At 44.9% G+C, this 144,179-nt stretch overlaps 2 protein-coding genes across 6 annotated transcripts; both read left to right on the top strand.

Annotated features, from left to right (window-relative positions):
- The first annotated feature begins 28,150 nt into the window (after positions 1-28,150).
- On the top strand, positions 28,151-61,331 carry LOC101733573 (butyrophilin subfamily 3 member A2). 3 transcript variants are annotated; one of them, XM_031891189.1, is made up of 8 exons: positions 28,151-28,605; positions 49,426-49,526; positions 52,675-53,019; positions 55,840-56,109; positions 56,773-56,889; positions 59,402-59,428; positions 59,712-59,741; positions 60,278-61,331. In XM_031891189.1, the coding sequence occupies exons 2-8, from the start codon at positions 49,448-49,450 to the stop codon at positions 60,478-60,480; spliced, it is 1,071 nt and encodes a 356-aa protein (XP_031747049.1). In that variant the 5' UTR covers positions 28,151-28,605; positions 49,426-49,447; the 3' UTR covers positions 60,481-61,331. The 3 variants fall into 3 exon arrangements, with proteins under 3 accessions (XP_031747049.1, XP_012808712.2, XP_012808713.2); XM_012953258.3 differs by having other exon boundaries at positions 49,420-49,526; XM_012953259.3 differs by lacking the exon at positions 59,712-59,741 and having other exon boundaries at positions 49,420-49,526.
- Positions 61,332-69,957: 8,626 nt separating this feature from the next.
- On the top strand, positions 69,958-99,786 carry LOC101733623 (selection and upkeep of intraepithelial T-cells protein 2). Of its 3 annotated transcripts, none has more exons than XM_031891190.1 (9): positions 69,958-70,136; positions 79,178-79,275; positions 83,515-83,859; positions 87,580-87,837; positions 92,996-93,106; positions 94,345-94,365; positions 95,189-95,209; positions 97,475-97,504; positions 98,863-99,786. In XM_031891190.1, the coding sequence occupies exons 2-9, from the start codon at positions 79,203-79,205 to the stop codon at positions 98,901-98,903; spliced, it is 900 nt and encodes a 299-aa protein (XP_031747050.1). In that variant the 5' UTR covers positions 69,958-70,136; positions 79,178-79,202; the 3' UTR covers positions 98,904-99,786. The 3 variants fall into 3 exon arrangements, with proteins under 3 accessions (XP_031747050.1, XP_004918988.1, XP_004918989.1); XM_004918931.4 differs by having other exon boundaries at positions 79,172-79,275; XM_004918932.4 differs by lacking the exon at positions 95,189-95,209 and having other exon boundaries at positions 79,172-79,275.
- Positions 99,787-144,179: the final 44,393 nt, after the last annotated feature.

Raw genomic sequence — 144,179 nt, 5'->3', positions numbered from 1 at the left:
TTTTGTATAAATATAGATATTTGAAAGAATACAAATAAAGAAAACAATATCAAAAAAGTTCTATTTATTCTGTGTGTCTGTTCCATTAGGTAAGGGAGAGGGGGGGATGGAATGTGAGTTTGTGGGTCAGTTGGGACAGGGGAGGGAATACAGGGAATTAGCAGCATTAAATACTCACACAATCCCTTCTATGCCCAGTGGCACTGGCTGCACTAACTGCCCCCTGTTATGGTACCTCTGGGTGGGGGGGACACTATGAGAAACCTGGTCAGGGAGGCCACCGAGAGGCTGATGGCAACATTAAAGGAACAGTTCAGTGTAAATACTGGGTAAAATAGACAGACTGCGTGGGAAAAAATTGTAATCTATAAAGGCTGGAGTGGGCAGATGTCTAATATAATAGCCAGAACACTACTTCCTGCTTTCAGCTCTCTAAGCTGTTAGCAGTCAGTAACCAATCAGTGACTTGAGGGGGGGGGGGGGGGCCTATGGGACATAACTGTCAGTTAGTTTGCATTTGAATCTGACCTGTGGGCTCACAAACTAACTGACAGTTATGTCCCATGTGGCCCACCCTAAAGTCATTGACTAACTAACAGCTTAGAGAGCTGAAAGCAGGACATAGAGTTCTGGCTATTATGTTAGACATCTGCCCACCCCAGCCTTTATAGATTGTGCCTGGCCAAACTGAATCTGATCATAAATATCCTGTGACTTTTGGTCACAAATTGAAGAAGATTGGAAAATTCTTTGTGCACGTTTTCTCCATTAAGTAAATAAAGGTTTGGATTTGTTCAAATCCCAAAAACAAGTATTCGGCGCCGCCCCAGGGGAGACACAATGCCGCGCTTGCATAGACACACGTGGGCAATTCATTCAGTGAGAGGCACAGAGTTATGGGAGTTAAAGTGGAAACAGATCGGGGCTGCTCTATGGCGGAACCTCCCTGAATAACCTGAGGGACTGAAGCCTAAATGTTTGGAAACTATAAATATCCCAAGTGCACAAAATGTGCCTCACAGGGTTGTACATAAAGTGTTTTTCACCACTCAAAGCTGCCTGCACCTCCTGGGGGGCCCCATTCTGCCTGTCATCAAATGCTTAGGGCCACACTGTGCCTGTCATTAAATGCTTAGGGCCTCACTGTGCCTGTCATCAAATGCTTAGGGCCTCACTGTGCCTGTCATCAAATGCTTGGGACCACACTGTGCCTGTCATCAAATGCTTGGGACCACACCGTGCCTGTCACAATACACTGGGGGCCACACCGTGCCTGTCACAATACACTGGGGGCCACACTGTGCCTGTCACAATACACTGGGGGCCACACTGTGCCTGTCACAATACACTGGGGCCACACTGTGCCTGTCACAATACACTGGGGCCACACTGTGCCTGTCACAATACACTGGGGCCACACTGTGCCTGTCACAATACACTGGGGCCACACTGTGCCTGTCACAATACACTGGGGCCACACTGTGCCTGTCACAATACACTGGGGCCACACTGTGCCTGTCACAATACACTGGGGCCACACTGTGCCTGTCACAATACACTGGGGGCCACACTGTGCCTGTCACAATACACTGGGGCCACACCGTGCCTGTCACAATACACTGGGGGCCACACCGTGCCTGTCACAATACACTGGGGGCCACACCGTGCCTATCACAATACACTGGGGGCCACACCGTGCCTGTCACAATACACTGGGGGCCACACCGTGCCTGTCACAATACACTGGGGGCCACACCGTGCCTATCACAATACACTGGGGGCCACACCGTGCCTGTCACAATACACTGGGGGCCACACCGTGCCTGTCACAATACACTGGGGGCCACACCGTGCCTGTCACAATACACTGGGGGCCACACCGTGCCTGTCACAATACACTGGGGGCCACACTGTGCCTGTCACAATACACTGGGGGCCACACCGTGCCTGTCACAATACACTGGGGGCCACACCGTGCCTGTCACAATACACTGGGGGCCACACTGTGCCTGTCACAATACACTGGGGCCACACTGTGCCTGTTGTGAAACATCGGGGGGGGGTTAAAAAAAAAAAAACACATGCACACATAGGGGGCAGAGTTACTAACTTTATATTTATCTCCTTTTTATTTTTTTTAAACCACAATTAAACTACACGAATGTCAGGTATTTATCAAAGAACGTCTCGAAAATGTCTCGAAAATGCCCCACCAAAACCCACAACTATACATGCGTATGCGCCATAAATATATATAATTCTCTGCCTATGCGTTTGGGCCTCCATTTTGCAGATGTGTAAAACCTCTATAACAGAAATAAAAAAAATTGTGTGGCCCCTCAATGAGCAATTGGTGCTTAGCTGCTTCCTAGGTTGAATAAACTGTGTGAATACGTAGTCAAGGTGGCTAACATCAGTTTGAAATGAGAGACAAACAAGGGAATTGTATTTTTTATAAAAAAAAAAAAAATGATTTCTGTTATAGATGTTTTACACAATAAGCACATTCTATGGATATATGAGTATGACACGGATTTCAAACTGGAAAAGTCACACATGCATATACTGGCACCTACTGGTGAGAGAGAGAAATTACACTGACTATTTTATATAGTAACACTATGTACCATTGGATTAGTTAATTACATATGATTTGCACTGTGATGGCATTGGATAATGAGTTTCTGCAAATGATGATGTTGCTAGAGTTTTTTTCACATTTTTGTACTATTTAAGTTTGTATTTTTCACTTGCACAATGTCCTTCATAAAGGTCCCAGGAGGGACTGAAACGTTGGAACTTACAGTGAATAAATAGAAGGATTGATGTGTAATGGTGTGCTGGTCCTGTTTAGAGGTATAAATATATATATAATATACATATAAACAGGCACTCACGTCTAAAGTAAAGTCTCTTGTGCCTGGGTGCAGTCCTTTAAATAGAAAGTTTGTGCCGCACTCGCAGGTCTCAATGTGACCAATGAGATTTATTCAAAAATACATCTAACGTTTCAGCCGCCTCCGCAGCCTTTCTCAGAGCAGTAGTGGAACAAAGTGCCCACACCGATAAACACATGTTGGCGCGAAATGTGATGTCACTAAGTGCAAATAAAAAACATTATATCCATTCTATACAAAGAACAAAAAGAAAAAAAAGTGGCTAAATGAAGTGGAGACAATGAAGTCTCCAAAGAAAGAAAAGAAGTGGTAGGAATGGTGGATGTGCCTCCATATAGACGGGTATTGTCGCTCTGTAGGGGCATGAATAAAGTGCTATCAACCTGCGCCCCGGCTGTTTATCAATATATATTAAAATATAATACAGTGTTCAGGGTCCAATGGAAGCACAGATGGTGCACAAGTACGAGCGTCGGAACCTACCTATATGGTGGTCTGAATGTCAGTACTGTGTTCCCGATGGCACCGTGCCCAGCAATTAAACAAAGACATTATGAAGGTTTGGTTGGACATAGCAAACTGTTGTTTATCAATGGCTGGATCATGGGAGAGGCTGTAGCAGAGCCTGTATGGAAGCGCTCAGAATAGAGCAACAAGTATCAGCTGTATACAGTGGTTTGCAAAAGTATTCGGCCCCCTTGAACTTCTCCACATTTTGTCACATTACAGCCACAAACATGAATCAATTTGATTGGAGTGGAAGGAAAATCATACATGATTCCAAACATTTTTTACAAATAAATAACTGCAAAGTGGGGTGTGCGTAATTATTCAGCCCCCTGAGTCAATACTTTGTAGAACCCCCTTTTGCTGCAATTCCAGCTGCCAGGCTTTTAGGGTATGTCCCTACCCGCTTTGCCCATCTACAGACTGAAATCCTTGCCCATTCTTCTTTGCAAAACAGCTCCAGCTCAGTCAGATTAGATGGACAGCCTTTGGGAACAGCAGTTTTCAGATCTTGCCACAGATTCTCCATTGGATTTAGATCTGGACTGTGACTGGGCCAGTCTAACACATGGATATGTTTTGTTTTAAACCATTCCATTGTTGCCCTGGCTTTATGTTTAGGGTCGTTGTCCTGCTGGAAGGTGAACCTCCGCCCCTGTCTCAAGTCTTTTGCAGACTCCAAGAGGTTTTCTTCCAAGATTGCCCTGTATTTGGCTCCATCCATCTTCCCATCAACTCTGACCAGCTTCCCTGTCCCTGCTGAAGAGAAGCCCCCCCAGAGCATGATGCTGCCCCCCCATATGTGACAGTGGGGATGGTGGGTTCAGAGTGATGTGTAGGGTTAGTTTTCCGCCACACATAGCGTTTTGCATTTTGGCCAAAAAGTTCCATTTTGGTCTCATCTGACCAGAGCACCTTCTCCCACATGTTTGCTGTGTCCCCCACATGGCTTGTGGCAAACTGCAAACGGGACTTCTTATGGTTTTCTGTTAACAATGGCTTTCTTCTTGCCACTCTTCCATAAAGGCCAACTTTGTGCAGTGCACGACTAATAGTTGTCAGACAGATTCCCCCACCTGAGCTGTAGATCTCTGCAGCTCCCCCAGAGTCACCATGGGCCTCTTGGCTGCATTTCTGATCAGCGCTCTCCTTGTTCGGCCTGTGAGTTTAGGGGGGGGCCGTGCCTTGGTAGGGTTACAGTTGTGCCATACTCCTTCCATTTCTGAATGATCGGTGGAACAGTGCTCCGTGGGATGTTCAAGGCTTTGGAAATCTTTTTGTAGCCTAAGCCTGCTTTAAATTTCTCAATAACTTTATCCCTGACCTGTCTGGTGTGTTCTTTGGACTTCATGGTGTTGTTGCTCCCAATATTCTCTTAGACACCCTCTGAGGCCGTCACAGAGCAGCTGTATTTGTACTGACATTAGATTACACACAGGTGCACTCTATTTAGTCATTAGCCCTCATCAGGCAATGTCTATGGGCAACTGACTGCACTCAGACCAAAGGGGGCTGAATAATTACGCACACCCCACTTTGCAGTTATTTATTTGTAAAAAATGTTTGGAATCATGTATGATTTTCGTTCCACTTCTCACGTGTACCCCACTTTGTATTGGTCTTTCACGTGGAATTCCAATAAAATTGATTCATGTTTGTGGCTGTAATGTGACAAAATGTGGAAAAGTTCAAGGGGGATGAATACTTTTGCAAGCCACTGTATGTACATATATACACACACATATATGTGTGTGTGTGTATATATATATATATATATATATATATATAATATATATATATATAATATATATGTGTATAACTTATAATCACATATGCACTGCTGATGGCCAGAGATTGACCCGTTTGAATTTGCACATTCACAAGAACATTGGATAATTGTATAATGGTCTGATGATGGGGATTGGGCACATTTCCACTTTGTTGGTTTTGAAAATGTATTTAGAGTTGGTGTGTTCACTGTTGTTTTATCCTTGAGAAAGGTCCTATTGGGGACTGAAACGTTGGATTCTTTTAAAACAATATGTCTAAATAAATGTATGACATTTTTAAAGGGTGTGCCGGTCATAGAATATTTTTTGCTATATGTATGTGCGTGTATGTATGTATATATATATATATATATATATGTATATATATTGTGGTATGGTGACAAAAAGGTCCCCGGTTTCCTGGGGAAAAGTGATTGACAACAGGTATGTTGGGCCACGGATTCTCAGACATTTTTACTGAGGTGAGACCAGCAGTGTTTGGGGCATAGAAACACTTTGTTTCTCTGCAGTTTTTTTAAATTGTTGATCCGGGGCTGGTCTTACTGGGAATCCGCAAGAGCAGGGTGGGTGGATTCCCAAATCCATAGGCCAGGTTTTTCAGGAGGCCCTAGGCCTATTTGTAGTACACCTGAAGCTGTGCAGGGGAGCTGATTAGCCTGTGTGTGTGTGAGAGAGACACGCTGCTGGATTTGCTCAGCTTCAGGAGAAAGAGAAGCATTTATTTTTGTATTAGCCAGGAGGCTTGATATTTCTGTTCCAATTGTTGTTTGATACCCCCTGCGAGGGGAAACTTCTGCAGCCGCTGAAAAATAAACGCGGGCAGGAAGCCCTTACACCAGTCTTGGTGTGTGAAGTTGCCTCATTTGCAGCCTACCAGCGAGTGAACCCCCACAATTGGTGTTTCGGATGCGGGCATCGATTGCCACACGCGGGAGTCGCCTGACCACAGTAAGTCTCCTGTGGGAATTGTGCGGACTGTATATCATATAAGTGATATTTAAAGGGATACTGCCCATAAAAGTTATAATATGGAGGATGTCCTCAAGGCTTTGCTGCAATCCACGGCTACCTTACAAAGGGCCCACCAGGAGAGCCTGGTGCTACAGCAGCAGTCTAACACCAACCAGCAGGAGGCAAATCGTTTGTTGGAAGCCCAGATTACAGCACTGGCACAGGCTGCAGAGAGAGATCGGCAGTTGCAAATTGAGCTGGTAAAACAGCTGACAGCCAAGGTCTCTGGGGATGCTGCTGTGGCCCCTGGAAGTGCACTGCTCCATTCCAGGCAGCAACCTCCTGCGGAGAATGACTGGGCAGGATGATGTGGAGGCTTTCCTCTGTACCTTTGAGAGGACAGCAGAGCAGCAAGCCTGGTCGAGGGAGCAGTGGGCGATGATTGTTGCGCCACTACTAGTGGGGGATGCCCAGAAAGCTTTTTATGATCTGTCCTCCGAGGACGCCAAGGACTATGACAAGTTGAAGTCTGAAATCCTGCAGAGACTGGGGGTAACCACCTCTGTGAGGGCCCAGCGGGTCCACAGTTGGGACTTTAAGGTTAAGGGGTCACCGCGTTCCCAGATGTATGATCTCATTAACCTAGTGAAACGTTGGCTGCAGCCAGACTTGCTTTCCGGACCTCAGGTAGTGGAAAGGGTCACAATGGACCGATACCTGAGAGCCCTTCCCACAGAATTACGGCGGTGGGTGAGCCAATCTGACCCAAATACAGCAGACCAGTTGGTGGAACTGGTGGAGCGATACCTCGCTGCTGAGGACTTCACTACCCGGGCGGTGTCCACCCCGAAGAGGCTGTCTGCAGTTGTCCTACCCAAGAAGTCGGCTACAGTGGAGAGGCCCAGCGCAGAGGACCCCGGGAACCCAGGTTCAGAGTCAACAAGAGGAAGATCTCGCGGAGACAGCCCACGCCAGACCCGCAGAGCTCCCCAGTGCTGGAGGTGCCGAGAGTGGGGACATATTGCCCCAACTGCCCAGCTGATCCAGAACCCATGGAGTGTGGAACAGAGAGGAAGTTGTCTCTGTTCGCTCGACCAGGTCTTGTTGCAGATCCTGAGGTACCTACTTGTGTCGTCCAGATTGGTAAGCGCACTGTGAATGCACTGTTAGACACAGGTAGCTTAGTCACACTGGTAAACACACAGCTCCTGAAAGACTGTCCTTTAACCCAGCGTCAAGTGGGAGTGGTGTGTGTACATGGGGACTGTAAGAAATACCCCACGGCCCTAGTGACTTTTGTGACCTCCGCAGGGACTGTGTGCCATGAAGTGGCAGTGTCTCCCATACTCCTGCACAGTGTAATTTTGGGCAGAGACTTCCCTTTATTTCGAGAACTGTGCCAGGAACAGGTTCCGGAGACTGAGCATGGGGAGGGGAGACTCCACCCAATTGAACTGGATCCTTCTACAGGGACTGTTAATGACAGTAGAATGTCTGGGGGAGAGAAAGTGGGACCACTCGTCTCAGATGTTATTGTAAATGGTACTGATGAGGGGTCAGAAGAAAATGAGTTGTTTCCCTTAGCTGTATTAGTTGGCGAATCTGAAGCAACTGCGGAGACTGTTGAGGAACCTAGCATGCCTGAGCTAGAGGTCTCCCGCGATAACTTTGGAACCGCCCAGCTAAGGGACCCAACACTTACTAAAGCTTGGGAAAATGTCACCATTAATAATGAGAACACAGAAAATCCTGGTGTAGATTGTGTATTTCCTCACCTTGTTGTACAAAATGACTTGCTTTACTATGTGGATAAGATTCAAGGGGAGATTGTGGAACAGCTAGTGGTTCCCCAGCCATATAGGAGAACAGTTCTCAATCTGGCCCATTCTCATCCACTAGGTGGCCACCTAGCATATGAGAAAACCAAAGACCGAGTGTTACAGCGGTTCTTTTGGCCGGGGGTATATGCAGATATAAAGAGCCATTGTGAATCCTGCCCAGAGTGTCAGAAATCTGCTCCAATGCCCCATTTTCGCAGCCCGTTAGTCCCATTGCCAGTAATTGAAATTCCATTTGAGCGTATTGCAATGGACTTGGTAGGGCCACTAATAAAATCTGCTAGGGGGCATCAGTACATTTTGGTAGTCATGGACTATGCCACTCGGTATCCAGAGGCTGTTCCCTTAAGGAACACCTCCTCAAAAACCATTGCCCGAGAGCTGTTCCACATGTTCACCCGTACGGGAATTCCAAAAGAGATACTTACAGATCAGGGGACTCCCTTCATGTCTAGAGTAATGAAGGAGTTGTGCAAGTTTCTCCAAATCAAACAGTTACGCACATCTGTTTATCATCCCCAAACTGACGGGTTGGTAGAAAGGTTCAACAAGACCCTCAAGGGGATGTTAAAAAAAGTGGTTGATAAAGATGGGAGGAATTGGGATTGTTTACTTCCCTATCTTATGTTTGCCATTAGAGAAGTCCCACAGGCCTCTACGGGGTTTTCCCCCTTCGAGTTGTTATATGGGCGCCACCCACGAGGGCTGTTGGACGTGGCAAAGGAGACATGGGAATCTGAATCCACCCCATACAAAAGTGTGGTAGAGCATGTTGCAGACATGCAAGACCGTCTTGCAATGGTCATGCCCCTTGTGAGAGAGCATATGCTTCAGGCCCAGGAAGCTCAAAGCCGGATATATAATAGATCGGCTCGTGTCCGAACTTTCCAGCCTGGGGACAGGGTGTTAGTCTTGGTTCCTACAGTAGAAAGTAAGTTCCTGGCCAAATGGCAGGGCCCTTACGAGATTATAGAGCGCATAGGGGAAGTTAATTATAAGGTGTCCCAACCAGACAGGCGTAAGAAGGAGCAGCTCTATCATGTGAACCTAATTAAGTCCTGGAAAGATAGGGAAGCCCTGTCAGCCTATTCTACAGCTGTAGAGGTAGAAATCCCTCATGTGCCTGAGGTAAAAGTGGCTGAGACCCTCACTAACAGTCAGAAGCAGGAAATGAGAGAATTCCTGATCAGGAATAGACAAATATTCTCAGACCAGCCTGGGCTTACTGAGATAATAAAACATGACATAACTGGACCTGGGGTTAAAGTCAATGTCAGACCTTATAGGATACCCGAGGCCCGACGCCAGGCAGTTGCAGAGGAGATTAAAAAGATGTTGGAGCTGGACGTAATTGAGGAGTCCCATAGTGACTGGTCCAGCCCCATTGTCCTTGTCCCAAAACCGGATGGGAGCATCCGATTTTGCAATGACTTCAGAAAGTTAAATGAGGTCAGCAAGTTTGATGCATATCCTATGCCCCGGGTAGATGAATTGATTGAAAGGCTAGGACAGGCCCGATACATCACCACTCTAGATCTTACCAAGGGGTATTGGCAGGTACCCCTCACCGAAGGGGCGAAAGAGAAGACGGCCTTTTCCACTCCTGAGGGGCAGTGGCAATATAAATGCTTACCGTTTGGCTTACATGGGGCCCCAGCTACGTTTCAGAGAATGATGGATCGCATTCTCAAACCACACAGAGGGTATGCTTCAGCCTACCTGGACGATGTGGTTATCTTTAGCCCGGACTGGGAAAGTCATTTGCCTCGGGTACAAGCGGTCCTTGACTCTATCTGGAAGGCTGGTCTGACCGCAAACCCCAAAAAGTGTGCCATGGGGTTAGAAGAGGCCCGCTATTTGGGGTATGTTATTGGAAGGGGGGTAGTCAAGCCCCAGGTGTCCAAAATTGAGGGAATTCAGCAGTGGCCCCGGCCCAATTCCAAGAAGCAAGTGAGGGCTTTTCTTGGGATAGTGGGGTATTACAGGAGATTTGTCCCCAATTTTGCCTCCCTAGCATCCCCACTTACTGACCTCACAAAAGGGAGTAAAGCTGGAGCAGTTACATGGACCCCAGAGGCAGAGGAAGCCTTTCTAAACCTGAAGGCATCCTTGTGCAGATACCCAGTGCTAATAGCTCCTAATTTCAAGAAAGAGTTCCTTGTACAGACTGATGCCTCTGAGGTTGGGTTAGGGGCTGTTCTGTCACAAGTGGTGAATGGGGAAGAACACCCGGTAGCATACCTAAGTAGGAAACTAACCCCCGCTGAATGCAGGTATGCCATTGTTGAGAGGGAGTGTCTGGCCATCAAGTGGGCATTGGAGAGCCTGAGATATTATCTCTTAGGGAGGCAGTTCAAACTTATCACCGACCATGCCCCACTTAAATGGATGGCCCAAAATAGGGAAAAGAATGCCAGGGTCACCAGGTGGTTCTTATCGCTTCAGAATTTTAAGTTCTCAGTGGAACATAGACCTGGAAAGTTGCAAGGTAATGCAGATGCTCTCTCCAGGGTATATTCGTTGATGGCATGCTGTGCTCAGCCCCACGGGCTTGAGCAGAGGGGGGGGATATGTGGTATGGTGACAAAAAGGTCCCCGGTTTCCTGGGGAAAAGTGATTGACAACAGGTATGTTGGGCCTCGGATTCTCAGACATTTTTACTGAGGTGAGACCAGCAGTGTTTGGGGCATAGAAACACTTTGTTTCTCTGCAGTTTTTTTAAATTGTTGATCCGGGGCTGGTCTTACTGGGAATCCGCAAGAGCAGGGTGGGTGGATTCCCAAATCCATAGGCCAGGTTTTTCAGGAGGCCCTAGGCCTATTTGTAGTACACCTGAAGCTGTGCAGGGGGCTGATGAGCCTGTGTGTGTGTGAGAGAGAGACACGCTGCTGGATTTGCTCAGCTTCAGGAGAAAGAGAAGCATTTATTTTTGTATTAGCCAGGAGGCTTGATATTTCTGTTCCAATTGTTGTTTGATACCCCCTGCGAGGGGAAACTTCTGCAGCCGCTGAAAAATAAACGCGGGCAGGAAGCCCTTACACCAGTCTTGGTGTGTGAAGTTGCCTCATTTGCAGCCTACCAGCGAGTGAACCCCCACAATATGTATATATATATCAAAATAAAACAGCCAGCACCAAGGGTCTTTGTGTTTCAAAAAATCTCTCGTGTATTATAATTGCATGTACATGCAATTATAATACACGAGAGATTTTTTGAAACACAAAGACCCTTGGTGCTGGCTGTTTTATTTTGATATTTATATGATATCCCGTGCACAGGGGCAGCGTGGTGCTGTCGTGTGGACTGTTTTATGTATATATATATATATATATATATATATATATATATATATAAATATAATAACTGGCACAGTTCCAACGGCTAAGAACAGAGAAATATAATTAGTGGTGCAGTTGTACTGCCTGTTACCCATAACTCACAGCAATAACTCCATACAGGCTGCACTGAAAAGCTGTGTATTAATCTGAAACCTGAGGATTAGTGTGGGGCACTGGCACTGCCTTTTAACCTGACTATATCCCTCCCCCCCTTTATCACTTACTGGAACAACATGACTGGGCTTCAGCAGATATTTAGGAGCTGGGGGTTTAGGGGATTATACCTGTCATCTATATATATAATTTATTATCCAATGTTTCTGTTTCACCTGGGGACCTTTCTTAAAGATAAAGCAGTGTTACAAACAATCCCCTTGAATGTCCTCCCCACTTGTGTATTTTCGGCACCAAATGACATAAGTTCATCAAGCTAATCGTTTTTTTTTTTGCAGTCCTTATCTATGTGCTTACGGAGCATTAGCACTCTTCCACCCATAGGTGTCGCTGTAGTGCAGTACAAACAGTGCAAAATTAAATAAATTACTTACAATTTCAAAGTTACTCTCCTGAACTGATACAATGTAACAAAATCCTGCAAAGTGAAAAGACATTCATTTGATCATGTATCACTGGAAATAACTCTCATATCCCCTAAAGATGCGGCCGCAACTTTTTTTTGACACAAGGAATTTTCAGAGTCCAACCATCTTTAAAGGACAAGTTAACCTGGAATATAATTTTTTGCCTACTAAAAGAAAATATGATTCTATGCAACTTTGCAATAATACATTCATTACAAATTTAAAATGGTTTTTGACTTATTTGTACATATAATTGCTATTAGAAGCAGTGTTAGCCTGTCCCTCTCTATTCCCTGCCCTGGGGGCTCCGGCATATGAAACAGTATAACACAAGGCAGCAGCCTGACAGACCTGACTCGCTGGGGGAGACCGAACTTTGCAACATTGTTTATAAAATAACAACCAGGAGATTGGCAAATGCTGCTTTCTATAGCAATTACATTTACACAACTTTTAAAGCACTGAAAATTTTTAATACTTTCACATTGGAAAGTTGCTTATAATTGTGTGCTTTTATTAGGCAAATAAATTTGGGGGTTGACTGCATGTATACTGCTTTTTGATCCTGGAAATCTGTGGATAGAGTGGGACTTCTACACACACACACACACACACATATACATACACACATATAGTACCCTTTTATGGAGACAAAAACAAACTGAACACCGTTCCATGATGATAGTGTTGAGGATCTTTCATTAAGGGGTATTGTCACTATCACAACACTTTCAGTCGCATGTGACACTGGGACCGGGAAACAAGGGGTTACACTCAGCCACCTTAAGTGCAAGTTAGACTAATATCAGATGCCCCCAAACACACCACTGCCCTGAAAAACTATTCACTGCCACCATCTATCATTAACCGGCAATAGAAACCTAATGTAATTATCTCCCTACAACAGGTACTATTCCCTAATACACAAATGCATCATACACTCCCTCTCACTGTAGTTAGGGTTAGCTTCTACTAATTCAATAAGCACTCTAGCAGCCAAAGGGTTAAATTACAGTCAAACACACTCTCCTGCTAGCAGTCAACTAGTTAATAAGCATTTACACAGACAACGTTCCTCCTACACAGACAGTACACTTAGGCCTAAGCAAAAAGATTGTTTTTCTTTCCAATATTAAATATAAAACTCACACATGTAAAATAGTAAATACAATAAAAGGCAATAAAATGAAGAGAAACCCTATGTACGTTACTAAGTAATTCCTTTGTGTCCCCCTGAGGCAAGGGTTGGGAACCTGGGCACACACCCCCAACAGAATTGGTACCCCATGCATGAGGGGGGAGTGTTCAGGAACTTGTCCCTTGGGACCCCCTGTAGAGGGCTGCAATTCTCATGCCAGTTTCTGTCATATAATATTGGCACTTACCAGTACCCAATATTATTATGAAAATATAGTTACATAGTTACATAGGGTTGAAAAAAACCCAGAGTCCATCAAGTTCAACCCATCCAAGTAAACCCATTGCTTTAACCCATACGTGGGAGATCTGAATGATACCAAACATGAGGGGTGTCCAGTCCCCCAGAAACTATCCCACCTAACTGGTGGGTATTGGCAGTCCCTGTTTCCTATCATTAGGAAACACGTGACCTCCTCATAACCAATATGTGATTTATGAGGATGGGACCCCTATAGCAGAGGAGATATGGATCCTTTTCTATAATCCATATTTTTCTCATAGCTTCTCCCCCTTCTTAGGTCCACAGTTCCCTTTCTTTGATCAACAGATCAAAGAAACCAATTGCCCCAGCTTCCCTGCCCAAATAGCTGGCTCCGAATTGTCTTCTAACCCTGATAAGTGTGTAACCTTCCCACAGTCCCTTGTTGCATATTTAATTAAAGGTCTGTGTGTGAGCCTGAGACCTGATGTTGGTAGTGTTTAACCCTTTACAATGCCAGGGCAATAATGCCCAGCCATGACAGGTATAATCCCCTAAACCCCCAGCTCCTAAATATCTGCTGAAGCCCAGTCATGTTGTTCCAGTAAGTGATAAAGGGGGGGAGGGATATAGTCAGGTTAAAAGGCAGTGCCAGTGCCCCACACTAATCCTCAGGCTTTAGATTAATACACAGTTTTTCAGTGCAGCCTGTATGGAGTTATTGCTGGGAGTTATGGGTAACAGACAGTACAACTGCACCGCTAATTATATTTCTCTTTTTTTAGCCATTGGAACTGTGCCGGTTATTTCACCAATTACCGATGGAGCTGTTTCTTGTGAGTCCCGTGATTGGCATCCAAAACCTCATCTGACATGGACTGATAACGAGGGAAACAAAATAAACTCCTCTATGGTGAAAGTGTTGAGAGATGAGAATAACTTATATTATATCATCAGTTTTATCCAGCAACCAAGTGCTTCAAACATCACTTGCACTGTCTCCAATTCTATAAACCACAGCAATGATTCCAGGCAGATCAGAGGTGAGAATCTTCTTAATTTGCCTTATTAAGTGTTACTAATTGCCTTAGTAGCTTGAGTTGCCCAAGGCCCCCATATGCTTCTGTCCCAGAATTCAGACACATGATGATATGCCCGTTGGGTTTAATGGATCTCTTGGCCTATTAACCCTGTGTTATTTAAATGGGAAAACGCCGGCAAATAATTGCAATAAAATGATATGATAAAATATATCAGAAAATAAACTTCATTTTCTTTGCAGAAATGTTATTTATAAGATAATTATAAATTCACTGGATGTTTGTGCAGGGCATTACATTTGCAGTTATTATTGATATTCATATAATTATATGTTTTATAACCCAGTCACAATAATGAGTCTTAAACAAATGTATTTGTTTCCCCTGTAGGATTGGAACATTCACAAACCTCAAGGGATACTCACAGTCACTTTCATGTAATCAGTGCCAGCTTTATATTGATTTTCATTGTGTGCATTTGCCTTCTATTGATGTGTCTTGGTAAGTAAAGAGATTTCTTGCAGCCTGATTGCACCTTCTTGAATTTCATTTTCTCAGCTGGAATTTATTATTCAAAAAGGAAACCGATTTGAATGTAATTTCTCCCTGCCATTAAGAGCAGCTGTACCTTCTTATAAAGGAAGTAGGTAATAACAAACACATAGGTGTAATATTTATATTATTAATATTATTTAAATTATTATATTATTAATATTTATATTATTATTATATTATTTTTGTAAGTGGGTTTTGATAGTTTATACCCAAGGGATGCAGAAAGCTTGGCTGGGGGGAGTTGGGAAACTGCTGCCACATAGTGAAAAAGGAAGCCCTGGTAAAGGCTGTTACTTGTACCATGCTTATTATTGGGGAACACACAAGCAGCTGTTGATTTGCGGGAGAGAAAGTGAAGGAAGGAGAAGGCCAGGCCAGGAGAGGATCAAACAAAGCTGCCGCCTCAGAGAGGAGGTTTAAAACGTGCCCTGATCTCATCTAATTGATATTTTTACACATAATATTGCTTCAATAATAGATGTAACGTGGCCATACACAGCCAGACTGGCATCTGTTTGACCAAACAATAACATATTATGGTGATTGTCCATCCATGGCAGTAGCTAAATAGAATTATGGAAGTGAGCCTTCGCTACATTCACTGTGCCGCGCATCTACCTGCTGAGAAGGGACATCAACATATATTTTATATAAAAATTGAATTTGAAAGTCCTCTATCACCTGACCAAATCTAAATTGAAAACTTTCAAGAAGCTATAAAATAAACTAGAAAGGGAAGTTTGAGAACAAACTTCATGTTGGGTTGAAAAACATGAAGTCACTGAATGGGCTCTGCCCACTTTCTCTAACCTTGGACCTACAGTTATACAGTAAAAACCCCAGTGCAAAGTTTGGGGACCCCGGTTTTAATAGTGTCTGAATGGCAGCAACTTAAATTTCCCCACTGAAAGTCAACGACATCTGATTGGCAGTTGGTGACTCCACCCCCTTTTTCTAACCTGGAACTGCAGTTACCCAGTGACTAACTCTGTGAAGTTTAGGGACCCTATGATTAATGAACGGCAGCAATTAAAATTTAAACCAATAAAAGTCAATAGGTGAATTGTGATTTTTCCAACCTTGAGTCGAAGTCACCCAGTGACAAACAGTGGGCACCCTGGCATAAATAGTGTGAGAATTACAGCATTTTAAATTGAAACCAATAAAATTCAATGGAGGAAATCTGATTGGCTGTTAGTGGCCCAACCCACTTTTCCTATTTTTGAACTGCAGTCCCCCAGTAACCAACTTTGCAAATTTTGGGGACTCATTGTGAGGCTGACAGCATTTTACACTTCACCATTGAAAGTAAATAGATGAAATGTTATTGGTTGTTGGTGGCTCCGCCCACTTTTTTCTAACTTTGAATGGCAAATACCCAGTGACTAACTCTGGAAACTTTAACAACCCTGTAATTAATATTTAAATAATGGCATCAGTTTAAATATAAACCAATGAAATCTAAGGGAGGAAATGGATTGGCTGTTGGTGGCTCCTCCCACTTATTTGGGAACCCTGACATAAATAGTATGAGCAAAGCAACATTTTAAATATAAACCAAAAAAATTCAATAGGTGAAGTCTGATTGGCTGTTGGTGGCTCCACCCACTTTTTAAAACCTAAAAATGCAGTTCCCTAGTGACCCTGGTGTTAATACTGTGAGAATGGCAGCAGGTTGAATTTCCCATTGAAAATCAATAGGTAAAATCTGATTGGCTGTTGTTGGCTCCACCCACTTTTTCTAATTCTGAACTGCAGTTACCCAGTGACTAACTCTGCAAAGTTTGGAGACCTTAGTATTAATATTTAAAGAATGGCCGCAGTTTAAATTTAAACATATGAAGTCTATAGGTGAAATCTAATTGGTTGTTGTTGGCCCCACCCTCTTTTCTAAACTTGGAACATAGTCACCTAGTGACAAACTGCAAAGTTTGGGGACCCTGACATTAAACATGTGAGAATGGCAGCAGTTAAAATTTTCCCACTGAAAACAATGAAAGAAATGTGATTGGCTTTTGGCGGCACCGCCCACTTTTTCTAACCTTGAGTACAAAGTCACGCAGTGACTCTGGCATCAAAACAATAAAATTCAATAGGTGAAATCTGATTGGCTGTTTGTGGCCCCGCCCACTTTTTCAAAACTAAAACTGTAGTCCTCTAGTGACCAACTGTGAAAAGTTTGGGGACCCGGGTGTTAATTCTGTGAGAATGGCAGCAGGTTGAATTTCCCCATTTAGAGTCAATAGGTAAAATCTGATTGGCTGTTGGTGGCTCCACCCACTTACAAAAATACAAATAACCTTAAATGCGTAGTCACCCAGTGTCTGACTATGCAAAGTTTGGGAAGCCTGGCAACAAACCAATAAAAATCAATAGGTGAAATCCGATTGGTTGTTGGTGGCTCCGCCCACTTTTCAAAACTAAAATTGCAGTCCCCTAGTGACCAACTGTGAAAAGTTTGGGGACCCTGGGGTTAATACTGTGAGAATGGCAGCAGGCTGGATTTCCCCATTGAAAGTCAATAGTTAAGTCTGATTGGCTGTTGGTGGCTCCACCCACTTTTTCTTACCTTGAATCACAGTTACTTGGTGCCTAACTCTGCAAAGTTTGGGGACCCCGGTGTTATTACTGTGAGAATGGCAGCAGGTTGGATTTCTGCCAAGTCAATAGGTAAAATCTGATTGGCTGTTCACATCTCCGCCCACTTTTGGGCATCCAGCAATCATCATATTTTCATTCAGGCTGAGCCCATGACTGTGTGATTCAAGTTTGGGGAGTGTAGCCTCAAAGTTGTAAGTTTGGCCACAGTTTCAATTTCCCTATTAAAGTCAATGGATACAATATGATTGGCTGCTGTTGGCCCCTCCCACTTTGCAGGGTTTTTTGTTTTTTTTTTAAAAACCTGAATGAGTAGTCACCCAGTGACTGACTGCAAAGTTTGGAAAATCTGGCATCAAACCAATAAAAATCAATAGGTGAAATTTGATTGGCTGTTGGTGACTCCGCCCACTTTTCAAAACTTAAACTGCAGTCCCCTAGTGACCAAGTGTAAAAAGTTTGGGGACCCCGACGTTATTACTGTGAGACTGGCAGCAGGTTGAATTTCCGCCAAATCAATAGGTAAAATCTGATTGGCGGTTTACAGCTCCGCCCACTTTTGGCCATCCAATAATCATCCTATTTTCATTCAGGCTGACCCCATGACTGTGTGATTCAAGTTTGGGGAGTGTAGCCTCAAAGCTGTAAGATTGGCAGCAGTTTCAATTTCCCCATTAAAGTCAATGATTAAAATTTGATTGGCTGTTGTTGGCCCCTCCCACTTTGGGGTCATCCAACAAATGTTGCTGCTTCATTCGGGGTGACCCCATGATTATGTTATTCAAGTTTGGGGGGTGCAGCTTCAAAGCTGTAAGTGTGGCAGCAGTTTGAAAATCTTCCCTGTCAAAGTCAATGGGAAAATTGGGGGGTTCGGAGCGGCGCCACAAAAAGACGGGGGGCCGGATTGCTTAAAAAAGCACAAGCAACCTGCTCCGCTATAGGGTGAAGAAGTGTGGGGAGTTTGGGTGTTGTACCCCTAAAACTGTAGGACGAGTAGCGTTTAGAAAATGGGGGGTGCTAAGAATAAGAAGAAGAAGAAGAAGAAGCGGAAGAATAAGCTAAAGTCGAAGAACAGTATGTTGGGGTTTTCAACCCAACATAATGAGTACAGACATGTTGTTGAACTGCCTGGATGCCTTCTCTCAATACATTTGCATGTGGTGGTAGTGCATTCACATTTCCAGGCTTTATTTTGCCATAGGGGCTTCCAGAACTGTTCATTAGACATTCATAGTGTGCTACACCAACACCAGGCACAGCATTATATGTGTGCCATGGAATCGCAGCTGGATAGGCCTAAGCATTGCTTTAAGTTTCCGAAGTTGTACTAAGTTGCCTGCAGGGGGAGACTTTGTGCAACTTCAGAAAACCTGAAGCGATGTGTTGGCCTTCCCATCAGTGACTCCATATAGCAAGTGGAAAAGCTTTTCAGGGTGATTAGTATTAAAAAAAAAAAAAAAAAAAAAAAATGCTTTAGTGGCCTCACATTTTTATGCAATAGTTTTGTTCCCCCCACTGAATTAAAGCTGAAAGTCTGCACTTCAACTGCATCTGAGTTGTTTCATTTAAAATTAATTGTTGTAATGTACAGAACCAAAATTAGAAAATTCTGTAAAACTTGTTTCCCTTAGTCTTGGAATTTACAATAACAGTAAGCAGGCAGGCACCATGTTGTGGGCAGTGTTAGTAAGGCAAGCTTTGTATCACCCCAAAATCTTGTGTATGTGCCAGTATGGGGGGCCTGATACCCATGTAATGGCTACACAATTAGCTGGTGAGGAGGGAGGGGAAAGTGGAAGTAATTACCTGCCCCACCTCTATGCCTTACGCTGGGATTTTTACATGCCTTTATAATGGGTATGATTGTTTTAATAAAAAATGAATTTGGGTTTCATGTGTAATTTGGTCACACCCACCAATCCCTTACTACATGTCCACAAAGTACTTGGCAAACCTACTACTCAACTTTCATCCATCAGTTGCTAATATCAGCTCTCTGTTCCCTCTGCAGAAGCGCTTCAGGCGACACAGCCCAAGCCGGGTAAGTAACTGCACAACCACTGTGTCTGGCTACGTGCTTTTATTTTGCTGAGGGTTTCTCCATGTATTGAAAATATTATCAGGATCTCCTAGTTATCTTGGGGTACCTAGAGCTCTGTGCCTAAGCCACATTGTGTGTGGAGACAATATGATTGTTAAGAAAGAGCATAGAAAGTGTATGTTGAGCTTAAATACCCTTTTTCTCCAGCCTGCTGCCCAATCAGACAGAGAGAGAGGGAGCCAGAGTCAAGGAGAATGTACCAGGAATACTTTTATATATACTGACACATTTATGGAACATGTTAGTATTAAATATGTATAGAGTTTTAAATAACATGTCAACCCAGAATATAATTTTTTGCTTAATAAAAAAACATAATTCCAAGGAACCTTCTAATATTAACGTTTCAGTGCTTTAGAGGTTCTGTATAAATGTAATTGCTATAGAAAGCAGCATTTGCTGAACTCCTGGTTGTTACTGTTTAACAATGTTGCAAAGGTCGGTCTCCCCCAGCGAGTCAGGTCTGTCAGGCTGCTGCCTTGTGTTACACTGTTTCATATGCCGGAGCCCCCAGGGCAGGGAATAGGAAAGGACAGACACTGCTTCTAATAGCAATTATATACATATATATATATATATAATATAGATAACTCAACAACCATTATAAATATATAATGAATGTATACTGCAAAGTTGCTTAGAATTTTGTTTTCTTTTATTAGGCAGAAAATTTTATGTTCTGAGTTGACTTGTCCTTTAAAACAGAACATATTAGGTTTGCTTTAATAGGTAAGACTGGCACATGGGATATATTCCCACTGGTGGGAAAACATACGTTGCCTGTTCCTGTAGTTGGACAAAGATTATTTAAAAAAAAAATGTAAATTCACAATGTGGGGATAAATATCAGAAACATATTTTACGTATGAAACCATTTTGGAAAACCCCCATATCTTGGTACCAAATATAGTTTTATGGAGATTTCTGAATAGAACCAAATTTTTTACCACAATGAGTTTTTTTACTCCATATTTCTAGCATAACTGCAGTTGCGAGGGGCCCATGTGTCTGAAGCAATTGACACGTCACATTTTGCACAATTGCATTTTTGACATAAATTGGAGGCAATTGTGGTAAAATAAATTTATGTCGGTTGGGTCATTTCTGGCAGCATGAGACTGATGAGAGGTTAATATGGGTGAGATGATGAGACCGTGGAGCTAACGCTTCAGAGGTGGGGGTACCGCCGGGCTCCCCTGCACCAATAGGCACTGAGTTACATTTGTTTTATTTCCGTGTCCATTATATTGGCCTTATTATGTGAGATTGTAATAAACATGGGATGTGGCTAAATGACTAATGCAAATATTTATATCTAAAACTATTTCCTTTGTTTTCTCCTTGCAGCAATTGGAACCCCACACACAGAAGCTTATTATTCTCCAGCCTGACCTGCTGGTTGATCCAGGGGATGTTGACTGCCCCCTTTATCTGAAGCCTCTTCACTTTGCCTCACAGGGGGAAAACATCTTCCATGACTTCAACCATACCAGTCTCTGCATCAACTTTGTAGGAAGAGTTCATGTCAGTAACCCTGTATTCAGGGGCAATTCTGCCCCAAGCACTGCCCTTAGGTGCCTACCTGATACTGCCCCTTTGTAACCTGCACCAACAGTGCTTGTGCAGCTGAACTCTCAGTTTGCTGATAATATGCAGGGCTGTGGAGTCGGTAGATAAATCCTTGGACTCTGACTCCATAAGGGCCGTGACACACTGGGAGATTCTCTGTTGTCGCAGGCGACTAATCTCCCCGCAATGCCATCCCACTGGCTAGAATGTAAATCACCGGTGGGATGGCATACGCGGTGCTGCGATTTGCTGAAGTTGCCTTGAGAGGAAACTTCGGTGACTTCGGCAAATTGCGCCCTTAGTTTACAGTACCGTGAAACTCTAGGTACCCAAAATTGCTTCCGACTGCACAGCCCACAGCTTTCCCTGTAACAAACCATTTCTGAATATGTAGAAGGAACCTCCTATTTATTATATGGTCCTTTTTATACATAGTTGTCACATCCCCTCTTACATACCTCTTCTCCAGCATAAACAAACCCAACCTGGACAGTTTTTTACCAGCTTAGTTGCTCTCCAAAGATTCTACAAAAGAAAATTCCCTCTTTTAAACAAATCACAGTTTGTCTGTGTATAGCAATATGTTAATCAGGCCAACTATGTCCCATCACCCCTGGTCTGGCCAGTAATCATGTGTGGGGCCCGCACCCACCCCAACTAAGCCCCAGCCCAAGATTCAGAAGTGAGTGGGTTCAGAAGAGATATAAGCGAGGGGCCTCTCCAGGGATTATGCCATCTGATACATTACAATTATATAGGCAATTATATATTTTGTAAAATGTACATATGTATATTTGTATAAACATATAGATGTTTGGTGTATATTTTCTACTTTTGCAAATGAATAATGTATATTTTGTAAATACAGACACTTGGAAGTTTGACATTTTCCCGTTAGCCTGTGTGTATTTCTTCCTTTTGGTTACACAGAGGGGCAGTGAGCAGGGGTCACACTACCCAACACAGGGCAGGTCTCACCGACACACAGTGGGAATGCTGTAATGTACCTTGCACTGGCAAATATCCCCAGAAATCACAGGGCATTTGTTTTTATTTTGATAATCACAGTTCCAGTGTGTAATCTGTACTGTTACAGCGCTACAGAATGCACATATAAGCGCTTTACTACATGCGCTTGTTTAGTGCTGCGCTGATCTGCAGCTTCCCAATCCATTGCACCATTCACCCACCACTCTTCAAAGTAGACACAGCCCGGCCTGACGCTGAGATTGGATACAAGAACCTGTGCCGACCCATATATGGGGGTGAGTTATGTACAGGGATGTCTCAGGCAGGAACTGGGCGAGGGCCCGTGGGTTTCAGCCGTCACTAAGCCGCACACACAATGTTGACCTTTAAGGCCTTTTACAGGAAGTGCCTCCATTTTCTTTCTTTTCTATGATTTCTCCAGTAAGGGCTGATGTTCCTCTGCATCAAATGCCACAACAGTAAATGAACTGTAATACAGGAACAACAGAACTATATGGGACTTTCTCTGGAAGCTAAATTTTAATGTTATATTGGTGTGTGGGCGCCATCTCAGTGCATTGTGCCTGAGTCTGAGCTTTCAGCCAGCGCTACACATTAGAACTGCTTTCAGCTAACCTATTGTTTCTCCTACTCCCATGTAACTGGAGGAGTCCCAAGCCGGACTTGGATTTCTTACTATTGAGTGCTATTCTGATACCTACTGGGAGCTGCTATCTTGCTCCCTTCCCATTGTTCTGCTGATCGGCTGCTGGGGGTGAGGGGGGGATATCACTCCAACTTGCAGCGCAGCAGTAAAGTGTGCCTGAGTCTGAGCTTTCAGAAGGAGCCAGCGCTACACATTAGAACTGCTTTCAGCTAACCTATTGTTTCTCCTACTCCCATGTAACTGGAGGAGTCCCAAGCCGGACTTGGATTTCTTACTATTGAGTGCTATTCTGATACCTATTGGGAGCTGCTATCTTGCTCCCTTCCCATTGTTCTGCTGATCGGCTGCTGGGGGTGAGGGGGGGGATATCACTCTAACTTGCAGCACAGCAGTAAAGTGTGACTGAAGTTTATCAGAGCACTGGTCACATGACCAAGTCACATGGCTGTGGCACTCTGGGAAATGAAGAATATGGCTAGCCCCATGGGGAAAAGAGGGGGGAGGGAATATCACTCCAACTTGCTGTGGCACCCTGGGAAATGAATTCTATGAAGTTGGGCTAGTACTGTAATAACTATAGCTACTTGCTAATGGAAAGGTAAACCAACCCTTTAAATGCCTTTTGAATACCTACCTTCTCCTAGCGCAGGGCCGGAACTAGGGGTAGGCAGAAGAGGCAGCTGCCTAGGGCGCAACGATTGGGGGGCACCAGGCAGCAGCCTCTCCTGCCTACCCCTAGTTAAGTTTTGCGTGGCGCTGCTTTGAATCGCACACCGCACTGCGCCCCCCCGCTCGAACTGCGCATGCGCGTCAGAACAGGGGGGGGGTGCGAAGTAGCGATGCAGGGGCGAGGTAGCCAACCGGGTTGCCTAGGGCGCCCGGTCGGCTCGGCCCGCCCTTGTCCTAGCGTACCTCACACCCCACATTGTGGTTCGGGAGGAGGGTGGCATTTAGGTTTGGGGAGGCTGCCAATAGAATATACATGCGTATGCGCCATAAATATATATTATTCTCTGCCTATGCATTTGAGCCTCCATTTTGCAGATGTGTAAAACATCTATAACAGAAATAAAAAAATTGTGTGGCCCCTCAATGAGCAATTGGTGCTTAGTTGTTTCTATGTTGAAAAACTGTGTGAATACATAGTCAAGGTGGCTAACATCAGTTTGAAATGAGAGACAAACAAGGGAATTGTATTTTTAAAAAAAATATATATATATTTCTGTAATAGATGTTATACACAATAAGCACATTCTATGGATATATGAGTATGAGACGGATTTCAAACTGGAAAACTCACACAAATGTATACTGGCACCTACTGGTGAGAGAGAGAAATTTCACTGACTATTTTATATAGTAACACTATGTACCATTGGATTGGTTAATTATATGATTTGCACTGTGATGGCATTGGATAATGAGTTTCTGCAAATTATGATGTCACTAGAGTTTTTATTCACATTTTTGTACTATTTAAGTTTGTATTTTTCACTTGCACAATGTCCTTGATAAAGGTCCCCGGAGGGACTTAAACGTTGGAACTTACAGTGAATAAATAGAAGAATTGATGTAATATGGTGTGTCCAATGGAAGCACAGATGGTGCACAAGTACGAGCGTCGGAACCTACCTATATGGTGGTCTGAATGTCAGTACTGTGTTCCCGATGGCACCGTGCCCAGCAATTAAACAAAGACATTATGAAGGTTTGGTTGAATATAGCAAACTGTTGTTTATCAATGGCTGGATCATGGGAGAGGCTGTAGCAGAGCCTGTATGGAAGCGCTCAGAATAGAGCAACAAGTATCAGCTGTATAGCTCGCCCGGTTGTTGCCTACAGCTAGGATATCCGGATAGCTGGAGAAATAAAGGAGTAAGTCAATAGTCCAGTTACCGAAAGCAAGATAAGCCCACAGGGGTAGGGGGAGAGTTGGAAGAGGCAGGAGTGAGGGGCCCAGACAGAGAGCAACACACTCCATCAGGCAGCAAGTTACCCAAGCAGATAGAGACATAGTAGCAAATAGAAGGTAACACATTGTACATAATATAAAGTAGCTGCAGAACATATCAGTTTGTTTCAATAGGAACAGAGTAGGTGCATCATTTCAAATAAAAAGAAGCACAGGAATCCAGTCTCTGGTCCCCAATCTAAGCAGATAGAAGCAGAGTAGGAAATCTCTGCTCGGAGCCTGAGACTCAGCGCCCATGTTACACGCCTCCCAACTCTCCTCTGCTTTACGTGGGACAGTTCTGATTAGTGCAGCATGTCCCACTGTGCACATTTGCCCCATTGCCCCCTGTTTGTTATAATTTCCCCCCACACTTGGCTGCATCACATCTCACTCTCACACAGCCACTTACACACGCCGCTCCATAACTTTATACTTTCAGTTTTGTGTCTTCCTTGCACTTTCCCTCACACCCCCTTGTGGTGCTGCCGCCCCAGTGTTACTCCTCCCATTAGCTTTAGTGTCAATGTACAAGTGCAGCACGCTCATTTGTTATTGTAGCTGCTCTGATGGGTGAAAGCTCCGGGAGGAGGGTGCGGGGCAGAGCCAGGAGAGGGGAGGAGCCAGAACAGAACATGTGCATGAAGGTATATTCACAACATTGAAGGTGGAGGGATGGAAAGGGATGGCAGCATCAGGATTGAGCATGGAGGGGGGGGGAGTGCATAGGGAATACATAATGCTGAAAGTTATTTGTGAATTAAAGGCGAAGGAAAGGCTAATAAAGAGTTAATTTCAAGCTGCAGGCTTACCTTCAGTTCTCTCAATAGTGCCCTTAAGTCTCCCCTTATTTCTCCTGTTCAGATGATCAGAAGCCTCATAGGAAAAAACGCTGAGCTGTGTAAAGAAAGTTCCCATAATGCCTCACTCCTGCACAGACACCCAGACCAAGTGTACATGCTCAGTTAGTAAGACTATGAGTCAGCTTCCTGCTGATTGGCTCAGATCCACATTCCTAAGATGGGGGGAGGGAGCAGGAAAGGGGAGAGAGAAGAGAGCTGCGTCTCTTTTGATAGAGGACTCAGTGCAGCGTTTCTGTGAGTGCTTATGGCTGTATTTACACAGACCTTTCTGATAAAGCTTACTGAGTTTTTACCTTTCCTTCTCCTTTAAGCAGAGCTGAAAATCTGTGGCACAGATTGACAAAAATCGGTAATTTTTTACATATGTAGGGATCTTTTTAGATTTGGGCCCTTTAGACTGGGTTCCCCTTTAGACAGGCAAACCAATGGGTGGCCTTGTGGGATATGGACACCTAAGTGCGTTCCTAACTGTTTGTGCCCTTTCCAGGTCAAAAGAGAGTTTCCTATGTAATTCAGCAGTAACCATTAGGTGGCAGTGTGCTGCATAAAAAGGGATCGCACACACACTGAGGTCTTTGGTCCTGGGTCCCCCCTTAGTCAGAGGCTAGCTACAGGATTCAGTTAGATAATTCAGTTAGATGATTTATAGTCACTCTAGGAGTGAGAGGATAGTTAGGGTATCTAGTAAGAGCAGTCTGAAGCCCCTCCGAGGAGATAGTGAGGTTATTACCTCCCGGCATTACTGGCCGGAGTTTGGGTATATCAAGTGGCCAGCTCAGGTGGTAGCTAGGGACCACAGAAAAGGGGAGATTTCCTAAGCGAGAGGGTCTCTTGGGCTGAGTACCGGGGAGAGCCCTAAGAGAGGGTCTCTTGGTGTGAGTACCTAAGCGAGAGGGTCTCCTAGACCTAGAGGAAGTAAGGGGAGAGATACCTGAACCTGCATGTCATAATACTGGATACAATAAAGAAGTTATTTGGTTAATCAGCACTTCCAGTCTCCTGGTCAATTCCTCAAAGAGTGGATCCTCAACTGCCTGGTAAGCAACTACCCCAAGGGGGGTAAGGTCCCGGGAGTTGCAGGGAGTCCATTACATTAGGAGGACTGCACAGAGTAACCCAGAGAAGTTTCCCAGGGAGGGGAGTTACAGTTCAACCTGCCCCTACCCTGGGTGGAGGCACGTCAGTTAACAGTGTACCTGCTCCCCCATATAGGGGGGGCACAGGCAGTGTTGGACTTACCCACCAGGATACCAGGAAAACTCCCGGTGGGCCCAGGGGTCAGTGTCCCCTCCTGCTCCTGACCATTTGGCCTACTACATAGTCATTCCCTAGATCTCATGCAGTAGCAGATGAGGGCTACACATGTAACACTTCATAACTCCCCGAGGTGCTGGCGATGCGCTAAATGGTTTAAACAGCCGCCCCCCCTCCACCCAGGGTTGTTGCCTGGGCAGCATGAAGTTGCATTTATGTAAGCATTTAAACCATGTGCATTCTAATTACTGGGTATGTATGTACCGGTACGGGCACTTATCCCATCTCAGGCCAGAGGATTAGGCCCAAATGCAGCCTGGGATGGGGAATACTGCGGCTGGCACAGAATGCTGGGGTTCCCTCACTGTTATGTAGGTGCTATAGATGGGAGCCCGTGTGTCTGTCTTAAATCATTAGTCTACCTGCAACTAATCTCACCATTCCAACCTTTAAACAGGGGTGTGACTTTGTAAAATTGGTGTGTTATTGGGGGGGGGGACTACAAAGTGGGCGTAGTTAGCGCTATGTTGGGAGGTATGGCGTTACTGCATAGAAGATAAGAGAATCTGGAGAGGCCATTAGAGTATGTTTGGCCACAGCGTCGGATTTCTACGGGGGCGCCCCAAGGCCGCTCCCCTAATCCCCGTCCTGCCACGCGGACAAATGGGTAGAGGTGCCCATTGCTCCATATGGGAGCAAAATTTGAAAATTTGCCTGCGGCGAGCGGCATGCCACCCCTGTGTTTGTGCCACCCTAGGCCCGGGCCTTTGCGGCCTCGCCACAAATCTGTGCCTGTTTGCCCAACTACCCTGCCTTTTGCCCAGTAAGGAACCTAAAGAGTGAGCAGCTGCCGGCTCCTTGTACTGCCATGGTAACAAACCCTGGGGGCCATTACAGATTTCCTGTTTATAATGATTTAAATAGGAATCCAAGGCTTTAACCCACCTTTTCCCTCAGCTTTACATCTATTTCTCCCAAATAACTTCCAGCCGGCAGTTACCAAACAGGTTGGAGCCTACAGTACTGGGGCTGTGCCCTGAGCGCTGCCTGTTCCTATAGCCCCACACACACAGCGCCCCCTACAGTCCGGTATCACTGGGGTTTGCCCGGCCGCTGTGTAACCGGCACTGTATGAGAGAAGGAGCCATAGGAGCCGCCACTGTTTCCTGGTGCAACACAGTGTTCATTAGGCCGGAACGGGTCTGTGTGGTAAAACTAATAACCAAGGGATCGCACCGGCAAGTAATGGCGGGTCACATGACTTCCGGAAAATGCACGGACGGGAAGCGGCCGCACATAAATGGAAACTCGCACCGCTAGGCTCCTCCCATTGTAGCTGAATTTGCCCCGGGGAATAAACTCTGCACTATAGAAAGTAATACATGAGGCAAACGCTAGGAATAATAGTATTTACTGTATAGCCCACTTCGTTTTATCCATGTTTCTGAATTATCGGGTTAGTAACCCTGACTGAGACACAGCACTGACACCCAGTAGCGCGACTCCTCCTTTATTGAAGGGAAAGCAGCAATCTTGCTGAGCCAACTACGCAGTTACAAACTTGTTGCTGAGGCGGGAGGGGGGCTGTATTTGAGACGCTGTAGATGAAGAGGTCAGACTTCGCGGTTGGAAGTGTTGTTGTCGCGCTAATATTTTTACTCTGGGTCTCAGCTGCCGGGTTCGGAAGTGACAGTGTGCCGGTACCGCTGGGCCCCTATACGCACTCACATCTGCTCAGTAAGTGATTCCCTGTCCCACTATTCTCCTTATAACGGGGAGGGGCTGTCAGTCAGACATGGCACAGGGGGTCGGAGTGATAGTGGGTTAGGGGTCGGGGTATATACATTAGGCAATAATATACATTATACAGTATGTGCAGGGAAAGCCAGTGTGAGTGAGTGAGTGAGTGGGGGGGGGGGGTATATACAGTAGGTAATATGTGCCTATGTAGATACAGTATGTGCAGGGAAAGCCAGTGTGAGTGGGGGGGGGGGGGTATATACAGTAGTTAATATGTGCCTATGTAGATACAGTATGTGCAGAGAAAGCCAGTGTGAGTGAGTGAGTGGGGGGGGGGGTATATACAGTAGGTAATATGTGCCTATGTAGATACAGTATGTGCAGAGAAAGCCAGTGTGAGTGAGTGAGTGGGGGGGGGGGTATATACAGTAGGTAATATGTGCCTATGTAGATACAGTATGTGCAGAGAAAGCCAGTGTGAGTGAGTGAGTGGGGGGGGGGTATATACAGTAGGTAATATGTGCCTATGTAGATACAGTATGTGCAGGGAAAGCCAGTGTGAGTGAGTGAGTGGGGGGGGGGTATATACAGTAGGTAATATGTGCCTATGTAGATACAGTAAGTGCAGGGAAAGCCAGTGTGAGTGAGTGGGGGGGGTATATACAGTAGGTAATATGTGCCTATGTAGATACAGTATGTGCAGGGAAAGCCAGTGTGAGTGAGTGGGGGGGTATATACAGTAGGTAATATGTGCCTATGTAGATACAGTATGTGCAGGGAAAGCCAGTGTGAGTGAGTGAGTGGGGGGGTATATACAGTAGGTAATATGTGCCTATGTAGATACAGTATGTGCAGAGAAAGCCAGTGTGAGTGAGTGAGTGGGGGGGGGGGGGTATATACAGTAGGTAATATGTGCCTATGTAGATACAGTATGTGCAGAGAAAGCCAGTGTGAGTGAGTGAGTGGGGGGGGGGTATATACAGTAGGTAATATGTGCCTATGTAGATACAGTATGTGCAGAGAAAGCCAGTGTGAGTGAGTGAGTGGGGGGGGGGGTATATACAGTAGGTAATATGTGCCTATGTAGATACAGTATGTGCAGGGAAAGCCAGTGTGAGTGAGTGAGTGGGGGGGGGGGTATATACAGTAGGTAATATGTGCCTATGTAGATACAGTAAGTGCAGGGAAAGCCAGTGTGAGTGAGTGGGGGGGGGTATATACAGTAGGTAATATGTGCCTATGTAGATACAGTATGTGCAGGGAAAGCCAGTGTGAGTGAGTGAGTGGGGGGGTATATACAGTAGGTAATATGTGCCTATGTAGATACAGTATGTGCAGGGAAAGCCAGTGTGAGTGAGTGAGTGGGGGGGAGGGGTATATACAGTAGGTAATATGTGCCTATGTAGATACAGTATATGCAGGGAAAGCCAGTGTGAGTGAGTGGGGGGGGGGGTATATACAGTAGGTAATATGTGCCTATGTAGATACAGTATGTGCAGGGAAAGCCAGTGTGAGTGAGTGAGTGGGGGGGGAGGGGTATATACAGTAGGTAATATGTGCCTATGTAGATACAGTATATGCAGGGAAAGCCAGTGTGAGTGAGTGGGGGGGGTATATACAGTAGGTAATATGTGCCTATGTAGATACAGTATGTGCAGGGAAAGCCAGTGTGAGTGAGTGGGGGGGGGGTATATACAGTAGGTAATATGTGCCTATGTAGATACAGTAAGTGCAGGGAAAGCCAGTGTGAGTGAGTGGGGGGGGGGGGGGTATATACAGTAGGTAATATGTGCCTATGTAGATACAGTATGTGCAGGGAAAGCCAGTGTGAGTGAGTGAGTGGGGGGGGGGGGTATATACAGTAGGTAATATGTGCCTATGTAGATACAGTATGTGCAGGGAAAGCCAGTGTGAGTGAGTGAGTGAGTGGGGGGGGGGTATATACAGTAGGTAATATGTGCCTATGTAGATACAGTAAGTGCAGGGAAAGCCAGTGTGAGTGAGTGGGGGGGGGGGGCTATATACAGTAGGTAATATGTGCCTATGTAGATACAGTATGTGCAGAGAAAGCCAGTGTGAGTGAGTGAGTGAGTGGGGAGTATATACAGTAGGTAATATGTGCCTATGTAGATACAGTATGTGCAGAGAAAGCCAGTGTGAGTGAGTGAGTGGGGGGGGGTATATACAGTAGGTAATATGTGCCTATGTAGATACAGTATGTGCAGGGGAAGCCAGTGTGAGTGAGTGAGTGGGGGGGGGGGTATATACAGTAGGTAATATGTGCCTATGTAGATACAGTATGTGCAGAGAAAGCCAGTGTGAGTGAGTGAGTGGGGGGGTATATACAGTAGGTAATATGTGCCTATGTAGATACAGTATGTGCAGGGAAAGCCAGTGTGAGTGAGTGGGGGGGGGGTATATACAGTAGGTAATATGTGCCTATGTAGATACAGTATGTGCAGGGAAAGCCAGTGTGAGTGAGTGGGGGGGGTATATACAGTAGGTAATATGTGCCTATGTAGATACAGTATGTGCAGAGAAAGCCAGTGTGAGTGAGTGAGTGGGGGGGGGGTATATACAGTAGGTAATATGTGCCTATGTAGATACAGTATGTGCAGGGAAAGCCAGTGTGAGTGAGTGGGGGGGGTATATACAGTAGGTAATATGTGCCTATGTAGATACAGTATGTGCAGAGAAAGCCAGTGTGAGTGAGTGAGTGGGGGGGGGTATATACAGTAGGTAATATGTGCCTATGTAGATACAGTATGTGCAGGGAAAGCCAGTGTGAGTGAGTGGGGGGGGGGTATATACAGTAGGTTAATATGTGCCTATGTAGATACAGTATGTGCAGAGAAAGCCAGTGTGAGTGAGTGAGTGGGGGGGGGTATATACAGTAGGTAATATGTGCCTATGTAGATACAGTATGTGCAGGGAAAGCCAGTGTGAGTGAGTGAGTGGGGGGGGGGGGGGTATATACAGTAGGTAATATGTGCCTATGTAGATACAGTATGTGCAGGGAAAGCCAGTGTGAGTGAGTGAGTGGGGGGGGGGGTATATACAGTAGGTAATATGTGCCTATGTAGATACAGTATGTGCAGGGGAAGCCAGTGTGAGTGAGTGAGTGGGGGGGGGGTATATACAGTAGGTAATATGTGCCTATGTAGATACAGTATGTGCAGGGAAAGCCAGTGTGAGTGAGTGACGTGGGGGGGGGGGGTTATATACAGTAGGTAATATGTGCCTATGTAGATACAGTATGTGCAGGGGAAGCCAGTGTGAGTGAGTGGAGTGGGGGGGGGTATATACCGTAGGTAATATGTGCCTATGTAGATACAGTATGTGCAGGAAAGCCAGTGTGAGTGAGTGAGTGGGGGGGGGGGGTATATACAGTAGGTAATATGTGCCTATGTAGATACAGTATGTGCAGAGAAAGCCAGTGTGAGTGAGTGAGTGGGGGGGGTATATACAGTAGGTAATAGTGCCTATGTAGATACAGTATGTGCGGAAAGCCAGTGTGAGTGAGTGAGTGGGGGGGTATATACAGTAGGTAATATGTGGCCTATGTAGATACAGTAAGTGCAGGGAAAGCCAGGTGTGAGTGAGTGAGTGGGGGGGGGTATAAATACAGTAGGGTAATATGTGCCTATGTAGATACAGTATGTGCAGGGAAAGCCAGTGTGAGTGAGTGGGGGGGGGGTATATACAGTGGTAATATGTGCCTTGTAGATACAGTATGTGCAGAGAAAGCCAGTGTGAGTGAGTGAGTGGGGGGGGGTATATACAGTAGGTAATTATGTGCCTATGTAGATACAGTATGTGCAGGGAAAGCCAGGTGTGAGTGAGTGAGTGGGGGGGGGGTATATACAGTAGGTAATATGTGCCTATGTTGATACAGGTAAGTGCAGGGAAAGCCAGTGTGAGTGAGTGGGGGGGGGGGGGGTATATTACAGTAGGTAATATGTGCCTATGTAGATACAGTATGTGCAGGAAGCCAGTGTGAGTGAGTGAGTGGGGGGGTATATACAGTAGGTAATATGTGCCTATGTAGATACAGTATGTGCAGGGAAAGCCAGTGTGAGTGAGTGAGTGGGGGGAGGGGGTATATACAGTAGGTAATTATGTGCCTATGTAGATTCAGTATATATGCAGGGAAAGCCAGTGTGAGTGAGTGAGTGGGGGGGTATATACAGTAGGGTAATATGTGCCTATGTAGATACAGTATGTGCAGGGAAAGCCAGTGTGAGTGAGTGGTGGGGGGGGTATATACAGTAGGTAAATATGTGCCTATGTAGATACAGTATGTGCAGGGAAAGCCAGTGTGAGTGAGTGGGGGGGGGTATATACAGTAGGTAATATGTGCCTATGTAGATACAGTAAGTGCAGGGAAAGCCAGTGTGAGTGAGTGGGGGGGGGGGTATATACAGTAGGTAATATGTGCCTATGTAGATACAGTATGTGCAGGGAAAGCCAGTGTGAGTGAGTGAGTGGGGGGGGGTATATACAGTAGGTAATATGTGCCTATGTAGATACAGTATGTGCAGGGAAAGCCAGTGTGAGTGAGTGAGGTGGGGGGTGGGGTATATACAGTAGGTAATATGTGCCTAGTAGATACAGTAATGCAGGGAAAGCCAGTGTGAGTGAGTGGGGGGGGGCTATATACAGTAGGTAATATGTGCCTATGTAGATACAGTATGTGCAGAGAAAGCCAGTGTGAGTGAGTGAGTGAGTGGGGAGTATATACAGTAGGTAATATGTGCCTATGTAGATACAGTATGTGCAGGAGAAAGCCAGTGTGAGTGAGTGAGTGGGGGGGGGTATATACAGTAGGTAATATGTGCCTATGTAGATACAGTATGTGCAGGAGAAGCCAGTGTGAGTGAGTGAGTGGGGGGGGGGTATATACAGTAGGTAATATGTGCCTATGTAGATACAGTATGTGCAGAGAAAGCCAGTGTGAGTGAGTGAGTGGGGGGTATATACAGTAGGTAATATGTGCCTATGTAGATACAGTATGTGCAGGGAAAGCCAGTGTGAGTGAGTGTGGGGGGGGTATATACAGTAGGTAATATGTGCCTATGTAGATACAGTATGTGCAGGGAAAGCCAGTGTGAGTGAGTGTGGGGGGGGGTATATACAGTAGGTAATATGTGCCTATGTAGATACAGTATGTGCAGGGGAAGCCAGTGTGAGTGAGTGAGTGGGGGGGGGGGGTATATACAGTAGGTTAATATGTGCTATGTAGATACAGTATGTGCAGGAAAGCCAGTGAGTGATGTGAGTGGGGGGGTATATACAGTAGGTAATATGTTGCCTATGTAGATACAGTATGTGCAGGGAAAGCCAGTGTGAGTGAGTGAGTGGGGGGGTATATACAGTAGATAATATGTGCCTATGTAGATACAGTATGTGCAGGGGAAAGCCAGTGTGAGTGAGTGGGGGGGGTATATACAGTAGGTAATATTGCCTATGTAGATACAGTATGTGCAGGGAAAGCCAGTGTGAGTGAGTGGTGGGGGGTATATACATAGGTAATATGTGCCTATGTAGATTACAGTATGTGCAGGGAAAGCCAGTGTGAGTGAGTGAGTGGGGGGGGGTATATACAGTAGGTAATATGTGCCTATGTAGATACAGTATGTGCAGGGAAAGCCAGTGTGAGTGAGTGAGTGGGGGGGGGGGGTATATACAGTAGGTAATATGTGCCTATGTAGATACAGTAGTGCAGGGAAAGCCAGTGTGAGTGAGTTGAGTGGGGGGGGGGGGTATATACAGTAGGTAATATGTGCCTATGTAGATACAGTATGTGCAGGGAAGCCAGTGTGAGTGAGTGAGGGGGGGGGGTATATACAGTAGGTAATATGTGCCTATGTAGATACAGTATGTGCAGGGAAAGCCAGTGTTGAGTGTGAGGGGGGGTATATACAGTAGGTAATATGTGCCTATGTAGATACAGTATGTGCAGGGGAAAGCCAGTGTGAGTGAGTGAGTGGGTGGGGGGGTATATACAGTAGGTAATATGTGCCTATGTAGATACAGTATGTGCAGGGAAAGCCAGTGTGAGTGAGTGGGGGGGGTATATACAGTAGGTAATATGTGCCTATGTAGATACAGTATGTGCAGGGAAAGCCAGTGTGAGTGAGTGAGTGAGTGGGGGGTATATACTGTAGGTAATATTTGCCTATGTAGATACAGTATGTGCAGGGAAAGCCAGTGTGAGTGAGTGAGTGGGGGGGTATATACAGTAGGTAATATGTGCCTATGTAGATACAGTATGTGCAGGAAAGCCAGTGTGAGTGAGTGAGTGGGGGGGGGGGTATATACAGTAGGTAATATGTGCCTATGTAGATACAGTATGTGCAGGGAAAGCCAGTGTGAGTGAGTGGGGGGGGGTATATACAGTAGGTAATATGTGCCTATGTAGATACAGTATGTGCAGGGAAAGCCAGTGTGAGTGAGTGAGTGGGGGGGGTATATACAGTAGGTAATATGTGCCTATGTAGATACAGTATGTGCAGGGAAAGCCCCATGTGAGTGAGTGAGTGGGGGGGGTTAATATACAGTAGTAATATGGCTATGTAGATACAGTAAGTGCAGGAAAGCCAGTGTGAGTGAGTGGGGAGTATATCAGTAGGTAATATGTGCCATGTAGATACAGTAGGTGCAGGGAAAGACAGTGTGAGTGAGTGAGTGGGGAGGGGTATATACAGTAGGTAATATGTGCCTATGTAGATACAGTAAGTGCAGGGAAAGCCAGTGTGAGTGAGTGGGGAGTATATACAGTAGGTAATATGTGCCTATGTAATACAGTATGTGCAGGGAAAGCCAGTGTGGTGAGTGAGTGGGGGGTATATTACAGTAGATAATATGTGCCTATGTAGATACAGTAGGTGCAGGGAAAGCCAGTGTGAGTGAGTGAGTGGGGGGGGTATATACAGTAGGTAATATGTGCCTATGTAGATACAGTATGTGCAGGGAAAGCCAGAGTGAGTGAGTGAGTGGGGGGGGGGGGTAATACAGTAGGTAATATGTGCCTATGTAGATACAGTATGTGCAGGGAAGCCAGTGTGAGTGAGTGAGTGGGGGGGGTATATACAGTAGGTAATATGTGCCTATGTAGATACAGTAAGTGCAGGGAAAGCCAGTGTGAGTGAGTGGAGTGGGGGGTATATACAGTAGGTAATATGTGCCTATGTAGATTACATTAAGTGCAGGGGAAAGCCCAGTGTGAGTGAGGTGGGGGGGGTATATACAGTAGGTAATATGTGCCTATGTAGATACAGTATTGTGCAGGGGAAAGCCAGATTGAGTGGGGGGGGGTATATACAGTAGGTAATATGTGCCTATGTAGATACAGTATGTGCAGGAAAGCCAGTAGTTGAGTGGGGGGGGTATATACAGTAGGTAATATGTGCCTATGTAGATACAGTATGTGCAGGGAAAGCCAGTGTGAGTGGGGGGGGGGTATATCAGTAGGTTATATGCTATGTAGATACAGTATGTGCAGGGAAAGCCAGTGTGGTGAGTGAGTGGGGGGGGGTATATACAGTAGGTAATATGTGCCTATGTAGATACAGTATGTGCAGGGAACAGTGTGAGGTGAGTGAGTGGGGGGGGGTATATACAGTAGGTAATATGTGCCTATGTAGATACAGTATGTGCAGGGAAAGCCAGTGTGAGTGAGTGAGTGTGGGGGGGTATATACAGTAGGTAATGTGTGCCTATGTAGTACAGTATGTGCAGGGAGCCAGTGTGAGTGGGGGGGGTATATACAGTAGGTATATATGTGCCTATGTAGATACAGTATGTGCAGGGAAAGCCAGTGTGAGTGAGTGAGGTGGTGGGGGGTATATACAGTAGGTAATATGTGCCTATGTGATACAGTATGTGCAGGGAAAGCCAGTGTGAGTGAGTGGGGGGGGTATATACAGTAGGTAATATGTGCCTATGTAGATACAGTATGTGCAGGGAAAGCCATGTGAGTGAGTGAGTGATGTGTGAGGTGAGTGGGGGGTATATACTTAGGTAATATGTGCCTATGTAGATACAATATGTGCAGGGAAGCCAGTGTGATGAGTGGGTGGGGGGGGTATATACAGTAGGTATATGTGCCTATTGTAGATACAGTATGTGCAGGGAAAGCCAGTGTGAGTGAGTGAGTGAGTGGGGGGTATATTACAGTAGGTAATATGTGCCTATGTAGATACAGTATGTGCAGGGAAAGCCAGTGTGAGTGAGTGGGGGGGGGGTATATACTGTAGGTAAAATGTGCCTATGTAGATACAGTAGTGCAGGGAAAGCCAGTGAGTGAGTGAGTGGGGGGGGGGTATATACAGTAGGTAATATGTGCCTATGTAGATACAGTATGTGCAGGGAAAGCCAGTTGTGAGTGAGTGGGGGGGGGGTATATAAGTAGTAATATGTGCCTATGTAGATACAGTATGTGCAGGGAAGCCAGTGTGAGTGAGTGAGTGGGGGGGGTATATACAGTAGTAATATGTGCCTATGTAGATACAGTAAGTGCAGGGAAAGCAGTGTGAGTGAGTGAGTGGGGGGGGTATATACAGTAGGTAATATGTGCCTATGTAGATACAGTATGTGCAGGGAAAGCCAGTGTGAGTGAAGTGGTGGGGGTATATACAGTAGGTAATATGTGCCTATGTGAATACAGTATGTGCAGGGAAAGCCAGTGTGAGTGAGTGGGGGGGGTATATACAGTAGGTAATATGTGCCTATGTAGATACAGTAAGTGCAGGGAAAGCCAGTGTGAGTGAGTGGGGGGGGTATATACAGTAGGTAATATGTGCCTATGTAGATACAGTATGTGCAGGGAAAGCCAGTGTGAGTGAGTGAGTGGGTGGGGGGTATATACTAGTGCTGGGCGGTATGACCAAAAATTTATATCACGGTATTTTTTTTATTATATCGGTATCACGGTATTTGACGGTATTTTTTTTTCCCCATGCATGATTAGGTGACCACCCCAAACACACCCCCCCCCCAACCCCAAACACCCCCCCATCCAACCCCAAACACCCCCCCATCCCCTTCACATAAATAAACCTTACGGGCCAGGCAGCCGCAGGCACCCCCGACAGCTCACAGAGCCTCTTGGCAATTTTTCTTACTATTTCCGGGTTGCGCGCGTGACGTCAGCGTGCGCGTGACGTCAGCGCGCACGTAACGTCAGCGCGCACAACCCGGAAATAGTAAGAAAAATTGCCAGGAGGCGCCCACACCGGTATGCCGGTAAGTTAAAAATTTTTATCATTTTTTTTAAAAAAAAACGGTGTTCGGTATATACCGGTATACCGCCCAGCACTAGTATATACAGTAGGTAATATGTGCCTATGTAGATACAGTAAGTGCAGGGAAAGCCAGTGTGAGTGAGTGAGTGGGGGGGGTATATACAGTAGGTAATATGTGCCTATGTAGATACAGTAAGTGCAGGGAAAGCCAGTGTGAGTGAGTGGGGGGGGGGTATATACAGTCGGTAATATGTGCCTATGTAGATACAGTATGTGCAGGGAAAGCCAGTGTGAGTGAGTGAGTGGGGGGGGTATATACAGTCGGTAATATGTGCCTATGTAGATACAGTAAGTGCAGGGAAAGCCAGTGTGAGTGAGTGGGGGGGGTATATACAGTAGGTAATATGTGCCTATGTAGATACAGTATGTGCAGGGAAAGCCAGTGTGAGTGAGTGAGTGAGTGGGGGGGGTATATACAGTAGGTAATATGTGCCTATGTAGATACAGTATGTGCAGGGAAAGCCAGTGTGAGTGAGTGGGGGGGGGTATATACAGTAGGTAATATGTGCCTATGTAGATACAGTAAGTGCAGGGAAAGCCAGTGTGAGTGAGTGAGCGCTACTGTCAGTGTGGGGGCTCCCCAGTGTGTAACCCTGTGTATGGGCACCATATTCTGAGTGGCAGTGAGTGCATGCTGGGTGCATCAGGGAGTTCAGTACCTCGGGTATATGGGATATTCTCTCTTTGTACTTACGGTATGTCCGGCTCATTGAAAATTTTGTGACAAGTTTCTTGTATTTTATGCGGAGGGGGGAGTTTGAAATCCGGCGCTGCTGTCACGCTGTTATATGGAAACCCTGCTGCACTGCTGATCCAAACTGTACTCCGTTATTGCTGGACTGCAAATCCCACATTAATGTGACAAATAATGAAGGGGGAGGCATGCTGGGAAATGTAGTCCAAAAGCATAAAAGTTGTATTCATTAAAGGAGACATTTTATAAATTCGGTTATAATATTCATCCTCCCTCAAAATGGGAAATGGTGCAGAAAGAAAGAGGTTTTGAAAGCATTTTACTTCCTAAAACTGTCATTATATGAGAGCTGCACACACCCCCTCTCTAATCAGAAGCCAGAGCTGAATGAAACATGGGAGCTTCATTTCTGTCCCCCCCCCCACAGGGAGTGGTCACAGCACTGACTGACAGGGGGGAGGAGCCAACATAGCAGGCAGGGGAAGGGAGGGGCATGAGCAGAGCCGGAGGGATATTCACTGCACTTTAAGTAGCTGCTGCTCTGCTACTGAAGTCTTATCAGCTCCCAGCCACATACTGAAGAGTCTGAACCCTGGCAAAGGGCTGGGTAGAGCACAGTTTTCAAGCAGTTATGGACATATTTGAACCCAAAGGTATTAAAATAAAAGCATTTACTTCTATTGTTTTGCATGATTTAGTGCATTGTAAAAATTGATGGTATATATCCCCCTTTAAAGCAGTATTGCACAATAAAAGATTTCTTAAACTTTTCCCCAAATCTCCAGGGCTAATTTCAGATGGAGCGTATTGTTGGCAAGCTGAAAAATGCTGACAGTGTACCCAGTATACTATTTTTTAATTTTTTTTATTGATTTTAACATATTGTATAGACAAAAAGTTCAAATCATGCTTGTCACGTGGTATATTGGATAAAGTACATTACATTTTATTACATTAACATTTATTTATAAAGCGCCAACATATTCCACAGCGCTGTACAATAAGTACAAGTAAGAAAAGAGAAAAAATAGTAACAGTGATGATGAACACTATGCACGCTGGGCCCTATCACATGTTGCCTCTTTATATGGCTGTTCAGTACCAAACAGGCTAAAGGAAAAGGACAGAATAAAATGAGTTACCATTAAAGTACCCAGTGTTTAACATTATGACAACCAGCAATAGGGGGCCCTACCCATAGCTTTGTGTGTGAGAAATGCTCTCATTGTGAGTATCCAAGTATACCTTATTTTGATATATAGTTCCATCTTGTTGTCCAATTGGTATTTGAGTAGTTCATTAGTATGGATGTTTTTGATTTTATCTAGGACTTTCATGATAATAAGTTAAACTTAAGCTGGCTATACACGCACCGATAATATCGTATGAAACCTCTTTTCGTACGATATTCGGTGCGTGTATGGCAAGTCGGCGAGTTGACCGATATCGCAGGAGGCTGCTGATGTCGGTCAACTCGCCGATCGGGCGCCATAGAAGGCTCCTGAGCAAAAACTGCCTTTAGGGCTGAATCGGCAGAAGGAGGTACAAATCCTATTGTTTCTACCTCCTTATCTGCCGATTCAGCCCTGAACGTTAGTGGCCGTTTGAACAATCTTTTCCGATGGTCGCACGAACGATCGGAAATTGACACGTGTGTGGCCACCTTTACATTGGGCTGCAGTGTGAATCCTACTAGCTGCCATTCATATATGTTGAGTCAGTCGTTGTGCCAACATAGTAAGTTAGGTTGAAAAAAGACGTACATCCATCACGTTCAACCATAATGCCTATATATAACCTGCCTAACTGCTAGTTGATCCAGAGGAAGGCAAAAAAACCCATGTGAAGCCTCTAATTTGCCGCAGAGGGGAAAAATTCCTTCCTGACTCCAAGATGGCAATCGGACCAGTCCCTGGGGCAACTTGTACTGAGAGCTATCTCCCCTACCCCTGTATTCCCTCACTTGTACTGAGAGCTATCTCCCATAACCCTGTATTCCCTCACTTGTACTGAGAGCTATCTCCCATACCCCTGTATTCCCTCACTTGTACTGAGAGCTATCCCCCATACCCCTGTATTCCCTCACTTGTACTGAGAGCTATCTCCCCTACCCCTGTATTCCCTCACTTGTACTGAGAGCTATCTCCCATACCCCTGTATTCCCTCACTTGTACTGAGAGCTATCTCCCCTACCCCTGTATTCCCTCACTTGTACTGAGAGCTATCTCCCCTACCCCTGTATTCCCTCACTTGTACTGAGAGCTATCCCCCCTACCCCTGTATTCCCTCACTTGTACTGAGAGCTATCTCCCCTACCCCTGTATTCCCTCACTTGTACTGAGAGCTATCTCCCCTACCCCTGTATTCCCTCACTTGTACTGAGAGCTATCTCCCCTACCCCTGTATTCCCTCACTTGTACTGAGAGCTATCCCCCATACCCCTGTATTCCCTCACTTGTACTGAGAGCTATCCCCCCTACTCCTGTATTCCCTCACTTGTACTGAGAGCTATCTCCCCTACCCCTGTATTCCCTCACTTGTACTGAGAGCTATCTCCCCTACCCCTGTATTCCCTCACTTGTACTGAGAGCTATCTCCCCTACCCCTGTATTCCCTCACTTGTACTGAGAGCTATCTCCATACCCCTGTATCCCTCACTTGTACTGAGGCTATCTCCCCTACCCTGTATTCCCTCACTTGTACTGAGAGCTATCCCCCTACCCCTGTATTCCCTCACTTGTACTGAGAGCTATCTCCCCTACCCCTGTATTCCCTCACTTGTACTGAGAGCTATCTCCCCTACCCCTGTATTCCCTCACTTGTACTGAGAGCTATCCCCTACCCCTGTATTCCCTCACTTGTACTGAGAGCTATCTCCCATACCCCTGTATTCCCTCACTTGTACTGAGAGCTATCTCCCATACCCCTGTATTTCCCTCACTTGTACTGAGAGCTATCCCCCCTACCCCTGTATTCCCTCACTTGTACTGAGAGCTATCCCCCCTACCCCTGTATTCCCTCACTTGTACTGAGAGCTATCCCCCTACCCCTGTATTTCCTCACTTGTACTGAGAGCTATCTCCCATACCCCTGTATTCCCACACTTGTACTGAGAGCTATCTCCCCTACCCCTGTATTCCCTCACTTGTACTGAGAGCTATCCCCCCTACCCCTGTATTCCCTCACTTGTACTGAGAGCTATCCCCCCTACCCCTGTATTCCCTCACTTGTACTGAGAGCTATCTCCCATACCCCTGTATTCCCTCACTTGTACTGAGAGCTATCCCCCTACCCCTGTATTCCCTCACTTGTACTGAGAGCTATCTCCCATACCCCTGTATTCCCTCACTTGTACTGAGAGCTATCTCCCCTACCCCTGTATTCCCTCACTTGTACTGAGAGCTATCCCCCCTACCCCTGTATTCCCTCACTTGTACTGAGCGCTATCTCCCATACCCCTGTATTCCCACACTTGTACTGAGAGCTATCTCCTAGTGCTGGGCGGTATGACCAAAAATTGATATCACGGTATTTTTCAAAATTATATCGGTATCACGGTATTTGACGGTATTTTTTTTTCCCCATGCATGATTAGGTGACCACCCCAAACACCCGCCACCCGCACCCCCCCCACCACCCCAAACACCCCCCCCCGCCACCCCAAACACCCCCCCATCCGCACGCAGCCCCCCCCCACCCCCCCCACCCCCCCATCCGCACGCACCCCCCCACCCCCCCATCCGCACGCACCCCCCCACCTCACCCCACCCCACCCCAAACACCCCCCCATCCCCTTCACATAAATATAACCCCCCACCCCCCCAAACACAACCCCATCCCCTTCACATAAGTATAACCCACCCACCCCCACCCCAAACACCCCCCCATCCCCTTCACATAAATATAACCCCCACCCCACCCCCCCCAAACACAACCCCATCCCCTTCACATAAATATAACACCCCACCCCCCCCAAACACAACCCCATCCCCTTCACATAAGTATAACCCACCCACCCCCACCCCAAACACCCCCCCATCCCCTTCACATAAATATAACCCCCCACCCCACCCCCCCCAAACACAACCCCATCCCCTTCACATAAGTATAACCCACCCACCCCCACCCATCCCCTTCACATAAAATATAATTACTGGCCAGGCACCCCCCCCGACAGCTCACATTGGTATCCGACTCTGAATGCGTCCTAGCGATGGCGCTTTTGTAGAGCGTGCGCGCTGACGTCACGTGCGCGCTGACGTCACGTGCGCGCTGACGTCACGTGCGCGCTGACGTCACGTGCGCGCTGACGTCACGTGCGCGCTGACGTCACGTGCGCACCCGGAAGTATTCAGCACACCGGTATGGGGGTATGTCAAAAATTTATATCGGTTTCAAAAAAAAAACCGGTGATCGGTTTTTACCGGTATACCGCCCAGCACTACTATCTCCCCTACCCCTGTATTCCCTCACTTGTACTGAGAGCTATCCCCCCTACCCCTGTATTCCCTCACTTGTACTGAGAGCTATCCCCCCTACCCCTGTATTCCCTCACTTGTACTGAGAGCTATCTCCCCTACCCCTGTATTCCCTCACTTGTACTGAGAGCTATCTCCCCTACCCCTGTATTCCCTCACTTGTACTGAGAGCTATCCCCCCTACCCCTGTATTCCCTCACTTGTACTGAGAGCTATCTCCCCTACCCCTGTATTCCCACACTTGTACTGAGAGCTATCTCCCCTACCCCTGTATTCCCACACTTGTACTGAGAGCTATCCCCCCTACCCCTGTATTCCCTCACTTGTACTGAGAGCTATCTCCCATACCCCTGTATTCCCTCACTTGTACTGAGAGCTATCTCCCCTACCCCTGTATTCCCTCACTTGTACTGAGAGCTATCCCCCCTACCCCTGTATTCCCTCACTTGTACTGAGAGCTATTTCCCCTACCCCTGTATTCCCACACTTGTACTGAGAGCTATCCCCCCTACCCCTGTATTCCCTCACTTGTACTGAGAGCTATCTCCCCTACCCCTGTATTCCCTCACTTGTACTGAGAGCTATCCCCCCTACGCCTGTATTCCCTCACTTGTACTGAGAGCTATCTCCCATAACCCAGTATTCCCTCACTTGTACTGAGAGCTATCCCCCTACCCCTGTATTCCCTCACTTGTACTGAGAGCTATCTCCCCTACCCCTGTATTCCCTCACTTGTACTGAGAGCTATCCCCCCTACGCCTGTATTCCCTCACTTGTACTGAGAGCTATCTCCCATAACCCAGTATTCCCTCACTTGCTAAATACCCATTCAGCCCCTTCTTGTACCTATATAATGTATCAGCCAGTACCACTGATTCAGGGGGGGAATCCCACAACCTCACAGCTCTCCCTGTAACTCCCCTTCCTTGTACAGGTATGGGATCCCTTATCCGGAAACCCGTTATCCAGAAAGCTCCGAATTACGGAAAGCCTCCATTTTAATCAAATAATTCAGAATTTTAAAACTGATTTCCTTTTTCTCTGTTGTGATAAAACAGTACATTCTAACTGATCCCAACTAAGATATAAATAATCCTTATTGGGGGCAGAACAATCCCATAGGGTTTTATTAATGTTTTATTGATTTTTTTAGCAGACTTAAGTTATGGAGATCCAAGTTACGGAGATCCAAATTACAGAAAGACCCCTTATCCGGAATACTCTTGGTCCCGAGCATTCTGGATAACGGGTCCTATACCTGTACCTATATAATGTATCAGCCAGTACCACTGATTCGGGGAGGGAATCCCACAACCTCACAGCTCTCACAGTAACAAACCCTTTCCCAATATTTATATGGAACCTCCCTTCTTCTAAACGGAGTGGGTGCCCTCGTGTCCGTTGGAAGGACCTACTGGTAAATAAAACATTAGAAAGGTTATTATATGATCCACTTATATATTTATACATAGTTATCATGTCACCTCTTAAGCGCCTCTTCCCCAGCATAAACAAACCCGACTTGGCCAGCCTTTCCCCATAACTGAGACTTTCCATACCCTTTACCAGCTTAGTTGCCCTTCTCTGGCAACTTCCAACGCTTAGTTTTTTAGGCCTTGTAATTTATTCCCCAGGAGCGTTACTATAGGCCAAGGTATGATATGTGTATAAAATGGCTTTGAGAGAATAGTAGCAACTTTTGTCCATAGGTCTTTGACCACTGGGGGCCAACCATGTATGCCACACAGTTCCATTAGTGGAGCAGCTCCTAAAACCAAGAGGCTGTTGGATATATTTGATGGAGCCGCTCTAGTACATAGTCTATTTTATGAAACTATTTAAGTGATGTTTCCATAATGGTTACATTATAGCATCATTTTAAAATAGTTTGGTAGCGTTTGAGCCATATTTACTGAGAGACTGTTGTTCCAATATCTTTTTCCCAATCGATCATGTGTTGAAGTTTGTCCTGGGATTGTGTGTGGCTCAAATGATGGTACAACATGGTCGGTGTTTTTCTAGCCATTAGGGAAACTTCGTAGATGGTTTCCAAAAGTGTCTTTGACACATTATTTTTTTTCCACAAATGTTGACTAAAGTGGGTTAATCTGTATTGCACGGTAGTATTCCGCGGGGGGGAATTTGCATTATTTGGGTTGCAAAGGTTTTGCCACATCTGTGAGTTGATGTGCATACAGTGTCCCTCGATGGCTCCACCATTTAAACCATTTAGTAGCTTGGCCTGGAGGAAAAAGATTGTTTCCATGTATTAGATCATACCCAATATTTTTGATGCTAGGCCATGTTTATATTGTAGTGTATTTGGTAGGTAGGTTAATGGGGAAATGAGTTTACATTTTCTAAAGGTGCTGGATTCCAAAACAAACTTGGTAATGAGACTGGGTTTACAGGATTGGATTCTATTTCTACCCACAGGGGGGGTAAGTTTCCCCCATGTAATAAGGGGATTTGAGCTCATCTTGCTGCTCTGTAATATTGTTGTAGGTTTGGGACTCAAAACTTTATTTCAATGTACATACATAATTTCTTTTTCTTTATTGTCCCAAACAAAGGACATAATTGTTCACTGAAAATTCTGTAGGTCTTTCTACGAAACTGCTATGGGTAGGACCCTAAAAATAATAAAGTAATTTGGGCCATTTTAATACACTTTATCCTTCCTATCCAAGAAATCTGTTTCATATTCCATTCCTAAAAATATACATTTTTATTGAGTTGTGGGTAATGGCATTTGCACATAGTATCTAGTGTGGTATCTAGTGGTGGATTCCCAAGTATGGGAGATATTTCCCGTATTTGATAGTTTGAAGTTAAGCTCAAAAAGTTTTTCTTTAGATTCTTAGGGAGTCCACAAGGCATGAATTCAATTTTTTCTTGGTTTAATATAAATCTAATACTTGAGTGAATTCTTGGATTAGATTCAATAAATTTGGGAGTGTAGTTAAAGGCTGAGTTATGGTAAGCAATAGATCTGCAATCAGTGAAACCTTGTGTTTTGTCCCTGCTATTGTGTAGCCTTTAATGCTTTGGTGCTTTCTAAATGCTATAGCCAAGGGTTCCACTGCTAAAGTAAATAATGCTGGTGATAGTGGGTACTAACGTGAACGTCATACATCTTCAGGATATTCCCAATTAAGGTGAGAATTTTAAGGTTAAGGAGGGAAGTAGGCTGTGCTTTGGGTGGAGAGGAACTTTATTTGGTTTAGAGATCAGTGCAATATGTGATGCTAGTAGCTCAGGGGGAATGGATTTGCCTGAAGAAATATGATTAAATAAGAATTTCAAATAGGGTATTAGTGTCTCTGAAAATTTTTTATATTGTCTTGTTATGTGAACATACCCCCATATGATCTATCATTTCTGTCATTTCAGCTCCTGCAAAATCAACATATTTACATCATTATATGTGGAATAAAGATAGTATAAGGTACGCTCACCCCAGTCATATATTTTTGGAAAGTACACATTCCCCCGAATCTAAAATGGGTTCCCATGTCTTTCTACTCCACAGTACCAAGCCGTACAGCTTTCCTAAATTTGGCAATTTTGATGACATTTCCAAATATCAACTCAAAGCTTCCATTTTGCAGCATCTTATCGCTCATATAGCTTTAGGGACCAAGATAAAACACCCTAAATATGAACGCCAGGGGTCCACTGAACAGTTTGATGCCCAATATGTATAGGTTTCCCTAAGTATGTGGCATGTAGGGACCCCAATGGGAACATACCCCCATATGATCTATCATTTCTGCCATTTCAGCTCCTGCAAAATCAACACATTTACATCATTATATGTGGGATAATGCTACAAAAAAGTACGCTCACCCCAGAAAGCCATATATTTTTGGAAAGTACAAATATCCCCGAATCTAAAATGGGTACCCATGTCTTTCTACTCCAAAGTACCAAGCTGCAAAGCTTTCCTAAGTTTGCCAATTTTTATGACATTTCCAAAAATCACCTCAAAACTTCCACTATGCAGCATCTTATTTTCTACAGGTCATTAGGTAACAGGACAAAACACCCTAAATATGAACCCCAGAGGTCTACTGAACAGTTTGATGCCCACTTTTCATAGGTTTATCAAAGCACATGGCACTTAGAGACCCCCCAAATATACCTTGTGCCCACTAATTTCATGGCTTACCTTTACCTAATTCATAAACACACGGCAGTTTTATGAGGGGTAGAAGCTGCAGAAATGTAGGGTGACCCCTGAAAACCATATATTTTTGGAAAGTACACATTCTGACAAATCCAACATGGGGAAAGAGTCCTTTCTACACCAATCAATCTGCAAAGCTTTCCTAAAGTTAGTGGTTTTTATGACTTTTCTGAAAAAGGCCTAAATTGTTGCAATTTGCCGCATTTATCTTACAACATTTCTTACATATAATGACACATCACCCTAAATATGAATGTCAGCAGTCTACTGAACAGTTTGGTGCAGACGAACATTTTGAATAGTTTGCCGGCCAACTCAGCTTTCGCATTCAGAGCCCCCTGACGGCGTATTATGTGCCGTGAGACCCCCAAAAAACTATATATTTTTGGAAAGTACACGTTCTGATGAATTAAAAATAGGCAAAGCTATGCTAAAAACAGATCAGGAATACTAATACAGGGATAAAAAATGCAATAAAACCACAATTACAGCGTAATTAATGGTCAGAACATCTGATCCAATAGTCACACTGTCAAAATAAACCGTTTTTAGGAAAAAGAAACTAAAGTGTTTGTGTATACATGTGTGTACACATGTAAAAGTTGTGTGACTGTGTATGAGTGTATATAAGTGTGCAAAATGAAAAAAATAAAACCTGTGCTGTGTGTAAATGCTTGTAAGTGCATGTAAGTGTGTGTAAATGCAAAAAAAACTTGCCTGTCCTGAAGCAGGGATCACTTGCCTGGTCCTCCGTGCTGCAGTCCTGGGAGCAGGAAGTCAGTGGGCGGCGGCACTGGGGGGAAGGAGGAAGCAGGAAAAGCAGCAGACGCGTTGCGATGGTGTCTGCAGCTTGGATGTCGGTCCTGCGACAATTGTATTGCAGGACCAACACGACAGCCCCCCTGGCTTGTTGCCCAGGGGGCTGTCATCGCTACAAACTCTCTGCAGAGGCTGCGTCCTCAGAGAGAATCCTTTATCTGCCAAACAACGTACGGCGCATATGCTTGGCAGATAAACCCTTTTTCTGGAAGCACGTATGCCATACATCATTGGCAGATAAAGGGTTAAAGGCCGGTGGAGGCTTTTTGGTGATAGTTGCCCTTTAAGATTTCATAATACATTGCACTTGAACAGTTATTGGTGGGATAATTTATTGTATCCCTTTCATCTTGTATCTCATTGGTTTGGCTGCGGCGCTGCCCAGGGACAGTATTTAATTAGAAACAAATTGGAACAAATTGTCAGGGTTTCAGTATTTAAATTGATTGCAGGGAAGCTCTGGCCGTCGTATGTAATTTTATTTATATAGTGCATGGGTGATATTTCATTACTTTTCTTGTATGTTTCCCATATTTCAGGATATGGAAGGGGGGGGGTGGGTTACATGCAAGTGGATGGAGTATGGGGCAGATCTCAGGCTGCAGGGATGGGGCCATGGGTTTGTAGTTGTGTGTACATGTTATCGGAAAGGGAACTTTTCGGATGTAGATATTATGGATATAATGGATCTTATGGATTCTCTCTGGAGAAATTCAGGGAGGGCATTCCCAATGTAAGGGGCAGAAAGGGTTAAGGTGGGAAGTGCAGTATTCTAGTCCTAATGTACATGTGAACCATTTATATGTGTATCCAGTATAAATAAATCTAAAGCAACTGGACTTGTTAAGTACTCATTGAAGATGTTTCACTACTTATCCGAGCAGCTTCTTCAGTTGAACTTAGCTATACCATGACCAGGATGGATGAAAATCTTCATAGTCATTTAAATGTGTTTCTTTCTCTATATATCTATTTTATTTATATTCATTGCTCAGTAAGGATGAGTTCCTGCCTACTGTGCCTTCCTGTGTATGAGTGTAACGGGCTGTTCCCCTGTGTATAGGGCAGATCAGGGATGTTGGATATGATCTGACAGTCACATATTAACCAAACTGGCTGCCATCAGCCTTCATAGGGTTTGTGTTTGTGTGCACATGTTATCAGAAAGGGAACTTTCCTGATGTAGATATTACTCAGCCTGTATAAGGGATATTCAGCCCTGTATTATGCACAGGGTACAGTATATGAACTCATGGTCTCTATTTTGTCACACATACAGATTAGGTACAAGCGGAGCTGTAACCCGTTAATTTATATATTTCCCAGTTGCAGATTAGGCTGTTTGTTGGTGATTATGGGACCTGCTATACCCAAGATTGTGCATTTCTTTGGGCTCTTCATTCTCTGTTCCATGTTTGAAGGATCCCTTTCAGGTAAGTGTTTATTTTATATACACAGAATGTCTTTATGCCAGTAGTGGGTGCTGAGGCTTCAAATCTGAATGATAGTATTGGCAGCCCATTACTCTTGCACCTTCCCATTCCTATTGCTAGAACTCCATGACTAAAGCTAATGTATGAAATGTAACCTTTAATTGAATGAGTTGAAAATTTGTCAGCTGAATGTTAGAATAAAGGAGTATAGTGCCGGTTCCGCTAATATCACTCAAGGATCCAGATCAGTTATTGAAAAAAATCTTATACTCCAATCCAAACTCAGTCAGTGGCACGGGTAGCAATTATATAGTGAGTGTAACATGTTACAGTATTCAGGCCATTTGTTACTATCTATCTCCCTTGCATGGCAACAATTGTACCCAGTGCAGCAGTGTTAGTTCCAGGCACACAAACAGCTATAAAGCCCCAGTTCTATTGGCTACTCGTACTCTGATCATTCCTACCTCCCCTGCTCCGGCTGTATTACAGTTCAGTCAGTTTACTCCGGCTGTATTACAGTTCAGTCAGTTTGCTCCGGCTGTATTACAGTTCAGTCAGTTTGCTCCGGCGCTATTACAGTTCATTCAGTTTGCTCCGGCTGTATTACAGTTCAGTCAGTTTGCTCCGGCGCTATTACAGTTCATTCAGTTTGCTCCGGCTGTATTACAGTTCATTCAGTTTGCTCCGGCTGTATTACAGTTCAGTCAGTTTGCTCCGGCTCTATTACAGTTCATTCAGTTTGCTCCGGCTCTATTACAGTTCATTCAGTTTGCTCCGGCTCTATTACAGTTCATTCAGTTTGCTCCGGCTCTATTACAGTTCATTCAGTTTGCTCCGGCTGTATTACAGTTCATTCAGTTTGCTCCGGCTGTATTACAGTTCAGTCAGTTTGCTCCGGCTCTATTACAGTTCATTCAGTTTGCTCCGGCTCTATTACAGTTCATTCAGTTTGCTCCGGCTCTATTACAGTTCATTCAGTTTGCTCCGGCTCTATTACAGTTCATTCAGTTTGCTCCGGCTCTATTACAGTTCATTCAGTTTGCTCCGGCTCTATTACAGTTCATTCAGTTTGCTCCGGCTCTATTACAGTTCATTCAGTTTGCTCCGGCTCTATTACAGTTCATTCAGTTTGCTCCGGCTCTATTACAGTTCATTCAGTTTGCTCCGGCTCTATTACAGTTCAGTCAGTTTGCTCCGGCTGTATTACAGTTCAGTCAGTTTGCTCCGGCTGTATTACAGTTCAGTCAGTTTGCTCCGGCTGTATTACAGTTCAGTCAGTTTGCTCCGGCGCTATTACAGTTCATTCAGTTTGCTCCGGCTGTATTACAGTTCATTCAGTTTGCTCCGGCTGTATTACAGTTCAGTCAGTTTGCTCCGGCTCTATTACAGTTCATTCAGTTTGCTCCGGCTGTATTACAGTTCAGTCAGTTTGCTCCGGCTGTATTACAGTTCAGTCAGTTTGCTCCGGCTGTATTACAGTTCAGTCAGTTTGCTCCGGCTGTATTACAGTTCAGTCAGTTTGCTCCGGCTGTATTACAGTTCAGTCAGTTTGCTCCGGCGCTATTACAGTTCATTCAGTTTGCTCCGGCTCTATTACAGTTCATTCAGTTTGCTCCGGCTCTATTACAGTTCATTCAGTTTGCTCCGGCTCTATTACAGTTCAGTCAGTTTGCTCCGGCTGTATTACAGTTCAGTCAGTTTGCTCCGGCTGTATTACAGTTCAGTCAGTTTGCTCCGGCTGTATTACCGTTCAGTCAGTTTGCTCCGGCTGTATTACCGTTCAGTCAGTTTGCTCCGGCTGTATTACCGTTCAGTCAGTTTGCTCCGGCTGTATTACAGTTCAGTCAGTTTGCTCCGGCTCTATTACAGTTAATACCATTATTATTCAGAGTTCTTGGCACCTTTCATAAAGCTTCATGTGCAGAGAGAAATGTGTGTCAGACGCAAATTTTAGTCTAGAGACAACTCCTCCTGCCGCCATTTAATCCCTTCATTGATTTGGGTGGGGGGTGCTTTTGTTTATTTTGCCACTGTAATTAGGTGCTGGAGTTTCATGAAGAATCTGTACCTGTAAATTAACTATTAGGCTGCTGGCAGCACAGATGGACTCTCTCTGAGTTGTGGTGCTGCCAGTGTTGCCTGGTGGGTATCACTTGGGGCAGTCACTTGGCAGCAGCATTGTCTGTCATAGGCTCTGGCTTTATTACCCATAAGCACGGGGAGCAGCTGGTGTTGCCTACTGGCCCCTTTGGTACTTTCTCTGTAACCCCCCAATGGCACCAACGCTGCTTCATTTGCGCCTCTGAGCAGAAAGGAAGATGAAGTTTAATTTTTAATTCTGCACGTCTGTTTTTTGGGGTAATGGCATATAAAAATGCAGCCCATTGGGCAGAGATGGGGGCACGTGTTTATTACATTGTTGCCCTGAAGCGAGGGAGGATACACTGGGTGCAGTGGGGGGGGGGGGGGGGGGTTTAGTAAGTAGGGGAGGGACAAACGGGGGCATTACAATAAAAAATACAAATAAATACAAAGTACAGTTAAAATAAAGGTAAAGTCAAGTTAGTGTCAGAGATGAGGAGGGAGATCCTTGTTCTGTAGAGTTTATAATCTATATGGGAGGGTAATTTACAGACACAAATAGGAGAATATAAGTGCTGTAGGTCACAGTGGGTGACACTGCAATATAAGAGCCAGTTCCCAGATCAGGTGCGGTGCAAGGGCCCCAAGAGGGAGTCTGTGAGTTTAGTGCTGAAGTTGGATTCTCTCCGGAGGAAATCAGAGAGGGAATTCCCAATGTAAGGGGCAGCAGGGCAGAAGGGTTTAAGTTGGGAAGTGCAGTATTCTAGTCCTAATGTACATGTGAACCATTATATGTGTTTCTTTCTCTATATATCTATTTTATTTATATTCTTTGCTCAGTAAGGATGAGTTCCTGCCTACTGTGCCTTCCTGTGTGTGAGTGTAATGGGCTGTTCCCCTGTGTATAGGGCAGCAGCAAAGTCTGCGCTACACACTGTAACTGGCCCTGCTCAGCCACATTTGTCAGTGATGCTGAAAGATCATCTTTGTGCTTCAGATGTCTGTACATCTGAAATTCTTTTTTTCTTTTATTTGCAATGATTTTATACTGTGTATTTTACAGCCCAGTTTAAGGTTTCTTCAACAATATCGGTTGTTGCTGCACTTGGATCAGATGTGCTGTTACCTTGTCGCCTTATTCCTGAGATGAACGCAGAGAAGATGGAAATCCGTTGGTTTAAGCCTAGGTACCAGCCCTATGTTCATCTTTATATTAATGGGAAAGATAATTACTCAATACAGATGCCACAGTTTGCTAACAGAACAGAACTGCTAAAAGAGAACATCACCATAGGAATTTTCCCTTTGAAGATCCATAAAGTCACAGCTCAGGATTCTGGGAAATATTATTGTTTTGTTGAGTCCAGTGACCATCACAGCATGGCAACAGTACAACTACAGGTTACTGGTAAGTGAGCAGAGTTTTACCTGAATTCTTATTGTTATCATGGAAACACTGCTGAAAGTGTGTTTTGAAACCTGTCCCACATGCCTGCACCCGTGCTGACTCTGGGTGCAGAACAGGGAAAGGCTGATGCCAGCATAGGGGCTCATTCTTGGCCTGTGTTCATCCAAAGACCAATAATCAGCCCCATGTGGCATTGGCTCAAGAACTACTATTCTAACAAGCTTATCTGCTTTGTAACCTGCACCTTTTTTATCTGTTTACCTTAAATGGCTGCCCCTATGGCTACACAGCAGCTTATTTATTGAAACTATAGTAGTGTTTCTGAAGCAAAATATCATTTTTTTACCAGTGAAGGGTACCAGTACATTATATTTCAAAGCATATGAAACCCTTACATATTGTTGTGTTACTTATCCTTTAAGAAAGAACTAAAGCCTCCCTGCTATTTTTTTAATTGATAACCATTATGCTGGTCCTTAGGCTGCCACTTAAACCTGGTAACTGAGAAATGATGTGTCCCTATACTATGAAAATAAATACAGATTGGCACAGTGTTTTTAGCCATCTCCATCTTGGCCCTGCTTAATTCCCATTAATCAGAGAGCAGGCACGTGTGCATTGGGTGCTGGGATCCTGTGCCGGTGCAAATGCAGCCGCTCTCCCATCACAGGGATCCAAGCAGGGATTAGACATGACCATGTATAAGTGCTCATTATTCCCTGGGTCACTGGCAGTACTAGTGGGCCTCTGAGTGCCATCCTGTGATGGGCAAGTGGATCTGGGCAGGTTAGCTGCTTACAGAGGTGCAGTTATATTGAATTAACACGGTACAGCACAGAGGTATATTTATAGGTTATGGTGCCTAAGCCCTTAATGAAAGATATTGCCCCTCACTTTTTGGGAAAAACATTATTCAGCCATTTTGTCTTCCCATTCTGACTCCAGAGATACCATACACACTAGCGCTGCATAAACATTACAGGATAAGTTAACAGTAAAGCGTGCAGGGAACTATTTGTGGCTGCCGGCCTAGGCTTGGCTTCTTTTTACTTTTATAGTGAATACACACATGCCTTTAATTCTATTACCCATTATAGCATATGTGTGGTAAGAGCTTATCCCTCATAGGCTATAAAAAGAAACAACCAATACCCCTTTCAGTCTGCATTTAGCATTCTTATAGGTTCTGCCTCTGCTGCTTTCTATCCTGGCCCTGTTCAGTACTGCTAAGCAGTAATAGTGATACGCCATTCTGTAGGTTAGTGGCGTTGCATACTTGTCCTATAAGCAGGCACTCAATGTGTCGGTAATTCTGTTCTATGACACTGGCATACGTTCAATAAAATCTAGATTCAGCATTTCGTAGAATTGTACAGGCAAATGGGGATCATTCACTGGGACTGGAAGAAGGAAATTACCACATTAGTACAAGGGTTTTATTAACCATAAGAGACCATAAGAACAGCCATGATGTGGAATTCACATTCATCTAAGAGAGCAATACACTGTACTGTCTTTTGTAACCATTCTACCCCTTTTGTAAAATACAACAATATTAAGAGATCTGATCTATGATCATATAGGGCGTGTAACACTTTTAATATTCTTTCACTTTACAGTAACAGGTGCATTCTTTCTTTATAATACACAAGAGCCATGAATATCCTGTATATATTATTCTTATAATATACAGTTTGGTCATTTCCCTATGGGACCAAACTGTAAATCATATTTTTATAAACGGTGCTTCGTGATATCATCAGTTATAATTTTAGCTTAGTGATGTAATTTCTGTCACATGACTCACTAAAACTTAACACGGTTAATGGTCATGCCATCTCTAGTAATAATAAAAGGCCGGGTTTGGGTGGGAAGACCATAAGCTCTGTAGGTTCAGTTTGAGGGGGCCTTGGTTCATCCAGGAGGAGATAGCTAGTAAGCAGTTAGTGATCTGGATATCCTCTCCATATAAGCAATATTTCAGGCCAAATGAAGGTCTTCTAAAGAAAGAATGTACAGGGAGAGCAGCAGAGGGAGAAATGCAGAACCCTGAGGCCCGGGGGGGGGGATAGGGGGTGCCAAATGGGGGCGGCCTCGGGGCACTGCCTGAGGCACCCCCACACTGAGCTGAATGAGGGAAGAGGATTTGTTAGCAAAAGTAACAGAGAAGGAGCGGTCAGAAGGGTAGAAAGAGAACCAAGAAACAGCTTGAATCCCAATTCCCAGAGAATAGAGAATTTGTGTTAGAATAGAATGGTCGGCAGTATCAAAAGCAGAAGAAGATCCAGTCCAGGAGAATGAGAATAGGGGAGTGTCCTTTGGCCTCGGCAGCCTGGGGATCATTTGCTACTGTACATAAGGTGTCTCTGTGGGGTGCGCAGGCTGAAAGCCAGACAGAGAGCAGATTGTGGTGCAGAGAAAGTTATTAACACAAGAAAAGACAAGATGTTCCAGGAATGTAGAGGTTGGGATTAAGAGAGAGACAGGGAGAGAGTTAGACAGGATTGATTAAATAAAATGTAATTAGTACTCATGTCAGTTACACACAGTAAAACACACAGTAAACACACAGTAAAAAATAAAAAACTGATTGTGTGTGTGTGTTGCACACTTGCCAAATTTTGTATTGTGTGTACTGAGCATGTGTTTAAAGGCCAGTTAGGGACAGATTTGGGGAGAATATCTATTTGCTGTCTTAAATACTCATGAAAGCCCATCTTGGAAGTCCGTTAGAGCAATATTAGGGGTACTGCCCTAGGTATTCAAGCTTTTTAGCCAGGTAGTACAACTGCACAGCTAATTACATTTCTCTGTTTGTAGCTGTGGGAAGTCTCCCTGTAATTTCCTCCAACACATATACAAGTAATGAGCCTGCCTTTTGTGAGTCCTGTGGCTGGCTTCCAGAACCTTCCCTCATATGGACTGATACCCAGGGGATCCGAGTTATCCCATCAAAGGAAAAAGTGTACAGAGATGAGAAGAGTTTGTATTGTATCTTTAGTATTATCAGTCTACCAGATTCATCTAATATCACTTGCACTGTATTGAATTCAGTAAATCAAAGCAAATATCACTCCAAACCGATCAGAGGTGAGTCATTCTGATTAGTCTTTATTGTTTTTTCTGTATCAGTAGTTTGTGCCACATACAGTGTATTGGCTCCATAGAATCCCATAACATGGCTGCCTTTGCTGTCAATCATTCCGGTGAAAATCCCTTATCTAGAGTCTCAGTGGGTGAAGTTACCTGCACTGTCTGAGGGAATTGCCTTGTGTTGTAATTTTTGTGTTGGGGTGCCCAAGTATCTAATAGCTTCACTGGCAGGTACTGTACATCAGTCTGCGTTTCTGTGTATCGGTCGCCTGTCCCACGATTCCACCAGTGGCTCCAAGTGATTCTGAGCCTTTTGCCATCTTGTTACAGTTCAGGCGGGTAACAAACACCTGAAATCATGGCGGGTTCCATTGCCTTTACAGGGCTAATTTTATTTAGAGAAATATTTGTAGGAATATTTCATGCCGTTGCACTTGTGAAACTTGTTCATACTTAAAGTTCTTCTTTAAAGCTTGGTACAAGTATGGGATCCATTATCCGGAAACCTATTATCCAGAAATCTCTGAATTATGAGAAGGGCATCTCCCATACACTCCATTTTAATCAAATAATGAAACATTTTAAAAATGATTTAATTTTCTTTGTAATAATAAAACACTACCTTGTACTTAATTAATTCTGTGTATATTTTTCCTATAGAAACAGGACTTCCAGTAACATGCCGGGATCAGTACAGTCGCTACATTGTACTCTGGCCTTGTCTGGTTGCTCTGATTGTTTGTATTGGGTATATATACCATCAAAGCAAGGAACTCAGTAAGTACCTAAAGAGATTTATTGGCACCTGATATACATGACATGTTGGAATGGAATATTTATGTGTATAAATTGTAATTCCTCAGGAACCTAAACTGTTCCCTTTCCCAGGCCCAGTCCCAGGTCAGACCAAGCCACATCCACCCGAATTGCAACAGTTGCTCCTGCGGCTGCTAACGGAAATGTGGCCACTATCTCAGGGCGTAAGGCCGGCATTAGGTCTTTGGAAAGTACTTGTGTGAATCCAAACCCTAATTGGCATATTATAATTAGAGAAAGATAAAAATGCCAGTGTCTGTGAATAAATCCTTGTGTGCAGCTGTTCATAAGGGTTTGCATTCACACTGTACTGGCTATAAGAAAACTTGTATCAATAGGTCCGTCTGTATGTATATAAAATGTAATTCTTAAGTACTCTTCCTATTAAAATTCCATGATTGTGCTGTTATATATGTAGGGGATCAGAGAACCCTATCCCCTGTTTCTCAGTCTGTGATCTCATCCAGCCTAGCTACAGCCTGGGGAGGGATCCGGTTGGCTGGCTGCCCCAGTGCACGTCTGGGAGAGGTGTGCCTAAGCTTTGGAGCCAAAAATCTAGGGGCGGGCCCAGCAGTTTATAAAGGGAGCCCCTGCTGTTGTTTGCCAGTTCAGAGACAGAGACCCAGAGTGAGCAGTTAGCACAAACAGTGTGTGTTCAGACTGGAAAGGATAAAAGTCTGCTGGGCTGCCTGGGAATATAAAATCCTCTGTGGAACTCTGTGTGTGTGTCCCCTGAGGAACAGGTATTGCAATTGCCTGCTACGTGGGAGCAGCCACCCCTTTCAACAGGGAAGGTACTCTGGGGCAGGTAGCGCTACCTGGGGGGACTAAAGAGCTCTTGGGGAAGGGACTGAACTGATTTAAGGGTTGGGGTCTATCCGGATCTAAAGTGGGCTGGGCAAGTACAGAGACTGTGCCAGTGTGGATAGCCCTCCCAAGTTTCCTCAGGAAAGGATTATCAGTCACCCAAAAGCTGTTCTACTGTTTATGTCCAAAAGTTATATAAAGTTTAATATTGCTGCAAACCGTGTGTGATTATTTCCTAGTGGAAATCCCCTAGAGGTGTGTTCCTCAGTGTCCACTAGGTGGAGGCACTGCGCTGTTCCCAGTATCAATATTCTTTGAGAAACACACATCTCCTGTGAAAATACAGCCTATATTAAGTGAATGTGCCAAGAAAGGGTTACATATATATAAAATAAAATCTTTAACTTGTCACAAAGATGTGCAACACACTTTTGACAATAAAAGTGCAAACTTTAAACATTTAACGTTAAAAGTAAGTTTTTACCTGAGTTTTTTCCAAATTGTTCAGTTTACTCTGGGTTTGGTGAAACACAAAGGTGTGGCCTAATGTGATTGGCAGCTGGGCATGGGCATTAGCAGAGCTAAACTTTGTTTAAAGGAGAATTTTCTTGTAATCTGTGCAGACTCTTATGTACATGTAATTGTTGTTGAAATTAATATTTGTTTACTTTTAAAATGCATGATGTCACTGAATTGCAAAGCATGCTGGGAGCTTTGGGTATGAAAGGCCACTCCCAGTCAGCAAGAATCAGTCTGGTTTTGTCTCTCTGCAAGGAAAGGCTCTGTACAGACTGCTCTGCTGGTTTGATGCTGTGCTATACTGAGCTGTGTAACACTTTTGCCTTCTGCTTCAAGGAAAAAGTCACAATTTGTCAAGCAAGTTTCAGCTAACTCTGTAAAAGGGCCCACACCACACGCCCCAAGGAAAGGCCCCTAGAGTGAAAGTGCGCAAAATGTTCAAAAACGGTCTGGCAATACAACTTCCACTTTGACCAAAATGTCTGGCAGCTAAAAGGTTAAATATCTCTAAAACTAGAAAATAATAATAAATGTAAAGTGCCTGGAAAAGCCCCCCCCGGGCAACCTGACATTACATTTTTTATAGTTTACTTATCCTTTAACTTAGCAGCAATGCAGGGCCCCGGGCCCCTAAGAATTAGAACAGATATTGGGTTTGTACAGACTCAGTTGTGTAAATGAATTCACTCGTTTATTCCCAGGAGAGAGTGACACTGTGGGTTCTGGGCAGTGGGTTTCTCACCATTTGTATTTCCAACCTAAGGCTAATGCCACACTTAGCATATGGCATATATTTTTGGCTAGCCGAAAAACGATTGCCAAAAATTTGTGCCATACGCACCTACCTGAGCCTGCACATGAATAACTGAATACGCTTGGGTGCAGGCACATGTAGCTGAAATACGCATAAAAACTAGACGTTTTTATTCCTATTTGGGCTACATGTGCCTGCACCCGAGCGTATTCCTTTGATTCATTTGCAGGCTCAGGTAGGAGCGTATGGTGCGTATGGCGCATATTTTTGGCAAGCGCTCTTCGGCTTGCCAAAAATATACGCCATTTGCATGGTGTGGCATTAGCCTAATTTTCTTAAGTCTCTCCAACCCCCAAACGTAAATAACAACATGATCTCCCCCTTCATTTGCAGAACGACTCCGGGCGGAACTGGATAACTGTGAGTAATGGCTCCCCTGTCCTCTTATTTACTGTTACTGCTACAGGAACTTCAGTGCAGCTATGGGATCCGACAGTCTGTGTTTAGCCAGCGGGTTATTCAGCGGGGTATTCAGCGGGTTATTCGGCGGGTTATTCGGCGGGGTATTCGGCGGGGTATTTAGTGGGGTATTTAGTGGGGTATTTAGCGGGGTATTTAGCGGGGTATTTAGCGGGGTATTTAGCGGGGTATTTAGCGGGGTATTCAGCGGGGTATTCAACACTGAGTAATGTTTTCATTGCAGGCAAACAGAATGAGCACCACAGCGAGGAAGGTAAGCGGCTTTAATAGAAAGTGCAAGGGATTTTTAGAAATGTAGTTCTGATAATTAAGGAGTAAATTAGTATTAAAGAGACATTTGAGGCAGCAGATTTCTAATCCTTTCCCTCATACAGATCTCTCATCCTGTTTCTAAAATGAATGGGAGGGTTGGAATTAGGAGTTTGAGCCATAATAGTTTTGCAAGAGGATAATATTATACAGAGTATGTGGGTGTGGGAACAGAATCTCCCAGACACTGGGGCTCAGTGCAGCCCCCCAAGCCCTATATATTACTCATGGTTTGCTTTAGAGCTTTATACATTACTGTGTGTGTATAAGCTGAATAACCCTGCCCCTACACTGGGGCTATATCAGATTATTGTACCTCAGCACTGGGAAAGTGCAACAGCACTGCCAGACTCCAGCCTATCCAGTTGGGTTTAACACTTACATATTGGGGTTCTTAAATAGATATGCACATGTAGATTTATTGGCTGATTACACAGAATGTGAATAATATATTGATTAATTACATTTCATTTCCCTCAGCCCCAGTGAATGGAATATGTGCTGCAGGATACACCCCTAATGGCTGTACCTCATCTGATCATGGGACTCATGGCAATGTTCCCTCAGCCCCAGTGAATGGAATATGTGCTGCAGGGTACGTCCCTATTGGCTCTACCTCATCTGATCATGGAACTCAAGGGAAAAATTCTGCAGATCACTCACAAAGTACTGTACAGGTATAAGGGCAAAACCAATGGCAGCTGTTACATGGGAAATGCATCCGTTTTGCTCTATAAATCTTTGAACTTTTCCCCATTGCATCCACCCAAGATTAAAGGGATTTGTGTGTTAGAGGTGGGCACAAAATCATATTCCCCCTATTTTTTATTTTTTTTTAAATAAAATATGGACCAGCTTTGGATGGGGGTGGGGGGGCACAGCCTATGCACACTGAGCCAGAGGGGCTTATCAGACCCCACCATTGCAGCTACTTTTTGCTCTTTAGTGTCAAGGGGAACTATCAGTTACCCCCAGGGGTTCCCCCGGGACCCCACAGGTTGCAGTGGGCCATTGCCTGAGTAAGCCCATGAATTTACCTTAATCCCTGACCAGTTAACCTGCTAGAAATGTTTCCAGTGACCCAAACCTGCTCATAGCCCACAGTAGGGCTTCTAATCAGCTGCCCCTACTTTTGTTGTGTTGGGTAATAAACAAGAAAAAACCTTTCCAAGGGGGACAACCCCAAGGAAAAAAATGTATAGAATTGTCACCACCCCCAGAGTACTACATATCACTTCACTGCCTACTATTGTCGTGAGGGGCTAAGCTTGCCATGCATGGACTGAATCAGCAGCATATTGGCCTGTATATGGGGCCTGTCCAGCCAATATCTGGTTGAAATCAGTCAGAGCAGGTTTAAACATTCTGTCAGGGCAAGGACTCCATCAGCTCCTGGATGTGCCCTCACAGCAAATTGATCAGCCCCATGTTACCCAGCTCAGTGTGGGAATATTGGGGAAAGAGACGCTCGTTCGGCTCTTTATATGTACGCGCAGCTTTAGATTTAAACCTGACATCTCTAATAAATGTTCAGTAAATACTGCCCAGACCTGCACTTTAGTCTAATTAATTGAGCCCTTGTGCTTTTGGCTTCTGTCAGTCCAACTGTACCCCTGCCCTTTAGCAGGGAAGATCTGTGCCCCCAAAGATGCCCCAGTAGCCCCCCATTTCCTTTTCTGCTGATTCCCTGCCCATACTCTGTGCTGCTGGCACTTACCTGAGCTTCTTAAAGAGACAGTTCTGACTGGTGGGTGAGATGGCGCTAGCAGGACTGACATCAGGGGAAGCTCCTCCCAGGGGCAGGGCTTCTGCCAAAGGTGCTGAGTTTGTGTGGGTCAGGGTTATTATTACTGCTATTATCATGTTAAAGCGCCAACATATTTCACAGTCTGTCACGTTGGCACTGGAGTAGCTGTAAGACGATGCAGGCATCATTTTTTTTTTAAAATAATGTTTTTTAAAACTGTGTACATATATTTTCTTACAACAAACAAAAAGTATTGTTTTTGTGCAAAATGTATTATTCCTTTGCATTCCTGCCTTATTGTTGTAGACAATACTGAGTGCATTTATTTTTATTTGTTAATTTTAATTTTTATTTCTTTTATGTACTTATTTTTTTATTGTAAATGGCAGATTCTGTTACTGCCTATAAGAGGGGCCTGAATGAGTTCTTGAACAAACAGAAAATCTAAGGCTTTTGTGCTACAGTTAGTATTAATGTTGGTATATATACTGTAGCTTATATATGTGAGTGTATAGAGGGGTCTGTTTATGCACTGGGGTCTGTTTGGAAGGGCAGAACTCTGAGTCTTTTAAACCAAAGTTAAACATGTTACTACTGTATGTGTGCAACATAGTGCCAAGTCTGTGTGAAAGACACAAAGTTGGGTGCAGTTATGCATCTATATATATGTGTTACTGTCCCTGGGCAAACTTAGTGCCATTCATACATTCAGCTTAGGTAGAGCCTTAAGGAATTTGTTCCCAGAATCCCTTTGGTCTATTTGCATACGTATGAGGTGGTCTCCTCAACCCTGTTGACTTGTTAAATAACCCCCTAAAGCTGTTAATAATAGCAGGGCAGCCACTGAATGGCCATGTTCTCTCACATTGGGACTTATGCACTTTGTGTCAGTTTTACTGCAACATATCTTGCCTTGCTGGGCTGATTGTGTTACTGTGTGAGTGTGTGTAAGTTTGTATGGATGGATGGATATATTTATGAAGTGCTGTTTTTGATGTACTTATTGTATATGCTCGTTGGTATCTGATCAACTATGTGTATATGAATGTGAGAGTATCTTATATACAGAGATACAAAGCCTTTGTGGTTTTATGGAGAGCAGAGCCATAGTTGAAAAGGATAAAATTATGAAAAGAAGAAATTTAATTTTGTGTGTTTATACTTTATGCACTGGGGGCCATTGTGCCCAATTTTTGTTTCTCATTTTGCTATGAAAAATTTTGTATTCTAAGCACAATTTACTGAATCCTGCCGCTATCTATTGGCTAAAGCCTGCTCATTCTTAGCAGTGTTACTATGTGTTACTATGGAATTGCTCCTAGGATATTGGGCTCCTTAAGGGTGGATTCACAAACATTGGGGGCACAAGTGCAGTTTACAAAAGCAGCCAATAAGCAATTAGCTATGAACAGCCTACTACAAGTTAGAAAATAAAAGGCCTGGATGGTTGCTATGGGTAACTGCACTGGTGCAATTTAGCAACAATGTTTGTTAATCACCCCCCTTGCGTTTACAATAACTGTCTAAAAATGTGCTGGTAATACATTCCTGAGTACAGAACATTTGTTTTATATAAATTTGTAGAATTTGTATTTATATATTTGAGAGAATACAAATAAAGAAAACAGTATCAAAAAAGTTCTATTTATTCTTTGTGTCTGTCCCATTAGGTAAGGGAGAGGGGGGGGATGGAATGTGAGTTTGTGGGTCAGTTGGGAAAGTGGAGGGAATACAGGGAATTAGCAGCATTAAATACTCACACAATCCCTTCTATGCCCAGTGGCACTGCCTGCAATAACTGCCCCCTGTTATGGTACCTCTGGGTTGGGGGGACACTATGAGAAACCTGGTCAGGGAGGCCACCGAGAGGCTGGCGGCAACATTAAAGGAACAGTTCAGTGTAAAAACTGGGTAAAATAGACAGACTGCGTGGAAAAAAATTGTAATCTATAAAGGCTGGAGTGGGCAGATGTCCAACATAATAGCCAGAACACTACTTCCTGCTTTCAGCTCTCTAAGCTGTTAGCAGTCAGTGACTTTAGGGCGAGCCATATGGGACATAACTGTCAGTTAGTTTGCATTTGAAAACTAACATGTCCCATGTGGCCCGCCCTAAAGTCACTGACTGCTAACAGCTTAGAGAGCTGAAAGCAGGAAGTAGTGTTCTGGCTATTATGTTGGACATCTGCCCACTCCAGCCTTTATAGATTGTGCCTGGCCAAACTGAATCTGATCATAAATATCCTGTGACTTTTGGTCACAAATTGAAGAAGATTGGAAAATTCTTTGTGCACATTTTCTCCATTACGTAAATAAAGGTTTGGATTTGTTCAAATCCCAAAAACAAGTATTCGGCGCCGCCCCAGGGGAGACACAATGCCGCGCTTACATAGACACACGTGGGATATTCATTCAGTGAGAGGCACAGAGAGAGGCACAGAGTTATGGGAGTTGAAGTGGAAACAGATCGGGGCTGCTCTATGGCGGGACCTCCCTGAATAACCCGAGGGACTGAAGCCTAAATGTTTGCTCTATGGCGGAACCTCCCTGAATAACCCGAGGGACTGAAGCCTAAATGTTTGCTCTATGGCGGAACCTCCCTGAATAACCTGAGGGACTGAAGCCTAAATGTTTGCTCTATGGCGGAACCTCCCTGAATAACCTGAGGGACTGAAGCCTAAATGTTTGCTCTATGGCGGAACCTCCCTGAATAACCTGAGGGACTGAAGCCTAAATGTTTGCTCTATGGCGGAACCTCCCTGAATAACCTGAGGGACTGAAGCCTAAATGTTTGCTCTATGGCGGAACCTCCCTGAATAACCTGAGGGACTGAAGCCTAAATGTTTGCTCTATGGCGGAACCTCCCTGAATAACCTGAGGGACTGAAGCCTAAATGTTTGCTCTATGGCGGAACCTCCCTGAATAACCTGAGGGACTGAAGCTTAAATGGTTGGAAACTATAAATATCCCAAGTGCACAAAATGTGCCTCACAGGGTTGTACATAAAGTATTTTTCACCACTTAAAGCTGCCTGCACCTCCTGGGGGGCCCCATTGTGCCTGTCATCAAATGCTTAGGGCCACAACTGTGCCTGTCACAATACACTGGGGGCCACACCGTGCCTGTCACAATACACTGAGGGCCACACCGTGCCTGTCACAATACACTGGGGGCCACACCGTGCCTGTCACAATACACTGGGGGCCACACCGTGCCTATCACAATACACTGGGGGCCACACTGTGCCTGTCACAATACACTGGGGGCCACACTGTGCCTGTCACAATACACTGGGGGCCACACTGTGCCTGTCACAATACACTGGGGGCCACACTGTGCCTGTCACAATACACTGGGGGCCACACTGTGCCTGTCACAATACACTGGGGGCCACACTGTACCTGTTGTGAAACATCAGGGGGGGTTAAAAAAAACACACGCACACATAGGGGGCAGAGTTACTAAATGTATCTCCTTTTTATTTTTTTGAAACCACAACTAAACTACACGAATGTCAGATATTTATCAAAGAATCCGAAAGAAAAACGTCTCGAAAATGCCCCACCAAAACCCACAACTATACATGTGTATGCGCCATAAATATATATTATTCTCTGCCTATGCGTTTGGGCCTCCATTTTGCAGATGTGTAAAACAATCTATAACAGAAATAAAAAAATTTTGTGGCCCCTCAATGAGCAATTGGTGCTTAGCTGTTTCCTCGGTTGAATAAACTGTGTGAATATGTAGTCAAGGTGGCTAACATCAGTTTGAAATGAGGGAATTGTATTTTTTATAAAAAAAAAAAAAAAAAAATTATTTCTGTTATAGATGTTTTACACAATAAGCACATTCTATGGCTATATGAGTATGACACGGATTTCAAACTGGAAAAGTCACACAAACGTATACTGGCACCTACTGGTGAGAGAGAGAAATTACACTGACTATTTCATTTAGTAACACTATGTACCATTGGATTGGTTAATTATATGATTTGCACTGTGATGGCATTGGATAATGAGTTTCTGCAAATTATGATGTCACTAGAGGTTTTTTCAAGTTTTTGTACTATTTAAGTTTGTATTTTTCACTTGCACAATGTCCTTGATACAGGTCCCAGGAGGGACTGAAACGTTGGAATGCACGGTGAATAAATAGAAGGATTGATGTGTAATGGTGTGCTGGCCCTGTTTATAGGTATAAATATATATATAATATGCGTATAAACAGGCACTCACGTCTAAAGTAAAGTCTCTTGTGCCTGGGTGCAGTCCGTAAATAGAAAGGCTGTGCCGCACTCGCAGGTCTCAATGTGACCAATGAGATTTATTCAAAAATACATCTAACGTTTCGGCTGCCTCCGCAGCCTTTCTCAGAGCAGTAGTGGAACAAAGTGGGCACACTGATAAACACATGTTGGCGCGAAAATGGTGACGTTACTAAGTGCAAATAAAAGACATTATATCCATTCTATACAATGAATAAAAAACAAACAAAAGTTGCTAAATGAAGTGGAGACAATGAAGCCTCCAAAGAGAGAAAAAAAATGGTAAGAATGGCGGATGTGCCTCCATATAGACGGGTATTGTTGCTCTGTAGGGGCAAGAATAAAGTGCTATCAACACCTGCGCCCCGGCTGTTCATCAATATATATTAAAATATAATACAGTGTTCAGGGTCCAATGGAAGCACGGATGGTGCACAAGTACGAGCGTCGGAACCTACCTATACCATGGCACCGTGCCCAGCTATTAAACAAAGATATTATGAAGGTTTGGTTGGACATAGCAAACTGTTGTTTATCAATGGCTGGATCATGGGAGAGGCTGTAGCAGAGCCTGTATGGAAGCGCTCAGAATAGAGCAACAAGTATCAGCTGTATAGCTCGCCCGGTTGTTGCCTACAGCTAGGATATCCGGATAGCTGGAGAAATAAAGGAGTAAGTCAATAGTCCAGTTACTGAAACCAAGATAAGCCCACAGGGGTAGGGGGAGAGTTGGAAGAGGCAGGAGTGAGGGGCCCAGACAGAGAGCAACACACTTCATCAGGCAGCAAGTTACCCAACCAGATAGAGACATTATTATTATTAACATTTATTTATAAAGCGCCAACATATCCCGCAGCGCTGTACAATAAGTGGGTTCCATACATTGGGACATACAGAGTAACATATAAAGCAATCAGTAACCGATACAAGAGGTGAAGGGAGCCCTGCCCAAAAGAGCTTACAATCTACATTATTATTATTATTAACATTTATTTATAAAGCGCCAACATACCCCGCAGCGCTGTACAATAAGTGGGTTACATACATTGGGCATACAGAGTAACATATAAAGCAATCAATAACCGATACAGGAGGGGAAGAGAGCCCTGCCCAAAAGAGCTTACACTCTACATTATTATTATTATTATTATTTATTTATAAAGCGCCAACATATCCCGCAGCGCTGTACAATATGTGGGTTACATACATTGGACATACAGAGTAACATATAAAGCAATCAATAACCGATACAGGAGGGGAAGAGAGCCCTGCCCAAAAGAGCTTACAATCTACAATAGTAGCAAATAGAAGGTAACACATTGTACATAATATAAAGTAGCTGCAGAAAAGATCAGTTTGTTTCAATAGGAACAGAGTAGGTGCATCATTTCAAATAAAAGAAGCACAGGAACCAGTCTCTGGTCCCCAATCTAAGCAGATAGAAGCAGAGTAGGAAATCTCTGCTCGGAGCCTGAGACTCAGCGCCCATGTTACTGCATTCAAGATAAGAGAATCTGGAGAGGCCATTAGAGTATATTTATATATTATTGGAGTATATTCGCCCAACTACCCTGCCTTTTGCCCAGTAAGAAACCTAAAGAAGAGAGTGAGCAGCTGCCGGCTCCTTGTACTTTCATGGTAACAAACCCTGGGGGCCATTACAGGTGTAACCCTGTCGCACATTTGTTTCTATGAGAGTTCTGAGACTTGCAAGTGTTAGATGTGCGGGAAATTCAAACTGGAGCAGCGCATCTAACACTTGCGAGATGTGTGACAGGGTTACGACTGAGTTACGATCCTGACTTTTCACATGTTTTCTGGGGGGGGGGATGTTGAGGAAGGAGAGGAGCTGTGTGTAAATTTGACTGAGGCGAGAATGGAACTTTTGAAGCCACTGAACCACCGATGCAGGCTGAACACAATTTAAAAGTGGGGGCTGGGTCTGTTTTTCAGGGAGTGTTATCAGGCAGGCAGGGAACAAGGAACCCACTGTGCTATGTGCTTCCCAGTGCTCGCTTTACACGCGCCTTTTAGGATGGAGGTGGCTGGGTCAGGGCAGGGAGAGCGGAAGTTTTATGTTGGGGGGCGGAGTCAGGGGAGAGCAGGAGTTTTGTGAGTGCGTCTGAGAAGGGTAATACATTTTTATATTCATTTTTATTTTGGTTGTCCCCATTATATTTTAATTTTAAATTGTATATATTAAAGTTTTAAGCGCACCAAACTATATTCTGTGGATATTGGTAATGTTGAGGTGGCAAGCACCATGTGCACATGACCACATGCACACTACAAAACTTTAACCCTTGAAGTGCCACCGAATGTAGAACCTATGTTCTGTGAATAAAAGGACTGAAGTGCCACAGATAGCAGATTCTACGTTCTGCAACACTTCCGGGTGGAAATGCAGCTTTTAACGCTTTTACTGCCCGTATGTGATACATGCTTGAAGAAAAAGCTCTGCCTGCCAAGCACATATCACATACGTGCTTCGCATTTCATTGTCCTCTCTCTGCACTGAAAGTCTGGTGTGCCCCCAACCCCCTAGACCAGTGATCCCCAACCAGTGGCTCAGGAGCAACATTTTGCTTGCCAACCCTTTGGATGTTGCTCTCAGTGGCCTCAAAGCAGGTGCTTGTGTATGAATTTCTGGTTAGGAGGCAAGTTTTAGTTGCATAAAAACCCAGTGTAATTTCCAAACAGAACCCCCTGTAGGCTGCCAGTCAACATAGGGGCTATCAAATAGCCAATAATAGCTCTCATTGGCACCTCCAGGAACTTTTTTCATACTTGTGTTGCTCTCCAAAGCATTTTCCATTTGAATGTGGCTCACGGGTATAAAAGGTTGGATATCCCTGCAATAGGCAATAAGCCATGGGGGCTGGCAAGTCAGTCCTGCGACAGAAGAACAGTTCACACTCGTGTCTGCTGTTAGAGCTTCCTCCTCCAGCCCCCCTAAGTCACTGTAAGTAAGAACTGTACTGTAAGTGGAATATTTGGCCTTGAAATCTGAAGTATGCAGCTTTCTGGCAGTGCTTTGGGTAGTTAGTAGGTACTGCTGGGAGTTTGTGACCTATACAAGTGAGAAATCTCCATAAAACTATATATATTTGGTATTGGCATGTTCAGGAGACATGGGACTTTCCAAATCAGTTGTATATTCGTGCATAAAATAATTCATGTTTCTGATATGTGTGTTTATATTATGGAAAATATTATTTTTCTTCCTTTTTTTAGACATTTAGAAGTCTATATCTTTTTACAGAAGTGGAATTACACAAAAATTCTAGCATATTTTGAAAACTTAGGTTGTCCTGAAATATATTGTTTTCCTGGGTAAACTAAAATTTCTCCTTAGGAAATATCCCTGAAGTAAAAGAGTACAAATGTTCAAAGATTGTGTGTTATTATAAGTACCAGAAGGGTATACAGTTGGTGGGAGAATGCTTTGCCTTCAGTATAGGGGAGGGCGGGACTTCCCCATTCAGCAATGACTTGAACTGGCTCTCAGAGAAAGGACCCTAACAGTCTGTAATATTATTTAAAAAGTAAGCATATTTGGTCAACAAATATATTTGAGAAAATTATTATTTTCATCATATCTTTCCATCTGGGAAATTTGATTTTCACGATAGTTCCCCTTTAAGAAGTTAAGACACCACTTGTAACTAGAAAATAGTGCCATTAGGCAACACTCCCTATATATATACATTTCTGGTATTTAACCGAGCAGGTAGATATGATAGCTGATACCAATATCATTTATAAGGGGAAAATAAGAGAATGGGAGTTGTACCTAATAATAAAGGGAAACTCGCCCCGCCAGGCTCCCCTCCCATTGTAGCTGAATTTGCCCCGGGGAATAAACTCTGCGCTATAGAAAGTAATACATGAGGCAAACGCTAGGAATAATAGTATTTACTGTATAGCCCACTCCCTTTCTACAGGTTCCCGAATTGTCGGGTTAGTGACCCTGACTGACTGACTGACACACCCAGTAGCGCTGGCTCCTCCTTCTAAAACTTGTTTTAACGGAAAGCACCAATCACACTGAGCCTAACAACTACATGCACACACGCCCACACCTATTATTGCACCACGTGACTCTCCAGCCGCTTCATTTACATATAGGGCGCGTATGAATGTAGTCCAAGAGGCAGTGCATGCACAGTAAGGGGCGGGGATTTGCGGTTAAGTTTAGAAGTGTTGTCACAAGCTGTTAGTGTCGGACAGTTCTGCCCGGGGATTCAGGAGCTCGGTTTCCGGGTTCGGAAGTGACAGTGTGCCGGTACCGCTGGGCCCCTATACGCACTCACATCTGCTCAGTAAGTGATTCCCTGTCCCACTATTCTCCTTATAACCGGGAGGGCTGCCCGGGACCGGTCCAAACTTTACTCCCTTATTGCTGGACTACAAATCCCACATTAATTTAACAAATAATGAAGGTTGAAACTTTTCCCCAAATCTCCAGCAATGCTTGTCACATAGTATATTGGATAAAGTACAAGTAAGAAAAGAGAGAAAAAATAGTAACAGTGATGATGAACACTATGCACGCTGGGCCCTATCACATGTTGCCTCTTTATATGGCTGTTCAGTACCAAACAGGCTAAAGATAAAGGACAGAATAAAATGAGTTACCATTAAAGTACCCAGTGTTTAACATTATGATAACCAACAATAGGGGGGCCCTACCCATAGCTTTGTGTGTGAGAAATGCTCTCATTGGGAGTATCCAAGTATACAGGCCCGGATTTGTGGCGACGCCACAAAGGCCCGGGCCTAGGGCGGCATAAACATAGGGGCGGCATGCCGCCCCGCCGCACGCAAATTTTTAAAATTTTGCTCCCATACGGAGCAATGGGGACCTCTCCCCACTGCTCCGTATGGGAGTTTTAACTTTGGCGCATGCGCGTTAGCGCGGCGGCAGGGAAGGAGGAGGTGGTTTGCGCATGCGCGCTCGCACGGCGGGTGGGGGCGGTAGGGGGCGCCGAATTGGGACGGCCTCGGGGCGCGTCATTTAGAAATCCGGCGCTGCAAGTATAACTTATTTTGATATATAGTTCCATCTTGTTGTCCAATTGGTATTTGAGGGGTTCATTAGTATGTATGTTTTTGATATTATCTTGGACTTTTGTGATAATATGTTAAACTTTTATTGGGCTGCAGTGTGAATCCGACTACCTGCCATATATATATATGCAGGGCCGCCATTAGAAATCACGGGGCCCCTCACAACAAAATTTTCTGGGGCCCCCTCCCACCAGTACAAAGGACTCACGGACATGAGACATTGGTAGCCAGCAGGGCCCCCCCCTTGTACACTGGTAGCCAGCAGGGCCCCCCCCCTTGTACACTGGTAGCCAGCAGTGCCCCCCCTTGTACACTGGTAGCCAGCAGTGCCCCCCCTTGTACACTGGTAGCCAGCAGTGCCCCCCCTTGTACACTGGTAGCCAGCAGTGCCCCCCCTTGTACACTGGTAGCCAGCAGTGCCCCCCCTTGTACACTGGTAGCCAGCAGTGCCCCCCCTTGTACACTGGTAGCCAGCAGTGCCCCCCCTTGTACACTGGTAGCCAGCAGTGCCCCCCCTTGTACACTGGTAGCCAGCAGTGCCCCCCCTTGTACATTGGTAGCCAGCAGTGCCCCCCCTTGTACACTGGTAGCCAGCAGTGCCCCCCCCTTGTACACTGGTAGCCAGCAGTGCCCCCCCTTGTACACTGGTAGCCAGCAGGGCCCCCCCTTGTACACTGGTAGCCAGCAGGGCCCCCCCCTTGTACACTGGTAGCCAGCAGGGCCCCCCCCTTGTACACTGGTAGCCAGCAGTGCCCCCCCTTGTACACTGGTAGCCAGCAGGCCCCCCCCTTGTACACTGGTAGCCAGCAGGGCCCCCCCTAGTTCATTGGTAGCCAGCAGGGCCCCCCCTAGTACATTGGTAGCCAGCAGGGCCCCCCCTAGTACATTGGTAGCCAGCAGGGCCCCCCTTGTACATTGGTAGCCAGCACAGCCCTGCACAGAACGGAATAGCACAGCCCAGCCCCCCTTGGCTGCGGCGGCTCCTCTGGCGAGGTACTTCGTTGACGGTTCCTCTGCAAGTCTGAGTGCCGAAAGACGCCAGCCCTTTTATAAGGTTGCGCCCTGTGCGTACCCACGGGGCGCGACCAATAGGATCACCCGCTGACCACCAATGACAGGGCCCGGAATTCATTAAAGGGGGCCCGAGCTACTAAGTAAACTGTAGCACCGCCGGGCCCCCTTTTAAAGTTTGAATCGTCCGTGCCCGGGACGACTGTACCCCCTGTGCCCCCCTGATGGCGGCCCTGTATATATGTTGTGTCAATCATTGTGCTTACATAGTAAGTTAGGTTGAAAAAAGACATACGTCTATCACGTTCAACCATAATGCCTATATATAACCTGCCTAACTACTAGCTGATCCAGAGGAAGGCAAAAACCCCATCTGAAGCCTCTCTAATTTGCCTCAGAGGGGAAAAAATTCCTTCCTGACTCCAAGATGGCAATCGGCCCAGTCCCTGGGGCAACTTTTACTGAGAGCTATCTCCCATACCCCTGTATTCCCTCACTTGTACTAAGAGCTATCTCCCATACCCCTGTATTCCCTCACTTGTACTGAGAGCTATCTCCCCTACCCCTGTATTCCCTCACTTGTACTGAGAGCTATCCCCCTACCCCTGTATTCCCTCACTTGTACTGAGAGCTATCTCCCATACCCCTGTATTCCCTCACTTGTACTGAGAGCTATCCCCCCTACCCCTGTATTCCCTCACTTGTACTGAGAGCTATCTCCCCTACCCCTGTATTCCCTCACTTGTACTGAGAGCTATCCCCCTACCCCTGTATTCCCTCACTTGTACTGAGAGCTATCTCCCCTACCCCTGTATTCCCTCACTTGTACTGAGAGCTATCTCCCCTACCCCTGTATTCCCTCACTTGTACTGAGAGCTATCCCCCCTACCCCTGTATTCCCTCACTTGTACTGAGAGCTATCTCCCCTACCCCTGTATTCCCTCACTTGTACTGAGAGCTATCCCCCCTACCCCTGTATTCCCTCACTTGTACTGAGAGCTATCCCCCCTACCCCTGTATTCCCTCACTTGTACTGAGAGCTATCCCCCCTACCCCTGTATTCCCTCACTTGTACTGAGAGCTATCTCCCCTACCCCTGTATTCCCTCACTTGTACTGAGAGCTATCCCCCCTACCCCTGTATTCCCTCACTTGTACTGAGAGCTATCCCCCCTACCCCTGTATTCCCTCACTTGTACTGAGAGCTATCTCCCCTACCCCTGTATTCCCTCACTTGTACTGAGAGCTATCTCCCCTACCCCTGTATTCCCTCACTTGTACTGAGAGCTATCCCCCCTACCCCTGTATTCCCTCACTTGTACTGAGAGCTATCTCCCCTACCCCTGTATTCCCTCACTTGTACTGAGAGCTATCCCCCCTACCCCTGTATTCCCTCACTTGTACTGAGAGCTATCCCCCCTACCCCTGTATTCCCTCACTTGTACTGAGAGCTATCTCCCCTACCCCTGTATTCCCTCACTTGTACTGAGAGCTATCTCCCCTACCCCTGTATTCCCTCACTTGTACTGAGAGCTATCTCCCATACCCCTGTATTCCCTCACTTGTACTGAGAGCTATCCCCCCTACCCCTGTATTCCCTCACTTGTACTGAGAGCTATCTCCCCTACCCCTGTATTCCCTCACTTGTACTGAGAGCTATCCCCCCTACCCCTGTATTCCCTCACTTGTACTGAGAGCTATCCCCCCTACCCCTGTATTCCCTCACTTGTACTGAGAGCTATCTCCCCTACCCCTGTATTCCCTCACTTGTACTGAGAGCTATCTCCCCTACCCCTGTATTCCCTCACTTGTACTGAGAGCTATCCCCCCTACCCCTGTATTCCCTCACTTGTACTGAGAGCTATCCCCCTACCCCTGTATTCCCTCACTTGTACTGAGAGCTATCTCCCATACCCCTGTATTCCCTCACTTGTACTGAGAGCTATCCCCCCTACCCCTGTATTCCCTCACTTGTACTGAGAGCTATCTCCCTACCCCTGTATTCCCTCACTTGTACTGAGAGCTATCTCCCCTACCCCTGTATTCCCTCACTTGTACTGAGAGCTATCTCCCCTACCCCTGTATTCCCTCACTTGTACTGAGAGCTATCTCCCCTACCCCTGTATTCCCTCACTTGTACTGAGAGCTATCCCCCCTACCCCTGTATTCCCTCACTTGTACTGAGAGCTATCCCCCCTACCCCTGTATTCCCTCACTTGTACTGAGAGCTATCTCCCCTACCCCTGTATTCCCTCACTTGTACTGAGAGCTATCCCCCCTACCCCTGTATTCCCTCACTTGTACTGAGAGCTATCTCCCCTACCCCTGTATTCCCTCACTTGTACTGAGAGCTATCCCCCTACCCCTGTATTCCCTCACTTGTACTGAGAGCTATCTCCCCTACCCCTGTATTCCCTCACTTGTACTGAGAGCTATCTCCCCTACCCCTGTATTCCCTCACTTGTACTGAGAGCTATCCCCCCTACCCCTGTATTCCCTCACTTGTACTGAGAGCTATCTCCCCTACCCCTGTATTCCCTCACTTGTACTGAGAGCTATCTCCCCTACCCCTGTATTCCCTCACTTGTACTGAGAGCTATCTCCCCTACCCCTGTATTCCCTCACTTGTACTGAGAGCTATCTCCCCTACCCCTGTATTCCCTCACTTGTACTGAGAGCTATCTCCCCTACCCCTGTATTCCCTCACTTGTACTGAGAGCTATCTCCCCTACCCCTGTATTCCCTCACTTGTACTGAGAGCTATCCCCCCTACCCCTGTATTCCCTCACTTGTACTGAGAGCTATCCCCCATACCCCTGTATTCCCTCACTTGTACTGAGAGCTATCTCCCCTACCCCTGTATTCCCTCACTTGTACTGAGAGCTATCTCCCCTACCCCTGTATTCCCTCACTTGTACTGAGAGCTATCCCCCATACCCCTGTATTCCCTCACTTGTACTGAGAGCTATCTCCCCTACCCCTGTATTCCCTCACTTGTACTGAGAGCTATCCCCCCTACCCCTGTATTCCCTCACTTGTACTGAGAGCTATCTCCCATACCCCTGTATTCCCTCACTTGTACTGAGAGCTATCTCCCCTACCCCTGTATTCCCTCACTTGTACTGAGAGCTATCTCCCCTACCCCTGTATTCCCTCACTTGTACTGAGAGCTATCTCCCCTACCCCTGTATTCCCTCACTTGTACTGAGAGCTATCCCCCTACCCCTGTATTCCCTCACTTGTACTGAGAGCTATCTCCCCTACCCCTGTATTCCCTCACTTGTACTGAGAGCTATCCCCCCTACCCCTGTATTCCCTCACTTGTACTGAGAGCTATCCCCCCTACCCCTGTATTCCCTCACTTGTACTGAGAGCTATCTCCCCTACCCCTGTATTCCCTCACTTGTACTGAGAGCTATCTCCCATACCCCTGTATTCCCTCACTTGTACTGAGAGCTATCTCCCATACCCCTGTATTCCCATACATAGTGTGTTCTGTGAAACAACTTAAAGAAGAATGAAAGGTAAAGTTACTTGGGGGTGCCAAAATGTTAGACACACCCAAGTGACTTTAACCGCTTACCTTCTACCCTGGACGCCCCTGTTTGCAGAAAACAGCACCAGCCCGGGGCACCTGGAGCGGAGCGCTTCCTCCTTCCGGCTTCCATTTGCTGGAATGCCTGCGGCCAGGCATGCGCAGTAGAGTGAAAAGCCGACTTTAATGTTTAAGTTCGGCTTTTCACTCTACTGTGCGTGCGTGCGCAGCGAATAGGAAGGAGGAAGCGCCGGCAGCTACCCTGGGCTGGTGCTGTTCTCTCCGCACAGGGGCACCAGCCCGGGGTTAAAGATAGGTGGTCAAAGTCACTTGGGGGTGCCTAACATTTTGGCACCCCCAAGTGACTTTGACTTTCTTTTTCCTTTAAGTGATGTTTCCATAATGGTTACACTATAGCTTCCTTTAAAAATAGTTTGGTTACGTTTGAGTCATATTTCCTGAGAGACTGTTGTCCCAATATCTTTTTCCCAGTTGACCATGTGTTGAAGTTTGTCCTGGGATTGTGTGTGGCTCACATGATAGTACAACATGGTCAGTGTTTTTCTAGTCATCAGGGAAACTTTGTAGATGGTTCAAAGTAGACCTGGGCGATATACCGTTTAATACCGAATACCGGTGTTTTTTTTTTTTTTTAAAACTATATTCATTTTTCAGATACCGCAATACCGGGGTGTCAGGGTACTCACCCGTGCGGCCCGGTCTCGCGCGCCTCCTTGCGTGCGCGCATGCGTGGGGGGTATTTAAAGCTATCAAACGCCTCCTCCTGTGCTATGTTGTCTGCGGCCTTGCCTGGGAAACTAAGCCTGCCTGATTTACCTTACGACTTTCTGGTGTCGATCCTTCACTTGCCTGATTTTCAAATACCGTGACACCGATATAATTTTGAAAAATACTGTGATATAAATTTTTGGTCATACCGCCCAGCTCTAGTTCAAAGTGTCTTTGACTAAAGTGGTGTATCTGTATTGCACGGTAGAATTCCATGGGGGAACTTGTGCATTATTTGGGTTGCAAAGGTTTTGTCCCATCTGTGAGTTGATGTGCATACAGTATCCCTCGATGGCTCCACCATTTAAACAATTTAGTAGCTTGGCCCGGAGGAAAAAGACTGTTTCTGTGTTCATACCCAGTATTTTTGATGCTAGGCCATGTTTATATTGTAGTGTATTTGGTAGGTTGGATTCCAAAGCAAACTTGGTAATGGGACTGGGTTTACAGGATCGGATTCTATTTCTACCCACAGGGGGGCTAAGCTTTCCCCCATGTAATAAGAGGATTTGAGCGCATCTTGCTGCTCTGTAATATTGTTGTAGGTTTGAGACTCCATGGCCTCCTTTATTTCGATGTAGATACATCATTTTTTGTTTTTAATTTTTGGTCCTTTATTGTCCCAGACAAAGGACATAATTGTTCACTGAAAATTCTGTAGGTCTTTCTGCGAAATTGCTATCGGTAGGGCCTTTAAATAGTAAAGTAATTTGGGCAAGGCCCAAGTTGAAAAGTTGAAAGTAAGTTGAGGTCAATAAGTTTTGTAAGATTCTTAGGGAGTCCACAAGGCATGAATTCAATTTTTCTTGGTTTAATTTGATACTTGAGTAAATTCTTGGATTAGAGTCAATAAATTTTGGAGTGTAGTTAAAGTTATGGTAAGCAATAGGTCATCTGCAAACATTTGTGTTCTGTCCCTGCTATTGTGTAGCCTTTAATGCTTTGGTGCTTTCAAATTGCTATAGCCAAGGGTTCCATTGCTAAAGTAAATAACGCTGGGGATAGTGGGCACCCTTGCCTTGTTCCTGTATTTCTATTGTTTGCTGTGTAAATGTGGGTAATTTCAGAGTAGCTGTGGGGGGCAAGTAATAAACAAACTATTTTAGAAAAGGAGCCTTCGATTTCCAGTAAACGTAATACAGCTTCACGATATTCCCAGTTAAGGGAATCAAAAGCTTTATCCATAACTAGTGCTAAGATTCCCAGTTGTCTGTTACTAGCTTTTGCCTGGTGAATTATATTAAATACCTTTCTGATATTATTATTATTATTATTCCCCTGCTTGTCTGAAGGGTGTGAACCCCACCTGATCCTTATGTTTTATAGTGGGTAAAAGTTTTCTTGAAAGGATAGGAGGTGAGAGAGAGAGGTTTTTGAATTATTTGCCTTTTCTTCCAACTATTTGCAGTTTTTAAATGAGGGGTCACTGACCCCGGCAGCCAAAAACGATTGCTCTGTGAGGCTACAGTTTCATTGTTACTTTTTGTAACTGTCTTTTGTATTCAGTCCCTCTCCTATTCATATACCAGTCCCTCATCCAAACCACTCCCTGGTTGCTATGGTAACTTGAACTCTAGCAACCAAATAGCTGGTGAAACTCCAAACTGGAGAGCTCCTGAACTGAAAATGAAATAACTAAAAAACTACAAAAAGTAAAAAATGAAGGCCATTTGCAAATAAGAATATCACTCTCATCATACTAAAATTTAACTAAAATGTAACTTTGATAACTTTGTTTAATTTATCTAGAGCAGGGTTATAAAGGGGAGGGAGTGGGTGTTGAGTCAGGAAGTCTTGTATCGTACCCTTATTGGGTTTATGAGTTTGTGTGTATAGCGTCCTATAGAATTCCACGAATGTATTGTTTCTCCTCTGTGTCTAACCTGAAATGACATCTGGGCATATCCTCTCATTACTCCTCACAAAGTGATTATAACTGAGTTACAGTCAGAACGAAACAGAAACAAGTCCCGCTGACTCACCAGCTTTGGATATAAAACTCCCTGCAAACTATTATATACACTATAGCTTTCTGATGGCAGTTCATCATTTTGTACATAAATGAAAGAAGTAACTTGTTGTTTGTTTGTTCTCCCACCCCCCCACACCCCCTTACAGCTGATCTTGTCCCCCAAGAGCTGTTCCATTCCTCCAGAACAGCTCTGGGGGGGGGAAAGCAGGACAGTATGGCTCTGGGAGGGGGAAGCAGGGTACGGCACAGCGGTGGGCAGGGCCAGGGATTGTTTGTCCATATAACAGTGTCACTCACCCCCGGTCTGGCCCGGCCTACACTCACTCACCCCCGGTCTGGCCCGGCCTACACTCACTCACCCCCGGTCTGGCCCGGCCTACACTCACTCACCCCCGGTCTGGCCCGGCCTACACTCACTCACCCCCGGTCTGGCCCGGCCTACACTCACTCACCCCCGGTCTGGCCCGGCCTACACTCACTCACCCCCGGTCTGGCCCGGCCTACACTCACTCACCCCCGGTCTGGCCCGGCCTACACTCACTCACCCCCGGTCTGGCCCGGCCTACACTCACTCACCCCCGGTCTGGCCCGGCCTACACTCACTCACCCCCGGTCTGGCCCGGCCTACACTCACTCACCCCCGGTCTGGCCCGGCCTACACTCACTCACCCCCGGTCTGGCCCGGCCTACACTCACTCACCCCCGGTCTGGCCCGGCCTACACTCACTCACCCCCGGTCTGGCCCGGCCTACACTCACTCACCCCCGGTCTGGCCCGGCCTACACTCACTCACTCACTCACCCCCGGTCTGGCCTGGCCTGGCCTGGCCTACACTCACTCACTCACCCCCGGTCTGGCCAGTTTCATAAATAGATGGCTCTATATAGAACTGGGGATCAGCCAAACCTTTAAACAGGTATACTCCCTTCATTCCATCCAGCATCATAGTTAAATGTATTTATATATTGGTTTGTTTCTCAGTTGCAGGTTAGCCAGCTTGTTGGGGATTATTATGGAATCCATCATGAACAACATTATGATAGCCTCCTTCATTCTCTGGTCGCTGTATACAGAATGTCTTTCAGGTAAGTGATTTTATTCGCAGAATTTGTTTATGGTAGTAGTGGCTGTTGATGTATCAGGGAGAATCTATAACTGTAAATTAAATAAACTCAGGCCACAGGAAGATAAACAGGGGTCAGATGTTACTCATGGCTTTTTACAGGACTATATCATGAATACCTTTCTTATATAAAAATAAGATGTTTGTTGCCAAGATATAGTTTATTCAGTGCTGTCCAACTGGCGGCCCGCGACCCCCCTCTGTGTGGCCCCCCACCTGTCTGGCTGCTTTGATGGCTTACTCTTGTGTAAACTTTAAATGGTATCAGTACTGAGATTAACTGCCCCCCTGCATGGTTCTCACCTCAGATTCAGGCTGTAATCAGGCTGTATTGTTTAAATATGTAATTCCCTGTGTTGTTCACACCTTTTAATCTCTGTATTGTTCACCCCCTGCAGTGTTCACACCTCAGGCTCAGGCTGTAATCACCCATATTGTTCCCCTGTTCACACCTCAGGAGCAGTAGAAACCCACAAATAATCCCTGCACACTACAAAAAGAACATATACTGAGGTGGTACTGCAATTAAAAAGTTTTTTTAATATATAGTTATTGTGCAGACTGTAGGAGCAGTGCCAGCATTGTGTCACTGTATGCTGCCTGTGTGTGCGCCATACACACAGGCATCATAGGGCAAGCAGAGTATGGCACACACAGGCAGGGTAGGGAAGGCAGAGTATGGCACACACAGGCAGAGTATGGCACAAACCAACCAAGAATGGCAAACACAGTGAAAGTATGGCACACGCAGGCAGGGTAGGGAAGGCAGAGTATGGCACACACAGGCAGGGTAGGGCAGGCAGAGTATAGCACACACAGGCCAAGTATGGCACAAACCAGCCAAGTATGGCACACAGGCAGGGTAGGGAAGGCAGAGTATGGCACAGGCAGGGTAGGGAAGGCAGAGTATGGCACACACAGGCAGGGTAGGGCAGGCAGAGTATGGCAGGTTTTTTCTGTACTACAACCATTAATATGGGTATGGTCATGTGATAACATGGGTGTGGTTTCAAGTGGGTGCGGTTTCAAAAAGGGGAGTGGTCAAAACTGGCTTCCATTATCGGCCCTCCACCACGTAGGTCGGAAAAATTCCGGCCCTCGGTACAACAGAAGTTGGACAGCACTGGTTTATTTATAGATGATTTTCGTTTAAAAGGAACAGTTCAGTGTAAAAATGAAAATGGGTAAATAGACAGACTGCACAAATTAAACAATATTTGCAATATAGTTAGGCAGAAATGTAATCTATAAAGGCTGGAGTGGGCAGATGTCTAACATAATAGCCAGAACTCTACTTCCTGCTGATAGTCGGTGACTTTAGGGGGGGGCACATGGGACATAATTGTGAGTTAGTTTGTGAGTACGCAGGTCAGATTCAATAGCAACTAACTGACAGTTATGTCCCATATGGGGCCCCCCTCAAGTCACTGATTGGTTACTTAGGAGAGCTGTAAAGCAGGAAGTAGAGTTCTGATTTCAACAGTATTCAGGTGAATCCTACGTGTCCAGCCAGTCACATCTAAACCCTTAAAGATATGTGTCACGCTACCACAGACGCATGTGACCAGGCGGGCAGCTGTAAGGGTTAACACATCAACTACTCAGTTTTCCGCTAACTCATGCAATCAAACCCCAAACAGCCCCAACCCGCCTAAACTTAAAGGAACAGTAACACCAAAAAATGAAAGTGTATAAAAATAATTAATATATTATATACTATTGCTCTGCACTGGTAAAAGTTGTGTGCTTTCTTCATAAACACTACTGCAGTTTATATAAATACCCTGCTGTGTAGCCATGGGGGCAGCCATTTAAATTGAAAAAAGGAGAAAAGGCACAGGTTACTAAGCAGATAACAGATAAGTAGCAGATTCCCATTGTATTCTACACAGTTTATCTGGTATTTTCTTATGTAACCTGCCCCCATGGCTACACAGCAGCTATTTCTATTAACTATAGTAGTCTTTCTGAAGCAAACACGCAACTTTTACCAGTGCAGGGCAACAGTACATTATATTTTAATTATTTTAAAACATTTTTATTTTTTAGTGTTACTGTTCCTTTAATAACTGCCACCACCGCGTTTAAAGGCCGCAAGCACCCAAGTCTAAAGATTCTATTGCACACTGCACATTGCACTTCATAGCTAAGCACTCTCGCAGACAATGCAAGTTAGTCTACAGACAACACACAACTTTCCAGCAAGCAAACAAAGGGTTAAGCAGACACATTTTCCTTATAACTAGCAAGGGGTTAAAACACATTTACATACACACTCCTTAAGGCATAAAGGTTCATTTAGAGCACAAAGAAAAAACGTATTAAATTTTATATTTAATAATCCAAATTGGACCGTGCATATATTATATAAAAACAGTGAATGTTACAAAATGACATACAAGTTGCAAAACAGTTATAAAACAAAAAGGGATAAAAATGCAGAAACCTACATACATCACCAATAGAATGGTCCTATGTAATTCCTGTTCCGGGGGGGCGGAGAAATAGCGACATATACCTCCCGAGCAGCTCGGTCCCCAAAGGCATATCTCTTCCCAGTTGTCTGGGCCATTGATATACAGGTCACAAGGTTCACACCCCCAGTTTATAAAGTTCACGCCCCCCATCCAATGAGAAAGGTGAGGGCGGGTCACCATTTGATAACTGGCTGTTCTGTTGACATTTTTATTTTCCAGCTATCTTTAAATACTTATGGGTGTTCACCAGAATTCTAGAACCATGAGCATTATGTGGGAAATGGAATTCTCTGTTCATAGACACCAAACACACCAGGCCTAACGCATATTATTCTGGTTTTATCAGGATATTGGGTAATCCCACGAGGGATCATAACATCGGGAGTGTTTGGAGTCTGGGGGGAGCTCTAGCTACAAGCTAATGGCTGGGCGCCATGATTTTTATCTTTAGTAAAAGATATTTATTCTATGGGCCTCAAGAAATATTAGCTAAGAATCTGCTAAGAAGAGACAGACCCCCACTGTAGCACAGGTAGGATAATTTGGTTACCCTTGTTGATTTAATCTGGCTCTTCACACCTCGCCAGCCAGCCCGACTTCAGTGTCATTTAGGGGGTATTTGTGAATTACCCCTACTGTGGGGGGTTTCCTTCAATTGTGGCTTCCAAGCAGACTTCTAAATTGAAAACTTTTTATGTGGAGCCTTACTGCTCCAACATGACAATGTTATTCTATAACTAACCAACTGAAACTTTAATTTTTGATAATGTTCTCAAATTTTAATATGCAAATTTACTCTTCAGTTTGGTTGAATCATTTGTGGAGGATTTGGTATTCGGGCAAATCTTAAAGGAACAGTAACATGAAAAAATTAAAGTGTTTTAAAGTAATTAAAATATAATGTGCTGTTGCTCTGCAAAAAACTGGTGTTTTTGCTACAGAAAAGCTACTCTATAAATAAGCTGTTGTGTAGCCATGGGGGCAGCCATTCAAGCTGGAAAAAAGGAGAAAAGGCACAGGTTACATAGCAGATAACTAGTAAATAAGCCCCATATAATGGGGGTTTCTCTGTTATCTGCTAAGTAACCTGTGCCTTTTCTCCTTTGAATGGCTGCCCCCGGGGCTACACAGCAGCTTAGGGCTCTGGCACATGGGGAGATTAGTCGCCTCGCGAGGCTTTTTCGGCAATTTGCGCAAAATTGCGCAGCCGCGTGTGCCATGGGAAGGCAACTCGGGGAGATTAGTCGCCCGCGAACAGGGAGTTTTGTCGCGGGCGACTAATCTCCCCGTGTGCCAGAGCCCTTGGTAGTCTTTCTGAGGCAAACGCACTAGTTGTAGCAATGCAGGGCAACAGTACATTATATTGTAATTACTTTTATACACTTTTATTTTTTGGTGTTACTGTTCCTTTAAGGGTGAAGACACACAGAGCTACTACTAGCAGCTACTTGTTATGGCTCCTAAAATAGACAATGCTGATCATTTACTGATAATTGTCTGTGTGTTTAGCAGAGGCAATTCTCAGTATTGTCTATGGCAGGGGATTTCCTGGCATTTAGTAGCCGTGACAAGTAGCTGCTACTAGTAGCTCTGTGTGTCTACACTCTAAAATTACAGATTTGGTACATACCTGATGTTTTATTTTTTTTCTTCTGTCATGTCTGAACTTTTTTTTATATGCTTGTTTATAACTCAAGTTAATTAATTGCCTTTACGCTTTACAGTCAGGTTTCAGGTCTCATCAGTACCATCAGTATCTGTGGTGCTTGGGTCAGATGTGCTGTTACCTTGTCGTCTGGCTCCTGAGAAGAATGGAGAGAAGATGGAAATCCGTTGGTTTAAAAAGATATACCGGCCCTATGCTCATCTTTATATTAATAGGAAAGACGATTACACAGCCCAGATGCCACAGTTTGCTGACAGAACAGAACTGCTAAAAGAGAACATCACTAGGGGAATTTTCCCTTTAAAGATCCGTAACGTCACAGCTCAGGATTCTGGGGAATATCATTGTTATGTTGAGTCCAGTGACCATCACGGCATGGCAACAGTACAGCTACAGGTTACTGGTAAGTGAGCAGAGTTTTAACTGAATTCTTATTGTTTTATTGTCAAAAATGATATATTACTGGCAATACTGTATATACTCAAGTATAAGCCTAGTTTTTCACACCCAAAATATGCTGAAAAAGTCACCCTCGGCTTATACTCGAGTCGGGTGCCATGGGTCCCTCCAGACTAGCACCCTCTGTCCTTTATGTGCAAATTAGTCCACCCACAACCAGACCCTCCAGTGCCCTGGCCCGCTCCCACTAGCAATACTTATTCCCCCTTACATCTCCTCCGGGACTGGGTCTGCTGCCAGTTTGCCAATGCGCATTGAGCGTGGGGTAGTACTCATTGTTTTTGTTGACCCTCTTCTCCGCTTACAGCGCTAGTTTACTGTTTTTCTTTGAAATAAATATTTAAAAACATATACCCCAATGATGCCTCATTTAATGTAATTTTATTGGTATTTATTTTGATTATAGAAACTTAGCAGTAGCTGCGGCATTTCCTCACCCTAGGCTTATACTTGAGTCAATAAGTTTTTCCAGTTTTCTTAGGTAAAATTAGGTACCTCGGCTTATATTCGAGTATATACGGTATTTGTCATATGCAAAGTATCATCTGCACCTACATATCTAAACAATACTGCCCAGCAGAGCAACATCTTGAATAGATTTGGTTTCCCTACAGTTTGCCCCCATTACATTGGCCCCCAGGCTTCCCTGCCAAACTGTGTCATTAAAGATACCAGAAAATGACAGTGGCCCTGTATCATGGAGAGAAATACAGAGTTGCTCAGCTTTATTGGTGGGCCTCATCATGTCCTTTCCCTGTTTGGATTTCTGTATTTGCCAATTAGGTGAATGCGCAGCTTTAATCATAGAGATCCAAACAGAGAAGTAATACGGCCCGAAGTAACGGTTGCCACTAGCACTGGGACACAGCCCAGTGATGCATTTTGGGATGGGGGCCCTGGCGTGGCATTGGTTCTCCTTTACATAGACTAGTGGCTAAAACCAAAATAAATGTCCTACAAAAGTAAGCCTATTTTGACTGACACCTTTGTTTACCTTTGAGTTAACTTTCACTATAATGTAGAGAGTGCAATTCTAGACAATTTGCAATAGGTCTTAATTTTTTTTAAATTTCTGGTAGTTTTTTAATTTACATTTTGTTCCACAGCTCCTCCAGTTTGGAATTTCAGCAGTTATCTGGTTTCTAGGGTCCTTAGTAACCAGGGAGTGGTTTGAGAGTGACTGATATATGAATAGTAGAGAGGCTGAATAGAATGATAAGTAATAAAAAAGTAACAGTATTGATAAAATTGCCTCACGGGGCAATAATTTTTAGCTGCCGGGGTCAGTGACCCCCATTTGAAAGCTGGAAAGAGTCAGAAAAGGAAGGCAAATAATTTCAAAAACTATAAAAGATAAAAAATGAAATTGACATATTAAACATATTAAAAGTTAACTTAAAGGTGAACTCTGCCTTGGGAATCATTTAACTATTAAATAAACCCAATAGGGCTGTTCTGCCCCCAATAAGGGGTAATTATATCTTAGTTGGGATCAAGTACAGGTACTGTTTTATTATTACAGAGAAAAGGGAATCATTTAACCATTAAATAAACCCAATAGGGCTGTTCTGCCCCAATAAGGGGTAATTATATCTTAGTTGGGATCAAGTACAGGTACTGTTTTATTATTACAGAGAAAAGGGAATCATTTAACCATTAAATAAACCCAATAGGGCTGTTCTGCCCCCAATAAGGGGTAATTATATCTTAGTTGGGATCAAGTACAGGTACTGTTTTATTATTACAGAGAAAAGGGAATCATTTAAACATTATGCTTATGGCTCGCTTTCCCCAGACAGGGCCAAGGCATTACCTGTAGTTCTGGCCCTAACCCCAGACACCTAAACACATGGAAGTTATACCTCCAAAGTACACTTTCAAAGTAATCCCTGCATTTTTATAAGTGATCTTTGCCACCATAATGAAAGCAGACTAATTATTTTTATATATATATATATCTCTGTTAAAGATGGATCAGCGCTACTCATTATAACACATAATCTGTTTCTCAAGGAAGCAGTGTTACAAACAATCCCCTTAAGGGAGGTGACAGACGGGGAGATTAGTAATCTCCCCGCAATGCCATCCCACCAGCAAGAATGTAAATCGCTCTCATATCACCTAAAGATTAACTATAAGCTTGAGTTCCAGACGCCCAACACAATCTAGCTCATATACCCAGAATCCCTGATGCTGCAGAGGCAGCTTTTTTGGTGGCCAGGCACATGATCTATGGGCATGCCGAGCTTGCAACCAATGTCTGGCAACCGGCTGTTACAATAGAGAGTGCTGATCCATCTTTAAAGGACATGTCAACCCCAAAAATAATTTTTTTGCCAAATAAAAGGAAACATAATGTAAGCAAAATCAGGGCTGTGGAGTCGGTAGATAAATTCTCTGACTCCTCAGTTTCTGATAATTCTGACTCCGACTCCTCTGTTTTTAATATGCTAATGTATTTTATACATTCATTGAAGGAAAGGAAGGAGACATACATGTCATTTAACCACAGAACTACTGGCTAGGAAGCCAATACTCTACTGTATTGCCCAATTAAAGCAAAAGACAAACACAATGAAAATAGCAAGTTGTTTTTTTTATTTTTTTTTTTTTATTTAAACAAGTGGCTGGATAGTAATAGCTGGCATAAAAATCAGGAACAGCAACTTTACCAGTTCAAAACAAACCACATTCTTTGGCAGTTTTAAGTTAAAACTACCAATTAATTAGTTATCAGTGAGAGTTAGGCTGGGTTCGCAGTGGGCATTGTGTTCCCTGTAACAGAGGAACCCGACGCAGTGAAGCTGCCGCACCGTAACTGTGCGTTACGTCCCATTGAGTGAAGCATACAGCCAATGAAAAGCTTCATGGTCACTCAACGTGTTCGTTTATGCACTGCGTGCATTGGGCTTTATTCTTATAGCAGAGAAGTCATTAATTATGACTGTTTGTGAATTGGGACATTTAAACTTGCTTTATTTTTTTTTATTCCCATTTAAATTTAGTAGGAGTCGGAGTCGGTTCATTTTTTTCCAACTCCAGGTACCCAAAATTGCCTCTGACTCCACAGCCCTGAACAAAATTTGTAATGGTTTTTGTGAATATATAATTGCTATTAGAAGCGGTGTTTTCCAGTCCTTTTCAATTCCCTGCCCTGGGGGCTCCGCCATATGAAAGAATGTAACACTGACTGACTGACCTTTGCAACATTGTTTAAAAAGTAACAACCTGGAGTTCAGCAAATGCTGCTTTCTATAGCGATTTTATTCACAAATAAGTTTAAAGCACTAATAATTTTTAATAAATTCACATTGGAAGTTGCTTTTATTAGGCACTAACTAAATCTGTGGCTAGAGTGCTGGTAGATTGGGATTTACACACACAAACACACACAAACACACACACACACACACTAATCCTCAGGTTTCCTGTATGGAGTTATTGCTGTGAGTTAAGGGTAACAGACAGTACAACTGCACCCACAAGCACAATTACTCGATGGGTACGCACTCCAGACACGGGTGAAGGTGGTTTAAGAAATGGCTTTATTCACAATTGTCCTAAAATTAGGCTTGATGTGCTGGGTGGCTTAGAGCAAGTTCTTAGTATTGTTGTATTTAATTGTGGTACAACTGCACTGCTAATTATATTTCTCTGTTTTTAGCCATTGGAACTGTGCCGGTTATTTCATCAATTACGAATGACGCCGTTTCTTGTGAGTCCCGTGATTGGCATCCAAAACCTCATCTGACATGGACTGATAACGAGGGAAACAAAATAAACTGCTCTATGATGAAAGTGTTTAGAGATGAGAATAATTTATATAATATCCTTGGTATTATCCAGCAACCAAATGCTTCAAATGTCACTTGCACTGTCTCCAATTCTATAAATCACAGCAATGATTCCAGGCAGATCAGAGGTGAGTCAGTGAGAATCTTCTTAATCTTCTGTAATTCAGATCTCCATACCTTAAGTCTACTAAAAAAATCAATAAAACATGAATTAAACCCAATAGAATTGTTTTGAATCCAATAAGGATTAATTATATCTTAGTTGGGATCAAGTACAGGTACTGTTTTATTATTACAGAGAAAAGGGAATCATTTAACCATGAAATAACCCAATAGGGCTGTTCTGCCCCCAATAAGGGGTAATTATATCTTAGTTGGGATCAAGTACAGGTACTGTTTTATTATTACAGAGAAAAGGGAATCATTTAACCATTAAATAAACCCAATAGGGCTGTTCTGCCCCCAATAAGGGGTAATTATATCTTAGTTGGGATCAAGTACAGGTACTGTTTTATTATTATAGAGAAAAGGGAATCATTTAACCATTAAATAAACCCAATAGGGCTGCTCTGCCCCCAATAAGGGGTAATTATATCTTAGTTGGGATCAAGTACAGGTACCGTTTTATTATTACAGAGAAAAGGGAATCATTTAACCATGAAATAAACCCAATAGGGCTGTTCTGCCCCCAATAAGGGGTAATTATATCTTAGTTGGGATCAAGTACAGGTACTGTTTTATTATTACAGAGAAAAGGGAATTGGTTTTAAAATTATGAATCATTTGATTAAAATGGAGTCTATGGGGACAGGCTTTCCGTAATTCTGAGCTTTCTGGATAATGGGTTTCCGGATAACTGATCCCATACCTGTAAAAACATTTCATGCCTTTGTGTAGCATTAGGTGCACGGTTTTTATCAATGCTGCCTTGCGGCACTGGAGACCAGGGTTTAATTGCACTCAGGGCACTTTCTGCATGGATTTTCTCCAGGTTCTCCCATTTTTCTACCCCAACCCAATATATAAAAAAAAAAAATCTTTTTGATCATTCCTGTGAGAGATGTTACAGTTTCTCAACTTTTTGTTATATATATATATATTTTGTAGGGAAATTCCAATTTACACTTTCCCTGAATACACAACCCTGTGACTTTAACCCTTTCACTGCCAGCCGTTTTGGTCAAAGTGGAACTTGTATTGCCAGACAGTTTTTGAACATTTTGCAATGTTTCACTTTAGGGGCCTTTCCTCGGGGGGACTTTTAGTTTACCCAGGAAAACAATATATTGTTTTTTTTTTTATATTGTTTTTTTCAGGACAACCTATGATTTCAAAATATGGTAGAAAGTTTGTGCAATTCCAATTCTGTATCAAGATATAGGCATGAAAATACAACTGATTTGGAAAGTCCCATGTCTCCTGAACGTGCCAATACCAAATATATATAGTTTTATGGAGATTTCTCACTTGTATAGGTCACAAACTCCCAGCAGTACCTACCAAATTCCCAAAGCACTGCTCCAGAAAGCTGCATACTTTAGATTTCAAGGCCAAAACTTCCACTAACAGAAGGTTTATCCCAGAAAATTACACATTTCTGGAAAGAACAGATTCTGGGGAATACAGAATAGGCACAACTGTCTGTCTGCTCCAAACTATCAAGTCACAATCAACACATTTACAAACATTTTTTTTTTTTTTTACATTTTACCACTTTGTTTTTAGTTTCTTTTCCCTAACAACTGTTTATTTTGACAGCGTGACTTTTGGATCAGATACTCTGACCACTAATTACACTGTCGTGTGACTTGTTTTGTTGTTTCACTGATTTGCACAATTTTTGTGGTTTTATTGCATTTTTATCCCTGTATCAGTGTTCCTTTACCTATTTTGAATTCATCAGAATGTGTACTTTCCAAAAATATATGGTTTTCTGGGGGTCTCTGTATAGTTAGGGGGTGTTACGGCACATAATACGCTGACAGGGGGCTCTGTGTGCAAAAGCTGAGCAGGTGAGAAATCCATATGTGCTATTTTCATTTTGGGGTCAGTACATACCGCAGACTTTGGTATATCTATGCATATTGGGCATCAAACTGTTCAGTAGGCCTCTGGTGTTCCTATTTGGGGAGATTTGCCTTTGTACGCAAGAAATTGTGTGAGATAAATGCGGCAAATTGCAACATTTTTAGGCCTTTTCAGAAATGTCATAAAAACGATTAACTGTAGGAAAGCTTTGCAGATTGGTACTTTGGTGTTGAAAGGACTCTTTACCCATGTTGGATTTGTCAGAATGTGTACAAATGTGTACAAAAAGAATGTGTACAAAAATATATGGTTTTCAGGGGTCACCCTACATTTCTGCAGCTTCTACCCCTCATAAAACTGCTGTGTGTTTATGAATTAGGTAAAGGTAAGCCATGAAATTAGTGGGCACAAGGTATATTTGGGGGTATCTAAGTGCCATGTGATTTGATAAACCCATGTACAGTGGGCGTCAAACTGCTCAGTAGGCCTCTGGGGTTCATATTTAGGGCGTTTTATTTTGGTCCCTAATGACCTATAGAAAATAAGATGCTGCATAGTGGAAGCTTTGAGGCGATTTTTGGAAATAAAAATCGACAAACTTAGGAAAGCTTTGTGGCTTGGCATATGCCGCCTCTCCAGAGAGAATCTTTATCTGCCAAATGACGTACAGCGCATGTTCTTGGCAGATAAACCCTTTTTCTGCAAGCACGTATGCTGTACGCCGTTGGCAGCTAAAGGGTTAAATCTAGGACCACCAAAAACATGGCTGCTGACTGTACTGCAAATGGACAGTTCCCAGTCACAGCCTGGCCCAATCACAGGAGGGATTTGCTTCTGACCTTGAGACCCTTCTGAAAGAGGTTTGGAGCCAAAAAATATATGAAAGTGAGGCAGATCTTTTCCAGGAAGAAGAGGAGAAGCAAAGCAGGGACTCTGCACATTACTACTGAGAGCTGCCTGGGATTTCTGTATCTTCCCTGTGAGAGTTCCTGTGAATCTGTACAAGTAGGGAGATAGGGTTCCACCTGTAGAGCAACTACCCATATAGGGAACCCCATAATCAGAGCATAGGGAGTTAGTTAACCCTTCCCATTCAGCCATTTAGTGAATGGGATTAGTACAGCCGGCCTGAGCTACTGTTAGGGTAGTAATCCCTGTAGGATAGTTAGGATTTCAGCCCTGTAGTGAGTTACCAGCGTGCACACTGGATCTGGATGTGGGATTACCCATCAGCCTCCGTGACACCTGCAGTGGATCTCCTCAGGATCCCAAGAAGGCTTTCTCTAGCCTGCCATCTCAAGCTCAGTGAGGATTAAAACTGCCAGACTGCTTCCCTGCATCTGCTCTGCCCCACAGGATCTATTCCCTTTTACTGCCACTGGGAGTTGGTGAGGTTTTACAGTTACACACCCCGGGGGGCTACAATCTGGTGTTGCAACACATAACTCTGCTCACACTATCTTTATACAAGTAGTTAAAGGACATGTAAACCCTACATTTTCCTACAATGTATATCAGTTGGGCACGTCTCCCCCACTCCGATAGCATCATTTGTACTGCATATATCCCCTCCGCTTGCCAGCACCATCACATTTTCCTAAAACAAAAAGCAGCTTTCACACATCAGTTAAATTTAAAGGAGAAGGAAAGGCTAATAAAGAGTTAATCCCAAGCTGCAGGCATACCTTCAGTTCTCTCAATAGTGCCCTTACGTCTCCCCATATTTCTCCCGTTCAGATGATCAGAAGCCAAACAGGAAGAAAAAACTCTGAGCTGTGTAAAGAAAGTTCCCATAATGCCTCGCTCCTGCACCGAGACCCAGACCAAGTGAACATGCTCAGTTAGTAAGACTATGGGGCTGATTTACTAATCCACGAATCTGAATCCCGAATGGGAAAAAATCGGATTGGAAACGAACATTTTGTGATTTTTTTTCGTCGCCGTCGCGATTTTTTCGTAGCCGTTATGACTTGCGCGAATTGTGGCGACTTTTTTGTATTGAGCGTTAGTAAACGGCGGGCAAACCTTTCCGATTTTTTCCGCGACGGATAAGAAAAAGTCGCGACAATTCACGCAAGTCATAACGGCTACGAAAAAAAGCATTCAGACGCGTTCAATCCGTTCGTGGATTAGTAAATCGGCCCCTATGAGTCAGCTTCCTGCTGATTGGCTCAGATCCACATTCCTAAGGGGGGGAGTGAGTTCTTAGCATTCTTGAGGGAGGGGGGAGCAGGAGAGAGCTGCATGTCTCTGGCACATGAATTACAGACACAACAAATCTTTTGACAGAAGTCAGTGCAGCGTTACTGTGAGTGCTTATGGCTGTATTTACATAGACCTTTCTGATAAAGCTTACTGAGTTTTTACCTTTCCTTTTCCTTCAATCTGCAAACAGCATTTGTGAACAAAGACCCATATTTAGAATAAATTTCATCAAGAATGCAGGCTCACACAGGCAGAGCTGTAATGGTTAATGAGCACTGTAATGGTTAAGCTAAGCTAAGCAGGTTAGGAGAAAAAAATAGGAGCAGACAGCTAGAGCTGAGTTTCTAAGGGAACCAGCAATGCCATCTCTTCACTGGCTGCTACACTGGGGGGGGGGCAAAAAAACTGAGCATGCCCAGTAGCCAACAGCCAAAGCAAATTCCTGAGGGTGGGGGCTGAGTGGGTTACAGGAGGAGAAGGAAATCTAAGTGATTAAGGGGATGCTGCAGCCTTACTATTAATCTTTGAATAACCATAGTGCCCGGTATTGAAAGATTTCAAAGAGTCTGTTCCCTGATTACATTTTTGTCTGTGGGGTTTACATGTCCTTTAACCTACACAGACCCATAGTGTGCACGCGCAACGTTCTTAAAGTGACAGTGACATTTTTATGCAAAGGGCAACCCTTCATTATATTTTCAAATGTTCTATATGTTATGCTGAAACCGTTGTTTCACTGTTCTCATTTATTTGTTTCTATATTATTACATAGAATATTATTATAACACACTTTAACCCAAACAGGATAAGTTCCACACAGCAGCCCCAGTGGCTTGCTTCAAAAAAAAGAAAAAAATATATATACATATATACAAACCATTGCAATAAAATTATCTGTATAAGATAAGTATAAATTCATTGGGTGTTTGTGTTTCCCCCATATGTGTGCCGGGCATCAATTTGCAGTTATGATGATATGAATGTCAGATATTATGGATAACCCAGTTACATTATTGGGTCTGAAATAAATGTTGTTGTTTTTTCCCCCTATAGGATTGGACCATTCACAGTCATCCAGGGGTACTCACAGTCACGTTTATTTAATCGGTGCCAGCTTTATATTGATTTGCTTTGGGTGCATTTGCTTTCTATTGAGGAGTCTGGGTAAGTAAAGAGATTTATCGCAGCCTGATAGTTGCACCTTATTTTCATATATATATTTTATATATAATATAATTAGTGTGTGTATCATTATTATTATTATTTTTTTTTTTTTTAGAAATGTCTAAAACCAAAGTTGTAAGTTCATAGCAATCAAAACAGGTTGCTGGTTTACTGTTTTGAGGTGGGTTCGGGCTGAGCTCTTCCACCCTCCTCACCCCTGACCTTAATGTGGCCACCTCTATTTATAAGGACGGCCACCCAGGCCCCTTCGTGATAAGAGGAATTGGGTGGAGGGGGGTGGACGCAGGTCTATAAATAGATTGCTGGGTTAGGGTCGGGTGCAGGTTGAGTTTTTGTCGACCCGTGTATCTCTACAAGTGTTACAGCACTCATGTTCTAAGCTCTATATACATTTCAGTGTATAAACCCATGTATAATAATGATATATAAATACAACACTCAAAACCATAACTTTTGTTTAAAAATCCCAGCTCATATTACAGTGGTGTTATAGAAATTTATTTAAGTGAGTATCCAAAAACATCGTCTTCCAAAATCTTGTGTATGTGCCAGTATGGGGGGCTTGATGCCCAGGCACTGGCTACACAATTAGCTGGTGAGGAGGGAGGGGAATGTGGGTGCACCTGTCATAAAACTGCTTTATCTTTGTCTTTTTCTAGTTTTAATCATGTGTGTTATGTGCCCTATATACTTTCATAATGCATGCTTCCTTTATGCGTGTATTTTATATATAAAATATACACATAAAGGAAGCACACTGAGAAATAATTCCATATTCTTTTGTTTTTGTCAAGCAAATTAAACCTCACTTACCACAATATAAATAATATAAATCTTGTTTCCTTCAGTCTGGGAATTACACAAATTACACAATCACAGCCAACAGGCAGCTGCCATTTTGTGGGCACTGTTAGTAAGGCAAGCTTTGTATCCCCCCCAAAATCTTGTGTATGTGCCAGTATGGGGGGCCTGATACCCATGTAATGGCTACACAATTAGCTGGTGAGGAGGGAGGGGAATGTGCTGAATTAAGTGTTAAGTCTCTGGTACTTAAAGGCAATGAAATATTCTGTAATAATCCTTTAGTCTGTAACCTGTGCCTGTCATTTAACTGCTTTATCTTTGTGTTTTTCTAGTAAAATCACATGGAACCTATGAGCAATAACATTTTAAATCATGTAATTATTAACTTCAGTCTGTGTTTTGTTCCCTATCAGGAGCCCTTCAGAGGAAATACGGTAAGTGACTGAATATTTTCCCTGAGAATAATGATGGGCATTTGCCCCTGAGACCCAAAGCTCATTAATGGCACTCAGCCCAAACTGAAGGGAAAGGGGAATGTAGGGGTTGGTAGAAGGGGGTTAGTGCAGCACTGAGATTGTACCAAATACATTTCATAACTCAAAACCCACCGGCTGACATATTGCACAAGATTTGTGGGTTGCAGGCAGGTTGGGGCTGAGCTCTTTTGCCCCCTCCTCACCCATGGCCTTAATATAATTGGCTGCTATTTATAGGCGTGCTCTCCCGGCCCCTTAGTGACATGAGAAACGGGGGGCGCAGGTCTATAAATAGAGGTAGGATTGCCAGATCGGCAACAAATCCAAATAAAACAATGCTCCATCTAAAGCCTGTCAGTCATGTAGAAGCCAATGGCTGACGTCCCTTTTACAACTGGAAGATCTTTCTTTGCTTCGTTGTTTTAGAGGATTTCGGGGTTTTTGACGCTGGCTTTTGTGTGACAATACAAAAGCATTGCAGTTATTTTGCAGTTTTTACAACCTTTCTGCAACTTTTTTTGTTCGTGCTTTTTTACTTTGGATAAATGACTGCATTCGCTGAAATCAGGTTTTTTTTCTGTGGTTTCAAACAAATACACTACCAAAATATAAAGTACACGGTTTGTTCTCAGTTCAGACTCTGTAAAAGACGCCCCAGGTATCTGCACTGCAATATAATATAAGAAATTAACCCTCCATTGGTCATAAAATTGCCTTCTTTTTTCCAAGTTTTTATTTTAATTATGGTAATAACTTCAGTCTGTGTTTTGTTCCCTATCAGGAGCCCTTCAGAGGAAATACGGTAAGTGACTGAATATTTTCCCTGAGAATAATGATGGGCGTTTGCCCCTGAGACCCAAAGCTCATTAATGGCACTCAGCCCCAAACTGAAGGAGAAATGTAGAATATGGCAGAAGGGTTTTAGTGATTATATGTACCAAATATATGCTTTAAAATATACCATAGGCAGTTCTTCTTCGCCCTATAGCGGAGCAGGCTGCTTGTGCTTTTCTAAGCGATCCGGCCCCCCGTCTTTTTGGCGCCGCTCCGAACCCCCCAATTTTCCCATTGACTTTGACAGGGAAGATTTTCAAACTGCTGCCAATCTTACAGCTTTGAGGCTACACCCCCCAAACTTGAATCACACAGTCATGGGCTCAGCCTGAATGAAAATATGATGATTGTTGGATGCCCAAAAGTGGGCGGAGATGTGAACAGCCAATCAGATTTTACCTATTGACCTGGCGGAAATCCAACCTGCTGCCATTCTCACAGTAATAACACCAGGGCCCCCAAACTTTGCAGGGTTAGGCACCAGGTAACTGTGGTTCAAGGTTAGAAAAACTGGGCGGAGCCACCAACAGCCAATCAGATTTTACCTTATGACTTTTATTGGTTTGATGCCAGGGTTCCCAAACTATGCATAGTCACTGGGTGATTATGTATTCAAGTTTTTTTTTAAAAAGTGGGTGGAGCCACAAAAAGCCAAGATTTTACCTATTGATTTTCAGTGGGGAAATCCAACCTGCTACCATTCTCACAATTTACCTATTGACTTTATTGGTTTAAATTTAAACTGCTGCCGTTCTGTAACTATTAATCCTACGTTCCCTAAACTTTGCAGAGTTAGTCACTGGGTAATTGCAGTTCCAGGTTAGAAAAAGTGGGTGGAGCCACCAACCGCCAATCAGATGTCACTCGTTGACTTTCAGTGGGAAAATTTAAATTGTTGCCATTCAGACACTATTAAAACCAGGGTCCCCAAACTTTGCACAGTGGTTTTTACTATATAACTGTGGGTCCAAGGTTAGAGAAAGTGGGTGGAGCCAACAGATCAGATTTCATTCAGTGATTTCACATTTTTCAACCCAACATGAAGTTTGTTCTCAAACTTCCCTTTCTAGTTAGAAAATATTCATGTATTCAATCCTTTACCCACTCATGATTCCCAGCTCTGTTAGGGAAATCCCAGCTGTTATTACAATTTTGGATCTGCTCAGTATGTCCCTGCACATGTGGGGGTGGGTACTGGCACCCTGGGAGCTGTGTAAAGGAGAGTAGGCTCAGTGCAGATACAGTACAGGCACTATAGCTATCTGTATCTCTTGTTTGCTATTAGCAATAACAGTGCAACAGAATGAAAATGTTGCAGTTATTGTGGGACAAGTATAAAAACTTGCGGTTTTTACAACCTTTGTGCATCTTCTTCTTTTTATTTGTGCTTTTTCAATTTGGATCTTTTTATAAATGACTGCCAATTGTGGAAATGAGGTTTTTTTTTTTCCGAGGTTTCAAACAAATACAAATCTAAAAAGAAATTATGTTTTAGTAAATGACTGTCTGTGGCAACTTACAGCAGCCCCTCTGGCATTGGGCAGGATCCACAGATTGCCAGTCTGGGCCTGATGTCATATAATAGTCTAACAACAACACTTCTTCTGTGTGTCATACCCACCAACCCCTTACTACATGCCACAAAGTAAAGAGGATGTGTGTGTCATACAAAGGTGATCAAGTTTCCCTTTAAAAATCGCCAATTTTGGAAGCAAATGCAGAAAATAGGCCCCATATACCAAGAAAAAAAGGGAATTTGGTGCATTCTGTATATACAGTGCTGTAAATGCAAAGCAGCCTTGTTCCTTGTCTCCCATTGGCTGGTGGTAAGAACATGGCTCCCTTACTGGTTCAGCCTCCCTGTCTTCTAAATTTGAATGACACATAAGCTGTTAGGGGTTCCAAGAGGCCACACTCCCACACAGCCCCTAATGAATACAACACGGTATAGTTTGTGTGTGCTGGGTTTACTTGGAAGGGTTGAACTTGATGGACTCTGGTTTTTTTTTTCAACCCTATGTAACTTCAGCTCGTAGGGCAGGATGCAAACCGCTAAAAGATTTACACCCAATTTTTTCCGCTTTGCACCCTGCTGTATGCATATTAAACAGGGCCCAAAGACACTTGTTATATATTGTATTTTATTGCCATTTTGCTTCAAGCCACCTTGGCAAACCTACTACTCAACTTTCATCCATCAGTTGCTAATATCAGCTCTCTGTTCCCTCTGCAGAAGCGCTTCTGGGGACACAGCCCAAGCCGGGTAAGTAACTGCACAACCACTGTGTCTGGCTACGTGCTTTTATTTTGCTGAGGGTTTCTCCATGTATTGAAAATATTATCAGGATCTCCTTGTTATCTTGGGGTACCTAGAGATGGAGACAATATGTTAAGAAAGAGCATAGGGAGTGTATATTTTGGTGCAGAGTATGTTGAGCTTAAATACCATTATTCTTCAGCCTGCTGCCCAATCAGACAAAGGAGAGAGGGAGCCAGAGTCCAGGAGAATGCACCAGGAATACTTTACTGACATATTTATGGAACATGTTAGTATTAAATATTAAGTTTTAAAGGGCACATCAACCCCAAAAATAAGTTTTTGCCAATAAAAGAAAACATAATTCCAAGCAACTTTCCAATATGAATTGGTAACAAATTTTCAGTGCTTTAAAAGTTATGTATAAATGTAATTGCTATAGAAAGCAGCATTTGCTGAACTCCTGGTTGTTACTGTTTAAACAATGTTGCAACTGTCGGTCTCCCCCAGCGAGTCAGGTCTGTCAGGCTGCTCCTTGTGTTACACTGTTTCATATGCCGGAGCCCCCAGGGCAGGGAATAGAGAGGGGCAGGCAAACACTGCTTCTAATAGCAATTATATATATATAGATAACTCAACAACCATTATAAATTTGTAATGAACGTAAATTGCAAAGTTGCTTAAAATTTAGTTTTCTTTTATTAGGCAAAAAATTATATTCTGGGTTGACTTTTCCTTTAAAACAGAACATGTTAGGTTTGCTTTAATAGGTAAGACTGGCACATGGGATGCATCCCCACTGGAGGGAAAACATACATTGCCTGTTCCAGTAGTAGGACAAAGATTATTTTTATAAAAGTAAATTCACAATGTGGGGATAAATATCAGAAACATATTTTATGTATGAAACAGTTTTGGAAACCCCATATCTTGGTACTAAATATAGTTTTATGGAGATTTTTTACTCCATATTTCTAGCATAATTGCAGTCGCGAGGGGCCCATGTGTCTGAAGCAATTTACAAATATCACAATTGCATTTTTGGCATAAATTGTAGGCAATTGTGGTAAAAAAAAAATGTTATGTCCGGTTGGGTCATTTCTGGCAGTACCAAACTGATGAGAGGTTGATATGGATGAAATGATGGGACCGTGGCGCTAACGCTGCCTTCAGAGGTGGGGGCACCGCCGGGCTCCCCTGCACCAATAGGCACCGAGTTACATTTTTTTTTTTTTTTATTTTATTATTTCTGTGTTCATTATATTGGCCTTATTATGTGAGATTGTAATAAACATGGGATGTGGCTAAATGACTAATGCAAATATTTATATCTAAAACTATTTCCTTTGGTGTTCTCTTTGCAGCAAATGGAACCCCACACACCGAAGCTCATTCTCCAGTCTGACCTGCTGGTTGAACCAGAGGCTGCTGATCCCCCTTTATCTGAAGCCTTTGCCACTTTGAAATCTTGGAAGAAATTTGTCCCCCCAGTGAGACAACCGTGCCAGTCTCTGCATCAACTTTGTAGGAGTTCACGTCAGTAACCCTGTATTCAGGGGCAATTCTGCCCCAATCACTGCCCTTAGGTGCCTACCTGATACTGCCCCCTTGCAACCTTACCAGCATTTGCTCCCCTACAAGGGTTATGAGGGGCTGCAGTGCTAGTTCAGTTGAACTCTCTGCACTTACAATTTCTAGCATAAACAAACCCATGCTGGACATTTTTTACCAGCTTAGCTGCTTTACTTTATGCTCTCCAAAAGACAGATTGTCCGTATATATTTAATCAGTCCAACTGCGCCACCATCACCCCTGGTCTGACCAGTAGGTATGTGTGGGGCCCACCCCAAGATTCAGAAGGGATTTAAGAACCCCCTCAGGTCACATAAGCGAGAGGAGCCTCCCCAGGGATTAAGTCATCTGAGAGGGGTGGGTATGTACAGGGATGTACAACAGGAAGGAGCTTTGTGAGAAATATGGATCGTGATTCCTCCATTTGATTTATCAGCCCCTTAGCTTTTGGTGCCATTATGCACCCCATGTCCGGGAGATTTCTATATATTTAATGTACATATATCTACATAATTTACTGAAGCGTTTGTATTTGATGCCATGGATTGTATATAAAAGTGTAGAAAAAAATTGGTTACTTTTCAGAAGATGCTTGATGTACAGTATATTCCGCAGTGTAATATTTTCTACTATGTAAATGTATTTAATTACATTAATATTAGTAAATTTTATAATGAATATTTTGTAAATACAGACACTTGGAAGTTTCTCATTTTCCCGTTAGCCTGTGTGTATTTCTTCTTTTTGGCTTTACGTACAGGGGCAATGAGCAGGGGTCACACTACCCAACACTGGGCAGGTCTCACCGACATACAGTGGGAATGCTGGAAGTTACCTTGCATTGGGAAATATCCCCAGAAATCACAGGGCTTTTGTTTTTATTTTGATAATCACAGTTCCAGTGTGTAATCTGTACTGTTACAGCTCTACAGAATGCGCATATAAGCGCTTTACTACATGCGCTTGTTTAGTGCTGCGCTGATCTGCAGCTTCCCAAGCCATTGCACCATTCACCCACCACTCTTCAAAGCAGACACAGCCCGGCCTGACGCTGAGATTGGATACAAGAACCTGTGCCGACCCACATATGGGGGTGAGTTATGTACAGGGATGTCTCAGGCAGGAACGGGGCGAGGGCCCGTGGGTTTCAGCCGTCACTGAGCCGCACACACAATGTTGAGCTTTAAGGATTTTTCAGGAAGTGCCTCCATTTTGTTTCTTTTCTATGATTTCTCCAGTAAGGGCTGATGTTCCTCTGCATCAAATGCCACAACAGTAAATGAACTGTAATACAGGAACAACAGAACTATATGGGACTTTAAATACAATGCTTAATTCAGCCTGTAGCCAGTGAACCCCCATATGGTTGAAATAAGGATACAAGCAATCTGTGACTAAATTTCTTTATTGTGAGCACTTTGGCCCCCAGCCTTTGTCCCTTCCATGTCCTAAAGGGAAACAGTGGCCCTGCCCAAAATATTCCCACTGGAGCTGAAGGCTGACACAGAACACCAAAACGTTTTCGAATTGTCACGCAAATGTCAGCGTCAAAAACCATGACGCAAAGAACCAACTTCCATTTGTAAGAGAGACGTCTGCCATTGGCTTCTACATGATCTCAGCGGGATTTTGCTGGTGCGTTTTTGCTTTCAGATTTGTCGCGGGAAAAGTCCCATTTTTTTCTGAGACAAAAAAATCAAGCCTTAGTAAATGTACATTATTATTTTGAAGAGTAGTTTTTATAGGGGCCTATTTATTATGCTCTGTAAAACGCTATAAAAACCTGTGTAGAAGTTTGCTATCCGAATGCCAGATTTTACACCGTTATGTTACTAAGTTCTGGCGAAAGAAAAAAACGCAAAACAAATTAAGCCATTTTTTACATGTAATAATACATAGGCCCCTAAGTGTCACTATCACTTTAAATACCTGGGTAACATAGTAGAAAACTCGTTGGGGCTCATTTATAAACACTGGGCAGTATCAGCTGCACGTTGAACACTGGAAGCAATCATTTAATTGGGTGCCAAGGGTTACAGCCCAAGTGCAAATTTCTGCAATGTTTATTAATTAGCCCCCTTCTTATTTATATATCCTGGATCTGACACTATCCATCCTAAAACCTACTCCCCGGTTTGATGTCCTGTGTATATAGTATGTAACCCTTTCTTGGCACACTCACTTATTTTGAGCTGTATACTTGGTTAGTGCAGGAGATTTGGGTTCCCTTTTGCAGATAAAATGTACTTGGAACTGGGATTTTAGCGCAGTGCCGCCACCTAGTGGACACTGAGGAGCTCACCTCAAGGGGATTTCCACTAGGAAATAATCACACACAGTTTGCAGCAAATATCAACTTTATATGACTGGGTGTAAATAAAATAGCATTAACATGCAAACACTAATAACCCTGCTTTGGAAACCTGTGGGGGTTTAGCCACTACTGGCTGGTCTCTCTGGGGACTCAGTCCCACACTCCCCTCCTGGAGGAAATACCCTTTCCCTGTTCAGTCCTGGCAAAGTCCCCTCCCCAGAGCTCTTTCCCCAGGTAACTCTACCTGCCCCAAAGTACCTCTCCCTTTGCAATAGCCCTCACGTAGCAGGGGAAACACCTGCCCTCACACAGGGGAACACACAGGAGACTCTATACCTTCCCTCAGATGGATCCCTCACTGGGGACTCACACAGGGACACACACAGGAGACTCTATACCTTCCCTCAGATGGATCCCTCACTGGGGACTCACACAGGGACACACACAGGAGACTCTATACCTTCCCTCAGATGGATCCCTCACTGGGGACTCACACAGGGACACACACAGGAGACTCTATACCTTCCCTCAGATGGATCCCTCACTGGGGACTCACACAGGGACACACACAGGAGACTCTATACCTTCCCTCAAGATGGATCCCTCACTGGGGACTCACACAGGAGACTCTATACCTTCCCTCAGATGGATCTCTCACTGGGACTCACACAGGGACACACACAGGAGACTCTATACCTTCCCTCAGATGGATCCCTCACTGGGGACTCACACAGGGACACACACAGGAGACTCTATACCTTCCCTCAGATGGATCCCTCACTGGGACTCACACAGGAGACTCTATACCTTCCCTCAGATGGATCCCTCCACTGGGGACTCACACAGGGACACACACAGGAGACTCTATACCTTCCCTCAGATGGATCCCTCACTGGGGACTCACACAGGGACACCACACAGGAGACTCTATACCTTCCCTCAGATGGATCCCTCACTGGGGACTCACACAGGAGACTCTATACCTTCCCTCAGATGGATCTCTCACTGGGACTCACACAGGGGCACACAACAGGAGACTCTATACCTTCCCTCAGATGGATCCCTCACTGGGGACTCACACAGGGGCACACACAGGAGACTCTATACCTTCCCTCAGATGGATCCCTCACTGGGGACTCACACAGGGGCACACACAGGAGACTCTATACCTTCCTCAGATGGATCCCTCCTGGGGGACTCACACAGGGGACTCTATACCTTTCCCTCAGATGGATCTCTCACTGGGGACTCACACAGGGACACACACAGGAGACTCTATACCTTCCCTCAGATGGATCTCTCACTGGGGACTCACACAGGGACACACACAGGAGACTCTATACCTTCCCTCAGATGGATCCCCTCACTGGGGACTCACACAGGGACACACACAGGAGACTCTATACCTTCCCTCAGATGGATCCCTCACTGGGGACTCACACAGGAGACTCTATACCTTCCCTCAGATGGATCTCTCACTGGGGACTCACACAGGGACACACACAGGAGACTCTATACCTTCCCTCAGATGGATCCCTCACTGGGGACTCACACAGGGACACACACAGGAGACTCTATACCTTCCCTCAGATGGATCCCTCACTGGGGACTCACACAGGAGACTCTATACCTTCCCTCAGATGGATCCCTCACTGGGGACTCACACAGGGACACACACAGGAGACTCTATACCTTCCCTCAGATGGATCCCTCACTGGGGACTCACACAGGGACACACACAGGAGACTCTATACCTTCCCTCAGATGGATCCCTCACTGGGGACTCACACAGGAGACTCTATACCTTCCCTCAGATGGATCCCTCACTGGGGACTCACACAGGGACACACACAGGAGACTCTATACCTTCCCTCAGATGGATCCCTCACTGGGGACTCACACAGGGACACACACAGGAGACTCTATACCTTCCCTCAGATGGATCCCTCACTGGGACTCACACAGGAGACTCTATACCTTCCCTCAGATGGATCTCTCACTGGGGACTCACACAGGGACACACACAGGAGACTCTATACCTTCCCTCAGATGGATCCCTCACTGGGGACTCACACAGGGGCACACACAGGAGACTCTATACCTTCCCTCAGATGGATCCCTCACTGGGGACTCACACAGGGGCACACACAGGAGACTCTATACCTTCCCTCAGATGGATCCCTCACTGGGGACTCACACAGGGGACTCTATACCTTTCCCTCAGATGGATCTCTCACTGGGGACTCACACAGGGACACACACAGGAGACTCTATACCTTCCCTCAGATGGATCTCTCACTGGGGACTCACACAGGGACACACACAGGAGACTCTATACCTTCCCTCAGATGGATCCCTCACTGGGGACTCACACAGGGACACACACAGGAGACTCTATCCTTCCCTCAGATGGATCCCTCACTGGGGACTCACACAGGGACACACACAGGAGACTCTATACCTTCCCTCAGATGGATCCCTCACTGGGACTCACACAGGAGACTCTATACCTTTCCCTCAGATGGATCCCTCACTGGGGACTCACACAGGAGACTCTATACCTTTCCCTCAGATGGATCCCTCACTGGGGACTCACACAGGGACACACACAGGAGACTCTATCCCTTCCCTCAGATGGATCCCTCACTGGGGACTCACACAGGAGACTCTATACCTTTCCCTCAGATGGATCCCTCACTGGGGACTCACACAGGGGCACACACAGGAGACTCTATCCCTTCCCTCAGATGGATCCCTCACTGGGGACTCACACAGGAGACTCTATACCTTTCCCTCAGATGGATCCCTCACTGGGGACTCACACAGGAGACTCTATACCTTCCCTCAGATGGATCCCTCACTGGGGACTCACACAGGGGCACACACAGGAGACTCTATCCCTTCCCTCAGATGGATCCCTCACTGGGGACTCACACAGGAGACTCTATACCTTTCCCTCAGATGGATCCCTCACTGGGGACTCACACAGGAGACTCTATACCTTTCCCTCAGATGGATCCCTCACTGGGGACTCACACAGGGACACACACAGGAGACTCTATCCCTTCCCTCAGATGGATCCCTCACTGGGGACTCACACAGGAGACTCTATACCTTCCCTCAGATGGATCCCTCACTGGGGACTCACACAGGGGCACACACAGGAGACTCTATACCTTCCCTCAGATGGATCCCTCACTGGGGACTCACACAGGGGCACACACAGGAGACTCTATCCCTTCCCTCAGATGATCCCTCACTGGGACTCACACAGGAGACTCTATACCTTCCCTCAGATGGATCCCTCACTGGGGACTCACACAGGAGACTCTATACCTTTCCCTCAGATGGATCCCTCACTGGGGACTCACACAGGGACACACACAGGAGACTCTATCCCTTCCCTCAGATGGATCCCTCACTGGGGACTCACACAGGAGACTCTATACCTTTCCCTCAGATGGATCCCTCACTGGGGACTCACACAGGAGACTCTATACCTTTCCCTCAGATGGATCCCTCACTGGGGACTCACACAGGAGACTCTATACCTTTCCCTCAGATGGATCCCTCACTGGGGACTCACACAGGGACACACACAGGAGACTCTATCCCTTCCCTCAGATGGATCCCTCACTGGGGACTCACACAGGAGACTCTATCCCTTCCCTCAGATGGATCCCTCACTGGGGACTCACACAGGAGACTCTATACCTTTCCCTCAGATGGATCCCTCACTGGGGACTCACACAGGAGACTCTATACCTTTCCCTCAGATGGATCCCTCACTGGGGACTCACACAGGAGACTCTATACCTTTCCCTCAGATGGATCCTCACTGGGGACTCACACAGGAGACTCTATACCTTTCCCTCAGATGGATCCCTCACTGGGGACTCACACAGGAGACTCTATACCTTTCCCTCAGATGGATCCCTCACTGGGGACTCACACAGGGACACACACAGGAGACTCTATCCCTTCCCTCAGATGGATCCCTCACTGGGGACTCACACAGGAGACTCTATACCTTTCCCTCAGATGGATCCCTCACTGGGGACTCACACAGGAGACTCTATACCTTCCCTCAGATGGATCCCTCACTGAGGACTCACACAGGAGACTCTATACCTTCCCTCAGATGGATCCCTCACTGGGACTCACACAGGAGACTCTATACCTTCCCTCAGATGGATCCCTCACTGGGGACTCACACAGGGGCACACACAGGAGACTCTATACCTTCCCTCAGATGGATCCCTCACTGGGGACTCACACAGGGGCACACACAGGGGACTCTATACCTTCCCTCAGATGGATCCCTCACTGGGGACTCACACAGGGACACACACAGGAGACTCTATACCTTCCCTCAGATGGATCCCTCACTGGGGACTCACACAGGGACACACACAGGAGACTCTATACCTTCCCTCAGATGGATCCCTCACTGGGGACTCACACAGGGACACACACAGGAGACTCTATACCTTCCCTCAGATGGATCCCTCACTGGGGACTCACACAGGGACACACACAGGAGACTCTATACCTTTCCCTCAGATGGATCCCTCACTGGGGACTCACACAGGGGCACACACAGGAGACTCTATCCCTTCCCTCAGATGGATCCCTCACTGGGGACTCACACAGGAGACTCTATACCTTTCCCTCAGATGGATCCCTCACTGGGGACTCACACAGGAGACTCTATACCTTTCCCTCAGATGGATCCCTCACTGGGGACTCACACAGGGACACACACAGGAGACTCTATCCCTTCCCTCAGATGGATCCCTCACTGGGGACTCACACAGGAGACTCTATACCTTTCCCTCAGATGGATCCCTCACTGGGGACTCACACAGGAGACTCTATACCTTCCCTCAGATGGATCCCTCACTGGGGACTCACACAGGAGACTCTATACCTTCCCTCAGATGGATCCCTCACTGGGGACTCACACAGGAGACTCTATACCTTCCCTCAGATGGATCCCTCACTGGGGACTCACACAGGGGCACACACAGGAGACTCTATACCTTCCCTCAGATGGATCCCTCACTGGGGACTCACACAGGAGACTCTATACCTTCCCTCAGATGGATCCCTCACTGGGGACTCACACAGGGGCACACACAGGGGACTCTATACCTTCCCTCAGATGGATCCCTCACTGGGGACTCACACAGGGACACACACAGGAGACTCTATACCTTCCCTCAGATGGATCCCTCACTGGGGACTCACACAGGGACACACACAGGAGACTCTATACCTTCCCTCAGATGGATCCCTCACTGGGGACTCACACAGGGACACACACAGGAGACTCTATACCTTCCCTCAGATGGATCCCTCACTGGGGACTCACACAGGAGACTCTATACCTTCCCTCAGATGGATCCCTCACTGGGGACTCACACAGGGGCACACACAGGAGACTCTATACCTTCCCTCAGATGGATCCCTCACTGGGGACTCACACAGGGGCACACACAGGAGACTCTATACCTTCCCTCAGATGGATCCCTCACTGGGGACTCACACAGGAGACTCTATACCTTCCCTCAGATGGATCCCTCACTGGGGACTCACACAGGGACACACACAGGAGACTCTATACCTTCCCTCAGATGGATCCCTCACTGGGACTCACACAGGGACACACACAGGAGACTCTATACCTTTCCCTCAGATGGATCCCTCACTGGGGACTCACACAGGGGCACACACAGGAGACTCTATCCCTTCCCTCAGATGGATCCCTCACTGGGGACTCACACAGGAGACTCTATACCTTTCCCTCAGATGGATCCCTCACTGGGGACTCACGACAGGAGACTCTATACCTTTCCCTCAGATGGATCCCTCACTGGGGACTCACACAGGGACACACACAGGAGACTCTATCCCTTCCCTCAGATGGATCCCTCACTGGGGACTCACACAGGGACACACACAGGAGACTCTATACCTTTCCCTCAGATGGATCCCTCACTGGGGACTCACACAGGGGCACACACAGGAGACTCTATCCCTTCCCTCAGATGGATCCCTCACTGGGGACTCACACAGGAGACTCTATACCTTCCCTCAGATGGATCCCTCACTGGGGACTCACACAGGAGACTCTATACCTTCCCTCAGATGGATCCCTCACTGGGGACTCACACAGGAGACTCTATACCTTCCCTCAGATGGATCCCTCACTGGGGACTCACACAGGGGCACACACAGGAGACTCTATACCTTCCCTCAGATGGATCCCTCACTGGGGACTCACACAGGAGACTCTATACCTTCCCTCAGATGGATCCCTCACTGGGGACTCACACAGGGGCACACACAGGGGACTCTATACCTTCCCTCAGATGGATCCCCTCACTGGGGACTCACACAGGGACACACACAGGAGACTCTATACCTTCCCTCAGATGGATCCCTCACTGGGGACTCACACAGGGACACACACAGGAGACTCTATACCTTCCCTCAGATGGATCCCTCACTGGGACTCACACAGGGACACACACAGGAGACTCTATACCTTCCCTCAGATGGATCCCTCACTGGGGACTCACACAGGAGACTCTATACCTTCCCTCAGATGGATCCCTCACTGGGGACTCACACAGGGGCACACACAGGAGACTCTATACCTTCCCTCAGATGGATCCCTCACTGGGGACTCACACAGGGGCACACACAGGAGACTCTATACCTTCCCTCAGATGGATCCCTCACTGGGGACTCACACAGGAGACTCTATACCTTCCCTCAGATGGATCCCTCACTGGGGACTCACACAGGGACACACACAGGAGACTCTATACCTTCCCTCAGATGGATCCCTCACTGGGGACTCACACAGGGACACACACAGGAGACTCTATACCTTTCCCTCAGATGGATCCCTCACTGGGGACTCACACAGGGGCACACACAGGAGACTCTATCCCTTCCCTCAGATGGATCCCTCACTGGGGACTCACACAGGAGACTCTATACCTTTCCCTCAGATGGATCCCTCACTGGGGACTCACACAGGAGACTCTATACCTTTCCCTCAGATGGATCCCTCACTGGGGACTCACACAGGGACACACACAGGAGACTCTATCCCTTCCCTCAGATGGATCCCTCACTGGGGACTCACACAGGGACACACACAGGAGACTCTATCCCTTCCCTCAGATGGATCCCTCACTGGGGACTCACACAGGGACACACACAGGAGACTCTATACCTTCCCTCAGATGGATCCCTCACTGGGGACTCACACAGGAGACTCTATACCTTCCCTCAGATGGATCCCTCACTGGGGACTCACACAGGGGCACACACAGGAGACTCTATACCTTCCCTCAGATGGATCCCTCACTGGGGACTCACACAGGAGACTCTATACCTTCCCTCAGATGGATCCCTCACTGGGGACTCACACAGGAGACTCTATACCTTCCCTCAGATGGATCCCTCACTGGGGACTCACACAGGGGCACACACAGGAGACTCTATACCTTCCCTCAGATGGATCCCTCACTGGGGACTCACACAGGAGACTCTATACCTTCCCTCAGATGGATCCCTCACTGGGGACTCACACAGGGGCACACACAGGGGACTCTATACCTTCCCTCAGATGGATCCCTCACTGGGGACTCACACAGGGACACACACAGGAGACTCTATACCTTCCCTCAGATGGATCCCTCACTGGGGACTCACACAGGGACACACACAGGAGACTCTATCCCTTCCCTCAGATGGATCCCTCACTGGGGACTCACACAGGAGACTCTATACCTTTCCCTCAGATGGATCCCTCACTGGGGACTCACACAGGAGGACTCTATACCTTCCCTCAGATGGATCCCTCACTGAGGACTCACACAGGAGACTCTATACCTTCCCTCAGATGGATCCCTCACTGGGGACTCACACAGGAGACTCTATACCTTCCCTCAGATGGATCCCTCACTGGGGACTCACACAGGGGCACACACAGGAGACTCTATACCTTCCCTCAGATGGATCCCTCACTGGGGACTCACACAGGGGCACACACAGGGGACTCTATACCTTCCCTCAGATGGATCCCTCACTGGGGACTCACACAGGGACACACACAGGAGACTCTATACCTTCCCTCAGATGGATCCCTCACTGGGGACTCACACAGGGACACACACAGGAGACTCTATACCTTCCCTCAGATGGATCCCTCACTGGGGACTCACACAGGGACACACACAGGAGACTCTATACCTTCCCTCAGATGGATCCCTCACTGGGGACTCACACAGGGACACACACAGGAGACTCTATACCTTTCCCTCAGATGGATCCCTCACTGGGGACTCACACAGGGGCACACACAGGAGACTCTATCCCTTCCCTCAGATGGATCCCTCACTGGGGACTCACACAGGAGACTCTATACCTTTCCCTCAGATGGATCCCTCACTGGGGACTCACACAGGAGACTCTATACCTTTCCCTCAGATGGATCCCTCACTGGGGACTCACACAGGGACACACACAGGAGACTCTATCCCTTCCCTCAGATGGATCCCTCACTGGGGACTCACACAGGAGACTCTATACCTTTCCCTCAGATGGATCCCTCACTGGGGGACTCACACAGGAGACTCTATACCTTCCCTCAGATGGATCCCTCACTGGGGACTCACACAGGAGACTCTATACCTTCCCTCAGATGGATCCCTCACTGGGGACTCACACAGGAGACTCTATACCTTCCCTCAGATGGATCCCTCACTGGGGACTCACACAGGGGCACACACAGGAGACTCTATACCTTCCCTCAGATGGATCCCTCACTGGGGACTCACACAGGGACACACACAGGAGACTCTATACCTTCCCTCAGATGGATCCCTCACTGGGGACTCACACAGGGACACACACAGGAGACTCTATACCTTCCCTCAGATGGATCCCTCACTGGGGACTCACACAGGGACACACACAGGAGACTCTATACCTTCCCTCAGATGGATCCCTCACTGGGGACTCACACAGGAGACTCTATACCTTCCCTCAGATGGATCCCTCACTGGGGACTCACACAGGGGCACACACAGGAGACTCTATACCTTCCCTCAGATGGATCCCTCACTGGGGACTCACACAGGGGCACACACAGGAGACTCTATACCTTCCCTCAGATGGATCCCTCACTGGGGACTCACACAGGAGACTCTATACCTTCCCTCAGATGGATCCCTCACTGGGGGACTCACACAGGGACACACACAGGAGACTCTATACCTTCCCTCAGATGGATCCCTCACTGGGGACTCACACAGGGACACACACAGGAGACTCTATACCTTTCCCTCAGATGGATCCCTCACTGGGGACTCACACAGGGGCACACACAGGAGACTCTATCCCTTCCCTCAGATGGATCCCTCACTGGGGACTCACACAGGAGACTCTATACCTTTCCCTCAGATGGATCCCTCACTGGGGACTCACACAGGAGACTCTATACCTTTCCCTCAGATGGATCCCTCACTGGGGACTCACACAGGGACACACACAGGAGACTCTATCCCTTCCCTCAGATGGATCCCTCACTGGGGACTCACACAGGGACACACACAGGAGACTCTATCCCTTCCCTCAGATGGATCCCTCACTGGGGACTCACACAGGAGACTCTATACCTTCCCTCAGATGGATCCCTCACTGGGGACTCACACAGGAGACTCTATACCTTCCCTCAGATGGATCCCTCACTGGGGACTCACACAGGAGACTCTATACCTTCCCTCAGATGGATCCCTCACTGGGGACTCACACAGGGGCACACACAGGAGACTCTATACCTTCCCTCAGATGGATCCCTCACTGGGGACTCACACAGGAGACTCTATACCTTCCCTCAGATGGATCCCTCACTGGGGACTCACACAGGGGCACACACAGGGGACTCTATACCTTCCCTCAGATGGATCCCTCACTGGGGACTCACACAGGGACACACACAGGAGACTCTATACCTTCCCTCAGATGGATCCCTCACTGGGGACTCACACAGGGACACACACAGGAGACTCTATACCTTCCCTCAGATGGATCCCTCACTGGGGACTCACACAGGGACACACACAGGAGACTCTATACCTTCCCTCAGATGGATCCCTCACTGGGGACTCACACAGGAGACTCTATACCTTCCCTCAGATGGATCCCTCACTGGGGACTCACACAGGGGCACACACAGGAGACTCTATACCTTCCCTCAGATGGATCCCTCACTGGGGACTCACACAGGGGCACACACAGGAGACTCTATACCTTCCCTCAGATGGATCCCTCACTGGGGACTCACACAGGAGACTCTATACCTTCCCTCAGATGGATCCCTCACTGGGGACTCACACAGGGACACACACAGGAGACTCTATACCTTCCCTCAGATGGATCCCTCACTGGGGACTCACACAGGGACACACACAGGAGACTCTATACCTTTCCCTCAGATGGATCCCTCACTGGGGACTCACACAGGGGCACACACAGGAGACTCTATCCCTTCCCTCAGATGGATCCCTCACTGGGGACTCACACAGGAGACTCTATACCTTTCCCTCAGATGGATCCCTCACTGGGGACTCACACAGGAGACTCTATACCTTTCCCTCAGATGGATCCCTCACTGGGGACTCACACAGGGACACACACAGGAGACTCTATCCCTTCCCTCAGATGGATCCCTCACTGGGGACTCACACAGGGACACACACAGGAGACTCTATCCCTTCCCTCAGATGGATCCCTCACTGGGGACTCACACAGGGACACACACAGGAGACTCTATACCTTCCCTCAGATGGATCCCTCACTGGGGACTCACACAGGAGACTCTATACCTTCCCTCAGATGGATCCCTCACTGGGGACTCACACAGGGGCACACACAGGAGACTCTATACCTTCCCTCAGATGGATCCCTCACTGGGGACTCACACAGGAGACTCTATACCTTCCCTCAGATGGATCCCTCACTGGGGACTCACACAGGAGACTCTATACCTTCCCTCAGATGGATCCCTCACTGGGGACTCACACAGGGGCACACACAGGAGACTCTATACCTTCCCTCAGATGGATCCCTCACTGGGGACTCACACAGGAGACTCTATACCTTCCCTCAGATGGATCCCTCACTGGGGACTCACACAGGGGCACACACAGGGGACTCTATACCTTCCCTCAGATGGATCCCTCACTGGGGACTCACACAGGGACACACACAGGAGACTCTATACCTTCCCTCAGATGGATCCCTCACTGGGGACTCACACAGGGACACACACAGGAGACTCTATACCTTCCCTCAGATGGATCCCTCACTGGGGACTCACACAGGGACACACACAGGAGACTCTATACCTTCCCTCAGATGGATCCCTCACTGGGGACTCACACAGGGACACACACAGGAGACTATACCTTTCCCTCAGATGGATCCCTCACTGGGGACTCACACAGGGGCACACACAGGAGACTCTATCCCTTCCCTCAGATGGATCCCTCACTGGGGGACTCACACAGGAGACTCTATACCTTTCCCTCAGATGGATCCCTCACTGGGGACTCACACAGGAGACTCTATACCTTTCCCTCAGATGGATCCCTCACTGGGGACTCACACAGGGACACACACAGGAGACTCTATCCCTTCCCTCAGATGGATCCCTCACTGGGGACTCACACAGGGACACACACAGGAGACTCTATCCCTTCCCTCAGATGGATCCCTCACTGGGGACTCACACAGGGACACACACAGGAGACTCTATACCTTCCCTCAGATGGATCCCTCACTGGGGACTCACACAGGAGACTCTATACCTTCCCTCAGATGGATCCCTCACTGGGGACTCACACAGGGGCACACACAGGAGACTCTATACCTTCCCTCAGATGGATCCCTCACTGGGGACTCACACAGGGGCACACACAGGAGACTCTATACCTTCCCTCAGATGGATCCCTCACTGGGGACTCACACAGGAGACTCTATACCTTCCCTCAGATGGATCCCTCACTGGGGACTCACACAGGGACACACACAGGAGACTCTATACCTTCCCTCAGATGGATCCCTCACTGGGGACTCACACAGGGACACACACAGGAGACTCTATACCTTTCCCTCAGATGGATCCCTCACTGGGGACTCACACAGGGGCACACACAGGAGACTCTATCCCTTCCCTCAGATGGATCCCTCACTGGGGACTCACACAGGAGACTCTATACCTTTCCCTCAGATGGATCCCTCACTGGGGACTCACACAGGAGACTCTATACCTTTCCCTCAGATGGATCCCTCACTGGGGACTCACACAGGGACACACACAGGAGACTCTATCCCTTCCCTCAGATGGATCCCTCACTGGGGACTCACACAGGAGACTCTATACCTTTCCCTCAGATGGATCCCTCACTGGGGACTCACACAGGAGACTCTATACCTTCCCTCAGATGGATCCCTCACTGGGGACTCACACAGGAGACTCTATACCTTCCCTCAGATGGATCCCTCACTGGGGACTCACACAGGAGACTCTATACCTTCCCTCAGATGGATCCCTCACTGGGGACTCACACAGGAGACTCTATACCTTCCCTCAGATGGATCCCTCACTGGGGACTCACACAGGGGCACACACAGGAGACTCTATACCTTCCCTCAGATGGATCCCTCACTGGGGACTCACACAGGAGACTCTATACCTTCCCTCAGATGGATCCCTCACTGGGGACTCACACAGGGGCACACACAGGGGACTCTATACCTTCCCTCAGATGGATCCCTCACTGGGGACTCACACAGGGACACACACAGGAGACTCTATACCTTCCCTCAGATGGATCTCTCACTGGGGACTCACACAGGGACACACACAGGAGACTCTATACCTTCCCTCAGATGGATCCCTCACTGGGGACTCACACAGGGACACACACAGGAGACTCTATACCTTCCCTCAGATGGATCCCTCACTGGGATCCGCAGGGGGTTAAGGCATCTAGGCATCAGATCTCTCTTTACAGCTGGCACATTATTACAGTCACTGGTTACTGGATGGTCTCTCTCTCAACTCTGGTAAAACAACAGGGGCTCCCTTTATAAGCTGCTGGGCTCCTGAATTCCTCTCCCAACAGTGCACTGGGGCAGCCAGCCAATCGGATCCCTCCCCAATCTGTAGCCGGGCGGGATGATGTCACAGGCTGAAAAACAGGGGAAAGAGTTCTCTGATCCCCTACAAGTATGCACCAAATACCCACACTGCTTATTTTTTTTTTTTTTTTTTAAACATTGTTTTTTTTATTTTTGATGGTCAAAGTTTTTGTTACAACAGTTTTCATAATGCAGTATTTTTCGTTTACATCATGTTTGTAACAAGGTTTTAAAGATTATTTATACATAGTTTAACAATTATAATTACTTTGAACTTTCTGCTCATACCTGTTTGTCCTTTGAGTCCTGTGGGAATTTTGCTTTTACCGTTGGTATGTGGCCAACAGTCTGTTTATTTGTTGGCCCCCGGGGGGTCTTTGTATCTGCTGGTCGGCTCTTTGGCTTTGTAAGTTTTGAATATACTGGGATGCTTCGACTACAAATGGGTTTTCTCTGAGTATTTCCGTATCGTACCACGTAGTTTGCCTAAATGTGTAAACTATAAGATATCTAATTGGTTGAGGTAGGGCTGATATGTATGTAAACCATGTGTTAAAGAATTTTTCTGTCTTTTGTTCTTTTCTGGTTGTTGTCTCTAACCAATCCATGTAAAATATGTGATGTAGTTTTTGTTTTGCTAGTGTTATGGATGGGGTGTCTGGAGTTAGCCATTGGTGTAATACCGTTTTCTGGGCTGCTGCCGACAGTCTCCCTGCCAATAATTTTTCTGATTTGGTTAGGCCTATGTATGATGTGGTGGTACTGAATAATGCCCATTCTATTTTTGTTTGGAGGGGTTTTCCTGTCACCTGTGTCCAGTATGAGGCTATTTCTTTCCAAAAGATTTGTATTTTGGGGCATGTCCATAGGTTATGTATTAAGTTGGCGGTTGGAGAGTGGCATCTAAGACATTCACTTGTCGGTAGATTACCCATTTTGTGTCTCCTGTCTGGGGTGAGGTATGAGTTATGAAGGATTTGCATTGTCATGTCTTGATATTTGCCAACTGGAATCAGTTTCATGGCATTTGTATGTTGTTTTAGAATATTTGATGCATTTGTGTTTGGGATATTAGCAGTTCATTTGAAAATTTGTTGTTTTTCGTTATTAGCGTCGGTTAATGTTCTGATTGTCTGATATATGGCTGATGTGTTTTGTTTTATGTTTTTGCTTCTCCACATTTTGTTAATTGGGCTGTTATTATCCTTATCTGTTAATTGTTTCGTGATTTGTGCTGCGTAGTGGGCTATTTGCATGCGTAGATACGCGTGCGGGGCGGTGAATGGGTATGTTTTTATTATATCTGTTTGTGATATTATTTTGTGGTCTTTTCCCAGTAGGTTATAAATGTTGTAGAGCCCTTCCCTGCCCCATTGGGTTAGGATGGGGTTGTGAAGGCCTGTGGGAAAGTTTTTGTTCCCCACCCATGTTAGGTGTGGTGAGATGTTTGTTGATATGTCGTGTCGTCGCCTTACCATATGCCATGCTTTGTGGGCATCAATAAATAGAGGGTTATTTTGTGCTATGTGTGGGAGCTGTGTCTGGGGCGTATGCAATAAATGATTAACCGAGTAGGTACTGGAGAGATATTGATCTATGGATGTGTTTGTATAACAGTCTTTATTTAATAGCCAGTCTCCTACATATACACTGCTTATTTTTAAACATTGTAATGTCTAACTTCTTACCTCTGTATCTCAGAATCTTTAGCGGAATTTACTAGAATTCTTTCTAGACATTTCAATATAGATAGGGAATAAACTGCACGGTACTAGGGTTTAGAGAAACAAGCCAATAGCAGGATGTCTTTTATGTGGCCACAGCTTTAAACACCAAAGGGCTAGAATAACGCAGAAACCAGAAAGGAAGGAAACTATGAGACTATAACTATATTTTCAATGTTTTACAGTGTTGTGACTATGGGCAAAGGTGTGAAATATCTCTCTAGCATGGAAACTCTTATCTGTATCCCCTGTTCCTGCTGTGCGGCCCAATACTTACATGTAGTGCCCAGGGCCTTACTGTGCCTGTATCTGTATCCCCTGTACCTGCTGTGCAGCCCAATACTTACATGTAGTGCCCAGGGCCTTACTGTGCCTGTATCTGTATCCCCTGTACCTGCTGTGCGGCCCAATACTTACATGTAGTGCCCAGGGTCTTACTGTGCCTGTATCCCCTGTACCTGCTGTGCGGCCCAATACTTACATGTAGTGCCCAGGGTCTTACTGTGCCTGTATCCCCTGTACCTGCTGTGCGGCCCAATACTTACATGTAGTGCCCAGGGCCTTACTGTGCCTGTATCTGTATCCCCTGTACCTGCTGTGCGGCCCAATACTTACATGTAGTGCCCAGGGCCTTACTGTGTCTGTATCTGTATCCCCTGTACCTGCTGTGCAGCCCAATACTTACATGTAGTGCCCAGGGTCTTACTGTGCCTGTATCCCCTGTACCTGCTGTGCGGCCCAATACTTACATGTAGTGCCCAGGGTCTTACTGTGCCTGTATCTGTATCCCCTGTACCTGCTGTGCGGCCCAATACTTACATGTAGTGCCCAGGGCCTTACTGTGCCTGTATCTGTATCCCCTGTACCTGCTGTGCGGCCCAATACTTACATGTAGTGCCCAGGGTCTTACTGTGTCTGTATCTGTATCCCCTGTACCTGCTGTGCAGCCCAATACTTACATGTAGTGCCCAGGGCCTTACTGTGCCTGTATCTGTATCCCCTGTACCTGCTGTGCAGCCCAATACTTACATGTAGTGCCCAGGGCCTTACTGTGCCTGTATCCCCTGTACCTGCTGTGCAGCCCAATACTTACATGTAGTGCCCAGGGCCTTACTGTGTCTGTATCTGTATCCCCTGTACCTGCTGTGCGGCCCAATACTTACATGTAGTGCCCAGGGTCTTACTGTGCCTGTATCCCCTGTACCTGCTGTGCGGCCCAATACTTACATGTAGTGCCCAGGGCCTTACTGTGTCTGTATCTGTATCCCCTGTACCTGCTGTGCAGCCCAATACTTACATGTAGTGCCCAGGGCCTTACTGTGCCTGTATCCCCTGTACCTGCTGTGCAGCCCAATACTTACATGTAGTGCCCAGGGCCTTACTGTGCCTGTATCTGTATCCCCTGTATCTAATGCTGGATACAATCTCTCATAAGGTGCAATGGGCAGTATTGGCAGCTACAAGCCAGATGTCTCATTACTGCCTGCCAAAGGGCCCCCCAACATTTCTCCCCCCCATGCATAACTTTCTGAACATGGTGTTGAATTGGGGGGCACAGGCCTGTCCCTGCCATAGAGCTGCTCCCTACACCCCAGAGACCTGCAGCAATTCATTAAAAGTGGAAGGCATGGTACAAAGCAAAAAAAACCCCTCAATTTTGCACTTTGAACCCCAATTTCTGGTTCATTAAACCCCCTAAGAAATGTGGAACTCCATATTGCCCAGGAGATGCAGACTTGACCAGAGGAGAGTTATTAGTGAGAAAGGGTAGCGCCAGTGCTCTTCATTAGCAATTAGCGAATTTCGTTACGCCAAAAAATTCTCAGAACGGTAAAAGTTGGCAAAACACAAAAAATGATTTGCGTCAAAAAAAGACTGTCGAATTGTTGAATCATTTTTTTGACGTGCAACTTTTTTTGCTAATGGCGAAATGCGGAAATTTGCTGTATTCCCATATAGCAAGTGGGAGGGCCGGATTACATTGAAATAATGTCTATGGTCATGTCTATGGCACCTTCAAACTGACTGGGGGCCATAAAAATAATTTGAAGAGCCACCAGTTGCATGGCCATGATCTAGGTCATTGGCCATCAGTGTTAGCATTGCTATTAATCCCATTCTTTCCAAATCCTGCTCAGTCCTTAACCCTGCAGAAGAGTGAATATGGTGTTATAGACATATGGGTGCTCAGCCAGGTGGGGCGAGGGCAAACACCCATTGCTGGGCCAGTGCTTGGGGGCTGGACTTTCCTATCACACAGCATCACAAAAACATTTAAGACGGCCATGAACTATACAGCGCCCCCCTTGGCTTTGGTGAAAACAAAAACAAGGTGAAACCAAATAAGTCGATTGTAATAGTACAACACACAGGGGCTAATATTAGCTGCGTTGGTTGTGTATTTGTTTCCGGCAGTGGCCACTCTGAGATGAACTGAACCCTTTAAACTGTGGTTTTAGCTTCCCCTTCAGTCCTGCCTGACACACAAGGTGTTGGTTTCCGAGCATCGCGGGTGTCGTTACTAATATGTTCCTATTGCTCGTTACCTGCCTGAGACCGACATGTCTGTCCTGCTAATAATCATCTCTCTCAGTAAGTAGCACCCATTCTACTTATATTTATTTATATAATTACTGTATAATATATGGCATAGATGTAGTGTAATACAGTATGGGCTGCAGTGTATATATAATATTGTATATTTTTTACATGGGATAGTAACAGTAGTAACTATTATTACTATTATTAAGAGCATGGGACACATTATTGATTATAACACCCACAGTTTATCACTACACAAGCAATATAGCTCAGCACCAATATATATATATATATATATATATATATATATATATATATATATATATATATATATATATATATATATATATATATAAATAATAGTATTAGTATAGTAGTAATAAATTATATAGGGAAATGCTTAATTGTCACTTTTTTAACCTCCAATTTAAACCAGTATCGAATTAAATAAATGAGTTCAGTTAGTATTAAATAAGATTTAATGAACCTGTATTGAATTTTCCTTCCTTATTAAAGAAAAAATACAATCCAAATTGGTGCAAAAATATTTATTTCAATCCGGGAAAATCTAGCAGTTTAGTGAGTAGGGATGTAGCGAACCCGCGCAAAAAAGTTCGCGAACGTGTTTGCGAAGTTACGCCAAAACCTGCGAATATTCGCAAACTTTGCGAACCCCATAGACTTCAATGGGAAGGCGAACTTTAAAACCTAGAAAAGCCATTTCTGGCCAGAAAACTGATTTTAAAGTTGTTTAAAGGGTGCCACGACCTGGGCAGGGGCATGCAGGAGGGGGATCAAGGGCAAAATTTTCTCTAAAAAGTACTTTGTCGAAAAAGGGTTGCGTAAAAACGGGCAGACCTAGCGGAAATACGCGGCGTTTTTTGCTATTTCGCGCTATTGGCTTACACCAGTACTAGGCTGAAAAACGCCATGTGTGGTTGTGCGGCGTTTTTTAGGCTGAGAAAAAACGCAGCGAAAAAAAAACCGCGGCGAACCCAAATTGCAAACATACGCGGAAAGTTCGCGAACTTGCGCGTTCGCGAACACCCGATGTTTGCGCGAATTAGTTCGCCGGCGAACAGTTCGCTACATCTCTATTAGTGAGGGGTTTGTTTTTAAACCCAGAAGTTTTGTTTTATCTGCCGTTTCTGAATGTTTAATAGATATTTCAGAATATACTGTATAATAGATAATAATAATAAAAATCTAAGCATATAAAATATTTACAAGGAATTCCATGACCCCACAAAGGCACAGGACTGCAAGTACCTTATTATAGGCGGTGTAATAGTTGCCTTTGGTTTTATATATCTCTGTATTATTTACGTTTTTTTCCTATTTTTTTTTTTTATATATTTATTTGATACTTTTTTGGATACTACTTTGTTATATTTTTATACTTGCTATATGAACCTTATTTTATATTATTTAATTATGTTGTATACCATTTTTTATATTTGTACATACTTTTGTAATTATTTTCATGGTTTTTAAAAAATTTTACATTGTTTTTTCATTTGTTATTATCCCCAAATTTCACTGGATCATGTGACAGATAAAACCAATCAGCCCTGTTTATAAGGCTTTTTTGTCAGGGATATTCATGGCTTTTGTTATTAATATCTTGTATCTGTGTGTGTCTAAATGAAACTTATAACAAAGGAACCCGGCACTACAGTAATTGGGTGCTCATTGTGTAGTACTTAAGCTTGATTTTGTTAAATAAGACAACACAATTATTTTGACACAAAATAAATTTATTTCCCCAAAAAATAATTAAAATCACTACAAAAAGAAGCTAGATAAAGTAGGAAAGCTAAAATTACAACCTATGTATCTGTGATATTCTCCCAGATATATTCTCTGGGATATTCAGGCTGTTAGCCGACTAATAACCACATTTACCTCTTATTCGTTAGCTACGGGTAAGTTGGTGGTGACTTCTTTCAATCAATTACACACACTGTATCCGAGCGTTCAACTTGCAACTGTTGCCATTATCTAATTCAGGGAAATCTGTGTAGCATTATGGCTACTCGCTACATTCATGTAACAGTATCCTTTTGTATGTATGTATGTATGTATATGTTTATTTATAAAGTGCTACTTATATACGCAGCGCTGTACAGTAGAATTCATTAATACAAACAGGGGGTTATTAAGATAATAGATAAATACAAAGTATAACAATAAATACAGATAAATACAAGATACAGTTGCAATAAGATAAGAGTCAAAGGCACAAGAGGATGGAGGTCCCTGCCCCGTAGAGCTTACAATCTATATGGGAGGGTAAGAGACAAAGACACAAGAGGAAGGAGGTCCCTGCCCCGTAGAGCTTACAATCTATATGGGAGGGTAAGAGTCAAAGGCACAAGAGGATGGAGGTCCCTGCCCCGTAGAGCTTACAATCTATATGGGAGGGTAAGAGTCAAAGGCACAAGAGGATGGAGGTCTCTGCCCCATAGAGCTTACAATCTATATGGGAGGGTAAGAGTCAAAGGCACAAGAGGATGGAGGTCCCTGCCCCATAGAGCTTACAATCTATATGGGAGGGTAAGAGTCAAAGGCACAAGAGGATGGAGGTCTCTGCCCCGTAGAGCTTACAATCTATATGGGAGGGTAAGAGTCAAAGGCACAAGAGGATGGAGGTCTCTGCCCCGTAGAGCTTACAATCTTAACTTAATTCCAACTTCACTTGTGCAGAAATAACACATTTAGAACCTAATGTGATAATAGACAGTGGGTACTCGTTCTCCTCTTACTTCTAATTGCATTGGATTAAACACTCAAGGTAAGTGGATTTCACTTTTGTTCCCTGCCTAGCGTTCAATCCTACCCGAATCCACACATTTAGATCCGAAGTGACTGAGAGCGCCAGTATTGCAATTATTTTAGCTACATACATTAAGAAGTTAATAACAGAAGATCTTGTCGTGTTGGTTCAATATAAGGTTGATATTACTACAGTTTAGGGTCATTTCTAAAGCCAATAACATTAGTTTTTATACAGGTTACTCTTAACCTAAGTACAAATTGCTCACTCTCTCTGTGTTTGATTGTTCTGACAGTGTACGTTCGTGCCTGCTACAAATGTGCCTAAGCCACACACACACACACACACACACACATTTACCTCGGCACGGCTGCAAATACAAGCCTCCAGAGCAGATACGTAAGGTTACCTTATGGGGGATTAAATACGATATTTTCTGATGATCGAAAATGTTAGGAAAAGTCTTTTCGTAGATGTACAAAAATATCACACTTACGATCTGAAAGTTACAAAATATTCATATCCGAACGATTGTAAACGGCACAAAACCCTTTCTGACTTTCTGATGCATGATCTGGGAAGCCTCCCATAGGACTCAATGGCACTCTCTGGCCAAAACCTTCATACTCGTTGGGACAAATCCGTCACAAAGCACGAAAAAGTTGTGTAATTTAACGAAACTATCAAAGAAAATACGCAAAAGTTCTAAACTTTAGAAAAAATACGAATTTGACATACTTTAATGAATGGGCCACTATGTATCTGCTCTAAATGTGTGGATTCGGGTAGGATTGAACGCTAGGTAGTAAATAAAAGTGAAATCCACTTTCCTTCAGTGTTTAATCCAATACAATTAGCAGTAAGAGGAGAACGAGTACCCACTGTCTATTATCACATTAGGTTCTAAATGTGTTATTTCTGCACAAGTGAAGTTACTTAAGTAGCAATTAAGTTAAGATTGTAAGCTCTACAGGGCAGGGACCTCCATCCTCTTGTGTCTTTGACTCTTACCCTCCCATATAGATTGTAAGCTCTACGGGGCAGGGACCTCCATCCTCTTGTGTCTTTGACTCTTACCCTCCCATATAGATTGTAAGCTCTACGGGGCAGGGACCTCCATCCTCTTGTGCCTTTGACTCTTACCCTCCCATATAGATTGTAAGCTCTACGGGGCAGGGACCTCCATCCTCTTGTGCCTTTGACTCTTACCCTCCCATATAGATTGTAAGCTCTACGGGGCAGGGACCTCCATCCTCTTGTGCCTTTGACTCTTACCCTCCCATATAGATTGTAAGCTCTACGGGGCAGGGACCTCCATCCTCTTGTGCCTTTGACTCTTACCCTCCCATATAGATTGTAAGCTCTACGGGGCAGGGACCTCCATCCTCTTGTGCCTTTGACTCTTACCCTCCCATATAGATTGTAAGCTCTACGGGGCAGGGACCTCCATCCTCTTGTGCCTTTGACTCTTACCCTCCCATATAGATTGTAAGCTCTACGGGGCAGGGACCTCCATCCTCTTGTGCCTTTGACTCTTACCCTCCCATATAGATTGTAAGCTCTACGGGGCAGGGACCTCCATCCTCTTGTGCCTTTGACTCTTACCCTCCCATATAGATTGTAAGCTCTACGGGGCAGGGACCTCTATCCTCTTGTGCCTTTGACTCTTATCTTATTGCAACTGTACCTTGTATTTATCTGTATTTATCTATTATTATCTTAATAACCCCCTGTTTGTATTAATGAATTCTACTGTACAGCGCTGCGTACATAAGTAGCACTTTATATATAAACATATACATACATACAAAAGGATATGGTTATATGAATATAGCGAGTAGCCATAATGCTACAGATTTCCCTGAATTAGATAATGACAACAGTTGCAAGTTGAACGCTCGCATACAGTGTGTGTAATTGGTTGAAAGAACTTACCTGTAGCTAATGAATAAGAGGTAAATGTGGTTATTAGCTAACAGCCCTTAGGAGAATATCCCAGAAACACAGGTTGTCATTTTTATTTTCCTACTTTACTCTATCTAGCTCCTTTGTTTAATTATATTTTGGGGAAATAAAATTGATTTTTAATTTTGGAGTGCCAAAATAATTGTGTTGCCAAATCAAATCTGAAGCTGAGTAATAATGTTGTTGCAACAAGGGGAATGTTTTTATATCCAGAAGTTTTCTCTTCTCATTATTACCCCTCTCCATGTTTTACGATGGCTAAATATCAACTGTCCCTTTAGTATATCCAACCAATCCTGCCCACAGGTCAGACTGATGCATAAAGTACAAATAAACTGCCCAAATGGTCAAACATCAGCCAAACTGCCTGACCAAATCCGCACATATACGGCCAGCTCTGCCCATTCTTTTGATGCTTAGCAGACAAATAGAAGGCAATATAAGGAAAGCATACAAAAAAAGCAAGAAGACCCTCCTTTTAGGTGGGGGTCGAAACACGTTGAGCTTTTTCATGTAAATAACTAAGGAAAAGCTTTTGTATATATCATTTTGGATTGCGCTGCTACTTTTCTATTTTTCATAGAGTATTTGGGGATCTCACAGGGGCCCCTGCAGTGAGCACCCACCTTATTGCTGGTAATATTGAAGGTGTTCATTGCCAAATATTGAATACTTGGTTGGAAACATTGTACCTAGCAAAGTATCAATAAAATGCATTATTACATTCTGAATATGTTAATTTAAGAATTATACCTCTTTTATTTTTATATCCATTGCAATGTTCATACAGTTTAGATTATAAAACTCCTCATGTGGTTTGATATACGGCATCCCTAAATCCACTAGGGTTTTTTATTACATCTTCAAATTGTCACCCCCAGACGCTTATTCAAATATAAACCATAATATAAATGGATACGGTTAATTCATGAGGAAATTAATAAGTAAAATGAAATTACTGTATAAATATATAATTGGCAAGTTTTTAAGCTAAGACCGTTGAGTGCGCTTATTGGTGGATGAATATGTGAGATTTTTAAATGCACCCGGGCATAAACTTATAGAGATTCAAGGTAAGACCTGGAGTGCGGATCGTTTGTGGATATATATTATATATATATATTATATATATATATATATATATATATATAGAGTTCAAAAAATCGGCACTCACCAAACGAACACGCCAAAGTCCGGGTGCTAACCATAAAATTGTATAAAGTCTCGCAGAAAGCACTCCAAGGAAATATAAAAATCAAAAAAGTTTATTTAGACCCAAATGTCTACGCGTTTCGATCCATACCGGATTGTCACCGGGTCTAAATAAACTTTTTTGATTTTTATATTTCCTTGGAGTGCTTGCTGCGAGACTTTATATAAATATATATATATATATTATAGTAAAGCGGAGTACAGTCTGAGTGAAGTGTTTCCAACAGAGGAAACCAAACCTCAAAGCAAAATCTAAATATAAACCCCGTAAAGGAACAAAACTGTTTCTCATTTCTTAGAAACATATGAGGCTTGTGATGGACACATGTACCCGTATCTTTATTTATATAAGGCTGCTGTATACACTGCACTGTACATGTTTACAGTCCAAAAATATTCAACGAAAAGTTCAGCAAATGTTTGTGTTTTGCAGAATGGATTATACAACGAAAGAAATAAAATGATACAGAAGACAATATGAAATGTTATTATATAAAACCCACATTTCTCCTTTGATACATTAGATAGGTACAAGAAGGGGCTGGGTGGGTATTTAGCAAGTGAGGGAATACAGGGGTAGGGGGGATAGCTCTCAGTACAAGTGAGGGAATACAGGGGTAGGGGGGATAGCTCTCAGTACAAGTGAGGGAATACAGGGGTAGGGGAGATAGCTCTCAGTACAAGTGAGGGAATACAGGGTTATGGGAGATAGCTCTCAGTACAAGTGAGGGAATACAGGGGTAGGGGAGATAGCTCTCAGTACAAGTGAGGGAATACAGGGGGAGGGGGGATAGCTCTCAGTACAAGTGAGGGAATACAGGGGTAGGGGAGATAGCTCTCAGTACAAGTGAGGGAATACAGGGGTAGGGGAGATAGCTCTCAGTACAAGTGAGGGAATACAGGGGTAGGGGGGATAGCTCTCAGTACAAGTGAGGGAATACAGGGGTAGGGGAGATAGCTCTCAGTACAAGTGAGGGAATACAGGGGTAGGGGAGATAGCTCTCAGTACAAGTGAGGGAATACAGGGGTAGGGGGGATAGCTCTCAGTACAAGTGAGGGAATACAGGGGTAGGGGAGATAGCTCTCAGTACAAGTGAGGGAATACAGGGGTATGGGAGATAGCTCTCAGTACAAGTGAGGGAATACAGGGGTAGGGGGGATAGCTCTCAGTACAAGTGAGGGAATACAGGGGTAGGGGGGATAGCTCTCAGTACAAGTGAGGGAATACAGGGTTATGGGAGATAGCTCTCAGTACAAGTGAGGGAATACAGGGGTAGGGGGGATAGCTCTCAGTACAAGTGAGGGAATACAGGGGCAGGGGAGATAGCTCTCAGTACAAGTGTGGGAATACAGGGGTAGGGGAAATAGCTCTCAGTACAAGTGAGGGAATACAGGGGTAGGGGGGATAGCTCTCAGTACAAGTGAGGGAATACAGGGGTAGGGGAGATAGCTCTCAGTACAAGTGAGGGAATACAGGGGTAGGGGAGATAGCTCTCAGTACAAGTGAGGGAATACAGGGGTAGGGGAGATAGCTCTCAGTACAAGTGAGGGAATACAGGGGTATGGGGGATAGCTCTCAGTACAAGTGAGGGAATACAGGGGTAGGGGGGATAGCTCTCAGTACAAGTGAGGGAATACAGGGGTAGGGGAGATAGCTCTCAGTACAAGTGAGGGAATACAGGGGTAGGGGGATAGCTCTCAGTACAAGTGAGGGAATACAGGGGTAGGGGGGATAGCTCTCAGTACAAGTGAGGGAATACAGGGGTAGGGGAGATAGCTCTCAGTACAAGTGAGGGAATACAGGGGTAGGGGAGATAGCTCTCAGTACAAGTGAGGGAATACAGGGGTATGGGGGGATAGCTCTCAGTACAAGTGAGGGAATACAGGGGTAGGGGAGATAGCTCTCAGTACAAGTGAGGGAATACAGGGTTATGGGAGATAGCTCTCAGTAAAAGTCTCCCCAGGGACTGGGCCGATTGCCATCTTGGAGTCAGGAAGGAATTTTTTCCTCTCTGGGGCAAATTAGAGAGGCTTCAGATGGGGTTTTTGCCTTCCTCTGGGTCAACTAGCAGCCAGGCAGGTTATATATAGGCATTATGGTTGAACTTGATGGACGTACGTCTTTTTGCAACCCAACTTACTATGTTACTATGTTTCATTTGTTTGGAGTTTTTGTTATTCTACTTGGGGGCACCAACTGTTATACTGATGGTCCCTCTGTAACCCGGGCTTCTCACCCTTTCATCATCCTTTTTTCAATCTCAATTGATAGACAGACAATAGCCCCCACAATACCCGATGCATTCTGTTTATATTACCTGCAAGGTAAGTTCCATTGCAAAGTTATGATATAAATGAACATATAACTATAACTATGCTGATCCCTATTCACACTGATAATATTCTCTTTCCTTGTCAAAATATTCCAGAGGAAATCCCTGCAGCTCCGTATCAGATATAACCCTTACAAACACACTCTTGCCTTTTAAAAGGCAACAAAAACCTTCCTGCTGAATTAACATTGTGGAAATGTTGCTCTATGGTAAAGAGAACACAATTCATACAAAGAATCTCATTAATCAATTTTCTGTTTCTCTCTGCTTAATTAATTAATCTCGAGAAAGACATTTCCCCAATATTTAGCATATGTATTAACTTGTGACATATACACAACTCAAATAAAAATGAATATGCCAAATAATATCATTCTTATTTTTTTGCAGCAGTTGCAGTAATGGAAAATATAGGTGAGACTTTATGTGTGTCTGTATTTATCTCACTGATCACAGGAAGATACAGGTTAGCGTTTGTTGGGTTGGCCTGAAACCTGCGGTACCTGTGGGTCAGTATCCGGCCCAGGGGGGTTGGCCGTGGGACAATTTCATATTAATAACGTCTCTTTGTGACATCCCCTACGTACCCCCCCTCTGGTAAAGCAGCCACTGAAGAGCTTGTCCCTTTCTGACATGATGGGGGTGTGAGTTCTTTAGCCCTTCTTAATGCTGAGACGGGTCGGGTGGGAGTCGGGATCTCCTGACCCTCAGTAATTAGTTACATAGGGCTGAAAAAAGACCATCAAGTTCAACCCTTCCAAATAAACCCAGCACCCGCAAACCCAACTAAGATATAATTACCCCTTATTAGGGGCAGAACAGCCCTATTGGGTTTATTTCATGGTTAAATAATTCCCTTTTCTCTGTAATAATAAAACAGTACCTGTACTTGATCCCAACCAAGATATAATTACCCCTTATTAGGGGCAGAACAGCCCTATTGGGTTTATTTCATGGTTAAATAATTCCCTTTTCTCTGTAATAATAAAACAGTACCTGTACTTGATCCCAACTAAGATATAATTACCCCTTATTGGGGGCAGAACAGCCCTATTGGGTTTATTTAATGGTTAAATGTTTCCCTTTTCTCTGTAATAATAAAACAGTACCTGTACTTGATCCCAACTAAGATATAATTACCCCTTATTGGGGGCAGAACAGCCCTATTGGGTTTATTTAATGGTTAAATGATTCCCTTTTCTCTGTAATAATAAAACAGTACCTGTACTTGATCCCAACTAAGATATAATTACCCCTTATTGGGGCAGAACAGCCCTATTGGGTTTATTTAATGGTTAAATGATTCCCTTTTCTCTGTAATAATAAAACAGTACCTGTACTTGATCCCAACTAAGATATAATTACCCCTTATTGGGGCAGAACAGCCCTATTGGGTTTATTTAATGGTTAAATGATTCCCTTTTCTCTGTAATAATAAAACAGTACCTGTACTTGATCCCAACTAAGATATAATTACCCCTTATTGGGGGCAGAACAGCCCTATTGGGTTTATTTCATGGTTAAATGATTCCCTTTTCTCTGTAATAATAAAACAGTACCTGTACTTGATCCCAACTAAGATATAATTACCCCTTATTGGGGGCAGAACAGCCCTATTGGGTTTATTTAATGGTTAAATGATTCCCTTTTCTCTGTAATAATAAAACAGTACCTGTACTTGATCCCAACTAAGATATAATTACCCCTTATTGGGGCAGAACAGCCCTATTGGGTTTATTTAATGGTTAAATGATTCCCTTTTCTCTGTAATAATAAAACAGTACCTGTACTTGATCCCAACTAAGATATAATTACCCCTTATTGGGGCAGAACAGCCCTATTGGGTTTATTTAATGGTTAAATGATTCCCTTTTCTCTGTAATAATAAAACAGTACCTGTACTTGATCCCAACTAAGATATAATTACCCCTTATTGGGGCAGAACAGCCCTATTGGGTTTATTTCATGGTTAAATGATTCCCTTTTCTCTGTAATAATAAAACAGTACCTGTACTTGATCCCAACTAAGATATAATTACCCCTTATTGGATGTAAAACAAACCTTTTGGGTTTAATTAATGTTTTATTGATTTTTTGTAGACTTAGAGATACTGACACCAGAAAGTAAATCTTTTTTTTACATCTATCATAACATTGTCTTTCCAAGAACTTTATAATTTTGCCATAAAAGTATTTGCCTGATACGTTTACATTCCCTATCTGATCCCCCATGTCTCTCTATGAGGGGGCTGCCATATTTGTGCAGCAGGAGGCCGTTAGCATTAGAAGCTATAACTGACAGGCTGAGAAGGGACAGTCAGGTTGGCAAAACAGTCAGGTTTAGGGATTTCCAGTAACAGTTACTTACAAAACCAAACCTGTCAGCGAAAAACTGTCAACACGACCTATAGGTAACTTTTTATGTATATTCATATTTTGAAAAGTAGTTTTTTCGTGTCAGTATCACTTTAAGGTATGGAGATCCAAATTACGGAAAAACCTCTTTCTCAGAATATCTTTGGTCCCGAATATTCTGGATAACGGGTCCTTTACCTGTTGTGACATGCTGACTGCCTGTACATGCAATATTGGGGGAATTATCAATGGTAGGCAGGCAGGCAGAGGATCTGGAGCATAAGAGACAGGGACACCAAGTCTTCAGGCAAAAACACAGGTTTATTTAGAGCCAATTCTTCCCAACATCAGTTCATAAACAGTACAGGGTTATGATTTATCCCTTATTCAGGGCTCTTACCTTCCAAGGTTACTTCCATACTCTGGAACCTTTACAGGGCTTCTCACTGTCCCACAGTGACTTTCACACGTCCACAGTGACTCCTGGGAACACTCAGGCTTCACCTTAAGCCTCGCCGACTCCTCTCATCCGCCTGGTCACGGCTCCCTCTGCTCCCTGCAGTGACAGGCAGCCCCCCAGCCCCTCTGGGAGTTCCTCACACAGACAGGCAGCCCCCCCAGCCCCTCTGGGAGTTCCTCACACAGACAGGCAGCCCCCCCCCAGCCCCTCTGGGAGTTCCTCACACAGACAGGCAGCCCCCCCAGCCCCTCTGGGAGTTCCTCACACAGACAGGCAGCCCCCCAGCCCCTCTGGGAGTTCCTCACACAGACAGGCAGCCCCCCCCAGCCCCTCTGGGAGTTCCTCACACAGACAGGCAGCCCCCCCAGCCCCTCTGGGAGTTCCTCACACAGACAGGCAGCCCCCCAGCCCCTCTGGGAGTTCCTCACACAGACAGGCAGCCCCCCCCCAGCCCCTCTGGGAGTTCCTCACACAGACAGGCAGCCCCCCAGCCCCTCTGGGAGTTCCTCACACAGACAGGCAGCACCCCAGCCCCTCTGGGAGTTCCTCACACAGACAGGCAGCCCCCCCAGCCCCTCTGGGAGTTCCTCACACAGACAGGCAGCCCCTCTGGGAGTTCCTCACACAGACAGGCAGCCCCTCTGGGAGTTCCTCACACAGACAGGCAGCCCCCCAGCCCCTCTGGGAGTTCCTCACACAGACAGGCAGCCCCCCCCCCAGCCCCTCTGGGAGTTCCTCACACAGACAGGCAGCCCCTCTGGGAGTTCCTCACACAGACAGGCAGCCCCCCCCCAGCCCCTCTGGGAGTTCCTCACACAGACAGGCAGCCCCCCCAGCCCCTCTGGGAGTTCCTCACACAGACAGGCAGCCCCCCAGCCCCTCTGGGAGTTCCTCACACAGACAGGCAGCACCCCAGCCCCTCTGGGAGTTCCTCACACAGACAGGCAGCACCCCGGCCCCTCTGGGAGTTCCTCACACAGACAGGCAGCCCCCCAGCCCCTCTGGGAGTTCCTCACACAGACAGGCAGCCCCCCCCCAGCCCCTCTGGGAGTTCCTCACACAGACAGGCAGCCCCCCCCCAGCCCCTCTGGGAGTTCCTCACACAGACAGGCAGTACCCCCAGCCCCTCTGGGAGTTCCTCACACAGACAGGCAGCCCCCCCAGCCCCTCTGGGAGTTCCTCACACAGACAGGCAGCCCCCCAGCCCCTCTGGGAGTTCCTCACACAGACAGGCAGCCCCCCAGCCCCTCTGGGAGTTCCTCACACAGACAGGCAGCCCCCCCCCAGCCCCTCTGGGAGTTCCTCACACAGACAGGCAGCCCCCCCAGCCCCTCTGGGAGTTCCTCACACAGACAGGCAGCCCCCCAGCCCCTCTGGGAGTTCCTCACACAGACAGGCAGCACCCCAGCCCCTCTGGGAGTTCCTCACACAGACAGGCAGCACCCCGGCCCCTCTGGGAGTTCCTCACACAGACAGGCAGCACCCCCCAGCCCCTCTGGGAGTTCCTCACACAGACAGGCAGCACCCCGGCCCCTCTGGGAGTTCCTCACACAGACAGGCAGCCCCCCCCAGCCCCTCTGGGAGTTCCTCACACAGACAGGCAGCCCCCCCCCAGCCCCTCTGGGAGTTCCTCACACAGACAGGCAGTACCCCCAGCCCCTCTGGGAGTTCCTCACACAGACAGGCAGCCCCCCCAGCCCCTCTGGGAGTTCCTCACACAGACAGGCAGCCCCCCCAGCCCCTCTGGGAGTTCCTCACACAGACAGGCAGCCCCCCAGCCCCTCTGGGAGTTCCTCACACAGACAGGCAGCCCCCCCCCAGCCCCTCTGGGAGTTCCTCACATACACAGGCAGCCCCCCAGCCCTCTGGGAGTTCCTCACACAGACAGGCAGCACCCCCAGCCCCTCTGGGAGTTCCTCACACAGACAGGCAGCCCCCCCAGCCCCTCTGGGAGTTCCTCACACAGACAGGCAGCCCCCCCAGCCCCTCTGGGAGTTCCTCACACAGACAGGCAGCCCCCCAGCCCCTCTGGGAGTTCCTCACATACACAGGCAGCCCCCCAGCCCCTCTGGGAGTTCCTCACACAGACAGGCAGCCCCCCCAGCCCCTCTGGGAGTTCCTCACACAGACAACCTTCCTGCCCTGTGCCCCGCTATGAGAGTGACCTTCTGAGTCAGGAATGAACTCCAACTCAACCCCTGTATAATCCCACAGCCCTTTATTTGCTGCTCACCTGCAGCCCAATCAGGCAGCTCCCTACAGCCGGCCAACTGAAAATACTAACTGGAGTACGGAATGGAGGGTCTTTCCTGCTCTCCCTCCATTCACCTATACATTTGGCTTTCCCTAAGCCAGTAACATAAACACAGCATTAGCTGCTGCAAAACCGGGCATTTTTCCTGGTGCCATTTGTATCCCACCTTTAACACTGGTAGAAATTCACCAAACAATGATCTTTTCCCATTACATCTCTCACACTGTATACACAATTTCCTTGGAAAACCACTCCTTACAGGGTAAGACACAGAGGGATACGGTGGCCCACTTGGCCTTTATCCCTATTGTTCTCCCAAACAAATAGCATGAAACCCCTTTGCAATACAGTTAGGCTTTACATAGCTATAAACAAGCATAAATATTTTTTAGGTCCTGGCTGAAACAAATCCAAATCCTAATTAGCAAAAATTAGCATGTTCTAATTAGGATTTGGAAGGGTTAAATGTTAGGGGAATTTTTTTTTACCCCTTCCAGATCCTAATTAGCGTATGCTAATCAGGATTCAGATTCAGTTCAGTATTCGGCCGAATCCATGGGGATGGCTTTGGGGTTTGGCCGAACCGAAAAAACTGGCTTTGGTGCATCCCTAATATTTATACAGTTGTGTAACTTTCTTAATATGTTTCAAGGATCCTTTCTATTGTCCCAGAGTGTCATTTAACCACTAACACTTTCTATATTTCACACCTTAGGTTGCCATTAGATTCAGATTTTACCCCCACACTCCTTACTCATAGCACTCATGTTGCACAGGGGTATTATTGTCCCTTTATGGGAGGTTATAATAAACCTATAAACCCTTTCTATTCCCAGGCATTGCTATGCGGCCGGTGGTTTCCTTCTCTCCAAACTGGGCTACAATATCTCGGCATGAACTGTAACTCTCACATGTACCGTGGGTCCTACTGCTCCGCTGGGCCAGAGATATTCCTGGTACAGGGACAATAGGAGGATAAATGGAGAGGAACGGAGCTTTATAATTGGGAAAGCAGAAGAGAAGGACAGTGGGAATTACCAGTGCCAGGCCGGTACCAGTGAGAGAAGTGACCCAGTCAGACTGGATGTTAAAAATGTCAGAGTTTTCTGACTTCCCAGCTTCTCTTATTGATCTGATTATGTTTCACTTTATATTTTACTCTGATATAAGACATTATTAGCATAAATAGATGTACTGTGGAATAGATAAATGCAATCACTATAGTGCTATAGTTGCTTAAGGTTGATATTAAAGTCCAGCTAAAGTTATCAGCTATCTATAGCTGTATGGGCCTAGTGCAGTGATCCCCAACCAGTGGCTCAGGGGTAACATGTTGCTCCCCAACCCCTTGGGTGTTGCTCTCAGTGCCCCCAAACCAGGGAGTTATTTTTGAATTCCTGACTTGGGGGCAAGTTTTGGTTGAATAAAAACAAGATTTCCTACCAAATAAAGCCCCTGTAAGCTGATAGGGTGCATAGAGGCCCCTAATAGCCAATCACAGCCCTTATTTGGCTCCTCCATGAACTTTTATGGTGCTTGTGTTGCTCTCCAAATCTTTTTACATTTGACTGTGGCTCACGAGTAAGAAAGGTTGGGGACCCCTGGCCTAGGGAGTTCTGGGTGTGTCCACCACTTCAGTCTGTCCAGAAAATATAGGTGTACCGTAGGAATGTTTTGGGGAGTCTGTAACATTCTGTCCTGGCTTTGTAGTCATGGGGCTTATTTATCAACCCTGGGCACATCAGAAGTAAAACATAGTGACCAATCAGTGATTGGTTATTGGCATGGCCAATGGGATATACATTACATAGGGAAACCCTGTATTAGATACAATCCATTCTTGCCATGCAGAGACTCTACCAGTCCCATTGTATCATATATTTATGTACCTTGTTTCTTCATTCCAGAACGTGTGATTCTGCAGGCGCCCCCAAGTGTTTATGAAGGGGACCCCCTGACTCTGAGATGCTACAGTCCTCATTATACAGTAAAAGAAGTAACATTCTATAAAGATAATGTAAACATATCCTCCCTCCCTACCGACTCACTCACATTGGGTGCAAGTGTGGGAATGGCCGGTACATACAGATGTAGAGCAATCCTGCTGTTAGAATTTAATCATTACGCTCCTCATTCATCTACTGATATAACCATAACCATCCAAGGTAAATTTCTAGGATTATTATTATAAGCTGATTTATTTTTAAAATAAATACGCCTGTGATTTAATCCTCCTTTATATAACTGACATTAGGATGGCTGTACAACTATGATTTATGGATGCACAGAATCCACTATTGGGATTATGCTGAACCCCAAATCCTTTATGAAAGATTTGTCCAAAATCATTTTCTCAATGTTCAACGTAATATCCCTTGAATTAGCATCAGTATGAGCTTGTTTGGCTTCGCTACCATTTTCTGTTATTTTGATTGTCTCCTGTTCCAGAGCTGTTTTCCAGGCCAGAGATCAGAGCGGATAAAGATGGGGTACAGGGGGGAGATGTACTGACCCTATCCTGCCATACGGCCCTTAATCCAGCCAGAGGCGCTACACAGCTGCAGTTTGCTTTCTACAGAAATGGGCACAATGTGCAGGGATTCAGTTCTTCCAGTAATTACACCATCCAATCAGCTCGGCCTCAGGACTCTGGGAATTATACCTGTGATACAGCAGCTCCATCAGTCAGTGTGACGAAGGGGAGCCCAGGCTTATCCATCCACATACACGGTGAATATAATGTTCTAGGTAAGAATAGGGTGCACTTCTTAAGCCAATACAGGTTTGGATGGAAGTAACTGGGAGGCCTTTATTAGAGACTTGTTTATTATGGTTACATACAACTACAAGTGCTGCAGAATACCTTGTTGGGTCCGGGTCAGACTGTACTGGGTACTTCATAGAATTTGGGTTCCCTGCATTTAATTTCAGTCCCTCCCCAGTGTGCTAGTAGCCCATGCTCTGACATTATCATAGAGTGTGGATTGGGCACTGGTCATTATATTCCTCCTTACCCACAGGTGGGGTTGGGCCTGGGTTTATAAGGAGCAGATACGGGTGGGTGTGGGCTAGAGTCAGTTACAATGTGCTACACAATAGAAATCCAGCTCCTTGTAGCCCCAAGTGCACCCTCTGCCTGGGAGAAGTCATACCATATAAGGAATAATTTTTATTTTGAAAAGTGATGACTTTAATTAAGTGCCAAAGGCAACATTAAGGGCTTCATTCCAGCCCTTTATCAAGCCTACTGATACAAATACACTCCAGTGTTAAACACCCACAGGAAGAGTAGGGCGCATCAATGCTAACCCCCATTAAACCCATAATACTTCATGAATACATTGTGAGATAAACGTTCAATTACTCCTAGTGTCTTTCTAGAGTGTCCAATTGCATGACAATAAGTGTCACATGTATCACATATCACATGTAACTGTAACTGACTGTACATTAAAACGGACTTTAATATACCTCTGCCCACCAAATATCTTTCTTGCTCCAATGCCAAATCCAGGGGACAAATCACCCCAGAGCTATTATGGATCAGGCGCTTCCACATCTTTAAATCTTTCTGTCCTAAAAAGAGGCAGAAATATTTTTATAACAAAAAAAAAAACAAATACAAAACAAAACACAATATTTAACAAGCACTTAACATCAATGCATTCAAGTGTCATGGCGGTATATTCCCTGTTATGGCCACTAGGTGGCAGACAGATGCTTTTTTTCATGTGAAGTTAAATTGTGTCTCATATTCAACAGAGGTTTATTATTACTATTTATATAGCGCCATCAATTTACTCAACGCTTTACAGAATAGAGGGGTACAAAAGACATAACATGTACATATAAACAATTCACAAAAATGGTTTGCAGTTACATTGGATGAGGATCGGAGACACTAGGGGGAGGGCCCTGCTCACAAGAGCTTACATTCTAAAAGGTTTAGACTTTAATTAGGACCTAAGCTAAATTATCTGACTTTACTAATTTAATTTATGTCTCCACTACTGGGTCTGTAGTAGCAAGAACAAAATGACTCCTATTCCATAGTTTCACCTTCTTAGAAGTCAACTTTGAATTACCCTTACCCTTACCCTTTCTCAGCCCCGTAATACTAGTCTGTGAAAATGATAACAATTGTAAATTACAGAGGAATCTCTCCAAGTCTATATCCAACTGAAAAGTGTCACATTTACTTAGGTATGGTTAGAAATATTGATTACCAACGTTTTTTGTAAGTCCGTACCCCTCCTTTGCTTTGTGGGGAGCGGTTTGTGCTTATCCCTATTAGAGAAGAGGATGAGGAAGCCTCCCATGTCGAGTCCCTGTAGCTGCTGCTGGCAGATGAAGATCAGTAAGGGTGGGTGTTGGCTAGGAACTTACTGATCTAATTGGGGATTATCCCCCTATATGAGTGCAAATAGTAATAACAGCACAGCGTAATGTCCATAACATCAACCTTCCATAACATTCAGGGAGTTCAGTATGGACATTTTGTACCTGCAACTGCATGTATTCAACTACAATAAAACAGCATATAAGTAGAGAGTTGTTGTGTATACTGTACATACTAAACCCCACTCACAGTGTGTATCTTGTTATTTAACACAGCCAACTCCAACTCAACAGGAACGAGCAGGAACGAGTATCTATCCTATGTGGTCGGTGGGATCCTCGGGGCACTGCTGATCCTTGTAGCTGCTCTTATAGTCATATTCATGTACAGGGACAAGGCACCGCCATTTATGCACTGTAACTGCCAGATGTACAGGACAGGTAATGTATTGTTCCTTTTTATACACTGGCAGATCTTCTCGCTTGGCGATGTCACCAAGCAAGCGGATCTTCTCCCGATATCCCCACCTACGATCGAATTATAACGACGGGTATAGGCAAAGTCGGTCCGGGGACTGCATCAACCAGCCAATGCGGTCCCCGATCCGACTAGATTTTCTAACCTGCCCGATCGAGATCTGCCTGATTTCAGGCCAGATATCGGTCGGGCAGGCCCATCGGTAGTCCCCATACACGGGCTTATTAGCTGCCGAATCTGTCTAAGGGACCCATATCAGCAGGTACAATCAGCCCGTGCATGGGGACCTTAAGTCCAAAAAATATTAGGCCTTATTTTATTAGTGATACAGGATAGGACCACTTGAGCTCCTTGCCACAACCACTAGCCTGCACCAGATTCACTATAGGGTGCCCATAGGCCACCCCTTTGCTCCACATCCCCCCCCCCCAGAATCGCACACACGCGTGTTCTTTCACTCACATACGGAGCACTGGGGATAGGACACGCTGAAGTTTTCTGCGCGTGCCTTTCCAAGTGCCCCGTATGGGAGCAAAATTTACATGCAACTGGGTAGCATGCTGCCCCTAAGTTTATGCCACCCTAGGCCTTTGCCACTAATCTGGGCCTGACTAAAGCTGAATCCACCTGAGGAACCAGTTCACCTTTCAGAATAGGAATTTGATAAATCAAAAGAAAGTCTCTAGTAAAACCCTACCAGTGTCACAATAATTATATATATATATATATATATATACAGTATAAATCATCATATACTATATATATATATATATATATATTGCTAGCAAGTTATGGAGTACTTTGCAGGGGTTACAGAGTAAACATTACTTACAACAGCTTACAATCTAAAGACTTCAGGTACATTTGAAACGTAAGCAAAATAAAAAATGGTGATTAATGATAAGCTGATGTCTGATCAGTCAAGTTGCATTGGATATTCTTCCCTAAACAGGTGGGAGAGTCTGATAGGCTGAGGCACAGAGTTCCAGAGACACAAGTGGTGTTTAATTATTCTTTTCTTTAATGCAGATTCAGGGGCCTCTTTTACTCTGGGCAGGTAAGTAAAGATAATGAAATGCCATTTAAACCTCTTTCATACCGATCAGTACATTTCTTCACTTTTTTCCTTCTATAGTTTAGCATGCAATTTACCCAGTTCACTAGTAATCAAGCAGTACAAGTATAATATTATAGCTGTAGAATGTCATACTCGTTATAATTATTTTTAAACTTTCTGATTTGTAGGTTTGGAAATAAAAGAAGACACAACCAAAGCTCTGTGGGAGATGAGGACCAATCTGAATATGGCAACTGTAAGGAGAAAGCTTCTTATATGATCTCAGAAAATAATTGTTATTAGCCATTAAAGTAATCCAACACAATTGTATTCCTGTATTTGCCTTGGGGAGTGGACAAAAAGCCGTTATTAAAATCCAGCCCCCAAGTGAGTCCCCCCATTCACTGCTTTTGTCTCATCCTAAAGGGGTGCGGTTTGGGAGTCACTGCCTCAGAAGAGCAATAAAAACATTAGGAAGACTCCATTCCCTAACAAACACACATTTTGGGTGGGGAGGAAGATCTTGCACATAGGAGCCTGTACATACAGTACTTTCCAATTGGGTATGCAACTCCCAGTCCAACATGGCGGATCTTTCCTGTTTGGCTAGAACCAAATTGATGGGCAGCAGTTTGTTTAAAAACTCAGTCTACTTGTGAATTATCCTTCCTATATCTGGAAGTTATATGTCTCCCAAGGCCAGAAATATGTGATCATTGCCTATAGATGTTACAAAATTCCAGCATTTATATATTACTTGAGCTGGAATTTGAGCACTAAAGTCCTGCAACATTTTGTGCACAATGATAAGTCTGTCATTGCCCCAACCAAAAGAAATTACATGACTTGGTTGAAAAAATAAATAAGTACCATATATGGGGCATATAGGGCTAGAGTACTGTAGAATACTGGAACAAAAACAGTCTAGAACCCTACTGGAGATAAACAATATCTGGTGACTGCAGTGTGATAAAGAGATTGAATGGGGGGTATTGGAGGAGAAATGGGGAATTAATTCAAATGAACACCTCTACTTCTTTCTCCCCTTCTGCAGTATCTCCTACCAGATGCTCAATCTTAATTCTATTTGTTCTCTTTTAGTTCCTATCACAGAATTCACAGATGGAGAAGAAATTTCCTACGCTGCCCTTGACTTTCAACGTTTGCAAAAAGGTCAGTTTGAAGACTAAGCAGGCTTGAACACTAAGTCTGGTTACTGCTCCCAGTGGGGAGTCAACTCCCCACACTTGCTGGGAAGCTGTAAGGGATTTGGGGAATATCCCAAATGATTGGAGGGTGGTGAGTCCTTTAGGCAAGGAACAGTTATTTTGACCAATCAGGAACAGGACATGCAGGAGTGGGACAAGCAGCAGGACAGGCTTAGGACAGACTCAACACAAGAACAGGAACAGGCAGGACTGGAACAGAACTGGAGCAGGAACAGGGCAACAGGGGGAAGAGCAGAAGCTAATGCTCAGGCCGGTATGTGATGTAACAAAAGGGTTCAAAATGGCACAGACAGCTCTGATTGGCTGATTGACTGACTATTCATGACCAATAATGCTGCTGGAATGAGATGGGAAAGCCAAGTGAAAAGATAATTATTAGAGTTAAGCAGAGAAAAGAACTCACCAGCTTCTCTCCTGGCCAAGTGGTCAAAGAGAGCAGCCAGAAACCTGTAGGTTCCTGGTTTAATTCCCAGCAGGGCCTTATATAAGCAAAGCAATAATATGTTCCATACCTGTGCTGCTTATAATTAGAGCAGGGAGAGATTTACAGTAAAATGATCTGATTGCCTTGGAATATGTCGGTGTGAGGGCTCTAACCATGGGTAAAACTGAGACCAACCCTGCATAACTCCTAACTCTCATCAAAGCAACATCTGAGATCTGATTTGGGGAATTGTGATGAAACTCGCCACAGAAGAATAAATCAACATCCAACAGTGCGGTATTAAATAGGAAACTAAAAAGGGCCAGTTTGGTTTCCCAAGTAAGAATATGCCAGGGATAGGCAGCTTTGGCACTGCTGACACTTTGGCACAACTCTGGTACAACTCCCAGCACTTGAAGTTCTTTAAATATAGGGAATAAGAAATGATAAACAGGGAGTGCCCACACTATGTACAGTGATTATATAACCCAGAGGGTTAATCCCTACATTGGATTGGGAGTTTCTTCAGATATTGAACACACAGCAATAAAAGAAATAATTCATACCAAAACAGAGGAGGCTATTAAGAGAAAATAAACCGAAGCTCGCCACATACTGGCACTCAGAACAAAGCAACTTTTTATTAGATGAAAAAACAAGATTTGTAAAAACTCAAAATAGTGAAAACAGAATATATTCTCCATACCTTCAATAATAATAACCCCCTACAAATGTCATAGAGAATGGTAAAGGGATGGAACATTAGCTCCACCAAACCCCAGTATCCTGTAGTGGAAACATATTTATATCTATTAGGTTTAGGTTTATTAGGTTCTTCTGTTGGATTCTTCAGGCTCCTTAATGGCACATTCCAGATTGTTATGTTCGAGTCTATCCATCTAGTTGTCCTAAACCTCATTTCCCTGAAGCATTTCAGGCATAACTGCCTTCCCCATGGTATATACAGATTATGGCAGCAGCAGTCGAGTGGAAGGTCAGTGACTTGGTCAAAGTCCCATTTTCCCATAAACGTACAGCCGGCACAATTCTCCACTGTATCAGAAATTGCATTTAAACAAAGGAGAACAAGATCTGGTTCAATACACATTCTGGCAGAGCCATACAGGTACAACTGTGTCAGTATCAGTAATAAGCTGTAATATTCCCTATAACTGGGGATGCTGAGAAGAACTAAAGGTTCCACAGTCAGACAGTGAAAATCCCTGTTAATTATCCTACTAGGAAAGTCTATTTCCCAGGTCTCTTGGATGATCTTCTTAATAAAATGCTTAATTTTCCAGATTGTCCGTCCCCTGCCAGGAAAATGGTGAGTATCATATAATTTATATCTGTTTTTATACCAGTTTATATTCTAGAGATATTTTTTGACTCTAGAGTATTTTCCTGAAATTTAATTTATTAAATTTTATATTATTTATTAATTTATATTATACAGCTGGCTTCTGCTGCATTGCTTGTGGAATAAGAGTGAGTAGTGCAGAGCAGAATAACTAGACAAACACCACTTTCCATAGCAAATAATATATTCATTTTCATTGTGAAAAAATAAATTTTTTTGGGTGGAGGACCCCTTTAATGCTGTCCTACTCTCACCATCTTGTCCTACTGTCTCCATCTTGTCCTACTGTCTCCATCTTGTCCTACTGTCTCCATCTTGTCCTACTGTCTCCATCTTGTCCTATTGTCTCCACCTTGTCCTACTCTCACCATCTTGTCCTACTGTCACCATCCTGTCCTACTCTCACCATCTTGTCCTACTGTCACCATCTTGTCCTACTGTCACCATCTTGCCCTACTCTCACCATCTTGCCCTACTCTCACCATCTTGCCCTACTCTCACCATCTTGTCCTACTCTCACCATCTTGTCCTACTCTCACCATCCTGTCCTACTGTCTCCATCTTGTCCTACTGTCTCCATCTTGTCCTACTCTCACCATCTTGTCCTACTGTCACCATCCTGTCCTACTCTCACCATCTTGTCCTACTGTCACCATCTTGTCCTACTCTCACCATCCTGTCCTACCGTCTCCATCTTGTCCTACCCTCACCATCTTGTCCTACTCTCACCATCTTGTCCTACTGTCACCATCTTGTCCTACTCTCACCATCTTGTCCTACTGTCTCCATCTTGTCCTACTGTCTCCATCTTGTCCTACTGTCTCCATCTTGTCCTACTGTCTCCATCTTGTCCTACTGTCTCCATCTTGTCCTACTGTCTCCATCTTGTCCTATTGTCTCCACCTTGTCCTACTCTCACCATCTTGTCCTACTCTCACCATCCTGTCCTACTGTCACCATCTTGTCCTACTGTCACCATCTTGTCCTACTCTCACCATCTTGTCCTACTCTCACCATCTTGTCCTACTCTCACCATCTTGTCCTACTCTCACCATCTTGTCCTACTCTCACCATCCTGTCCTACTATCTCCATCTTGTCCTACTGTCTCCATCTTGTCCTACTCTCACCATCTTGTCCTACTGTCACCATCCTGTCCTACTCTCACCATCTTGTCCTACTGTCACCATCCTGTCCTACTGTCTCCATCTTGTCCTACCCTCACCATCTTGTCCTACTCTCACCATCTTGTCCTACTGTCACCATCTTGTCCTACTGTCTCCATCTTGTCCTACTCTCAACATCTTGTCCTACTGTCTCCATCTTGTCCTACTGTCACCATCTTGTCCTACTGTCTCCATCTTGTCCTACTGTCACCATCTTGTCCTACTGTCACCATCTTGTCCTACTGTCTCCATCTTGTCCTACTGTCACCATCTTGTCCTACTGTCTCCACCTTGTCCTATTGTCACCATCTTGTCCTACTCTCACCATCTTGTCCCACTGTCATCATTTTGTCCTGAATTTACCTACTGTACCTACTGCTCTACAGTTAAGGCGGCCATACATGTTAAGAGCTGTTCGTTTGGTGAGGTTGCTAAATAAGCGGATTCTCTGCCGATATGCCCCCTAAGGTGGCTGATAGACTAATTCAATTGTTTGGCCCTGAATTACAATGACAAGCATAGGAGCCATATGACAGAAGACTACATCAATGAGCCAATGTTGTCCCCAATTCGATAGGAAAACTCAAGCCAATTTTTGACCAGATATTAACCGGGGAGGGCAGTCTGGGGGCCCCATACATGGGCAAATAAGCTGCCGAAACGGTCTAAAGGACTGGAATCAGCAGCTTAAATCTGCCCGTGTATGGCCACCTTTAGTCACTCTTTTTTACATCTCCCAAAGGTACAGTAGCTCTGGCCAGTGGGGAGCAGACTTACAGTGGTGACCAGAGGAAGACTGCTACTCAATCAACTGCAAATACCAGTGTCCAGGGCCACCATACTTAGTCATAGGGCCCCTCACTATAAGATCTTTTGTTAAACAAATCAGTTCAGCTGGGTAACATGTTATTGTGGTGTTTTTATTTAAACCAAAGGACACATGCAGTGGAACCTACGCGGAACTGAAGAGACAGACGAGTACATCGTTGCCCTGAACACCACAGAACTTCCCACCAAGATTTAGAAAACCTCAACAAAAAGACCAGCAAATCAGCACAGATTTCTTTCTCATTGCCATGAGAACCTTCCATCTCATATTATTCATGCTCCCTCTCTTACTTCTACCTCATATACAGATGGGGTCTTAGTTATTTTGACCAGCTAACAATGAATTAGCCCTCCATAAATGCCACAGGCACTAACGCTTCTTTAGGTCCTTTTCCCTGGAGTCCACTGATAGGTGCAAGTGTAGTTATAACTCAGGGTTTAGTTCTCCTTTAGCTGACAAGGAAAGCCAAATTCAGTGGGAGGAGCCAATATATTAGGTACCCTCAGTAAATTCAGTTGCCAAGCAATATGCCTGCATGGCACTCCTCTGGCAAGTGTATTAAATATCATCCTATTGCAACTAAAAGGGAATGATAACACTGTTTGTTCAACCAAACTTTACCACAAATCCCAGCATTGTACACAATCAGGGTTGTATGGTTACAGTAACATAACACTTCCATCAGCTCTCCAGGGCCTGTGGTGCCATTAATATGCAAAAAATCCTCCAATGAGAATCCCAGCTGATATATGTGATATACGTCCATATCTAGCTCCATGTTGAACTTAGTTTCCTACCACAGAATATAAACAGCAGTCTGCCCTCCCTATCTTTGATTCCAGTGCAATATCACAAGGGCAGAATTACATAATAATCTCTGTTTATTATTATTATTATTAACATTTATTTATAAAGCGCCAACATATTCCCCAGCGCTGTACAATCTACAAGGAGACTTTGTACGATAACAGCAAGATAATTGATCCCTGTAAAACAACACAATGATTGTGAATTTTTTTGAATTTGTAATTAAGCATTTAGTCGAATTCTAGGCTAGGGAGCCTCCAAG

Source organism: Xenopus tropicalis, chromosome 8, assembly GCF_000004195.4.
Source record: "Xenopus tropicalis strain Nigerian chromosome 8, UCB_Xtro_10.0, whole genome shotgun sequence".
In the NCBI taxonomy this organism is placed as follows: Eukaryota; Metazoa; Chordata; class Amphibia; order Anura; family Pipidae; genus Xenopus; species Xenopus tropicalis.
This window is presented reverse-complemented; position numbering and strand designations above follow the sequence as displayed.

What these genes read in the sequence shown, in the direction of transcription:
- LOC101733573 (XM_031891189.1), top strand. Translation starts at nt 49,448, where the DNA reads ATGGGACCTGCTATACCCAAGATTGTGCATTTCTTTGGGCTCTTCATT. An exon ending in CCATCAAAGCAAGGAACTCA is followed by an intron (nt 56,890 to 59,401) that starts GTAAGTACCTAA and finishes CTTCATTTGCAG; the next exon opens with AACGACTCCGGGCGGAACTG. An exon ending in TGAGCACCACAGCGAGGAAG is followed by an intron (nt 59,742 to 60,277) that starts GTAAGCGGCTTT and finishes CATTTCCCTCAG; the next exon opens with CCCCAGTGAATGGAATATGT.
- LOC101733623 (XM_031891190.1), top strand. Translation starts at nt 79,203, where the DNA reads ATGGAATCCATCATGAACAACATTATGATAGCCTCCTTCATTCTCTGG. An exon ending in TGATTCCAGGCAGATCAGAG is followed by an intron (nt 87,838 to 92,995) that starts GTGAGTCAGTGA and finishes TTCCCCCTATAG; the next exon opens with GATTGGACCATTCACAGTCA. An exon ending in AGCCCTTCAGAGGAAATACG is followed by an intron (nt 94,366 to 95,188) that starts GTAAGTGACTGA and finishes GTTCCCTATCAG; the next exon opens with GAGCCCTTCAGAGGAAATAC.